Raw genomic sequence first — 144179 nt, 5'->3', positions numbered from 1 at the left:
CCCTTGCCACAGTACCAAAATGGCTCTTGTCAATATCACAAATGACATCCTATGTGAATGACAAAAGTAAACTTTCCCACCTTGTCCTTCTTGACCTGTCTGCAGCCATTGACACAATAGACCACACCATCCTCCTCCCAATACCTCTCCATTGTCCAGTTGGGTCTGCTGCTCTAAAATGGTTCCATTCTTATCTATCTAATTATAACCAGAGAATCACTTGCAATGGCTTCTTTTCCTCTTCCAGCACCATTATCTTTGGTGACCCCCAAGGATCATCCTATGTCTCCTATTTCTTAACTGCATGCTCTCCCTCAGCGACATTATCCAAAGGCATGATCTTAGTTTTCAGTTGTATTCTGACGACACCCAGGTCTACCCTACCACCACCATCACCTTCTCTCTCAACTCCTCCACTGTTGCTAAATTATCAGACTGCTCGTCCAGCATCCAATACTGGATGAGTAGAAATTTCCTCCAATTAAATATTGGGAAAACTTAAGCCATTGTTTCCGGTCCCTGCTCCAAACTCTGTTCCTTAACACAACAATTCCATCCCTCTCCCTGGCAACTGTCTGACATTAAGCCAGTTGGTTCGCAACCTTGGTGTCACATTTGACCCTGAGATGAACTTCCAACCTCATAATCGTGCTATCTCTAAGATTGCCTGTTTGCACCTCTGTGGCATTGCTCAACTTTTCCTTGTCTCAGTTCATCTGCTGCTGAAACCCTCATCCATGCCTTTTTAACCTCTAGATTCGACTATTCCAACTTCCTCCTGGCTGGTCTTCCACATTCAACATTCCATAAACTTGAGATCACCTAAAACTCTGCTGTCTTATCTCACAGCAAGTCCTGTTTCCCCTATCACCCCCATGCTTGCAGGCTCCTGGTCAAATAATGACTTAATTTTAAAATTCTCATCCTTGTTTTCAAATCCCTCCATGGCCTTGACCCTCCCTATCTCTGAAATCTCCAATGCCACAACTCTCCCATATATTTGCACTCATCTAATTGTGGCCTCCTGTGCATTCCCAATAATGTTTATTCCACCATTGCTGGCCATACCTTCAGTTGCCTGGGCCCTAAGCTCTGGAACTCTCTTCTTATACTTGTCCACCTCGCGTTCCTTCTTTAAAACATTTCTTTAAACCAAGCTTTTGGTCATCTGACCGAATGGGCCGTAACCTCCAACTAGCATCAGAAAGTGCTGGCCCGCAGAAATTAGAAGAAATAAATACATACCTGGTCTTGAAAATAACCTTAACACTTCCATTCTTCGGAGCTGTTTGGGGCCTGCATCGAAAGACTCCTCGCAGGCCCCTGGAAAGTGTAGCTCCAGTGAACTCAAGGAGGCCACACCCCTTTTACAGCACTTGCCGCCATAAAGCAGGTAAGTTTAAAGGGCCAGGGAAATTGACAGGCAAGGAGGGAGGCATGTGGATAGGATTTGGGGGTTGGGTGTGTCCTGGGTTTGGGGGGGGGGGTGGTGGGTGTGTCCTGGGGCAGTGGGTGGGTGGATGTGTCCCAAGGTTGGGGGAGGGGTGGGTGTGTGTGTCCCGAGGTTGGGGGAGGGGTGGGTGGGTGTGTCCATGGGGTGGGGAGTGGTGGGTGTGCGTGTCCAGGAGTTGGGGCTGGGGTGTCGGAAGTCCAGGGGTTGGTTGGACCGAGGTCGGGGGGGTTCTGGGAGGGGAGGTTGGGGAGGGGGAGGTTGTTGGGGTCCAAGGTCCAGGACAGTGTTTGTGGAGTCCGAGGTCGGTCGGGGGTGGTTGGTGGGATCCAAGGTCGGGAGGGGTGATGTGGTTATGGGGTCCGAGGTCGTTGTGGGGGGGGGGGGGGGGCCTTGTGTGGTTGTGGGGTCAGGGAGGAGGGGGGTGTATGGTTCTGCTTTCGGGGCCAGGTGGTTGGGGGTTGTTGGGCTAGGGGGCGTCGGAGGTCAGGAGGTGGGGTCCGGGGTGTGGGGGAGTCCCATGGGGCCTGTCTGGTTCTTTACAATAGTTACTCAGAAGTTAGAAGAGTTTTTAATTCTTCTAATGGTTTCTGGGTAACTACTGGTATAATTCCGATGGAACCATCTGAAGTTTGCGATTTAAATCGCATTTTTTTGATGGTTCCCAGCACAAAACAATTGTCCACTTCTGGGACAAGTGTGCACTTCTGGGCAATTGCTGTGCAAACCCTTGTCAGAGGGATTCCCCAGCGCATCTTAGAAGTACCCCCCAAATCCAGTGCTGGGGAGCTTGGAAGTTATTGGCCAATATCTCTCCTTTTGGAAAAGGCAAGAGATTGGTACTAAAGTAAAATGCTCAGAGAGCCAGTGCAGACATGATGGGCCAAATGGACTCCTTCCACACCATAACGATTCTGTCATTATGTGGTACGGTGTCATGCTTTGTTTTAAAATGCTCTTGCGAAGCACCTTGGAACACTTCATTATGTTGAAGGTGATGTATAAATATAACTTGTTTACTGTGCACTTTACAAAGTTAGTTAACTACTCTTTAATTACCTTTTCTTTCCTACAGGTCATACAGCTTATTGAGGGGAAGGCCTCGGCTTATGTATTTGCTAGTCCTGGCTGTAAGAAATGGGATACTTGTGCTCCTGAGGCTATCCTTCATGCTGTTTCAGGTAGCTAGTTTTGCATATTACTAAATCTGAATCAGCTTCAAAGTAAAATCTATAAACTAATGATGGAAGGAAAAATAATCTGCAGAGTGGATCTGCCCAGCTCGATCATTTGATTTCTAAGCCTATCAAAGAAGATTAACTTAACTGATTTACACTTTTCCTTGTCCTTCTCAACTTGTCTGCAGTCTTTGACTTGGTTGGCCACACTATCCCCCTCCAGTGCCTCTCCATGTCATCCAGCTGGATAGGACTGCTTTCACGTGGTCCCATTCTTATCTCTCTAGCCAGAGAATCACTTGCAATAGTTTCTCCTCCTGCTTCTAAACAGTTACGTTTGGTGTGCCCGGAGGATCTATCATTGAACCCCTCGCATTTTTCATATACATGCTGCTCCTTCGTGATTTCATTTGAACGCACAGCATTAGTTTTCACATATGAGCTGACGACACCTATCTCTACTTCACACCACCTCCATCAACAACTCCAAAATTGCTAAATCATAGCACTGCCTATCCGACCTCTGGACCTGGATAAGCAGAAATTTCCTCCATTTAAGTATGGTGAAGATGAAGACATTATTTTTGGCCTCTGTTCACTATTTACTGACTCCATTCCCCTCTCTGGCAACAGTATGTGTTTAAACCAGCCTATTCATAACTTGGTGTTGCATTTGACTCCAAAATGAGCTTCTTATCACACATTTGCGCCATCACTAAGGATGTCTTTTTCCAACCCTGTAACATTGCCTGACTTTGCCCTATCTCAGCTCATCTGCTGAAACGTTAATTTATGCATTCATTATCTCCAGACTTGACTATTCCAATGGATCCCTGATTGGTCTCCCACATTCTGCTCTCCATAAACTTGAGGTCATCAAAAACTCTGCTGCCGTTATTTTAACTCTCAGCAGGCCCGATTCACCTGTCACCCCTGTGCTCGTTGATCTACATTGGCTCCTCATAAAGCAACATCCTGATTTTTAAATTCTCACCCTTGTTTTCAAATCTTTCCATGGCCTCACCCCTGTCTAGCTCTGTAGCCCCACAACCCTCTGCACTGCTCTAATTCTGGCTCTTGAGCAGCCTGATTTTTAATCACTCAACCATTGGTGGCCATGCCTTCAGTTGCCTAGGCCTTAAGCTCTGGAATTCCCTCACTAAACTTCTATGCCTCTGGACCTCACTTACATCCTTAAGACACTCCTTAAAACCTACCTCTTTGACCAAGCTTTTGGTCATTGACCCAATTATCTCCTCATGTGGTTCAATGTTATATTTTGTCTTATAGTGCTCCTGGGAAGTGCCTTGGGATGTTTCATTATGTTAAAGATGTTATAAAAATAAAAGTTGTTGTTGCTGCTTCATCTCTTGAACAGCGCTAGACTCACTCCCTATTGAGCCCTGGAGGGATAGACTCTCTGGGAATTCAGATTCATCCCATTTGGCTGAAAAATAACTCCATAAACTCTTGCCCTTATGGATGGTTCCCTTGCTAGCAGACAGTAGTGAGATTATTCTTTGGCATAAACTGCATGGGTGATTAAACACAGTTAGGGTTTGCCCTTTGTCTGTTGCAAACCTCTGGCTAAGTTTTGTGGCTTTGGATAAGTGGACTATGTCCATACAGGAATATGGTATGTATTCCACAAATTATTTCTATGTATTGCTGATTAATATTTTGAGGGGGGATCCTTGGAGCTTTAACCTCCAAATGATACAAAATTTCTACAGCATCAAATTATATTCCTATACCTACTTTTTTATTAAACAGTTCAATCTTGAGCTTTTAATTCTTTTGATTAAATTATAATTCCCTAGGAATAAAATTGGGTGAACTTTTGCTTATTTAAAGACAGCTTTTCATATAAAATTTATTGAGACTTTAGACTTATGTATGAATATCTGAAAAGAAAAGGGGTAAACTTTTGAATGAGGAAAGTGTCATTTAGAAATTTTACACTCAATTTATTTTATATCTCATTTATTCTCCCATGTGTCATTCTATGTCATGCATAGAAAAAGCTAGAATAGTATTCTGAATGTCACTGTTTATAGTCAAACCTCTTATGTAATCACACCAGTTTTTTGGCAGAACCAAAGATCACTTCTCCAAGGTCCACAGGCAATAATCTCAACAAACCTTGGTTTATTTAGTGGGGTGAATTAATGGAACATCTGGTAGGCAGTTCAAAGAAAATGGCAACCTTGGCTCAGTTGATAGCACATTCACCTTTTGAGTCAGAAGGTTGTAAGTTCAAGTCCAACTCCAGAAATTTGAGGGAAAAAACCTATGCCCGGTTAAAATACTGAGTGAGTGCAGCACTGTTGGAGGTGCCCCATTAATCAGAGGCCCTGTCTTCTCAGTGGACGTAAAAAATCCTGTAGCACTATTTTGAAGGAGTGCAATGGAGCTATCCCTGGTGTGTTGGTCAAAATTTATTTCTAAATCAACATCACAGGATAGTCAGTCATTCTCAGATTGCTGTGAGTGGGTGCTTTCTGTGTGCAAATCAGCTGCCACATTTCCTACATCGCAACAGTGTCTACATTTTCAAAAATACTTCATTGGCTGTATAGCAATTAGAGATGCCTTGAGGTTGTGTTTGGTGCTGTATAAATGTAAGCTTTTTAAATTGTTCTGCCTTGACCCTTTGAGTTTGTGTAGATTCGTGTCTTTTATATTTAGAAAGCTGAAATAAATCTAGTTACTAATGCATAATTGTACTGCCACTTTTTTTTGTAGAGTTCTCTCATGACATGACTGCAGGGAGGTGCTGTGAGATTTCCAGTTGGAGTCTTGCACAACTTTGTGTGACAATGCATGGAGCATAAGTTCATTGTGATGTCAACTAATTTTAAAACTTCTGAAGGGGTCTCTTGGAGACTTTGAGTTATTTTGCTAGCTTTCAAAAAGCACATATGCCCCAACCACATTTCTGAAATATTTAAAATTTAATGGCAAGCTTGTAGTCCAGCATACATAGCCTGGCTGTTAGAAACTTAATTAGAATCATATAGTATCAATGAGGTACTGCCTGTATAAACCAATTCAGATACCTACAGCATAAAACACCCAAAGATGATAAATAAGAGTTCTCTTGTTTGACAAGCTTTTTATTGTACTTATTCTTACTTTTAGGTAAACTGACAGATATTCATGGGAATCCCTTCCAGTATCATAAAGATGTGAAGCATATGAACTCAGCTGGAGTCCTTGCAACTTTGAGGAACTTTGACTATTATGCAAGCCGTGTTCCCGATTCTGTTAAAATGGCCCTAGTTCCCTGAAAATGTTGTAATATGCTGCCTTAGTAACCTCTCAAATGACCAAAATGCCTGAGTATTCATTCCTATTCAAATAAGATGTAATATTCAGGATGTTAGTATGTGGGTACAGCTCTTTTTACTTTGCAATACAGGTACTGATCTGTAGAGTTAGTCTGTTCGTGGTAGTGCAGAGTTCAGTAGAGATCACGTCTCGCAGATCACCTGTGACTGATGTTTATTCCAGAAATTTTTGATGTATGTTTTTTAAGCTGTATGCAATGATCTTGTTTTCACGTGAATTATCTGAATTGAGACGATATTTTTTATGGTCTTTTACACAATATTTGCACTTGATTTTCATGGGTGGCCTTATATTGTATTTTGCTCTTACTGGCTAACCTAAATCCACATTGTTGATTGTGTATTTCTGCACTTGGAAAATTAGTTTCTCAACGAGTTCTAAAAATTCAGTATTTGTACATTGTTCTCGTTAATCTTTGTTATTTTTACATTTACTAGTGTGGAAAACTAAGTGAATGTTTGCAAGAAAATGTAATTTCTTTAAATTATATTTTAAATCACTGATTTGAATAAATTGCTGGTGATACTTTACAATATGCAATTTTAGAGACATGTTGCTGAGTTTTGCCCTCCCCTGCACTCCCTGGAGGCTGGAAAAGAAGGTGAGGTGGGACGTTGTGGCCAAAAATACCAGCACTGGCTGGCAGGTCAGTTTCAGGATGCTGTTCAGCACCAGCATTGTTGACCAGGACAGTGGAAGGACCTTCCCACTGAAGTCAATTAAAGTGCTTAAGTTTGTTAGGAGATTTTCTGTGGGGAACTGTAGAATTTTGAAGGAGGCACATGAGCTCAGAAGCTCTCTGTTTCAGATCAGTTGAAGGGAGGCGGGTACAGATTGGGGAGGCATTTGTGGCTGCCCCAGGGCATCACCCTGGCACTGAGAGTCAGTGGGGGTGGCATTATCAAAGGAGGTGCCTTGGCACTGTGCAGGTGGCGTTGAGAGAGGTCAGTCAGTGCTCGGGCATCAAAGATGTTCATCAACTCCATGTGTCGCTGAGGTACGAAAGCACAGGGCAAGACTGCTGATCACAGTAGCAAGGAGAAGAAATTTCTGCCATTTAGCACAATTCTGACTTTTGAATAATGGAATTTTGCCTTTGATCTTTTTTCCTTGATCTCTGCTGCCCCTTGGCTGTAGCTACCTCTAGTGCAGCCACAGCTGGAAGAAAGGAGTCTCGGAAAGCCCAGAAAATCTCTGCCATTAGCGACCCCAGGAGCAGGCTCGGAAGCCACCACTCATCCCACCGGGAGGGTGCACTCTGCTGCTGGCCACCTGGTGGAGCCGTGGGAATTGGCATGGGTGGGGAGGGGGTTAGTGTGGCAGGAGCTGTGTGGCTCAGTGTGGGTGCTGGTGGAGGGAACAGGTGAGCCAGGGCTCGGTAGGGCCAGTGGGTGGGTGAGGGAGCAGCATAGCTGGGATGTGGCGGGAAGTAGGAGGGGAGATGGGGCAGTAGAGTCCAAGCTTGATATAGAAGGTTTTATTTTTCTCCAGAATACTTAGGAACAGTATCTGTAGACAGAGAATGTAAATTTAAGATTGTCAAAACTGGAAATTGCCAGTTAGTGAAGTAGACTCTGCAAATGTGTAATTTATTGAATTGTCATTACAAAAGAGTAAGCTGTTTAAATTTGTGCACTGGAAGGTAAACTGTGAAGTTTGATGACTTCTGATCTTCAGCAGAAATATAAATTACAGAATTATTCACTGCACTAAAGCTCATGATACAAACGTTTTTTCCTTTATTAATGAGATGTTATACTGTAACTAGCTTTAAAATGCAAGATGTTGTAATACATGTCCATTTCAAAAAACAAAAAAAACTCACGACTTAAGAATCACTTTTAAGCAATTCAACAAGAGAAAATGCTGCCTAGCCAGTAACGCCCATGTGTCATGAAAGAATTAAAAAACAATATGAGCATATTGAGAATCAGACATACAGTGACTGTGAAAAGTGTTCTTCATTAGCCAAAGTACCTTTAGGAAAAAGACTTGGAAAAACCTTGTTTAGATTAATAAGTATTCTAACATTAATTTGATAACTTGTCTCTGCTGCTAATTCAGACTGGTATATTTTTTTGTTTCTGCGTTCAATGAGTCAAGATCGAATGAGAGTTCTTGCAAAATAAGATAAAAATGACCTGTTGATTAACATGCTTTGGTGTAGTACAACTAGCTCCTCTGGAGGGTGCAGCAAAGCCTGAGTCTTATCTGATTATAGTGAATCAGCCTCAGTTTTCAGCTGCGGTGGCCTGGCCATCACAGGGCATATTGGGCTCCAGTAAAGCTCAGTGTTGCCGTAAATGTGTTGGAAAGGCCAGGCTGCTGAGTGAATGAGTGGGGCAAGGGGGGTTGGGGAGAGGGGCTTGTGTGTGTGGTGGGGGGATTGTGTGCTGAGGTCAAGTTTGGTGATTTAATGCAAATGTGTATAATAGAAGGTAGACAAAAGGAAAACTAATGGTTCTATCCACTTGAAGTCCAATAATTTCAACTATTTGAAGTGGCCTAGAAGCATTTGCATTCACTACAGATTATGAAAAGTGCTATAATTACATGACTCCTTGTCAAAAGATTCCAGAACTTTGTCTTCAGCCATTCTCATCCTTGCAATACAACTGCTCCCTGTCCAAAAGGAAAGCTGCAATTGACAATTGGGGTACAACTGTCAGATTTGGAGTCTAGTGATGATGAGGAGCAACACCCTCTGCAGGAAGGGCAGAGTTTCGAGGCAAATGAGGCCATACCCTCAATGCACAATCAACCATCAAAGTTGGAGTTACCTGGAGATGATCAAGATCCAGTGCCACAGGAGACTGTGACTCTCCAGGTAGATAGTTTCTGAGATCTGTGACCTCATCACTGAAGATATGACACCTCACATCTACCGGCAGGGCATGGCAACCAGTATTGTCAGAATCACTGTGGCTTTAGAACTTATTTGCTCATTCTCTGCTAGACCATGCTACCACACATCTTCAATCCAACCCCCAAATTCTGTGGATGGATCCTAGGGGTCAAGGATATCCCTTGAAGACCTGACTGCTCACCCCTCTACAGGAGCTCGAGACTGACAGAGATGATACAACCAATACCACCTGTACTGTAGTATATCTATTGAGCCAGGCTTCACTCTTCTGAAGATGCGGCTCCCACGTCAGGGGCAGTCAGATGGCACCCTCCAAGTCTCCTGCAAGGTTCCCTGTCAATGTGGTGGTCCGGTGCATTCTCCCGAGCATGGTCCTTCAGAGTGTGGTGTGGACCTTGAGGTCGGTGAGGCCCTGGAACAAGACAGCTCACTGGGGGAAGAGTAGGAGATGCGAGAGGAGGAGGAAGTAGTAGTGATCGAAAGAGATGATGCTGAATAAAGGGGTGCCCTAGATGCATAATGAAGTGACTGGGCACAACTCAGTGGGATGCCATCAATGTCAGGCATCTCCTGATCCAGGAACATCTCTGCCAACACATGCATGGGGGAGACAGCCTGGAATATTTAAACACTTACCACCATTGAAGGAAGCACATCTACCCAGAGTATTTGCCCTCACTGTGGAGGATCCCTTTATCTTCTACCACTTTTTCTGTAATGGCAGCAATAAAAATTGTCACCTGTGGCTTAAAGTGTCATCACTTACACAGTGCATGTTGAGGAAAAGCGAGATAGTGAGCATTCACTCCATTTATCCAGTTGATGCTTTGCGGATTGCGGTGGCCTCCCCCTGCCACCCTCCAGGAAGAGAACCTCCCTCCTCCCCCTTACAGCAGTATTCATATGATATCTCAATTCCCTCTGTGCTGAAGGAGGCTTTGGCAAGATCAGCAGATTTTTCTTACAATAAAAGCAAAAAATGCTGGAAAAACCCAGCAGGTCTGGCCGCATCTGTAAAGTGAAACAAAGTTAACGTTTTAAGTCTAATACGACTTCTTGAGAGTCTTCTGGTTCAGAAGAAGAGCGATATTGGACTTGACATTAATTCTGTTTCTCTCTGCACAGATGCTGCTAGATCTGCTGTTTTTCCAGCATTTCGTGTTTTTATTCAGATTTCTAGTATCTGCAATATTTTGTTTTAGCAAATTTCCACCTTTGGACAATCAACAGCCTCAGTTATGGCTGCCATGGGGTATCTAAATGGGTCGCACTCTTTATCTGATTCACCTCCGTTCTAGCCCCATACTGGCTTTAATTCAGCAAGAGACTTCCCTTCACATCAATTGAGGGCTTGCTGTTGTGAAAATCTTAACTTTGATCAGTTTTCCACCAAAGATGGGTTTCTGACTAGAAAACAAACCTGGCTCCTGTTTTCTGCCTCCTGCCTCTATGGTGAAAATTCTGAGCCCATGGGCATTCACTGTCATAAAATGGAGATCAGTGCAAGCATGCATCCCTTTTGTTTTTTGAAAAAAAAACACTTGGAATACTTTAATAGCCAACAAAATAGCTTGATTTTTTACTTAATGAATAAAATCTGATGAATGGTAGAACTAACTATAAACGTAATGAATAATTAAATGATGGAAAGTATGGGAATGTTTTTATCCTTTTGGCAACAGGAAGAATTACAGTCGTAGCTCTCATATTTTAACTAAAAATCTTGGGGGAAAAATGCATTTTTATTGCTGACAGTTGTTGGGCCTCCATGACATGTAAACACTATGTATCAAAACTTTATTTTGTTTGCTTTCTTTAAAATAGACTGCTGAATCAAAAAATATGGCTGCTACAAGTCACATCGACCCACAGCAATGTGGCTGACTCTTAAATGCACTCTGAAATGGCCTAGCAAGCCACTCAGTTCTCAAGGGCAATTAGGGATGGGCCATAACTGCTAACCTAGCCAGCGATGCCCCATCCCATGAACAAATAAAAAAAAAAACACAGGACTGGCATTTTGGTTCTGCAAGCTATCAACAGTAGTTACAAGAACAAAATAATTCCTTTCTCATCCTGTGCCATCTCACACCTCATTGTACAGACCCCTTGTAAACACAAAACTAGTATAGTTTCCTACTAATCCACTATACAAGTATACTACTTGTATAGGGGACTTGCATCTCAAAATTCGTTATGCATGCAGAACTGCTAACAGACTCATACCTGGGACTGTCCAGGTCCATTTAAAAAGGGGAGCACTGCAGGGACATTATTTGCTTCTAATAAGCTCACCCCTCTAGTGCAGTCAGAGGGTCTGCCGAGACAATGGCTTGACCAATACCAGACCCTCAGTGGTAACTGTCAACAGCTAATGACTGTGACATTATCAGTTCCAGACACTGGATAAGCGTCCCTTTTGAAGTCATTGTGGGCAAAGATCACATGACTCAAGTGACTTAGATGTGCCTTTGAGAACTGAGACATCCTCATACTGTTGACTTAACATGAACTGGAAAGGACTCTAGCAGCCTGGCTGAGCCAGCAGTTGGATACTATCTTTAAATTCCGTGAGAACTCCAAGGATTAACCCTGGTTCAATGAATAGTGCAGGAGGGTGTGCCAGGTGCAACAACAGGCATACCTAAAAATGAGGTGTCAACCTGGCGAAGCTACCACACAGGACTACTTGTCTGTCAAACAGCATAAGCAGCAAGCATAGACAGAGCATAGTGATTCCACAACCAATGGATCCTATTTAAGCTCTGTAGTCCTGCCACATCCAGTCGTGAATGGTGGTGGACAATTAAACAGCTCACTGGAGGAGAAGGCCCCACAAATATCCCTATCTTCAATGATGGAGCAGCCCAGCACATCAGTGCAAAAGATAAGGCTGAGGCACTTGCAACAATCTTCAGCCAGAAGTGCCAAGTAGATGATCCATCTCGGCCTCCTCTGGAGGTCCCCAACATCACAGATGCCAGTCTTCAGCCAGTCATGAAGATATTAATGTATATATTGAAGATATTTTTGTTTTGAAATAGAGGTTTAGTCTTAATTGGATTAAAGCCAGCTAGTCTGGGTGCTTTGATGTGTACTAGTTTTGATATGTAAGAGAGAGAGAGTGCATTTGCATTTTTTGAATAGAGCATTCAAGAACGGGGGTGAATTCTGGCACCTAGCTAGCAGTGACCAAACAATATGTTTATATTAATAATGAAATTGATACTATGAAAGGGGTTTTATTGTTAGAAGAGGCTGGTGATACAATGAGAATTTAGATTCAATGAGCTGTGCTTAGTATAACTTCAGCAGTTTTCGTGTGTGCAGAGCAGAGGCAATGTAAGATCAAAGTAGCTGTAAGCCTGCAATTGTCTCCACAGGAACCAAAGTGAAAAGAACCTCATTTTGAATTCGTAAGGAGAAAATGTTTTGCCTGGTGTCTGGTTAAGTCTATGGGTTGCTGTTGCCTTAATGGAGATTAGTTTGGGAATTTGTTAAAAGTTATGTTAGTAGGAATTTATAGCCATGTGTATATATTTAACTTGTGTAAATTAACAAAATGTTTCATGTAGTTCAGTATAAAACCCCTCGAGAACTGGTGGTCTGATTCCTGAATTTAGAGTTGCATCTCAAACATACCACTTAAAAATATAGGTTATGACAGTTATTTAAAGTTTCCCTCTGGGATTTTTAAATAACTCAGCTTTACCAAAAGGCTGTCTCATAACAGCCAATTCAATTTATTCTATGTGATATCAAGAAATGGCTGAAGGCACTGAATACTGCAAAGGCTACGGGCTCTGATAATGTTCTGGTAATAGTACTGAAGACCTGTGCTCCAGAACTTGCCAAGTCCTGAGCCAAGCTGTTCCAGCACAGCTACAACACTGGCATCTACCCAGCAATGTAGGAAATTGCCCAGGTATGTCCTGTACACAAAAAGCAGGACAAATCCAACCTGGCCAATTACTGCCCTATCAGTTTACTCTCGATCATTAGTAAAGTAATGAAAGGGATCATCAACAGTGCTAACAAGCGGCATTTGCTTAGCAACAACTGACGCTCGGCTTGGGTTCCGGTAGGGTCATTTGGCTCAGGTGAGGTGAGAGTGATTGGCCTTGACAAGACAGCATTTGACCAAGTGTGGCATCGGGGAGCCCTAGCAAAACTGAGTCAATGTGAATCAGGGAAAACTCTCTGCTGGTTGGAGTCATACTAGCACAAAGGAAGATGGTTGTGGTTGTTGGAGGTCAATCATCTCAGTTCCAGGACGTCATTGCAAAGTTCCTCAGGGTAGTGTCCTAGGCCCAACCAACTTCAGCTGCTTCATTAATGACCTTCCTTCTGTCATAAGGTAAGTGGGGATGTTCGTGGATGATTGCACAATGTTCAACACTATTCACAACTCCTCAGATACTGAAACAGTCCATGTCCAATTGCAGCAAGACCTGGACAATATCCAGGCTTAGGCTGACAAGTGGCAAATAATATTTGCCCTACACAAGTGCCAGGCAATGACCATTTCCAACAAGAGAGAATCTAACCATCACCCCATGACATCAATTACATTACCATAGCTGAATCTCACATTATCAACTTCCTGGGAGTTACCATTGATCAGAAACTGAACTGGACTAGCCATGTAAATACTGTGGCGACAAGAGCAGGTCAGAGGCTAGGAATTCTACGGCAAGTAGCTCACCTCATTCCCCAAAGCTTATCCGTCATCTACAAGGCACAGGAGTGTGATGGAATTCTCTCCACTTGCCTGGATAAGTACAGCTGCAACAACACAAGAAGCTTGACACCATCTGGGGCAAAGCAGCCTACTTGATTGGCATCCCATCCACAAGGGCAGCCGACACATAGGACCTGCAAGTTCTCCTCCAAGCCACTTAACATCCTGACTTGGAAATATATCGCCAATCTTTCACTGTCGCTGGATCAAAATCTTGGAACCCCCTTCCTAACAGCACTTTGGGTGTACCTACACCACATGGACTGCAGCGGTTCGTGAAGGCAGCTCACCACCATCTTCTCAAGAGCAATTAGGGATGGGCAATAAATGCTGGCCTAGCCAGCGATGCCCAGATCCCATGAATGAATAAAAAGGCTGCTTTAATTTTAAAATCTCTGATCAACGTCTGCCAAGCTGTCTAAGCACAGAAAGCCCATTGTGCTGCAGCATTATTTGTTTCAAGGATTTTAGTGTTGTTGTCTCCAACCAGAAACTCATTGGGACTGAAATCCACCATGAAGGAAACACCCTCTGGACTTTAACTTCTCAGATTCTGGAAATCACGTGAACTAATATTCATTTCTGTGGTTCTTGTATAGTTGTAAAACTCTCTTCCTTCTATTCCACGCCCCGCCCCACTACCACACACGCCACCTTTACTGTGTTTATGTGTGGTGGAGTGGGAAGTTCAAGACGCTCCTCCCTGAGTCTTGAATGTGAAATAACCTAACCTTCTAAGTTAATCATAATGCGAGTTTTCTGCGAGTTGTGAGTAAACTGGATCACAAACCAAGGGTTTGGGAAAACACACCACAGCATACTTTAAGAATAATTCAAAATACCTTCTGCTTGGGGAAAGTTGGTGAGGAAAGAAGTACAGTTTGCCTGTCTCTCTCCTGCCCGTAACACAGTGGAGAATAATAAAAATTGCTAAATGTATCAACTGAAGTCAAAAAGATGGATTTCAAAGGATGTTGGATCCCTTTCAAGTGACAATACTGGGTAATGATTGTCACTCATTTTCAATGTCTGGGATCTTCACTGTAAGATTCATCTAAGTAAATATGACTTGGTGCCTGTTACTGAAACTGGAATAAAAACTTGAAGGTACGTTTTCCTCTTTGCAATTTTTAGTGTTATGCTTGAGTATTTAACTTAAAATAGTATAGAGGAAAATGTCCTGCTAGTGCGCTGGAGAGTATGATGAAAGCTGAGGCTCTGGTCCACATCCCTAGAGAACACCACATATCCCACTGATAACAATACTATAATCCTTGCTCTTTGTTGTCTACCTTCCAACCAGTTGCTGATCTTTTTGTTTTAGCTAATTTCCAGCACTGACCCCACTAGTGTTTGCATGGGGCATGCTATTTACATAGGCCAGTTGGGCACAAACTTTATTTCAGCCACATCCTTGGCACTCACCTTCACTGTGCCCATGGAACTGCCCATTATCTAAATTCAATATGCACTCTCCTTCCCCCTGCCATTTCTTTTACTCTCCCTCCCCTTGCCCCAACCCCCTGATAGTTCATGGCGCATTCTTTGGATGACCTCTAAACTTGAAGTCATCCAAAACTCCTAATCACACCAAAGTCCTATTCACCTGTCATCCCTGTGCTCGCTGACCAACATTGGTTTTCAGTTAAGCAATGCCTTGATTTTAAAATTAGGAAACTTGTTTTCAAATCCCTCCACGAACTCACCCCTCCCTTTTTCTGTAACCTTCTCCAGCCCTACAACCATCCAAATATATGTGGTCCTTCAATTCAGGGCTTTGGAGCATCCCTGATTTTAATCACTCCACCTTTGTTGACCATGTCTTTAGCGGCTGGGGCCTCAGGCACTAGAGTTCCCTCCCTAAACCTCTTCATTTCTTTTTTCCTCCTTTAAGATACTTTTTAAAACCCTATCTTCAGCCAGATTTTGGTCAACTGCTTTAGTATCTCCTCATATAGCTCAATGCCAAATTCTGTTGATACTATTTATGTGAAGTGCCTTGGAATGGTTTCCTATGATTAAGGTGCTCTGTCAGCATTGTGTCAGCTGGTACCCTCTTCTCTTGCCCCACCCTCTACAATCAATCACTGCTCATAGCTTCTGATCACTTCATCTTCTTCCAACTCTATTATTGTCCATTTACCGCTCTCCAAAGTAATTCCAGCTGCTCCATACTGTCAGTGAAACTGTTGTCATGAGAATTCTTCACATAGCATACAGCATTCAGAATCACTGTAGTAGCACTCAAGTAAAGGCAGCATCGATACAAACTGAATCATCAAATGCATTCAGCAGGAGAAGCTGACAATTAACATGCAAACAACACAGTGATAATTTAACCTAATCCTTTTTGGTCTGTTTAGCTTAATTACTCAATGGCTTTACCAACAGCCCATTAGGGTAACTACAGAGATAAAAACAAATAACTGCGGATGCTGGAAATCCAAAACAAAAACAGAATGACCTGGAAAAACTCAGCAGGTCTGGCAGCGTCGGTGGAGAAGAAAAGAGTTGACGTTTCGAGTCATGAGAACTCGAAACGTCAACTTTTTTCTTCGCCACCGATGCTGCCAGACCTGCTGAGTTTTTCCAGGTAATTCTGTTTTCATTAGGGTAACTGTTCCAGTTTGAAAAATCATACAGTTCTTTTGCCAGTTATAAATGTCACTCTCACTATTTTCTTGTTTACAACTTCTCTGGCAGGCATATTAGATTTCCCAGTTTTTAATCTGGTTTTGAGCAGGCAGCCTAGAAGTTTCTAAAATATAAAAGGTGTTTAAATGGGCAATTGAACTATAAAGTTTTACAGCATAAAAGGCGGCCATTTGATGCAGTGTCTGTGCCAGATCTTTACAATAACACCCCAGAACAAACCCCATTGCTCTGCTTTTGCTGTAGTTATGCATCTTCTTCTACATTAAATGTCAATTTCCTCCTCTTTAAATGATGCTCCTCAACTCTTTGGGAAAGCATTCCATGCTCAACATCTTCACAGAATCCCAAAATTGTCATAGCACAGGAGGAGGTCATTCACCCTATTGTGTCTGCATCAGCTCTCTGAGTGAGTAATTCACTTAATGCCATTGTCTTGCCTTCTCCCCATAACCCTGCACATTCTTCCTTTTCAGATAACAGTCCAATTACATTTTGAATGCCTCAATGGAACCTGCCTCCAATACACTGTCAGGCAGTGCATTCCCGACCTTAATCACTCGCTGAGAGAAAATTTTTTTTCCTCATGTTTTTTTTGCTTCTTTTGTCCATTACTTCAAATCTGTGCTGTCTTATTCTCATATTTACATATGAATTAGGAGCAGGAGTAGGCCACTCAGCCTCTCGAGACAGCTCTGCCATTCAATAAGATCATAGCTGATCTGATTGTAATCTCCCACCTACCCCCAATAACCTTTCACTCTTATGCTCATCGAGAATATATCTACCTCTATTTTAAAAATATTTAAAGACTCTGCTTCCACTGACTTTTGAGAAAGGGAGTTCCAAAGACTCCTACCCTCAGAGAAAAAAATTCTCCTCATCTCTGTCTTGAATGGGCAACCCCTTATTTTTAAACAGTGACCCTTAGTTCTAGATTCTGCCACAAGAGGAAACGCCGACTCCACATCCACACTATCAAGACCCCTTAGGATCTAATAAGTTTCAGTCAAGTCACCTCTTACTCTTATAAACTCCAGTGGATACAAGCCTAGTCTGTCCAACTTCTGCAGGAGGAGGTCCCTCTGCTTCTGAACCCCTTTAGTGTTGCATCTTTTATTTTATATTGTTTCTCCATGGTCTTTCCACCAAAATGAATCACTTCACACTTCTCCGCATTGAACTTCATCTGCCACTTGTCCCCCAATTCCAGTGACTTTTTGTGTGTGTCTTTTTGAAGATCTACACTATCCTCGTCACAGTTAGAAGCCCAAGATCAGCCATCGTATTGAATGGTGAAGCAGGCTTGATGGGTTATATGGTCTACTCCAACTCTTTTGTGTAATCAGCTTTCTCTGACCCAGCGGAAATAATCTCAGTGTTTAAAGTCTCACCTCATAACTATTAGTTTCCACCTCTGGCATTATGCTGGTGAAACTAGCCTGAATTCCCACCAGAGCTTTCAATAATGAAATGTCTGTTCCACATGGTGAGTTAAATGGCTTCTGCTTTAATCCTTTACTCACAAAGGAATGACATAAGAAGTCACATGATGGAGGTCACATGATTATGGCAAGCCACAGTACACAACAGGCAACCATGCAAAGGCATTTCTCCAAATACTTCCCTTTTCATATAAAGTAAAACACATTACATGCATTATCATTTGCAGTTGCAAGTTTCCCACTATACACGGTCTGTAAGAAAGTCATCATGTGCGAAGAGAAAACTGTTCATTCTAGCCTACACACATTTCACACAATCTTCAAAGCAATCTGATCTTCTGTGAGTGTGCTTGCGAGTTGTTGTTGGTCATTCCTCTGGTGTCTGCAGGTTCCTGTGGTGATTTTGCCTCTCTGGGGAATGTCACTGCCACGACAATTGTTGCTGCTTGTCTGTTGCATTTTTTGAGGAGCAGTTGATTTCTGGGACTGACGGTCATTCCATTCTTTGTTCAGTTGGCGAAATCAGCTCTTCCTCATCAGCTGTCTGCTGTGAAGGAGCAGCTTCTCCGGTTGCATGCATGTACCTGAGGTTGCAACGATATATCTGGTTGTTCACTTTCATTGTGTAGGATTGAAGTGACAACTGCTTTTCACAGGTTCCAAGTTGCCAAGTGGGCTAACTTTTGTTGAGTATGTTGATGATTTGCACTCTTAGCCGTCCAGATTTTTTTCACAGCTACCATACTGCTAACCCAGCTTGTAGGAGTAATCAAGAAGGTGACAACTCCCATATTTTTAAAGTTTTTCTATCTTTGCATTCAGGCTGAACTTGAGAGTTGCTGGAACACTCCTCAGAAGATGCTGATTTGCTTTTACACTCTCATCTACTTCAAAATGATATTCACCAGGAAGACATCCAAGACCTGTGAAAACATCTTCGTAATTTGTCAGGATCTGTTCAGCAAGTCAATGGCTTGATGCCATGCAAAACACAGCAGATCTGTTGTGGTACACGGAGGGTACAGTGTAAGCTTGTGACTTGTTTCAGCTGAGATGAGGGGATTTTTCTTGGTGTCTATTATCTAGAACTGTAGACCTTCTTTCTTCCCATTGTGTTGGGCTCTCAGCTTACTTTGCCCTCTAGGCACGAGCATCGTTCCATCATATCGCCTCAACTTTACCTTCAATGGTTTCATTTTTGGGCCACCACCTTGAGCAACTTCACACAGGTCAGTGAAGCTCATGATGTTGCACATGGTACTGGTGTTTATCAGACATTTCACATTAACTTGATGCTCTCCTTCTGCAGTAATCATGCCAATAGTCAGAAACCATATTTACCTCGAGACTTGATGCTACCAACCTGTTCTAGGGTGTAGAGTGATTCGTCAGAATCATCATCTGACATCTCTCAAGCAACCATCTATATTTATAGGTTTCTTTTTCTTCATTCCAGCAAAACACTTGAGTGCAAAGTGATTCAGCTTCTCCCAGTTAAAGCATTGTTTTCCCCATGTTGGACATGCTTCCTTTTCTTTTGTGTGATGTCCTCTGCAATATTTACATTGGGTATTCTGGCCTTGATCTTTCTGCTGGTCCTTCTGCAAATAGTTCTTCCTTGTCTTGTGCTTGGAAGGCCTGAACTGCTTCTCTGCATAGTGCAAAGCCTCGTCAGTTTTCTCACCAATACTCCTTGGCTGATGATTCACCACTTCAGAGCTTCTGCACATCAGTAGCTTTCTTGAGAGTTAGTTTCTCTTCCCTCAATAGACCTGCTCTCTCGGCAGTGTCTCTTGTTCCTAATACAATCCTATCTCTGATCAGATCAACCTTCAGTTGCTCAAACCCACAAGATTCAGCTAGATATCTCGGTGCTGTCACATACTGATCGATATTCTTTCCCTCTTCCTGATCTCTGGTGTTGAACACATAGTGTTCATAAATAGCAGAGGGTTAAAAGTGAGCCATCAAAGCCTCCAAAATTTCACAAGACTAGCTTTTCTGCTCCCTGGTGAGGTCTAGGGTGCAATACAGCTTGTAGCACTCTTTCCCCAGCACTGAAAGAAGTGTTGCTACTTTTATTTGTTTGGGTTTCTTGTATAACTCTGTGGCAATTTCATAGTTCTGCCATTGAGGCTGGAGGAATTTCCAATTTATTCTTAAATCTGCCTTCATCTCTATAGGAGCCAGGACTGGAATATTAAAAGCCATACTGACTCACGCAGCAGTCAATATCCTGTACAAATTTGCAAACCGAAGCTTTAATTATTCTCTGCTGTTTCTTACAATGGCTGGCTCTCTTCCAGTTTTCAAAATCAATTTAATTTCAGCTGCTCACTCCTAACGCCATGTTCTACATGGTGAGTAAAATGGTTTCTGCCTCAATCCCTTACTCACAAAGGAATGACATGAGGTCACATGGTTCAGGGGTTACATGACTATGGCAAGCCACAGTACACAACAGGCAGCCATGCACAAAGATATTTCTCTAAAGTGTCCAAAATCAAGCTCAGTAATCTAACTGTGGCCTGAGAAATGTTTTATACACATTTATCATTACCTCTTTAGCCTCTATTTATGAAACTGTGACCTTTTACATAAAATTATATACATTTGCTGTTTCAAGAAATTAACATTGTTATATCCATATTCTTCATGATCATCCACAATCTTAAGTGTCTTTTTATTGACTTCAAACTCCCAATCCTTGTTTTCCAAATAATCGCATCACTTTACACCCATTTGATTAAATTGCACCTGCCCATTGCTATGTCTATGTCCTCCTAAAGTCTCTTGCATTTCCTTCCACTTTTTCTGAAACCTGTGCCTTCTGTGCCCTCAGAAAACTGAGATTGTGCTCCCTCTACCCTCTACCCAGGTCCAAATCATCTGTGCATAACAAAAGTGGACTCAGCTCTGGCCTTGAGGCTCCAGCATATTCATTCCTTCTCCAAGCAATATTCATTAACACTAACCTATTTCCCTTGTCTGTTCCCCAAGTTTTGATCCATATTGATATATTATTTTTTGTCATATTGCTGAAGTTTTGTAATGAGTTACCTTATTGTACACATTTTGGAAATCCATATACACTGCATTGTCTTTGTTCAATTAGGTCAGTTCTTCAACAAACACTTGAACTTTTCAACCAAGTCTTCTTTCTTAATAAATCCAAGCTGTATGTCCATGGTTTTCTCACAAACTTCTAAATATGCATTAATTTGATAATCAAGTTATGGACTCTAAAAGTTGACCCACAACAACTTGTATTTATATAGCACTAGTAATGTAGTAAAATATTCCAAGGTCCTTGATGGGAGCATTATAAAACAAGATGTGACACTGAACCAAGGAGATATTAAGTCAGATGACCAAAAGCTTGGTTAAAGAGTTAAGGAGTGTCTTAAAGGAAGAAGAGAGGTTTAGAGAGGGAATTATTTATTTTTTTATTCATTCACGGGATGTGAGCTTCACTGGCTGGGCCAGCATTTATTGCCTCCCTAGTTGCTCTTTAGAAGGTGATGGTGAGCTGCCTTCTTGAACCATTGTAGTCCACCCATGCGGTGTAGGTACACCCACAGTGCTGTTAAGAAGGCAGTTCCAGGATTTTGACCCAGCGACAGTGAAGGGACGGCAATATATTTCCATGTCAAGATGGTGATTGACTTGGAGGGAAACTTCCAGGTGGTGGTGTTCCCATCTATCTGCTGCTCTTCTCCTTTTAGATGGAAGTGGTTGTGGGTTTGAAAGGTGCTGTCTAAGGAGCCTTGGTGAATTCCTGCATTGCATCTTGTAGATGGTACACACTGCTGCTACTGTGCGTTGGCGGTGGAGGGAGGGAATGCTTGTGGATGTGGTGCCAATCAAGCAGGCTGCTTTGTCCTGGATGCTGTCAAGCTTCTTCAGCGTTGTGGGAGCTGCACTCATCCAAGCAAGTGGGGAGTATCCCATCACACACCTCACTTGTGCTTTGTAGGTGGTGGACAGGCTTTGGGAGTAAGGGGGTGAGTTACTCATCGCACCATTCCTAGTTTCTGACTTGCTCTTGTAGCCACAGTATTTATATGGCTAGTCCAGTTCAGTTTCAGGTTAATGGTAACCCCCAGGATGTTGATAGTGGGGAATTCAGTGACGGTAATGCCATTGAACATCAAGGGGTGATGGTTGGATTCTCTCTTTTTGGATTCTCTCTTTTTCCAGAATTTAGGGCTTTAACTAGCAGCTGAAGTATGGCAGCTAATAGGTGCTGTAAGGCCAACTCATCCTTTTTTATTTATAATTCACTTAACATTACCTTCAAATACGAACATACAATTTAGGAGCAGGAGTAGGCCACTCAGCCCCTCGAGCCTGCTCTGCCATTCAGTAAGATCATGGCTGATTTGAATGTAACCTCAATCCCACATTCCTCCTACCCTGATAACCTTTTGTCTCCTTGTTAATCAAGAATCTATCTAGCTCTGCCTTAAAAATATTCAAAGATTCTGCTTCTACCGCCTTTTGAGGAAGAGGGTTCCAAAGACTCACAACCCTCTGAGAGAAAAAATTTCTCCTCACCTCTGTCTTAAATGAGCAACTCTTTATTTTTAAACAGTGACCCCTAGTTCTAGATTCTCCCACAAGAGGAAACATCCTCTCCACACCCACCATGTCAAGGCTCCTCAGGATCTTAAGGGTTTTAATTAAGTTGCCTCTTACTCTTTTAAATTCTAGTGAATACAAGCCTAACCTGTCCAGCTCTTCCTCATAGTACAACCTGCCCATTCCTGGTATTAGTCTGGTAAACCTTCTTTGAGCTACTACTAATGCATTTACTTCTTTCTTTAAATAAGAAGACCAGTACTGTACACAGTAGTCCAGATGTGGTCTCACCAATGCCCTGTACAACTGAAGCATAACCTTCCTGCTTTTGTGATCAACTCCCCTCACAATAAATTATAACATTCTATTAGCTTTCCAAATGCTGTACCTGCATTCTAACCTTTTGTGATTCATGCATTAGGACACCCAGATCCCTCTGAATCTCAGAGCTCTGCAATCTCCTACCATTTAGATAATAAGCTTCTTTTTTATTCCCTCTGCCAAAATGAAGGATTTCATATTTGCCCACACTATACTCCATTTGCCAGATCTTTACCCACTCACTTAACCTTTCTATGTCACTTTGTAGCCTACTTAAATCCTCTTCACAATTTACTTTCCTAATATTCTTTGTGATGTCAGCAAATTTAGCAAGCATTCCTTCAGTCCCTTCATCCAAGTTATTTATATAAATTGTGAAAAGTTGAGGCCTCAGTACTTATTCCTGTGGCACACCACTCACCACATCCTGCCAACCAGGAAAAGACCCATTTATGCCAACTCTCTCCTTCGTGTTAGCTAGCCAATCTTCTATCCATGCTAATATGTTAGCCCCTACACCATGAGCTTTTATTTTCTGCATTAACCTTTGATGTGGCACTTTATCAAATGCCTTCTGGAAATCTAGGTAAAGTACATCCACCGGTTCCCCTTTATCTACTGCATATGACTCCTTCAAAGTACTCCAATAAATTGGTGAAACTTGATTTCCCTTTTACCAAACCATGTTGACTCTGCCTGATTGCTTTGAATTTTTCTAAGTGCCCTGCTATAACATTTTTAATAATAATAGCTTCTTACATTTGCCCAATGACAGATGTTAGGCTACTGGCCTCTAGTTTCTGCTTTCTGTCTCCCTCCCTTTTTGAATAAAGGATTATATTTGCTATTTTCCAATCTAATGGAAGCTTCCCTGAATCTAGGGAACTTTGAAAAATTAAAACCAATACGTCAACTATCTTACTAGCCACTCCTTTCAAGATCTTAGGGTGAAGTCCATCTGGAACTGGAGATTTGTCAGCCCGCAGTCCCAACAATTTGCTCAATACCACTTTCCTGGTGATTGTAATTTTTCCGAGTTCCTCCATCCCTTCCATTTCCTGATTTACAGCAATTTCTGGAATGTTACTTGTGTCCTCTATGGTGAAGACTGAAGCAAAGTACCTGTTTAATTTATCCGCCATCTCCCTTCTTTCCATTATTAATTTCCCGATGCACTCATTAATCCCCAATTGCATAGTTAAAGAGCAAAAGATTGTGGTTAGAACAAGTAATGTCCACTCAGACTTCCTTCAAAAGTCTAAAGCAGTGTTTTTCAACCAGGATTCCCTGGAACCCAAGGATTTCCTATGCACCCCTAAAGGGTTTCATGTGATTTTTCAGGTGATTTGAAAATTGTACCAAACTTTTCAAGATATATTGTTCTTATATTTAATGAAAAATAATTGTTCATTCAATTGGGTTTTACTTTGTTTTCATTTTTGTTTTATAGTTAATATATTTTATATGTATATACAGTGGGAGGGAAGGAGGAGGAGCGGACTGAGATTCCGCAGAATTTCACAAAACATTATAGGGTTCCTTAATAAAAACATTGAAAATCACTCGCCTAGGGTGTATGCCATCAGATATATGACTTATTCTTTTGATTTGTGTCAATTTTTCATAATTCAATTTAACAACCAATTATTGTATATCATCCTCTAGTAAGCCTGCATTTCACTTCCAATTTATTTGTTTGAAAAAGCTAAATATTTAATACTTCTTTCATAGTTTTATCCTCCATAATTAGATTTTTCCTTCACCCCTGGAATCCTACCATCATTTTTTTCATTTTGTTATTTTCATTATAACATTTTGTGTTACTAATTGCTAGTCCCTTTCAATGTTTCTTTCTGCTGCTAATTTCAAATTTATCATATGCAGTTTGGAAAACAGAAATCTGTTTGCCACTTGCTTCTGTGATTTATTGTTGCAAATATCCGCTTTTAAGAGTTACAAAGATGAACATCAGGAAGGAGTGATCCAGGCGCCCCCTGCCCTCTCCAGCTCAGTCTGTCTGGCTTGAGGCTTGGTAAATACGTGGCAGTTATGTAGAATATTGTCCATATGGTGACCTCTGTGCAAAAATGAACATTGGTATGAATAGGTTTGCATTGTTTTTCCTTAAGTACCCTAGCACTGATTTGAACAAATTAAATTGATCTTTTTCTTACACCAGAACTACTTTAATTCCCTGAGATGACTGAGCAATGTGTGTCATGAGGAATGTGGGGTAAGGATAAGGGGTGGTACCGGAAGTGAGGGGAGGCTTTGGTGTGACACTCGGAAGTAGTGCCAGTACCACTTCATCGTGGGAGCGAGTTTGAGTGAAGCAGTTGAAGAACGGTAGTGGTAGCTGTCGGTTGGGTTGCAGTTATTAACAGGACGGCAGATGGCTCTGAGTCTGTCAGTGAATGTCTCCAGCCCTTGTTTAGGTAAGTGTCCGGTCGGGTAAGCGGCCGGGCTGGCCGAGGGGAGTCAACCCTCTCGGCCCCCCACAGCACACGGCATTGCATCATGTGTGGGGCAGACTGATCTTGGAGCCTGGGATTAGCACCCCTGCAGGCATGTCCTGGGGGAGGGGACTCTGCGTTTTAATATACAGAGTATGGCGAGCTTTGAACTCTAATTACTGTCAGTTATTGACAATTTGTGTTCATCTTCTGACATTTAAAAAAAAACAAAATTGTGTGACCCCTCGACAATGTTGAAAGGAAGAAATATAGGGTCATGTTTCGGGTACAGTCCCTTCGCCGGCATTTTTATTCTACAGTATTTGCAATTTTTTGCCTTGTTAATTTGGTTTCACTTTCGCTGTTTCTAACTATCCTAATATTGGAGTTAATATTTCTGTAGGAAGTTCTTTTAAATATGTAAAAACAGTAGTGTTATACAATGAATTTTGTCCATTGAATTAGCTTTGCACTTTTGATAATTTTCTGCATTGATTGAATTCTTGCTTCACAGTGCTTGTTTTTAAAGTGGTTTGTTCTGGTAAAATTATTTCAATCTGATTTAAATGCTTTAAATTTCAGTTTAATTATTCCCCCTCAAAATTATGATTTCAAATTTTACTGAAACCAATTGAGTTTACATAAATTTTTTTAAGGTGGGGTGATGTGGTGCAATTTATATTCTGGAGGTATGGCAGCCATGGTTTGAGCTATGCAGACTAATTTTTAATTGGACGATGAATGGGGTGTGGTTTTGAATTTAAAAAAAAAATTGTTGCTTTTAGCATGAAAATTGCTATTATTAAGTCTGCCCTGAAAGAGTGGTGTGGCAGTGATTTTTTTTTAATTCGCTCATGGGATGTGACTGTCCCTGGCAAGGCCAGCATTTATTGTACATCCCTGATTGCCCTTGAGAAGGTGGTGGTGAGCTGCTTTCTTAAACAGTTACAAGCCATGTAAGTGCTATTAAGGAGGGTGTTCCAGCATTTTCACCCAGCGACAGCGAAAGAACGGTAATATATTTCCAAGTCAGGATGATATGTGACTGGGGGGTGAACTTACAGGTGGTGGCTTTCCCATGTTTCTGCTGCCTTTGCCGTTCTAGGTGGTAGAGGTCACGGTTTTGGAAGGTGCGGTCAAAAGAGCCTCGGCGAGTTGCTGCAGTGCAGATGGCACACTCAGATGATGGAGGAAGTGAATGATTGGTGGTGGATGAGGTGCCAGTCAAGAGAGCTGCTTTGTTTTGAATGATGTCAAGCTTCTGAGTGTTGTTGAAGCTGCACTCATCCAGGCAACTGGGGAATATTCCATTGCAGTCCTGTGTTTTGCCTTGTAGAATGTGGACAGGTTTTGGGAAGTTAGGAGGTAAGTTACTTGCTGCAAAATTTCCAGCCCCTGACCGCTCGTAGCCACAGTATTTATCTGGTTGGTCCAGTTCTGTTTCTGGTCACTGGTAACCCTCACGATATTGATGGAGAAGGGTTCAATGATGGTAATGCTGCTGAATGTCAAGGGTAGATGGTGAGGTTCTCTTATTGGCAGTGGTCATTTCCTGCCACTTAAGTAGCAAGTAAGATGCATGCCACATATTGGCCCAAACCTAAATGTTGGCCAAGTTTTGCCATATACAGTTGTAGACTGCTTTATTATATGTGGAGTTGTGAACACTGCAATCATCAGCAAACGTCCCCACTTTCTACCTTATGATACAGGGAAGGTCATTGAAGCAGCTGAAGATGGTTGGGCCTGGAAAATTACCCTGGTGAACTCCTGCAGTGATGTCCTGGGGTTGAGATAATTGACTCCTTAAGACCATCTTACTTTGTCCTAGGTATGACTTTAGCGAGTGGAGCGTTTTTTTTCTCTGATTCCCATTGATTCTGGCTTCTTGGTGCCATGCTCAGCCAAATGCTGCCTTGATGTCAAAGGCAGTAACTTTTGCCTCATGTCCTGAATTTGGCTTTTGTCCATGTTTTAGACCAATGCTGTAATGATGTCCAGAGTGGATTAGTCCTGGTGGACCCAAATTGAACCTTGGTGAACAGGTTATTGCTGAGTAAGTGCTGCTTGATAGCACTGTTGACATCTTTCATCATATGAACATTCAAACCATATGAGCTGTTCATCCTCTTGACCCTGCTCTACCATTTATTAAGATTGTGGCAGATCTGATAGTAAGCTGAAATCTTCATTCCACCTATCCCTGATAACCTATCATCCCCTTGCTTACCAAGGATCTATCCACCACTGCCTTAAAAAAATGGTCAAAGACTCTGCTTCCACCACTTTTTCAGGATGTGTCCCAAAGGCTCGTGACCCTCTGAGTGAAAAATGTATGTCTCATCTGTTTTAAATGGGTGGCCCCTTATTTTTAAACAGTGACCCCTAGTTCTAGATTCTCCCACAAGAGGAAACATCCTCTCCACATCAACCCTGTCAAGACCACTCAGGATCTTGTGTTTCAGTCAAGTTGCCTCTTACTCTTCTAAACTCCAAGCCTAGCCTGTCCAACGTTTCCTCATAAGACAACCCACCTATTCTTGGAATTAGTCTGGTAAACCTTCTCTGAATTGCTTCCAGAATATTTATATCTTTCCTTAAATAAGGTGACCAATACTGTACACAGTACTCCAGATATGGTCTCATTATTTTTTTTTATTCATTCACGGGATATTGGCTTTGCTGGCTGGGCCAGCATTTATTGCCCATTCCTAATTGCCCTTGAGAAGGTGGTGGTGAGCTGCCTTCTTGAACCGCTGCAGTTCATGTGGTGTAGGTACACCCACAGTGCTGTTAGAAAGGGAATTCCAGGATTTTGACTCAGAGAAGTGAAGGAACGGTGATATGTTTCCAAGTCAGGATGGTGAGTGACTTGGAGGGGAACTTCTGGTGGTGGTGTTCCCAACTATCTGCTGCCCTTGTCCTTCTAGATGGTAGTGGTCGTGGGTTTGAAAGGTGCTGTCTAAGTAGCCTTGGTGAATTCCTGCATTGCATCTTGTAGATGGTACATGCTGCTGCTACTGTGCATTGTTGGTGGAGATAGTGAATGTTTGTGGATGTGGTGCCAATCAACAGACTGCTTTGTCCTAGATAGTGTGCAGCATCTTCAGTGTTGTAGGAGCTGCACTCATCCAGGCAAGTGGGGAGTTTTCCATCACAAGCCTGACTTGTGCCTTGTAGATGGTGGACAGGCTTTGGGGAGTCAGGAGGCAAGTTACTTGTCACATGATTCCTAGCCTCTGACCTGCTCTTGTAGTCGCAGTATTTATATGGCTAGTCCAGTTCAGTTTCTGGTCAATGGTAACCCCCAGGATGTTGATAGTGGGGGATTCAGTGATGGTAATGCTATTGGACATCAAGGGGTGATGGTTGGTTTGTCTCTTGTTGGAGATGGTCATTGCCTGATACTTGTGTGGCGCAAATGTTGCTTGCCACTTGTCGGCCCAAGTCTGGATATTGTCCAGGTCTTGCTGCATTTGGACATGGACTGCTTCAGTTTCTGAGGAGTCGCGAATGGTGCTGAACATTGTGCAATCATCAGCAAACATCCCCAATTCTGACCTTATGATGGAAAGAAGGTCATTGATGAAGCAGCTGAAGATGGTTGGGCCTAGGACACTACTCTGAGGAACTCCTCCAGTGATGTCCTGGAGCTGAGATGGCTGACCTGCAACAAGCACAGCCATCTTCCTTTGTGCTAGATATGACTCCAACCGGCAGAGACTTTTCCCCCTGATTCCCATTGGCTCCAGTTTTGCTAAGGCTCCTTGATGTCACACTTGGTCAAATGTCGCCTTGATGTCAAGGACAGTCACCCTCACCTCGCCTCGGGAGTTTAGCTCTTTTGTCCATGTTTGAACCAAGGCTGTAATGAGATCAGGAGCTGAATGGCCTGGCGGAACCCAAACTGGGCATCAATGAGCAGGTTATTGATAAGCAACTACCACTTGATAGCATTGTTGATGACCGTTTCCATTGCTGATGATGGAGAGTAGGCTGATGGGGTGGTAATTGGTTGGGTTGGATTTGTCCTGCTTTTTGTGTACAGGGTATACCTGGGCAATTTTCCACCTAGCTGGGTAGATGCCAGTGTTGTAGCTGTACTGTAACAGCTTGGCTAAGGCCGCGGCAAGTTCTGGAGCACAAGTCTTCAGTACAATTGCCAGAATATTGTAAGGGCCCATAGCCTTTGCAGTATCCAGTGCCTTCAGCTGTTTCTTGATATCACGTGGATTGAATTGAATTGGCTGAAGACTGGCATCTGTGAAGCTGGGGACCTCCAGAGGAGCTGCGATGGATCATCCACTCAGCACTAGTGCTCTGTACAACTGAAGCTTAATCTCCCTACTTCTGTATTCACTTTCCCTCACAATAAATGATTACATTCTATTAGTTTTTCTAATTGCTTGCTGTATTTGCATTCTAGCCTTTTGTGATTCATGCACTAGGGGACTCAGATCCCTCTGCACCTCAGAACTCTGCAATCTCTCACCATTTAGATAATATGCTTCTCTTTTATTCTTCCTGCGAAAATGCACAATTTCACATTTTCCCACCTTATACTCTATTTGCCAGACCTTTGCCCAATCACTTAACCTATCCATGTCCTTTTGTAGTCTCCTTATGTCACTGAGATTCAATTACAATGGTAATTGACCAGATTGAATTTGTTTTGCTTTTAGTGGACAAAACGCACCTTGACAATTTTCCACTTTGTCAAGTAGATGCCAGTTTTTTTAGCTGTACTAGAACATCTTGGTCAGGCATGTGGCTATTTCTGGTGCACTACAAGTCTTCAGCACTACAGCTAGTATGTTTTTGGAGCCCATAGTCTTTTCTGTGTTTAATGCACTCAGTCCTTTTGTGATATCATGTGGAGTGAATCTTCCAAACTGCAACCTGTACCACCTAAATAGATAAAGGCAGCAGATGCCATGGGATCACCACCACCTGCAAGTTCCCCTCCAAGACACATCCCATCTTGACTTGGAACTATATCGCTGTTTCTTCATTGCTGAGTCAAAACCCTGGAACTCCTTTTCTAACAGCATTGTGGTTGTTGCTACAACACGTGGACTGTAGCAGTTTAAGAAGGCAGCAGACAGCCACCTTCTCGAGGGGAGTTAGGGATGGGCAATAAATGCTGGACTAGTCAGTAATGTCTACACCTCATGAATTAATAAAAAAAAAAGTTGGCTGAAGATTGATATGTGATCCTGGGGACCTCAGGAGGAGATGGAAAATCCACTTGACGTTCCTGGCTGATGGTGGTTACAAACACTCCATCTTCGCCTTTTGCAATTGTGCGCTGTGTTCCACCGACATTATGAATGCAGACATTCATGGAGCCATCACCTCCTATTAGTTTAATTGTCCACCACCATTCAAGACTGGATGTGGCAGGACTGCAGAGTTTTGTCCTGATCTGTTAGTTGTAAGATTGCTTGGCTCTGTCTATAGCATACTGTTTATTGTGCATGTAGCCCTTTGTTGTAGGGTAGTTCTCCTGGCTTGGTGGTCATGATAGAGCGAGGGATATGCTGGGCCATAAGGTTACAGATTGTGGTGGAATAAAATTTTGATGCTGCTGATGGTCTGCGGGGCTTAATGGATGCTCAGTTTTGAGCTGCCAGATATGTTCTGAATCTATCCCATTTAGCACAGTGTTAGTCATACACAATACGATGGAGCATTTCCTCAGTGTAAAGACAGAGCATTGTTTTCACAAGGACTATGCTGTGGTCATGGACAGATGAATCTGCGACAGGCAGATTGGTGATAATGAGGACAAGTAGTTTCTTTCCTTGTTTTTTTAACCACGCAGGCTCAATATGGCAAATGTTATGTCCTTCAAATTTTGGCTACCCTTGGTTAGTAGGCCAATTGTTGATGGGCATTGAAGTTATCTGGCCCCAAGTATGTTCTATGCCCTTGGTACTCTCAATTCTTCAAGTGGTGTTCAACATGAAAGGTTACTGATTCATCAGTTGAGGGAAGATGATGAGTAGTAATTAACAGGCAGTTTCCTTGCCCATATTTGATATCATGGGATTTCATGGGGTCAGGAGTAAATGTTGAGAACTCCGTGCCATTTTTTTCCTTGCTGTAATACCACTATGCAGCCGCACCTGGTGGGTTTGTCCTACTGGTGGAATGGTGATGGAGGAGTCTAGAATGTTGGCTGAAAGATATAATTATGTGAATATGACTGTTAGGCTGCTGCTTGACTAATCTTTGAGACAGCTCTCCCAATGTTGGCACAGGTCCCTACTTAACAAGGAACACTTTGCAGGGTCAGCTGGGCTGAGTGTGCCTTTGTACCCAGTGTCTAGGTCAATGGTGGGTGGTCTGTTCAATTTTATTCTTAAACTTTTATTGCTCTTTGACACGACTGAGTGACTTGTTAGGCCTTTTCGGAGGACGTTTAAGAGTCAACCCATTGCTGTGGGTGTGCGGTCACACTAGAGCAGACTAGGTCACCATTATTGATTGTAGATTTTTGTTTAATTTAATTTAAATTCCCCATCTGCTGCAGAGCATTAGTCCAGACCTCTGGATTACTGGTCCATTCACTTTACGTGGGAAGGATTAAGGGGGACCTTGGTTAAGGAAATAGGGTGGCAATAATGAGGAAGGAATGGAAAGAAAGGGGAGAGAGATGGGATGTCTTTGGACAAGCAAATCCGAAGGAATGACGGGCAGCGATGATGGTTTGCTCGTTGGGACTGGGTGAGATAGACCTGTCATTGTATCAGATTCTTCCGAATTCTTTATGGCTAATGTTGCAATGCAGTGCTCTAACTGTTGTAATTCAGCACAAAACTGAGCACTCTGATATTAAACCCACATTTGTTGATATGAGTACTCTATGCACACTTTGCATTGGGGTTGGGATGGGGGAAAGGCTCTCTTCTCTTTGACTTCTGTACCCATATACTCTGCACAGCTACATGGGGTATGGCCCTATAGGGTGAGAGCATGCATTTCATATTGAGTAAGCTGCAATTCTATTTCTGAATTTTTCAGCGATTTGCTTTGGAGATTATTGAGCAGTGTGATGTAATTTTGTGAATGTTGTGAGTTTACGCCCACCCTCATGAAGGTGGTGTTTTCCTGGGTATGGTTCTTGTGCCGACTGCCCATCAGCTCTGTGCCTAAAAACCATTCTTCACAAGTTAGCTCTGTGGTAAATCTCAGCATGTCCTTGGACTGAGGCTTGATATTTTTACACCAAACCGTATTAACGTATGTGTCCATATGTACACTCTCCAGCAGGGGTTAGTGATGAATGGGAGTGCTGACTGGTTTTTCTTCTAAACATTCCTATTGTTGCTTACAGACACTAAAACCAGTTTTCACGAACACTTGATATCAGCTGAGTCAGTGTGAATTAGGCTTCAGGATCAACTCTATTGGGCAGTGTAAATACATTTATCGCAGGTGGGGACAGAATTGACTTTATCCATCAAATATGGAATAGTCTGCTGAGAAATTCTTTGGTCTTACACTTTCATTACGTCCTTTGCTTTTTGCTGCACCACGGTACATTTTGGGAATCTAAGAAATATTGAAGTTCTACCTCTACAGAAACTTTGGTTGAATGGGAAAGTGACTAGTTTAGTGAAACTCAAACCATCTTGGTACCTTGGTTTTTTTGCTATATTTAACATACCATACAGCACAGGAGTCTTAAATGCCTGCCTGATGCTAGTTGATTGCTGAAAGATGGTGCTTTCAAAGCCCCAGTGTTTTAAGATTTACATTTTCAACAGTGTTCCTTGAAATTGCATGATAGTGCATTTCTTTTGGAAATTCAGATGATGCAAACTAAATACGTTGCTTAAGAAAATACTTAGACCATTGACTGGAGTCTATTTCAGTTGGTTGTATCTGTGACTTGAATTGAAGGGGTTTATATTCATTTAGATTTCACCTGTAATGTTTAAAGTTTTAAGTTTTAATAATGGAAGTTTGTGTGTACATACTGGTGTCTCACTTTTTGTTGGGATTTATGTACTTCAAAGCATCTGCATGATGTTTTATGCAGAATATAATGTGATGCCAATGGGGAGTGTTGTTGTAAGCCAGCTTTTCAAAGCCAGCTATTCCAACATGTAATGTAGGAAGAGAGACCTGATTAAAATGTCTGCTCCCAGCCTCCCTCCAAATTAATGCATATCTAAGAGTGACTAAAAACTGTTGATTTTATGATGAGCTCTGTGCTTGACAAAAAGCTTGTATTTGTGAGATATCCCTTTAAATTTAAAGTGAAACTAAGATAATTCTATAAAGGGAGGTGGGGGCTAATTGGATTTCCTGGTACTGACAGCACTTCCAAAGCTAGACTCTGATTGAGGTTACCTCGGGGATGAAAGCTAGGTTTAAAAAAAGACTAATATAAGTTGATGGGGGCGGGGTGGGTGTCATTTTTCTATCTGTCATTCTGCAGCGGGGCACAGTTGTGGAACTGGGGTGTTTTGGAGAGGCAAGCAAACCTCTTTTCTGTTTGGCAGCAAAAGAAAATAGAAATTCAGAGGTTCTTGGTGAAGCAACGTGCAAACTAGCTAAGAGGGACTGAATCCTAAAAGTGGTGTGACTAGCTTCGGCATGCTAAAGAGCTGAATGTTTGTATCAGGTGGCCAGACCATGAACCGGATGTTGTTGGTTGGTCAGTTGAAAAGTAACTCTGCAAAGCTAAGCCATCAGAATTGTTGCGACTCAAAGGAGAGAGGGTTTATAGATGTGTACCTTTTCAGTGTTAACTGTATCCGGGGATGTCTGATGGAATAAGGCTACCAACACGAGGGCCAAATCCATTGAGTGGGAAAAGTGAGAGATTCTATGTACCGGAGGCAGAGTTAAAGAAATTGAATCTGCACTTGGCGCCACATCTGAGAGAGCTGTGAAACCGATCTGTGTTGTATCAATTTATTTAAAGAGAAATTCATTGTTTCTGTTGAAATACCATCCTTTTGTTTATGCACACTTAATAATGAAGTTGATTTTGGGTTTGACTTACAGTAAAAGTTTTAAAAAGTCAAATCTTATCCATTGATACCTTCGTTGGCATGTTTGGAGATTCCTTTCTTGTTATTGGTCTCTACGAGGGTGGTAACAATGTACAGAAGTCTATTTTGTATTACATTTACTTTATGCCAATTTATAATATAGTACACTACTATTTGCTTTACTGATTACATGCAAGCATTGAGTTCATGAGAGACTGTATGCAAAATTCCCGATTAATGGATTTTTGATTTTTAAATTGAAGTTCATTACTTGACTCTTTAGCTTGGAAAAAATCTATTCTTGGATCCATTATCAACATTCCAATAGTAGAAAAAAACCAAACTGCCTTAGGCTTTTCTATCTGAAATTGGTGATTAAATAAGTTTAGCTGGCCATTCTTATCTCTCCCACATCCTATGATAGTCATATTCTACTTGGGCTGGCTTTTGAATGATACTGTGGCATTGTGTAAAGAAAATCTAAATGATCCAATTCTAAGTCTTTCAACCTGTTACGTTGCAACTGAAATAGATCTTCCCTAAAAGTAGTAAGAGGCCATCAGTATTGATTGTGGGAGCAGCCAGTCTAGCCGCTTTGATTAGTAGAATTGCTGCAGTGCAGATGAGATGCACACTGTCAAGGTGAGGTGCGACTGAAATATCATGTACACCTCTGATCCTTGACCTATCCACTGAAAAGTTAGAATGAGGTGACTGCTAGTAAATGGTGGATCCTCTATTGTACATACCTCCTAATGCTGTCTAGCATCACATGATTGGTTGGAAAGGTCAGTGGGTTATATATTATTTTAGGTGACATTTCATCTTGCATCCAATCTGCAATGCAGCAATTCCACTAGCCAGTAGAGCTAGGCTGGATGCTGAAATAACCTAGCATTTCTGTTTTCACTTTTAAAGCTTAAGCTCATACTTTGTTTGATGTACAACTTAAATCTCTTAAAATCTTCCCATTCCTGTGGCTTTGAGGATCCCCTATGTTCCTTTCCTAACTGAGATATCAGGTGAACTGTTCAAGGCCTATTAAAATACAGTGTGAAATTATGGAACTTCACATCCTTGTCACTTTTTAGACAAAAGTAAACTTGAATAATTTTGCTGGAAAGGAGCAGGAACAAAGTTTTGAGGGAGGGTTAATCATTTTATTTTGAAATGCCAGTACAGCTGAATTTGCAAGATTGATATGGGAACCATTGCTCAGAACTGAAAGCATTTTTGAAGTGTCATATCCATTTACAGCCCTTCAGTAATTTTAAAATCAGTCAATTTCTATACAATTAAAATCCATTTTTATAAATATATTTTAAAATGCCAAAATAAATTTCTGGTTGGGGCTCGCAGTTGTCACTCTGTTCACTTTTAGGAAAGAAACAGCAAACCTTTTATATGCAGGATTTGTAAAGAAACCATTTTTCCAGATAAAGGGAGGGGAAGGTTTGTGATAGTAAATATAGCTTTAAATCTCTGTTAAGCACGAGTTAATTTTAGTGTTCAAATCACACTATTGCAAACATTGACCAGAAGAATTGAGTATTGAGGATCAGGGAATTAATATTTAATTTTCTGTAACTTGTGTAAATTGTAATGCAATGTAGCCATATCAGCTATTCATTACAAAAATCATTGCATTTGTGCACTAAGTATGGTATTGCCTACCGATGTGATTTTCTTACTCTAGCATTATGCTTTTTGAATGTGTAGAAAGTTACTTCACTCAAAGTGGGTATTTAATACAAAACTTAAAGTTCTTCTCTTTTGTAGGTGCATTACTAACTGTGGAACACATCAACAATTCTGTCAGTGTACTGATTGAAGCGGGTAAAGAGAACATACTGCGAATTTCTGAGTAAGTATCCCAGGAAGAGAAGACTTGGTTGCTTCTGTTGCTGCCATTTTAGCTGAATGCGGCAGCCTGGTTGTTTAAACATGGGACAGTCACCACTTCAGGGTTTAACGGTCAATATTTCATTCTTCTGGAAATTATGGATTACCTCTTACAATAAGCTGAACTGTTGAAACATTGGTGAATTCAAACCCACAATATGGTTGTCTCTTCACTACCCTGTGAAATGGCCTAGCAAGCCACTTCGTTTTCAAGAAGGCACCTTGCAACCACCTTCTCAAGGGCAATTGGGATTGGGTAATAAATGCTGATCTTGACAGCCAGATCAACATTCCATGAATTAATTAAGAAAAAAAAAATACTGGTGGCCTTCCAGGGGATCAACTCTGGTTCAATGAAGTGTGCAGGAGGGCATGCCAGGAGCAGTACCAGGCATACCTAAAAATGAGTTGTCAACCTGGTGAAGCTATAACACAGGTCTACTTGCATGCCAAGCAGCATAAGCAGCAAGTGATAGACAGAGCTAAGCTATCCTACAACCAACGGATCAGATCTAAGCTCTGCAATCCTGCTACATCCAGTTGTGAATGGTGGTGGACAATTAAACAACTCACTGGAGAAGAAGGCTCTGCAAATATCCCCATACTTAATGATGGAGGAGCCCAGCACATCAGTGTAAAAGGTAAGGCTGAAGCATTAACTATGATCTTCAGCCAGAAGTGCCAAGTGGAAGATCTACCTCGGCCTCCTCCAGAGTTCCCCAGCATCACAGATGCCAGTCTTTAGCCAATTCGATTCGCTCCATGTGATACCAAGAAATAGCTGAAGGCACTAGATATTGCAAAGGCTATGGGCTCTGACAATATTCCGGCAATAGTACTGATGACTTGTGCTCCAGAACTTGCGCCCCTAGCCAAGCTGTTTCAGTCCAACTACAACACTGGCATCTTCCCGGCTATGTGGAAAATTGCCCAGGTTTGTCCTGTACACAAAAAAAAAAGGATAAATCCAACCCGGCCAATTACCACCCCATCAGTCCAGCATCTCCAAAGTAATAGAAGGGGTCATCAACAGTGCTATTGAGCAACATTTGCTTACCAATACACTGCTCACTGATGCCCAGTTTGGGTCCTGCCAGCGCCACTCAGCTCCTTACTTCATTACAGCCCTGGTTCAGACATGGATAAAAGAGCTGAACTCCAGAGCTAAGGTGACAGTGACTCCCCTTGACATCAGGGCTGCATTTGACTGATTGTGGCATCAAGGAGCCCTAGCAAAACTCAAGTCAATGGGAATCGGAGGGGGGTCGGGGGGGGATCTCTCTGCTGGTTAGAGTCATACATAGCACAAAGGAAAATGGTACTGGCTGTTGGTCAGTCATCTCATCTCTGCAGGAGTTCCTCAGAGTAGTGTCCTAGGCCCAATCATCTTCAGCTGCTTCCTTCCATCATAAGGTCAGAAGCGGGGATGTTCGCTGATGATTGCACAATGTTCAGTACCATTTGCAACTCCTCAGATACTGAAGCAGTCCATGTCCAAATGCAGCAAGACCTGGACAATATCCAGGCTTGGGCTGATAAGTGGTGAGTAACATTCGCGACACACACAAGTGTCAGGCAATGACTATCTCCGACAAGAGACAATCCAACCATCACCCTTTGATATTCAATGGCATTACCATCACTGAATTCCCCCACTATTAACATCCTGGGGGAACCATTGACCAGAAACTGAACTGGACTAGCCATATAAATACTGTGGCTACAAGAGCAGGTCAGAGGTTAGGAATCGTGTGAGTAGCCTATCTCCTGACTCCCCAGAGCCTATCCGCCATCCGCAAGACACAAGTCAGGAGTGTGATGGAACACTCCCCACTTGCCTGGATGAGTGCAGCTCTCACAACACCCAAGAAGCTTGACACAGTCCAGAACAAAGCTGCCCACTTGATTGGCACCACAACCACAAACATTCACTCGCCCCACCACCGACACACAGTAGCAGCAGCGTGTAGCACCTACAAGATGCATTGCAGGAATTTACCAAGACTCCGTCAACAGCACCTTCCAAACCCACAAACACTACCATCTGGAAGGGCAAGGGCAGCAGATAGATGGGAACACCGCCTGGAAGTTCCCCTCACCATCCTTACTTGGAAATATTTTGCCGTTCCTTCACTGTTGCTGGGTCAAAATCCTGGAACTCCCTTCCTAATGGCACTGTGGATGTACCTACACCACATGGACTCCAGCAGTTCAAGAAGGCAGCTCACCACCACCTCAAGGGCAATTAGGGATGGGCAATAAATGCTGACCCAGCCAGCAAAGTCCATTTCCCATGAATGAATAAAATAAAATCACCATGCCTTATACTTTCTTGTTCTGTTTGCCTTTATACCTATCAAAGTTCCTTCAAAAGCCTACTCAAAACCTGTATCATTGTCTGTAATTGGGTCACAACTTCAAATTTCTTTACCACTTCCTGCTTAATGTCTACTGCTGTAAAGCATCTTGAGGTGTTTTGTGAAAAATGTGTTCCATAGATATAAGCTGTTGTAATAACTGACAGTTGCAACTTTGAAGGAATAATCATTATTCATTTAACTGATTTTTAATTATTAACAAGGACAAGAGTGCACAAGCTTAAAATTAGAGCTTGGCCATTTAGGAGTGAAAGGAGGAAGCACTTTTCCACACAGCCCAAAATGTTTTGGGTTCCAAATCAATTGAAACTTTCAAGATTGAGATTAATGGATTTTTGTCAGTGTGAGTATGAAAGGATATGGAACAAACATGGTTAAATATACTTGAAGTATCGATAATCCATAATCTAAGTAAGTGATAGAATAGTCTCAATGGCCTAGTGCTGTTCTGATATTTCCATAGTTTTTGGTTTTTAGTAACAGCATCTTTTTAACAATGAGTATTTTCAGTGCTGAACCAAGTGCTACAGCTTTAGAGCGGACTTGATTTTAAAAAAGGTCTAATTTCTACCTGACTCAGAATGTGCTAGCAGATGTAGTGACATTCCTGTTTTCCCCAATGATTTGAGGTTACAAAAGTTAAAACACAACCTCAGGTAAGATTTACTTCTTGAACATTTAAGCAAAGCAAATTAGTTTTTGATTAAAGGAGAAAAAGAACGTTGCACCTAATCACTCTGTTGAATTTCAGTAACTGGCATTGAAAACATTGGCAAAGGCAATTGGATGCGATCATAGAGATTTTTGAAATTGTGAGCATGTCCTGAACAGAAGATATTGGATGTATTAAAAATTTAAAAAATACTAGAAATGCTCAGCAGGTCTGCAGCATCTGTGGAGTGAGAAGCAGAGCTGATGACCTTTCATCAGAACTGGTCAGATCATCGACTTCAAAAGTTTACCCTGTTTCTCTCTCCACACATGTTGCCAGACCTGCTGAACACTTGCAGCATTTTCTAATTTTATGTTAGATTTGCAACATCCACAGTATTTTGCTTTTGGATTAGATATCAAACATCTGTGTTATAAAACTGATGGTGCACTATCGATGCTGGGGGCACAATGGTTAATACAGCATTTAAAATTGTCCTTGAGACAGACCTGATTGTTTGTTTTCATATTTCTATTATAATGAATTGAAAATGCAAAATCTAGAATTGTGCCAAGGAGTATGGACTTCACTTCTATGGTGAAACTGGAGTTGATCTTAGAGCATAGAAGGTTAAGAGGAGGTTTAATAGAGAAGTTCAAAATCATGAAAGGCTCTAATAGAGTAAATAGGCAAGTCTGTTTCTAGTGGCACGAGAGTCAGTAACCAAAGGACACCGATTTATGGTAGCTTTTTAATCAGAATGTCCACAGTATTTTACAAGGGGTCTCATACAGAGCAAGAGTTGTGAATGTGAAAGTTTGGGAGCGCTTTTGGAAGTGTCCTTGTGGTAGTAAGATTGAAGAGAGTTGCAAAGTGCAGGTGAGTGATAACTAAAGTCTGAGTTACTGATGGTGGAGCAGAAGTAATGGGGGTGGGGGGGATGATGAGTAGACCAGAGTCAGAAGAATGAAGGTGCACTGTATAGAGCTGTGAGAGACAGTGAGATAGGTTGAAGTGAGACCATGGAGGGATTTGTAGAAAAAAACAGAGCCTGGAAATCTAGGGAGCTTGAGAGTGAGAACTCACCAGAGCTTGGCATGGACAGCTGTGAATGAGACTTAGCAGGATTTACAGTCAGTGGCGTTTTGAATAACTTCAAATTTATGCATCGCAGATAGTGGTCTGGAGAAATTTTAGGAGGGAAAACAACTGTGTGTTTGAGGGTTTCATTGACAGATTGGGTCATGCAAAGGTGGAAATGGGTGTTTATGAAAATTGAAATAGGCATTCATAATGATGGACTGGATGTGACCTTTCAAACAGGGCATTGTGGTCACACATTGCTGTAAACAGTCTGACCAAGAAACAGGGATGGTGAAGGAATTGGGGTATATGTAGTGGGGGTGGGGACGCTAATGTGGACATCTCTGATGACAGCTGAGTAAAATGGCTTTGATTATGCTAATATTGAGCTGGAACAATAGGCAGTTAGTAAAACAAAAGTTGTATAGTTGAGGATGGGGATGGATAGCTAGACCCAGGTATTATACACATAGAAGCTGATCCGATCCTTACAGATTTTTAAGAATTATTATTTATCCTCTGGATGACTGATCAGCCTGACTTTCATTGTCTATTCTTAGTTGCTCTGAAATTGAGAGGTCACTTCAGAGGGCAAGTAAAAGTCAACCATGTTGGTGTGTCCCTGGACTCACGGATTGGCCAGATTGAGTAATAAAGGCAGCCACTTTCATGGTCGGATGCTGATACCAGCTTTTCATTTCCAGATTTTTTTAAAAACTGAAATAAAATTTTCAGTTCACCATTGTGGGATTTGAACTAATGTTCCTTGGATTTCTAGTCCAGTAACACAACAACTACACTACTGTGTCCTTTCATGTTATTACGAAGTAGATGACAATTAGAAGGGAGCCAAGGATGGAATCATGGAGCATATCACCAGAGATATGCTGGCCAGTTTGGGGCAGATGGGAATGGAACCATGAAGAGAAATTGTGATGGGAAAGAGCATGGAGTAATTGCCCATCAAAATTGAAGAGGTTGAGGTTTAATCACCCAGAGGTGAATTTGTTCAGGCCAGAATTGGTATAAAGATGGGACAGAAACCAAACTGAAGAGGGGAAGGTATCAATTCCAGGCGAAGTGATAGAACAAGTGGATGTAGCAGCAGGAAGAAGATGGCCTCAATTTTGGAGCCAGAAGAAATGCTTAATGAGGACTTAGCATGAGTGGTAAAGAATCAGGTGCCAAAACGAGGATAGTGCTGGAGTAGTAAGGGAGCAGGCCAAGATGGCAACCTGGAGATCAGATCCATATTATTCCCCGTAACAATTTAACAGTCATGAATCATCATGGTGAGAAAGAATGCACATCAATAAACCAGGTTTTGGTCAGATTCTGGATGTCAGTGGACCTAATCATCCAGATGGGATTGTTGGTTTGAAGACACCTTTTTGGAAGATTAAAATGGAAGCCAGATGGATGAGAGAGGCAGGGGAGCAGCACCTTGATCCTCAGGCAGATATACAGTGAGTAGTGACTTTGGTTTAGATTTCTAAATTGTGAGGTAAGCTATATGTAGCTAAGCATTTGAGTCAAAACTTGAGAATGACTGTTGAAAAGTTAAAGGCTGCCTGTTGTTCAGTGTTATCTACTGAATTCCTAATCCATACAATTGACTCACCTTCAATGTACCATATTTTTGACCTTCATTGTAATCAGTTGTATTGTAAGTTTTTAAAAATTCTTTTCATGAGGTGTGAGTGTCATATTTGCTCTTGAACAGAATGGCTTGCTAGGCCATTTCAAAGGGCAGTTTCAACCACATTGCTGTGGGTCTGGATTTTCAGTTTTTTGTCAGCTTTCAGTTCCAGATTTTGTTAATTGAATTTAAATTGCAATAGCTTCCCCGGTGGGATTTAAACCTGTGTCCAGAGAGCATTAGCTGGGCCTCTGGATTATTGGTCCATTGACATTAACCTCTATGCTACCATCTCCCTGTACTGTGCTGTACCCCCCTCAGGGAAAGTTGATTTTTTGGAGTCATAGCTGACATCTCCTTTGATATCTTTTTTTATTCGTTCATGGGATGGGGATATTGCTGGCTAGGCCAGTGTTTATTGCCCATCTCTAATTGCCCTTGAGAACATTTAAGGGCAGCTAAGGGTCAACCACATTGCTCTGGGTCTGGAGTCACATGTAGGCCAAACCAGGTAAGGACAGCAGATTTGCTTCCCTAAAGGACGTTAGTGAAACAGATGGTTTTTTACGACAATTGACGATGGTTTCATGGCTTTCATTAGAATTTTAATTCTCGATTTTATTTTTTTTTACTGAATTCAAATTTCACCATCTGCCATGGTGAGATTTCAACCCGGGTCCGCAGAGCATTATCCTGGGTCTCTGGATTATGAGTCGAGTGACAATACTGCTACTCCGCCACCACCTCCCCTTCAATTCCTTCTGTACTGCTAGCCTCCGTCCCGCGCACCTCTTCTCCCCCCCCCCCCCCCCCCCCATACCTACTGATTTGCGCCCATGTTCTCTTTATGCTGCTTCATGTCCTTGATGACTACTTATTTCACCTTACCAATTATGGTCTCATTTATTATTCTATAGAATGGGTATCTAAACTCTCTCCCATGGGCCAAGTGTGTTCTGTAGGCTTTGATGCTCTAGTTGATGAAACTCAGATGACAACTTTGTATTTGTATTTAAACTTCTTTTCATTTTTGCCCAGTTTGAATTTTGTATGCCTTGAAGTTTGGATAGAGTTGCTTTTGGCACAATTACCTGATGAATAAATCCTAAATTAAAGCACCAAACTGTTAGTATTTATAGTGTGAGGTATATGAAAACTAATGGGAACATAGATTTCAACTTTAAATGAAGTTTACAGGGACTCATGTGGCCAAATGCTAAAAAGCTTGAAGACTACTGATCTATAGCTACCAGATAGTTGGTAAATTTCAAAAGTACCTTTTGATTTGACTTGACACATACACATAAAATAATGAACCACTAATCTTTTCATACAGCTCCCTCACTATTGATATCATCTGTGCTCAAAATCACTCTTAATCATATATATAGTATATATATAGTAAACAGTTGTTAATTACTGTGTTACCACTACAGTATACTCTATTTTCAATCTTGCAGAGATGTTGCCTTTAATGATGTGAATTCCATTGTCCGCTACCTGGCTCGGGTAGCTACAGAAAATAAGCTCTATGGCTCCAATCTGCTAGAACGTACTGAGGTAAGAGTTTGAGTCTCTGTAGGGTGACAAAATGATTGATATATCACCTTGAATATCTTATGCATGCAGCCAAAGCTGTATTAAATCTCTAGGCATGTCATGTCGTTTGGATCAAACGTGACCAACCTGGAGGATGAACTGAACTGCCTTTACATGAGCACATTCTTCAACTGAAAACAGTAACTTCTCTGAATTGGTAGGCTTTTCTGCATTAATTTTAAACCTGGTAGCAGCAAAGAGAGGGTATACATTCTCAGGAGCAATATTTTTTCAATGGAAATATCTGCTTCTTATAGCTATTTTTGATGGCTATATTTGTTTTGAATTCCAGCAAATTTTGGCTGCTGGCTAATTGCTGCTTGTATTTTCAGATGATAATTTAATCATTGTTTAATCATATTTTGTCATTTTTAATTTCCCTTTAAGGTGGAAGGAAATAACTTGTTTTTACTGGCCTTTCACCTTTTTCTCACCACTGTCACTGGTATTTACAACCAAATCAAAAAGATTTGTAGAACCACAAGCTGCTTCATTTACTGGTTTCCACAGCCGACCGTATTGTGGAAGTGACATTTTGAAAATTAATAACATGGATAGATTTTTTAATGAATGTATGCTTTTTTGCTTTCTAATATTTATTCCAATAATGTTCTACAGAAAATGTTTAACTTTGAGTTTCCTTATCAGACACTATCAAAACAAAAATTATTTGTGCCTGACTAAACTCAAAAAGTTAGAATTCCAATTGAAAGACAGATTTTGCTACAAGGAGACCACCTTGGCCCTGACATAACACCATCCCATAGACAGCACTGGCCACCAGTAACAGTAGTGAGACAGAAGTAAAAGCCTAAGCCACACAAAACCAATCTCTTCTAGGAAACTGTGGAAGGGCAGTTTAAAAACAAGCCATTTCCTTCCAGTGTCCTTGCTTTGCTGGACTTTGTACATTATCAGTATTTCTAGCAATCCATTGCTTGGCAGCTGACATCATTATCCTGCACTTCGTCTATACCTGTTTCTTTCCTCTCTTTACCCTTCTTTCCTGTCCCTCTTCCACCCCACATGCTATGCTGTTGTTTCAGCTTCTCTTGCTGCAAGTTTCTTTCTCCCTAAATTGAGTTAATCACAAGCCTATAAAAAAGTGATTTCCCCTTATTCTTCCAACCCATGCACTATTTCTTTTGTATTGATACTCTAAAGTCCTGTTGTTAACTCTCCAAGTTTATTTGAAGTGCTGTTTTAGTACCTAATCACAAGTATGATTTTTAGATATGATTGTTGCCTTGATTTTATTACCCATGTTGTCCACCTCGAACCCTGAGCAATGAATTGTTGTAATTTCCTTTGACAATGTCTGGCTTTATGCATTTCTAAACCATTTACAACAATGTGGTTTCCTGCTGTTGCCATCCAGTTTCTCTTTAAATCACTCTGACTAGTAGTTTATCCATTGTCTTTTTTTCATCTCATTAGGTCTTGTCAATGATTTCTTCCACTTTCTCCAATGCTATCTGCTTTTTGGTTCATGGTTCCATTCTTTCTACCCAGCTGTGTAGTCAGTGAACCGCCTGCAATGTTCCCTCTTCCTACTTCTGCATTATTACTTCAAGGGTCCCCCAAGGATCTATATTTGGCCCCCTCCTATTTCTCAGCTACATGTTGCCCCTTGATGATATCACCTGAAGACACAATGCCAAGTTTTGCACGTATACCAAGACCACCTGGTACTACCTCACCATCACCTCTGATTTGTTATGCTACTCTTTTTATTCATTCTTGGGATGTGAGCATCACTGGCAAAGCCACCATTTTTTGCTCATCCCTTACCCCTTGATCAGGTGGCTGTGAACTGCCTCCTTGAACTGCTGCAGTCCATATGATGCAGGTGTTCCCACTATGCTGTTAAGGAGGGAGTTTCAAGATTTTTGATCCAACTTGTCCGATATCCAGTATTGCAAAAATTGAAGCTGCTTCTAATAAAAGATTGAGAAGACTGAAACAACTATCTCCAGCTTCCACCACAAACTCCATTCTAGCCACTGATGCTATCGCTCTCCCTAACTGCTGTCTGAGGCTGAACCAGACTATTGCTTCCAAGCCATCCTATTTGACCCTGAACTGAGGTTCTAACCCCTTATCCTTTCCATCACCAAAGCTGCCTACTTGCACCTCCATAACATTTGCCTGTCTCTGTGCTTGTTTTAGCTCATTTGCTGAAAGCCATATCCATGCCTTTGTTGCCTCTAGACTCAACTATTCCCAAGTACTCATTATATAATACAATATAATTAATTCCAGTTATCTGTGAGTGAGCATGAGAAATTGCTGAAATATCAGGCAGTTTACTTGGGGAATGGAGGGAATTAATTTACTGAACTACTGAAATAGCATCCCATTGAAGGTGTGAATTTGAAATGTTTAACATCAAAGAACGCCAAACAGTGCAGTTAAATCATATGCAAATATTTTTCACAATAGGTCTGCAAGACTCGGAAGCTCACAGTGATATGACCATTGCATTGTCATTAAAATCTTTTTTTCTATATTTGTTAGCTTCATTTGTTTAAAGAAATCCAGCAGTGTCAGTATTTGCAAATCCTCATAAGAAAACATTGATAAACTCTGTAGTGAACAAAGCAGCACCTTTTTTATAGCTTGTGCATGAGATTCTCATTTAGTGTTTGTGTTCAGATAATTTTAATTAAAATACAAATGATCCAATAGTATAAATTCAGCAATTTTAATAATCAACAGCAACAGATGAATTTTTGCATAATTTCAATTTGAATCTCACATTCAAATTAAACAGTTTTAATTTAAGAAACATAGACTGCATTCATATTTCACATAGGCTTAATTATTTTTGGACCACTCTGACCTATAATTCTTAGAAATTCTCTTTTTTGAGGATATTTTTCATCAAATTTAAGCTTTAATTAAAACTTTAATTAAACAAGACCTAAGGATCTTTAGCTTTGAAGAACCTGGTGATTGAATATTAGTTGGGTTTTGTAGGTTTAAATTAGTGTTCAAACTTTGTCTTTAGTTTCAAAGTGCCTTAGGTAGTTATCAAGATATTTTAGGTGTTGGTGCTAGTTTTGTTATATGTAATTTGCACCTGTATCCCACTAAGTGGTTTATATTATTTGGAGTTGTTTGCGAATTTGAAGAATACAGGACACGTACATTGAAGTAGGGCCCCGCTGCCACGTCAGCTTGCCTGTTTATAAAATTCTGTAATACTACACCAGCTGAAACAGCTGGAAGTAATATGTGTGTGTAATTTACTATTTTACCTTACTGCTGCAGTTGAGTTAGAATGTTAAGTTAGAAAGCTAAATGTCTGCTCAGAATTATTTTGTGTAACACTTGTTTTTGCCAGTTTTACACACAACCTTGAGAAGCTCAAACCTTTATCTTTCTGCATTTTTTTTTAAAAAAAGGAAGTTACAAATTACTGTTTGAGAACAAACTCCATTTCACAGTAACTTATGCTTGTTGTTCTTACCATCCCCACCCACCAGCTTCAGCAGCAATTTCTTTCCCTTTCTCAACAGTACTCCTTTGGGGTACCATTCCAATTGCCTGGTACCCTATCAGGTGGCCATTGTTCATGTGTGAGCTTCGATTAAAAAGTGTAGGAAGGTTCCCTGACACTGTGGTTGAAGGTTCATGTAAGCCACTTTGAATCGATACCACATCATAACTTCCCAGTTTCTGGGGAGAAAAGTAGATGGGGTTGGAAAAACACTGTCCTATTGCCTTTGAGAAAAACTATTAAGAGTGTGGAAGAAGAAAATATCTGCAAATTGTTAAGGTGGATGTTTGTGTTATAATGAGGCTTTCAGAAAAACGTAATAGCAAACATGATATTTTCTTGGCAGTTGCAATGTAGTTTCTCTCTCATTTGGGGTTTGAATTGTAAAGGTTGGTGTCCAAAATGTTTGTAACATGCCCACTAGAATAATGAATCGCAACCAATTATAGACTTTGGTCCTTCTAAGTTGTAATGTATTTGGGAGAGAATGTTTAGAACTATGCAACACTAGAACAATGAATTGATGGTTACAGGTCTTTTAGCAGTGGGAAAGCAATTAAAAGTATTATAATAGAGACAGATTGGTTATGACATTAAAGCAAATCAGCTTGTGTACGTATCACACACCAGTGTCATAATATAAACACAGTGACAGCATTATTTACATGTTAAAAGGACATAAATTTTCCTGACCATACAGTCTAAGTTTGTAGTGGCTTAAGTTCCCACAATTTATTATGGTTTAAAAAAAAATGGATCACAATGTTACGAATTCCTGAGAGCCAATTGTAAGTAACAAGACTTTTTGCTATCCTTTGTTTTTAACTCTCAATGAGAAGTGATCAGGTTTTCTATTAGATAGGATTGATCCAAAGTGCATGGCCTTTCTTAAAATACAAACACCAACTTTGAGATATTTCAGTAATGAAAAAATTATAATATACCACAAAGTAGCAGGATTCTTGCTTTCACCATTTCTTTTGCAATGTTGGCATAAAAACAGGACTTATCTCTTGATAAATGTCAAGAACCTAGGATTACTCACCTTAATAAAAAGTTTCATTAAGACAGCTACCATTCACATTTCAACTGTGCTGATATTACCAATGTCAAATGATGAACTTTGAAACTGTTCCTTGTTATAATGGTTTTGTTGGCAGGTTGATCACTGGTTGGAATTTAGCAGCACAGGACTGGCAAGCTCTGCTCTGTTCCCTGCAGCAATACAAGAGCTTGATTGTGCACTTTCTCTCAGGACATTCCTGGTTGGGCATGAATTGACACTGGCTGATCTGTGTGTATGGGCAGCATTGAAAGGTTGGCAAGAGAATAATGTTGTTTAAAGTGTATTTGCTTTTGTAAATTATGTCTATAGTACATTTCGTAGAGTTCTATTTTAGCTTGATAACTTTGAAGATACAAATATAAATGCTAGATGTAATTATATTAAACTCTTCCCACCCTTGCTTGAGGAAATAATCATACTTTTACAGTCATGACTTCACAGTGCCATGATAAAATGGATTAGATTTCCTTGGAATACAGTAATACTTTAAAATAACCTTTAAGGTAATTGAACACCCAGAATAGATGACCAGACAATGTCTTGGTCAGACATCTGATAGATTTCTCTACTGTTACTGCTTTTGGATTTTTATAGGGCCATTAATGCAAAAAAAAATCCAATATACTTTTATGGGCATTACTCCCAAAAACTCTCTGAATCTGAGTGAATCTGATCATTACTCAATTGGGATTGTCAATTTAGAGTTTTGGAGCTGTTTAATATATTCCACTACATGTCTTTCAGAATGTGTTTTTAAGACTGGTATGACTTGAGTTAACCTGTAACTTCATACAACATTTGATATGATGCTATAGTTTGCACTGCAGACTGGTCATGAGGGTTTAAAAATATCAGCCCTCACCAAGTTCCACTGTTCTACTCTTCTTATCTGGCTTGTTGCTGTCCGCCTTTATAGGTTGGGCAATGAAATATGGAAAACTGTTGCTGATGCATTTTTCATGCTGAAAGTAAAAGAAACAATTACTTTTATTTATATATCTCTCTTCTTGACCACAGGGCAGCCGAAAGCACTTTACAGCCAATGAAGTACTTTTGAAGTGAAGTCGCTGTTGTAGTATAGGAAATGCAGCAGCCAAATTGCAATCAGCATGTTCCCACAAAGAACAATGTGATGATGATTAGATAATCTGTTTTTGTGATGTTGATTGAGGGACGAATATTAACCAGGGCACCATGGATAGCTTCCCTTTTCTTCAACATAGGGCCTTTGAGTCTTTTATGTCCACCTAGAGGGCTGACAGATTCTTGGTTTAATGTCCCATCCAAAAGTCAGCACCTCCGGTAGTGCAGCACTCCCCCAGTACTGCACTGAAGTGTCAACCTTGCTTTTTGTGCTCAAATCCTGAAGTGGAACTTTACCCTAAAATCTTGGGCAAATGCTGCCAGCTGAGCCACAGCTGACAGAGGTGCTAAGATTATAACAGTTAATTAAAACAGTAAAATGTGACATCAAAGATTGATAAGTGTCCACAAAGCCTGCTATTTGGATATCATTGTTAACAGGATGCAAGCTGGTTGGTGAAGTCAAAATCAAGACATATAGCTTTTCCTCACTGATTTTATTGACGTTGCTCAGTCTGTGCTCCTCACACACACCGTGTTCCAGCTGTACCCTATTTGTATTCAAAGTACTTAATTAAACAATGCTGTTTGTCTTTGTGTCTTAACAATATAATTGTCATACTATTAACAGATTCCCCTTTCTTTAAACAAATTTATAACACAAATAATTTCAAAACAAATCAACAACAGAAACAATTATTTCCCACATTTTGTATAACTCATCATAATACAAGACATCCCTCTTCTCGGACCCCCAACAGTTTCTTCAAGCAAGCATTCCTTTTTGTAAAACAGTCTGATAATTGGTGACATGTGTCAACCTATTTTATCTAGATCTCTTTTTCTGGAACATTTCTTTTATGCTAGCAAGGTCAATCCTTAACCTTTTCTCAGTTGCATCCTTTGTTGAATGTACACTATCCCATAGAGAATGGTTGTCCCCATGACTTTTAATGGGCACATTTTTCTAAATGCCCCTCATATAGGATTTCCCTCAAAATGTTTGATAAGTAAAATCCCATATGTATCACTTCCACTAAAACAAGCGTTTCTGGAGCTAAGGTGCTTTTAACTACCCTTTTTTAAATTTTCTTCACTTCCTAGACCAATGTTATTCCTCCCCACCAAGAATATGATAAACCGTGCTGTACTAGAATAGCCATTGGCAGATTGACATGTAGTGAAGCATTATTAAAAATGACTAACTTCATATCTTCTGGATCACCCAAGGCTGGGAACTTGAGTGCGCCTTTCTCTGAATTTAATTCCTTTAATGTTTTATTTGCTCTCAGAACATCCTCAACTCTAGCAGCATAGTATTCAGTTTCGTAACATCATAACTAGCATCAGGTCTAGTCTGAGTGCACAACCAGCTCAACTGTGCAATCAATCTTCTTAATTGGTCTGTTTCTTCCTTGGATGCAGGATCCTCTTTTTGTGAGGACCTGGCCTGATTTATTGAGACGTGATTAGCGTTTTCTAAATAAGACTGTTGATTCAAGGTCTGCCCCAACTTATTCTGCTTAGTGTCCAATCCTATATATTTAAAGGACCTGAAGTCTGACTTCCAATCTTGAGCTCTCTTTTTATTTTATCTATCGCCTATTGCTCAAATTCCGGAGAACTACCCCACAGAAAATCATCAATGTGCATCATAAAGATGCCTGCTAGTTTTTCCTTGTGGTACCAATAGAACAATGCTGGGTCTGCTTTTAGATGAATATAACCCGCTTCCAGCAGGATGGACCTGACTCGGAAATACCACGCCCTTGATGCATCATTCAACCCGTCGCATTTGTTGAATTTCCACAGTTTCCCTTTTTCACCAGCTTCTTTTAGGTGGTTTCAAAAATGCTTTCCTTTGAAGCTTCTCACAGGGCTAAAAATGCAGTGTTTATATTGAACCATTTACATTCTCAGGAATATGTTGCTCTAAAAAAGCTAAGAAAATCTTGAAGCTTACTTTTCCTGCAGTGGGAGAGCTCATTTGGACATCTTGATCACCAGGTCCCTCTTCAAAACCCTGAGCCTTGTACGTGCCTTCAGGAATTACCTTTTCTGTGCATATCCAGCTGTGTGATAAGGCTGGCTGCCCCCTGTCTGGTATTTGTGTATGCATCAAATTCTTTCTAGCTTTCCAACTCTTTGTTTGGCATCCTTTATCACCTTATCTTCTAATTTGTTAGTAGCCACTAAAACTTCTCTAACATAAGGGCTTCTACTTATCATGGCATTCCGGGCTTGTTCTATAGTCCTTGTGCTTGTCAAACGATGACCTCTATTCTCCCTCCTATCTCTTCTTGGACTTCTGCTACATGATATCTCCCTCCGTTGATCAGAGCCCTCTCAAAGTCTCTTTAGCAAGTATCTGATCTTTTCCTAGGGTCATGAACACATCCCAGCCCACTTTTAGAACCCACACTGTGCCTTCCACATCCTTACCCTATTTTGCCAGTCCATGGGTCTTACCTTCTGTCTCTCATCTTGCACATTCAACCAATGTTTGTATTTGCCGATGGCTTTTCCTGCTTTCCCTATAATGGTGGCATCCCTCCATTACTGGCCCCTTCAGTCCTATACAATCCAATTTTCCATGTTACTGTGGTGCCAGCTTGGGTAGTTGTCCTTTGGGATAAACAGCCTTATCCTGCGCTTCGGTTTCATTTTGTCTATAAACAGTCAGCTGTTTATGCGCTATAATCTGCTCATAATTGTCCAACCTATGTGTTTGTGAAGTGCATGGTACTTCTTCACTTTCTATTACCTGTTCAGATACTCTAAATGTATAATCTGTGCTAATTAGCCTTGAGGAATATACCCTAATAGTTTGATTGGCATGTTGTAAAATTACTGTTTTTCCATCACTGCCTACAATCTTACTCGGGCCTTCCCACTCTTTCTGATTTTCACTTGTAATGTACCATGTTCCCTGGATTAAAATTTATTTCTGACGGCCTTATGCAGTGCTCGCCAAATTTTCTTTGAAACTTGAGCCTTGATAAATGCCCTTCTCCCTGCATGAGGGCATTCAAGTGCTCAGAAAAAATTGAACTAATCGTAGAACTTTCCAAGACCAAGAGATGATCCCACGTCAACGAAGGTATTTTTGGATTTCTCCTGTAAAATAATTGATAGGGACCGTAACTCCTAACCATTTGAAGTGAATTTTTCGCATGGACTGCGCACTCCAGGGTGGATGTCAGTTTACAGCTCTGTTGGTCAGCTAAGATTTTGTGAAGCACCTCATCACTTCATGATTTCTTTCACAAACCCTATTACTAAAGGGACTTTCCATTGCTGTGTTCATTACTACGATGTTCATATTTTCTCACACACTCTTAAATTAATAGTCAGCACATTCCCCCACTTTTGTCAATTAGGAATTTAGCTGGTGTTCCCAGTCCAGTTACGATCTAATTTTCCCATTATCTTGTCCACCTTCTCTTTACTATATATTCCTGTTGACAGACTAAATCTAGTTGCTATGTCTATATAGTGTAAGAGAAAAATGCTTTTGTTCTTATCCCATACCTTCAAGTCCATTGCTACAATATCATTGCTTGCTAATGGGCCGTGATGGTGTCTTCCTATATTTTTTATATATATCACACTTCTCACTGATCTCTTCTATAAGCTTAGTATATTCATAACCCTTTAGTAGGATTTTTAACCTATGAAAAGATGGTGGGCAAACTGCTGATGTAATTTTCAAACAATTTGCCTTTTTTTCTTTAAAGTCCTACCCTTTGATGTTATCAAAGCTTCTTTAATTTGTGATTGGTAATGTTAGGTTTTGTTAAGAGGATACAATAATGTCCTGATTGTGTAAACTATAAATCTACAGATTTCCCAAAACAATTGCCTTATCATGTTCCATATTTAATTTCATTTGAGCCTTTTTCATAGACTGCTTATTCAACAGTAAGAGTATTTCACTGGATACTACATTACTGGATAAAATGGTTTACTCTGGCTATTTCACAGGGAATCGCCACTCTTTTAGTGACTTTAACTTGTTATCCTCTCCGACCCTGAAGTAAGTAAAACTTATTCCTTAACCTTATTTCGGCCTTTACTATTTGGAGAATCCAGGTAACACTTTAACAATTCCACTCCACATACTGTGGGACGTATGCCATGGTCCAACAGAGCACAATTGAATGAGTCCATAACTAGAACACTCATTACTGGAGTAAAGCTTCTGGTAACCAGTACAATTCTCTCTGACTGGTCAGTATTATCATCTTTCCCTTTCGCACCTTCTATGTCATGTGTCATTTCAAAACCCTGTATTGGACAGTTCATTGCATAATGATATTTCAAGTCACATCTGAAACACCTGTTGACTATTTCTTGCATATTCTTGGGGTTCGTTCTCCTGCTATAGTTACCTACTTCCTGTCGTCTGTTAACAATACCAAAAAGATCTCTATCCTCATTCCTTTTGTTTCTTTTGCCTTCTTTCATATTAACGCTTGTGTTCCATACTTAAATGGTCTTGAAATGCTGCTTGCATTGAATCCTCCATCTTTTGTGTTACCACTGAAGGTCCCATTTGTGCCATGAAAGTGGCTTGAAATGAATGTTTCCCCAGAATTTTATTTTTAAAGCTTCACACAGCTGTTCAATAAGTGTCCCTTTCTGAGAATCTAACTCCAATCAAGATCAGGAGTCTATCTATGTTCGATACTTTAACACAATCCAACAATTTGAAGCAATGTCATGATATGGCAGGTGGTAATTGCTGGGCTGACCAAATTCCAAAGGGAAACTTGGTCAAGCTACCACAACGATTTTACAATTTGTATTTATTACAAGAAGGTATGTGTACTGAAGTAAGAAGTAAAGATTCCACGACCTCTTTTGGAGATTTAAAATATTAAATTAGAAGATTTATTAAGAAAAGAAAAACAAAAGATTACAGTTACACAGTTAAATTTAGCTTTTAACATTTCCCAAAAGATTTCTACTTAGCTGGACTCACAGACAATAAACCACGTAGATTCTTAATCCATAAAAAATCCAGTAATATTACCACAAGGCATCCACTGTTGCTATAGGGGAGGTATTTCACAAGCTTCTCCCTCCGTTCTCACTCAACAATGGAAACCTAAGGCTTGTAACAAAACCTTGCTTTCTGGAACAACCAGATACTTCTCTGGGGTAGCTAGAGGCTGCTTATTTCACTGGTCTGTCTTTGCACAGCACACTTTTCAAGATCACGTGCCTATACAGCTTTCAATCTTTCCTTAAATATGTTTTTTCCTCTTCCATCTTTAAACCCATTGTTCTTAACTTTCTTTGAAAGTTACCTTTCCCAAAAGATAAAAATCTTTCATATTGTCTTTATAGCCACTATTTTCAGGAAAAATAAACTTAATAACACTTCTGTATTCATTTATGATCATTGCCACTTGTAAAACTTCCTTTTATTTCCCTTTGAAATTTGGCAGGTAAAAATTCAACTCCTCATTTATCTCCGAATGCAAATTCCTATTAATGCTGTATCTACTGGTACCCCGTATTAGCTTGTTCATCTCCACTTCAAAAATGCCTGCTTTTATATTTAACCTTTTGATGCTTAAACCTTGCAGCCTGACTGTCTTCGCTTTAATTAAATTAGTCTCTCTCTCTCTCTCTCTCTCTCTCTCTCTCTCACACTCACACACACACACACACACACACACACACACTCTCTCTCTCTCACACACATACACACACACACACCCCCTTCACAGTATCCCACAATAATATTAGGAAACTTATTTTCCTTTACAGCAAGCACTGAATTAGGGATCTCCAAATAGAATTTCTGCAATCTTGTATATAACCTGTTAAATTTCATGATATATTCTTCTATGGAATAACCATCTAAATTTATCAAAGCCAGACAATGCCTCATTTTGCATTTAACAGGTCACCTTTTAAAATTTTGTTCATAAATTTTAAGAGATTATTCAAACCTTCCTTGGTGTCTAAATGTTGAGCGGCTAGCTCTGAAAATACTTTGCACCTGATCCTGCTTCTGGTAGGAAGCGAAAGTGTCAAGACCATACCTGGTAAGGATGTAACCCATGTCCATTTACCTGCTTCATTTTTCCATTGGTCATAATTTTCTGCTTCACAGAACAATGGTGGAAAATCAGACCCTGATACTTTATTCTTGGTTAAAACCCGTCAAATTCATTGTCTTTGGCATCTGATTCAGAGTTTGTCAAATTCATTGAGTCCCTTTGGCATTGGCATCATCCTAAGTATTCTATTCTGATCAGATTTGGCACTTTCAGTTTAGGAATCAGCCTTCCACAACTACCCCTGCTGACATAAGGGGTGTTCGTGTTTTTGCTGCTCTCTGGTGATGAATCGCTGGAAACTTATGATTTGGCATTGCAGTCTCTTGGTGGTAGTCTGAGCAATCTTGGTTCTCTGTCGCAACATTTAGACTTTCTTGTCTCATAAAGTGACTGTTGCTCTGAAATCTTTGCTGAACTCAGAGTTTGATTTGGTCCACTTAATTGCGTGTATACGCATTGCATTTCTGGTGATGAGGGCCCAATGCAATACACAAGTTCAGGCTGGTCCCATTCTCATGGTGCATTTGGTCTTGGGCATTTTATTCAGGATGGACTCCTTTTTCTTCCATTCTCTCATCAGTTTTTCACTAACACCAAATTCCCTCACTGCAGCAAAGTTGTTTGACCAATTAGGTAACGTTACGACTTTCAGCTTGAAACCAGCTTCGTACTTCGTTTGTTTGTTGGAAGACTCATTTCTCTTCCCCACGCTGCATCTGCTCTGTGCGAGTGTGTCTTAAACTCCCACGCATTTTTGCAACACAACCTGTATCGCTTGCTTGATCCTTAACTCCCAGTTACAAGGCACCAGTGATTAACCATTTGTGGGGTGAAAAATTGAGACTGACTAGTAATGCGAGTGTAGCACGTTGTGGCTGAAAATTGGGGTTAACTTATGCGCCAAATGTATGTGATAACATGATTTTTGGGACTAAGAAAAATGGGGCCGTCTTATACGTCAGGTTGACTTGTACAGCGCAGTGTACGGTATTTGGGGTAACTTGTGGCCATCTTAGAGGTAGTGCTGGTGCTTTTACATGAAGAAAGAAGTTTGTTTTTTCTTCACATAATTTGGAACTCTGGCATGTTTTGGTTTCTGTGAATTATAGTCTTGGGTGATTGCGTATGAGACCAGGAACTAAGTAGGGAATCAGCATTGTGAAGCCTCTGAATGTGGGAATTAACTGGCTGTAGCAGAGGTATGGAAGATGTATATTCAGTTAAGTGGGTTAGAAGTCTAGTAGGGTGTGGTTTTTTTTTTGGAATGGGGAGAGTTTTGGAGCCAATTTTTTATATTTAGTTTGTAAAGTTTTTTTTCAATTACATTGTCATTAAATTTTGTTTCTTCTGTATATAGTGAAATGGATAATGAACTGTAATGGGTGCTGTATCCCAAAGAAGTTTTGTGTTGCACTGACATTTTTTGACAATATGATTGGGGAGAAAAGTTCTAGCATATTGGTAAATTAAGTGCAATGAGAGTAGAAAATAACCTATTAAAAAGAGAGTGGGGGGGAGGGGAAGCAACTTAAACGCTTTAAAATTGACTCAATTGGTCACTGTCTAAATAATAGCTACAATCAGTTTATGATTAAAAACTGTGATTTTTATCAACAGAAAGTTGCTTTTGGGAAAAGCAGCTAAGTCAGAACAAGATACCAGCTCATGTTAAACGATGGTACAATTTCCTTGGCTCACAGGATGCATTTCAGTCTGTGTGTAAAAAATGGGCAATAGCAACTCCACAGAATACAGTGGTAAGTGTGAAGTTTTCTAACATCTTGTGTAACTCGTTGAATTAGTGGTATAACTTAAGAGCTGTCTGACCATAAAGGCCATGTGGAAATTGTCAGCTGTCATCTTACCAGATTTATGATGCCTCCATTGGAATATCCTCACTGTATCCAGTCCTCTTTGTAGTTTCTTGTTTTGCTGAGCTTTCCAATTTTAATTGGCTATCCCATTTCATTAATATTAGAGCTGTATCTTCCTAGCTTGCATTTCTTTCAGGAAGCATGCAATAGTAATGTATTAATATAGCAGTATAGGATTATAGAAAATATAGTTGAGCCTGGGAAAGGCATGGTGCAGAGCTCCAATGCATTGTCTACAGACATGTTTCCATTTCTGATTCATCACATTGGGCTGAATTTTATGTGCCCTTGGTGGGCATTTTTCCCACAGGGGCACATAAAATAGGGTGGAGCGTCCATTCCCCCACCTTCCTGCCCACCTCTGAGCTCTCCCCAATAATACGGGGTACGGGCAGGTGCTGAAACTGGCAACCCACCTGCCATATTTAAATGAATAATCAGGTGTCGATTAGGCTTGTTATCAAGCCAATTGGCCCTGATAATGTGCTGCTCATGCAATAAAACATTTTTTTTTCTCTCTATGATGGTTAAAGGGTAGGAAGTAAGTTGGAAAGGGTGGGGGATGGGGAGTTACTCTTTGGGGGCTGCCCTTTGCCGAACATCTCCCCCTCCCCCCCCCCCCCCCCCCCCCCCCACAACTTCCTTCCTATTCCATCCGTCCCTTAAACCCATTCCCTACCTACCCAAGACCCTGGACTTACCGTTGCAGCCTTGATCTCCTCTTGTAGTCCCGGCAGCTGCCGCTGACTTCTTCCTGGCGCTACCGGTACTGATGGAGCTGCTGGCCAAACTGATTGGCTGGCAGTTCCAGAGGGCAGGAAGTCCCACTCAATCCTCATTAGTTCATCCCGCAGTGTTTTATGACTGCCGGTTGAGTTGGCAATGGGAATGTTGGCTCCACACTAATGTTTCTAGCAGGGTGTGCTATCTGGGCCCCCCATATTATTCAGCCCATGGTGTGTTTCCAGTTTTGACAGTGCTGCAATGAAAAGGAACTTCCTAGAGCTTGGAAGGAATGAATGAGTTGACCTGGATTTATCTCCCTGGACTCCCAAGTGGCTAGCCGTAGAACAGTAATCTGTTCTTTAACTTATTGCCTTAGTCAGAAAGGCATGCGGCAATGGGATACGTCGGCAAAGAAAAAAAAATAATGAATTACAAATTCACTTGCCAATTTGATACTTCTAATCTATTTTTGCGTCATTAAATTGGTAGTGAGGCCAGTTGCGCATTAATCAAATCAATTTGTAGAAGCCTGAAAAAAACGTTCCATTTGCACAGCCAAACATTTTGTGGGATCGATACTTTACAGCTCAGTTTAAAAAAAACACATGACCTTGAATTCATTTTCTGTAGCTGCCATATGATTTTTGTTTTAGCAAAAGTTTAAATTGTGTAGGTAAGCTTTATTTTTATATAAATGGAGTTTTTAGTTAATATTCTTCATACAGAAGTTTATGCTTTGTACTTCATTATCCTTGCAGATGAATGAGAAGAAACAGGATCGTGGAAAATTTGTTGAACTGCCCGGTGCAGAAATCGGTAAAGTGGTAGTAAGATTTCCACCTGAAGCCAGCGGGTGGGTTAATGGATTTAAATTTTCTATCTTTTTGGAAAAGCCTCTTAGTTTTAAACTGCTTTGACTTTGTACTAACTGGTACTGAGCCATCTACCTCCAGCTTGTAATTGTTGGAGTTGCAAACCACCTGGAAGATGTGTATACAAAAAATATTACAAAAGATAAATGCATCTTTCTCATCTCCGTTTTTGCTGCATGTTTTAAAACGTCAAAATCTTGGACTGAAAAGTGTAAAATGATGATGGGAGAAATGAGGTTTTAAGGTACTGAATATGAGAGAAATCAGAAAATTAAAATGTTAGCATAATGGGACAAATGAAGTAGTATTGTCATGGAAGATTAGTGACTATAAAGAGGAAGAAATGCACTTTAGAATTAGTGTTCTGAAATGGAAATATGATACCTCCCTATATCGCTAGGGAGGGAATTAATATTTTGAATTGAGGTAAAAGCTATTTAACACCCAGAAGAAGTGAGAAGGCTGGAATGCTATATCCTTCTGGGTTCAGAAGGAGTTTGCAAAATGTTTGCCCTACCCTGAAAGCACAACTTGCTTTCTTTTATCGCCTACCTCCATTCATGGCCTCTCCAAGCTCATTTTGTCCATGAGACCCGCTGCCTACTCCCTTGACCCTATACTCACCAAACTGATGACTACCCAACCTCCCCTCCTGGTCCTCATGTTGTTCATGGTTCTCCCTTTAAATCTGCTATTATCTCCCTGCACCTGAAAAAGAACCCTTTACCCATCACCCTTGTAAATTGCTGCCCCATTTCCAGCCTCCCTTTCCACTCCAAATTCTTTCAACTTGTTCTAACCTCCCAAATGCGTGCGTCTCTTTCCTGGAACTTCATATTTGAAACCCTCAAATCACATTTCCACCTTGGCAATTGTATTTAAATGATAAATCACAAATGACATCCTACATGACTGTGATGAAGGAAGACTACCCTCATCAGTCTTGACCTGTTTGCAGCTTTCGACATGGTTGACCAAACCATTGTCCACTGAAGCCTCTCCACTGTCATCCAGCTGGGTAGAACTGCTCTCTCTGGTTCCATTCTCATCTATCTCATTGTAGCCAGAAATGGCTGCAATGGCTTATCTTCCCACTCCACCCTTGGTGTGCGCTAAGGATTTGCCCTTGGTCCTTTTCTATTTTGCATCTACATGCTACCTTTCAGCGACATCTTCCAAAAACGCAGCATTGGTTTTGATGTGTATGCTGACGACACCAGCTGTACTTCACCACCACCACCTCTCTCAATTCCTCCGCTGTTAAATTATAAGATTGATTATCTGACATCCAGTACTACATGAGCAGAAATTTCATCCAATTAAATATTGAGAAGACTGAAGCCATTGTTTTTGGTCCTGGCTCCAAACTCTGTTCCCTAATTACTGGCTCCAAACCCTGTTCTTAATTACTGACTCCATCACTCTCCCTGACCGCAGTCTGAAGCTGAACAAGGCTGTTTGCAACCGTAATGAGCTTCTGACAGCATATCTGTACCACCCCAAAGATCGCCTATTCCCACCTCTAATGTCGACTTCACCCTGTCCGAGCTCATCTGCTACTGATGCCCTTATTCATGCCTTTGTTTCCTCCAGGCTTGACTATTCCAATGCACTGCTAGCTGGTCTCCCACATCCTACCCTCTTTAAACTTGAGATCATCCAAAACTCTGCTGCCTGTGTTCTAACCCTTGTGCTCACTGACTCACATTGACTCCCTGTCAAGCAACACCTTGATATGAAAATTCTCAACCTTGTTTTCAAATCCCTCAATGGCTTGCCCCTCCCTATATCTGTAATCTCCTCCAGTCCCACAGCTCATCCATGATATCTGTACTCATCTAATTCTGGACTCTTAAGTATCCCTGATTTTATTCACTCCACCATTGGCGGCTGTGCCTTCCGCAAAGGCCCTAAGCTCAGGAGCTCCCTGCACCTCTCTACCTTTGTTTCCTCCTTTAAGACACTGCTTAAAACCTGCCTCTTTGAGCAAGCTTTTGGTCATTGGCCTAATGTCTCATGTGGCTCGATGTCATGTTTTATTTTATAATGTTCCTGTGGAACACCTTGGGACTTTTTAATTATGTTACAGGCACTATATGAGTTGTTGTTGGAAGAAAAGGACAGGGAAAAGGTGATTGAAGAGAATTCATAGATGAAGTCAGAGGTTTAATGGTGGGATGAAGTTGAAGCTGTGATCCACTTAGTGCATCGATGAACCCCTTACTCCCAGAACCCCAAGCCTCAAATTTAAATTTTTTGTCCTTGGTATTAAATCCCTTTATTGCCTTGCTTCTGTCTAATCCATTTTAGCCCTACAACTCCTCTTCCAGAACCCACTGCTCCTCTGACTTTGGTCTCTTGTGTATTTTCTTCCGTCCCAAATGCTCCTCCTGTACTTGGTCTTTCATGGCTGACTTCAGCCATAGAGGCCCCAGACTGTGGAACCCCTTCCAGGAACTCCTTTGCCCCTCCACCTTAAACATCCTTAAAACCTACCTCCTGACTAGATCTTGATCATCTCCTTGTAATTTTACCTTTGCCATAGCTTTCATTTCTGGCTGATTAAATTTCGTGAAACACTTGGCTTGTTCTTTCAACTTTAGAAATGCCACATAAATACAAGTTAAATCAAGTACAGTTTTTTTTTTGGAGTTATAAATGTTGTGGATAGTATAATCTGATTTTGATTTAAGTATGCAGTACTGTTATTGAGGTGCATTTATTTGTTTGTTTAATAATTTGCTTGCAGTTATTTACACATTGGACATGCCAAAGCTGCGCTTTTGAATCAACATTATCAAGTGAGCTTTAAGGGGAAACTCATCATGAGGTTCGATGATACCAATCCTGAAAAGGAAAAGGAAGACTTTGAGAAGGTTATTATTGAAATGCATTTAATAAACACATCCATGCCTAGATATAACTGGTGATTACTCATTTTAACAATCAAATAGTCAATTGATTATGAAGATTGTTCATTTTAATATTCAGATAGTTTGAATTAATTAGTTTAAAATATTTTTTCTGGATTTAATGGTTTCTATATTTTGAGATCATACTGGCCAAACTACAGATAGTTTAGATTCTTTACTTGCACTACAGCTGTTACATTGCTAAGTGAGCTAAAATCCCACTCCAAATTAAATCTGACAAATCAAATAACAACATGGAAAAAGTTCAGGATGAACTTGGCATTTAGTCAATTGAAACTGTAAATTCTGCCACTCCAGTGAGTTGCTAAGTTTCTTCTGTTTTTATTTTTGCTTGATCATCCTAGGTTAAGAGCTGGTACAGATCATAAAAAAGCGTACTGTGCGGCATCTTGAATTTCAAAAATGTTGCATTCCACCTTTGCAGAAAACCTCCAATGTTACTCCTTCTAGCTTTCACCTCCATTATATAACTGAGGAACTAGAAAGCCTTGCTACCTGCTTTGAAACTTTACTGAACAGCATAATGTATAAGCCTTTCCAAGCACAGATTCCTTCAGAAATGAGAAATTTAGGATTTTTCTCAACTTGTACGACAGAATTAAGTTGAAGCCTGTTGCATTGCATTCTGATGAGTTGAACTGTGTCTAACATACACTGCTTTCTGTAGGTTATACTGGAAGATGTTTCAATGCTGGAGATAAAACCTAACCAATTCACCTACACCTCTGATCATTTTAATATTATAATGCAATATGCTGACAAAATGATTAGAGATGGAAAAGCTTATGCAGATGACACGCCTCCAGATCAAATGAAACAAGAGCGTGAACAAAGGATTGAGTCTAAACACAGGGCAAATTGTGAGTACTATTAAATTTCTGCTTCGTGGTATCCTGGATTACCAGCTATCAAATCTTTATTCACACTCTAATTCTCTTCCCACCTCTCCTTAAAAAAAGTGATTCATACTGTGGCATGGTTCCCACACCTTGCCTTGTGAGACTAGATGCTATGTGTTCTGAAGCTTCTTGACTGCAGTAGACATCGTATTTGAGCCCAATTCTGCTGTCGCTTGACTTCCTTCTACAGTTTCTGACAAAAGTTTCAGAACAGCATTTAAATAGGAATTTTGACTTGCCTTGCCTAACCTGGTGGCTATGAAACTAATTTTACTATGATTGTGTAATTAAGCACAGGGCTGAGATCAAAACTAGGACTTTTGAGATCTTCCTGGCTCAGTACCACAGAATAATTGCTCCTTTTGTTTAGTAACTTTTATTCTGAATTTGCACCAATTTAAAAAATGGCACCAAAAAACCATAAGATTTTCATGACCAAATGTTCTCCTTAGGGAAGCTAAGTGCATTCTCGGAGTAGTAGTAGATGCAAAATGACATGCCTGCATGATGGAATAACTGAAACCCTGCCAGAATCAGCTCACTATTATACCTCGTCATGCACAAGTATTCTCAGAATGTATTAACTGAACTAGCTTATAGATTTCAGATGCTCCAAGGAATGACTATAATGGAGGAAGAATTCCTATTGTATTTATTTAGTTGTGGGTTCTTTAATATTAAACTTCATAGATTTAAATTCCTAATTGCACGCAATTTATTTCCTGCAGCTGTACAGCAGAACCTGCAAATATGGGAAGAGATGAAGACTGGAACAAAATATGGGCAAACCTGCTGTTTACGAGCAAAGATTGACATGGCATCCAATAATGGTTGTCTTAGGGACCCCACGATCTACCGATGCAAGAACATGCCACATCCTCGCACTGGGCTCAAATACAAGTGAAGTATATCAGTCACATTTAGGTTCTGCAAAAATTACTCCAGGATATATATAATTTGTCGGGCATTTTAAGCCCTTTTTAAAAAAAAAAAATCAGATGCTACACCCCTGGAATGAGGCTTTGATACGGCTGTAGTGTCAGGAGGCTTTTGCAGGCGTTCATCCCAACACTGTTGTAAATCTACAGAGGGAGCATTATGTTCTCTACTCTTTTTGCACCATCCCTCCACCCCCAATCCCCCCTCAACAGCCTACAATCGTAGCAATGCTGCTAACTGCGTATTAAGATTTTTGTTTTGAAGTGTGAAATTGTTAACAATGTAGTCTATACAGTCAAGTTGTACCTAATTTAACTATTTCAGGGTCCAATAGGTAGCCATCAACATGTAATTGGAAAGCTGAGATTTAATAATATTTACAAGTAAAGATCGAGGAAATATTTAGGATCTCTCAGCAGCTTTAGGCAAGGGTAGTTAGATGTGAAAATCTGAAAGTTGCTGTCTGTGATGTACCCTTTCGCCACAGTGTTCTTGGGAACTTCATATGTAAATTGAAACATCTCACTGATGGTGTGGTGGTTTATGGTGCAACTAAGGAATTTGTTTTAGAGTTGTTTGGAGAGTTGTATGAAAACTCACGTAGTCCACAAAAAGCTAATCTATATGTAGCTTAGAAGTGTTTCTTCTTGGTGTGTTGGCCGACTGGTTATAAACACCCTCACTGTTTATATGACCTGGTTAATCTGCACAATTTCGATGGTTTTTGTGATGAAATTTTTTCAAAGTTCTTTACTCTGACTTGCATGTTAGCTAGGTAAAGAGTGAAAAGTTGGAGAGCAATTACATTGATTGGGTTATGAGAGAAACTAGTTATTCAGAATTTTTTTTAAACTGAGGAAAAGGTTGATAGCTTACAATTTTTTTTGTCTCTGCACTGGTCATAACCAAAAGGCTACAGTTTTGGTTTCATATTCAGTAGACTGCACTATCTCATACATCCCCAAGGAGGTTGCCAAGATACTACAAAAAGAATTTGATTAGATTAATGTCTGAGTAGATTAGTGGTGAATCAAGTTTAATATGGACAATATAGTAAATGCTATGGATTTCCACTTATTTCCTCTTTCTGCAGAGTTTATCCAACTTACGACTTTGCATGCCCTATAGTGGACAGCATTGAAGGTGTCACACATGCACTTAGGACAACAGAGTACCATGACCGGGATGAGCAATATTACTGGATCATTGATGCCCTGGACATTCGGAAACCTTATATTTGGGAGTACAGCCGCCTTAACCTAAATAACACTGTACTATCGAAGAGGAAGCTTACGTGGTTCGTTAATGAAGGGCTTGTGGATGGATGGTACTTTTGCACTAAAACTGTAAACTTGACTTGTTTTTTGAATTAGCTTATACAAAGATTTACAATTTAATAAGTCTCTGATTCTATTACAGAGTGGCATATTGCCTTTTTGCGCTATTGTTTTTGTTTTATTAATTTCTTTGTCCACAATTTTGTGTTTAGGGATGACCCTCGCTTTCCAACAGTACGTGGAGTCCTGCGGAGAGGGATGACTGTTGAGGGATTAAAACAGTTTATTGCTGCTCAAGTGAGTTAAATGTGAGCTAGATGATGCTTTTCACCATAGACCCATACTATCATGTCATTTGTATTGGTGTCAGCGATCCTATTCTTCACCCTGCACTACCATTGCCCTCTGAAACCCCCTCATTTTCTTCTAAATCATGTACTGTAATATAAATCACAAATTGTTTTGTAAAATATATTCGTAAAGGTGTATTGCTGTTCTTATCCTCTGTTTAAAAGGGTGTATAAATTTTGTGATGCAGGGTGGCTCAAGATCTGTTGTGAACATGGAGTGGGACAAACTCTGGGCTTTTAATAAAAAGGTAAATCTGAACTAATCACAGCATTTCTGCACTTTGTTCTTATCTGTTGAGTAACGTTGCCGTATGTTGCACTTTTTGAGGTTTGAATGTATGCAAATTACAGCTCATTGAGGAAAATGGAATGTTCTTGTGACTGGTTACGTGGTGACAATTATTTTTTCTGATGCTTTAAACTGTATAAGAAATCCAACTTTGGATAAAAAATGTTTACTTTGAGTTTTGAATAATAGTATGGAAAGAAAAAAAAACTTGAAAAATATTCTCTAACCCAAAAATTGTGCAAATTTAATGAATTAAACACAAATTATGCATTACATTTTCTGCTTCTTTCAAGCTGCAAGCTAACTGTAACAAGGTATTACTTAAGAATTTTCTGCTTTGATTAGAGTACCTCAGCTTGAATAGCATGGCAACATTGCTTTAAAGTTCAAGGTGTGTGCAAAGCCAGCCACCTTTTGAACTACTTTTGTGATTGTGTGGTTTAGCTGGTATGGTTTTCTGCACATTTTGATAACATGACCATTGAGTTTAGAATATTTACATAGATGAATAGTTAATGTGGAGATAATTATTGCTCTCAATATTTGGAGCAACCTTTTTAAGCAATTCTTAAAAACTTCTTTTCAGTCTTGCCCCACTGGTAGGACAGTATTTAATTTGTTTTTCACCATAGCAAATCTGAGTGAAGATGAATTGATTGCTGAGGGGCAAACTTCGTGTACTCCTGTAAATTTGTGAGCTTTCATGTTTTAATAACTTTGGGTCCCGAAAATCAACTAATGTTATGCTTTTTTTAAAAAAAAAAAGCTATTTAAATACTAGTCTGCCATTGTGCTTTGTGTTCTGTTTGAGTTTAATATGACGTACTATAAAAATACTGTACAAAATGTAATCTTATATAAATGTTATACAACAAAAACAACACCATATGATGTCTAATGTACAGTATTAAATGACTTAGGCGTTTAATTTTCTAACCAGAAAAGGAGCACAGTACAGTTTACAATCCTTGAACTAATTTAATGAAATTGGCAGCACAGATAGCAAGTGAAACTGTATGACTTAATTAATTGAGTGCAGAAATACCATTCTCGGACTTTGGCTGTTTGGCTGGGGTCTTAATCTAAACCATTTGAATTTGACATCTTGAGCTAATTTCTCGCTAACTTTCCCATTTGCTTGTACTTCAGTGCCACACTTTGTGCTTTTGTAACATGATTTTTTTCTCTGTCATCAATTCAAAAGGAATGGCTTTTTTTATAATTTTTAAACTTATGCTTCATGCGAAGGATTGTTTACGTTGTTGCAGTTAACTGCAAATAATCAAGGTACATGAAATTTTAATTGGAATTTACTTAAAATTTAAAGACTTAAAATCCATTTAACCTCTGTGTGTAGTTTTCTGGATACCATTTAAGTGCATTAACAGGCCTCTTCAGAAAATATTTCCCAGTTTTCAAATGTTTTATATTTAACATTGCATAATTGTTAGTTGCAGCAAGCTAAACAATTCAATATACCCCCATTTTGGATATTGCATGTAGATGAAAATGGAATATGAGTTTATATTATACAAATAAAATGACCGTATTTATTTACTTCAGGTTATTGATCCGGTGGCACCTAGATATACAGCATTATTGCAGAATGATGTAGTGCCCGTGAATGTGCCAGGGGCCAAGGAAGAGATGAAAGATGTGGCCAAGCATCCCAAGGTACTAAAGTTTAAAAATGGAGGGTGTAAAAATGTAATATACAATCAACTTTTTAAATTTGAATTTGAGAAAGAAACTGAGGAAAAAGCAAGTGCAGGATAAAAGTCTGCTTTGTGTAAAATTATCTCCCTTGTAGTTTTTAATTTGATTGATTAACCTTTTTATTGAATTTTGATACATTGGAGGCCTAGAAATGTAAATACTTAATTTTTTTCCAATTTTTCAGTCAGATGGTTAAGTAAATGAAGCTTTCTCAGTTTCAAATGTAGTGTTAAATGATATCTAGTTGTATTTAAAAAGGAATAGCCTACAATTGTTAGTGATGAATTTAGACATAACTGGCACTTCCAAAATGTATTTAATCTCTCATAGTTGACATGTTTTTTCACATTTAAACATCTAGTATGGGCAAGAATTATAGAACAAAAAGTTTCTCTCAGCAGTTCTATCAGCCAGTATTATATGTAGCTGTTGTCATTTCCAGGATAATGTGATTAAATATATCTACTTAAGATTAACTATCTGCCTTATGAATGGAGCTATGAATCTGCCTATATCAGTATGGCATAAATATAACTGCTAAATGTTAAAACAGTGCTGTTGAGAATCATGAAAATTTGTTATAACATGCAAGTAATTCTGATTTACTGTCATAAGTTACTGTTGCTCATGTTTTAGCGAATAATGTAAAAATACTCTATCCTTGCAAGACAGGTCAGTGCATTTATACAGTTCTTTCAGTGGACTCACTCTCAATTGTTGGTTATGCACAAATAGCTGATGTCAATGAGTTTACAAATAAAAAAGAAGTTATGCTAAGGAATGGGTCACTTGATTTTTGGTAACCTTTAAATACATTTTTTTTTTTTGTTTCCTAAACCAGCCAATTGTGGCCATTGAGTAAAATAATCCATTAATACATGCATTTGTCATGGGCCAAAGTTACAAGAACTGCATTGAGCTGATTTTTTGATATTTTTTTTATCGGAACCTATGCACTATCAGAGACTGTTGTTCCAGTTGTATGTTTAGATTTGAAACCAAGTTTCAGAGATAAACATCAGGATCTCTATTAGGTCATTTCAAGATCCAGTCATGGTTTAAAATCAGGATGTTGTACATAAGTATTTCTATCTCTCGAACCCTGGGAATATGTTGAACAAATCCAAGGCTTGCATTCGGTCTTGAAACATGCATCTGTTTGCACTGTTATTTTGTTTAATCTGTACTGAAACTTAAGATAGGAGGTGTATAGTTTTAAATTAGTTTGTAGTGACAGGCTTGATCTGTTAAATCCACACTACATCTACAGAGAAGTATACAAGATTAAACAGGGTTTCAGAGATGTATAGAAATTACAAATTATACAAATGCAAATGTTATACAGCACCTCCTTTGTTTATTTTCCCCTTGGTCTAAGCATTAATATTTCTTCTTTTCTTTTAACACGCACTCTTTTTCTTTTTATTTGGCCAGAATCCAGATGTAGGGCTGAAACCTGTGTGGTACGGACCCAAAGTACTAATTGAAGGAGCAGATGCAGAAACTTTCACAGAGGGAGAAATGGTTACTTTCATCAATTGGGGTAACATTAACATCACTAAAATTAACAGGTGAGAAATGTATTATAATGAAGTTTCCTGCCCTATCCCAAAGAACCTGACTTCCTGTTATTCTTTATAAGACACCAAATGATACGACAGATTTAATAATACAAATATTTATTTGTAGAAATTCCGGAGGAAAGATTACATCACTTGAGGCAACGTTAAATCTAGATAACAAGGATTATAAGAAGACAACAAAGATAACATGGTTAACTGAGAATCCACAAGCTCCATTGGTTCCCACAGTATGTGTTTATTATGAACATCTAATCAGTAAACCTGTCATTGGCAAGGATGAAGATTTCAAGGAACATGTAAATCGAAACAGCAAGGTATTCTTATTTGTAGTGAACTTTTAGTTGCAAGACAAATGTCAGTAAAAGTTATTTTATTAAATTGATTAAATTAATATTTTATTATTAAAACTTAGATGCTAGAAATTACAGGGCAATTGTAACAGTGTTCACATTTCTTAATAGGAGCTTCCTTTTAAATGAGTTGTAAGCATTTCATTGAGCTTAAAATTGCTAAAGTAAAATTAATTGCAGATTAACAAACTCTTCTAAAGTCTATTGGGTCTCATTGACAGGTTTTCTAACCAGATTTAAAATTGTCTGGCTAATTAGTGCATAACTTAAAATCGAAATATGTATTCCCTAATACTCCATTTTCAGTGTGGTTGAACAGTAGTGATGAAACTGTTGTGCAGTGGATTAAACTCGTTAAGCATTAATGCAGTTCCGGTTTCAAATTCTCCCTGTTGTGACAGTGTATTAATATTATTGCTATTCACTCAGTTTCTTGAATTTTGAATTGTACTTCATTTATAGCTAGTTAAAATTCAAATGGTGTTTGCAATTTCAATAACTACTCCTGTTGTATGATGTTCTTGGAGGAATAACTTTTCTCCACAATAATGGGATTATTGCACCAAGAGCCCAGAATAGTGGATTCCATAACTTTGAACTTGAGTAATGTACATGGCCAGAATATTCGGGTTACCGTGCAGGGGCAGGGCGCATTTGCCGACGAGTAAAATGACCCTTGGTGATGTCAGGTATGTGTCCCGACGTCACTGTGCATCATGCAGATCTTTAGTTCGGCAGGTGCACAACGGAGTCAGCTGTGTGCCCACCAAACTGTCAAAGGCCTATTAAGGCCATTTAAAAACTAATTGAAATGATTTACTGAGCTGCCGGTCCAACCTTAAGATTGGCGGGCAGGCGAAGAGCTTGGGTGGCCTTCACATTTATCATGAAACCTCATCCATAGGCGGGATAAGGTTTCATGAAGGCTTTTAAAGTTTAATAAAAATTTTTAATAAAATTCATTGACGTGTCCCAGCTCATGTGACATGGGGACATGTCTTAAAATTTTTTTTTTCTTTATTAAAATTTTAAAAAATCAAACTAATCTCCCTGTGACTCAGCGCTTCCAGGTGCGTGTCACGCTGGGCGGGCCTTAATTGGTCTGCCCACATAAAATGGAGGCACGCAGCTAATCGCGATCGGCTGCACGTGCACCTGTTGCCGCCTAATCCACCAACGGGGAGAAAATACTCCTCCATGTGTTTCATATGCAAATGTGATCACTTATCGATTCGAATTGTTTCAGGAATAGGTGATGCAGTTTTTTGTTCATGAGTGACTTCGTAATTGCCTTTTTGAGTGGCTTCAAATCTTGGCTTTTGTTACAGTTTAACATTGGGAATGGTCTCAATGATTGATTTAATTGGGAAGAAAATACTTTCTCTTTCAGCAAGAAGAGCTAATGCTTGGCGACCCCTGTCTAAAAGACCTGAAAAAAGGAGATATCATCCAACTACAAAGAAGAGGTTTCTTTATCTGTGATCAGCCATATGAACCAGTTAGGTGAGCAATTCTCATCCTCTACCTTTTGGAGAAGAAGAATATTTGATGGAAGGAAAACTGTCAGTGACTATATGTTTTATTAACCATGTGGTTAGTGTTATTTCAGGTTTACTGCTCTTAACTGTAAAAAGTTTGAATCAAATTTTGTCCAGCAATGATAAAATTAAACTTTTATGAACTGTTAAGGAATAATCATGGTACTCGTTGCAAGTGCTCTCTGTCTACCACATTTTTCATGCAGAAGTGAGAAAGGTCTCTAGAATATGACAGATTGTTCATTTAAATAGCAGTCTATTGATATTGCCAAATGTTTAGATATTTGTATGAAGTACTACCTTGATTTTCAAACTCTGTAGCAGTTGAAATACGAATATTATAATATGTCATTTCCATATTTGAAGAAGCTATATATTATCGTTTTTTTTAAGCTAAACCTATTTTAGAATTTACTTGATGCCAATCCTGTATCTCCTGGTCTTGCTTTAGTCCACATAGTTGCAAAGAATCTCCTTGTGTTCTGATCTACATCCCTGATGGTCATACCAAGGAAATGCCGACCTCTGGTTCCAAGGAGAAGAGTAAACATGATGCAGTTAAAGTGGTAAGAATAGCTTTTTAAATGCAACAGAGCATCTGCAAACTTAAGCTTATTTCTAAAACAGGTTACGATTTCTGTGCAGGAAAATTACCCTTTCTTCTATGTGTGCTTCAGTTTTTGATTGAGAAAAGGACAAAAGTAAGTGTTCATATGCTTGTCTTTAAAAAAAAAAATTCTAGTCATTCAACAACCTTTGTCAAGTTTTTTTTTCTACTGTAAGTGGGGTAGGATGGGAGAACAGGGTGGAAGTGACCCCATAAATCGAGATCTTCATCCTTCATTTCTGTAAGTCTGTTTGGCTTTGTTTTTAAGACTTCTCAAAGCAGAAGTGTTTAACCTGATCGTAAGTGTCAAAAATGGAGGCACCATAGCATGAAAATTGTTTGTTGAATCTGAGTTCTGGGTCCATTAGAATGTTGGGCTCCATTTCTTTTTGTTAGAAGACTGCCTTCTAAATGGCTGGGGCATCATTGACTAAAAAGGTGCTTGTATTTCTGTTAATTTAGATGACTGGATCGCAAACCATAAAAAACGGCCTCACCTTTTTGTAACATTGTTAATCATGGGCTTAGAATTGGTTAAAAACGAACTTGCACATATTAAAATTCTATGGGCAGGATTTTTCACTCGGCATGCAGGTGTGTGCCCGAGCATGAAATAAAGCGCACTGACATTGGCCGAGCGTGCCGACGCACTCTTGTGATAGTTCAGTTGGCAGGTGTGCGCTGGTGCTGGCAGTGTGCCTGCTGACAATTAAAAAGCCTATTAAAGACATTAAGTTAACAATTGTGCTGAATTTTTCATTGCCTGTTTGATCCTAACAGTTGACAGGCAGGTGAAATGCCTTTGCATTTTTTTGGAAACCTTGTCCACGGCCGGGATGAGGTTTCCAAAATCAAATACAAATGAAATAAAAACTTTGATTTTTTTAATTTAAAAACATACCCCTGCTCATCTGACAGAGTCACATGAGCAGGGACATGCTTCATTAATTTTTTCAATAAATTCTTCATCTCCCTGAGGCAGCTTTGTGCCTCAGGGAGATTATTCAGCGGTCTTTTGCGCATTAGGCCTGCTTGCCCCGCCCCCCGCCTGCACAGGCAACGGTCAGTGCTGCCGCTCGCATATCAAGCTGGGCAGGCTTTAATTGACCTGCTGCGTATAATCGCAGTGCGTTGCTGATGGTGGTTGGCTTCCTGACCGATCCCGCATGCCAAGGGCAAAATTCTGCCCTATGTTTTGTGCTGCCTTTAACAGATGATTATTCACAATGCAAAGCTTCGCAAAAAATAACTTGAGAAACTAAATGGAAGATTACAGTTTGATTTATTTTGTTTAAATCATTTTTTTTTAGGTTAAAGCTGACTCTGCAGCTACAACTGTATCACCTCTTTCCCCTGCCTCAACATGTGACGCTCTTGACCTTACTGCACTTTACAACAAAGTAGCTCAACAAGGTGAGGTTGTACGTGAATTGAAGGCAAAGAAAGCATCCAAAGAAGAGGTGGATGCAGCAGTAAAAGGACTTTTGAGCTTGAAGGCAGAATATAAGCAGCAGAGTGGTATTGAATATAAGCCTGGAAAGCCACCAGCATCTACTGCTAGCCTTGTCCCTGTATCCAAGACCTCAGACTCAACTGTTAGCAAAGTTCTGTATGACAAGGTGTCTCAACAAGGAGAAGTAGTTCGAAAGCTCAAAGCAGATAAAGCTCCCAAGGTATTTTCTTTTGTCATTTCTAAATCCTTTAAAATAATATTATTTATGTGTATTCCTTCTGCTACTCAGGACCTGGGAACAGACCTTTTGTGTAAAATTCCCTTTTCACTGACAGAAAAAAAATGAAGGCGCTTGGTTGTTGGGATTGATTTTAAATTCAGCTGGTTCTCCCAGAATGCCAGTTAAGGGTATGTGTAGAGCAAGTGAAAGCAGTTTTCCACTTTCTCTTATGTTTTTGTCTGCTAAAACATTCACATGTATTAGATTTAGGACTTTTTATGGCAATCTCGTGTCACAATGATGAATCACTAAATAAGTAATGGTACGCATTTGAAGAAATAATTCATAATTCGCAACAGAAATGGATTCTCTTGAGGAATAATAACTCCACTGGAAAAGTGGTCTGGCCATGGTCAACTGGGGAAATTAAGCTTAAAACAGGCTTATAATCCTACCCAAAGGAATAGCAAGCCTGGGGATTTGGAGTGTTTTAAAAATCAGCAAAGGATGACCAACAAAGTGATTGATAGACAAAATAGAATATGAGCGTAACCCAACAAGAAATATTAAAACAGATTGTGAAAGCTCTTACAAAGTATGTAAAAAGCAAGAGATTAGTGGTATCAAATGTTGTGCCCCATGCAGGCAGAAACGGGAGAAATTACAATGGAGAATTTTAAAAATGGCATCAATGTTAAACAAGCATTTTCTATCTGTCTTTAGAGTAGGAGCAGCAAAGAGCATACTGCAAAGTGTGGGCAATAAAGGGCATAATGAGAATGAACAATGTAAAGGAATTGATATTAGTAAAAAAAAGCACTGGAAAAATTAATGGAACTAAAAGTTGACAAATCCCCTGACCTAATGGCCTACACCCTACACTTTTGAAAGAATTGGCGGCAGAGCTGGTGTATGCATTAGTTTTGATCTTCCAGAGTTCCTTAGATTCTAGAATGGTGCCTCTGGATTGGAAGGAAGAAAATATAACCCCGTTGCTCAAGCAAGTCAGAAGAGAGAAAACTGTGAACTGTAGGCCGGTTAACCTGATATCAAGAATAAGAAAATCATTAGAATCAATTATTAGGATGGGGTACCAGGGCAATCACAATAAATAAGCAGTTAAAATGGTTTTATGAGAGGGAAATCATGTTTGACAAATTATTTTTTTTGAGAGTTCAAATGACAGTGTAAATAAGGGGGAAACCAGTGGATGTAGTGCATTCAGATTTACGGTTCCAAACAACAAGCTGTTGTGCAAGATTGGGGATAATATATTAACATGAATTGGTTTAGAGTCAGATAACAGAATTAGGATTAAACAAGTCATTTTCAGGATAACAGGATGAAACTAGTGGAGTACCACAAAGATCAATGCTTACTTACATAGGGGACTGAATTTCACATCCAAGTTTGGTGGGGAGGTAAGTTGTGAGGCAGAATGTAAAGAGGCTGGAAAGGGATATACACCAGTTAAGTAATTGGATAAAAAGGTGATAAATGGTGTGTAATGTCAGGAAGTGTGGCATTGTCCTCTTTGGCTATGCACTTCCTGTGTGTGTGTGTGTGTGTGTGGGGCAGCGGGGGGGAATTCCCCAGCTGTCAAAGTATGAGCGCACTGCTCCCTGAGACAAAGTGCTGTCTCAGGGAGATTACTGACAGTCCAGAAAACTTTAAAAATAGAAAAATTAAGAAATGATTGACATGTCCCCCTTGTGACAATGTCATACAAGATGGGACATATTAATAAATATCACATAAAATGTGTTAAAAGTTTTTAAAAACGGACATGAAACCTCATTCCGCCAGTGGATGAGGTTTCATGTATTATCAGAAGCCCGCTAGGGCTCCTGGCCTGCCCGCCAGCCTTAAGGTTGGACAGGCAGGTCTTTAATTTTCTTAATTACTCTGTTAATGGCCTCAATTGGCCATTGACAGGTCAGCGGGCGGACAGCTGATTTCACCGTCCACCCGCCTTCCTAAAAATTTAAAGGGACCGGGATGATGTAGGGGGTTCTTCCCGACGTCACCCTGCATCATTTTCCCGTCGGCGAGCGGGCCCCGCCCCCAAATCGCTGACGGGAAAATTCAGGCCAGTGTGTTGGTATAACAGGATATTAACAAGGCAAATGGTATGTCCTCTGAGGAAAGATTGAGTAGAACAGGCTTGTAGTCTCTAGAGTTTAGAAGGACAAAAGGTGATCTAATTGAAATGTTTACCTTTATTCTTTAAAGAATCTTTGACAGAGTGGATGCTTAGAGACCGGAGAGTCTAAGGGTCATGTCGCTGGATGAGGGGTAAACCGTTTAGTATTGAGATCAGAAGAAATTTCTTCACTGAGGGTTGTGAATCTTTGGAATTCTCTACCTGTGGATGTTCAGTTGTTTAGTACATTTAAGACAGATCAATGCACTTCTGGGCACTAAGGGAATCCCGGGATTTTAGAAAAGGTGGGAAAGTGGAGTTAATGTACAAGATTGACTGTTATCTTATTGAATGGTGTAGCAGACTTGACTTGACCATATGACCTACCCTGGCTCCTGCTCCTTTTGTCATTATGTTCAGTTTATGCAGACATTGTTTCACCCAATGGTATCTTTTTTTGGTGGGTGGTGACATGGGTATACTGTATGTGGTGCTGTTGAAAGTCAAAGTGAGATGATTGCATTCATTCTTGTTCAAGCTGGTCGCTTTCTGGTGCATATTTAAGTGTTATTACTTGCCAGCCCAAGACTTGATGTTAGCTAGGTTCTGCTGCAGGCTCATAGGCACTGTTTCACAATTGGAGGAATTGAGAATGGAACAGAATCCTGGCATTGTCTGTGAACACCCCCACTCCTGACCTTAGGACTGAGGGGAGACCATTGATGAAGCTGTCTTTTTTTATTTTGGATCTGTTTTTTTATTTTCCTGTGACTTATTGTGATTGTACTGTGAGTTTAAGGAATCTCTTCACATGTAATTTTATAAATTGATTTTTTTCTTTTCTAAGAACTACAATTAGTGATTCTTCTACTTGTAGCTATAATAAAATACAAGGTGCAAAAGAAATGTGTTATTGGAGTTCCAGCACCAGTAAACATTTGCATTACTGTCTAATCTGTTTCTGTTCAACTTGCTTTCTGCTTACTTGTCTTGCTGTATGCTTGCCATGCTTTCTTTTGCAGGATAAGATAGATGAAGCAGTAAAAACACTTCTAGCCTTAAAAGTAGAGTATAAGCAGAAGACTGGTGAAGAGTACAAACCAGGGAAGCCATCCGGCGCTGCAGTAGGGCCAGCAGTTCCAGCCATTATCCCCCCTATAGAAGCATCAGCACTTGATGAGAGAGCACTACACAGCAAGGTGGCAGAACAAGGAGAAGTTGTTCGCAAACTTAAGGCAGAAAAAGTTTCTAAGGTAATGGCTGTGGATTCTTTTGAAGTGTTGAACCCACAAAGTTTGTTGCCTAATTCAGATAAAGGAGGAAAAAATTAGCAGCCCCTCTATTTCAAGTGAGATTTTCAAGAAAGTGCCCACTCTCCCTATTTCAAACTGGAGCGAACGTTGTTCAACACCGAAGGTTATGAAAGCAGTAAGATTTGTAAATAAAATGAAAACAGCTGTATTTGAAATTTGGGGTGCAAAATTCCATTAGAAACCTGAAACTGTATCATGTTGCTGAGGATTTTTTTTATACCCAAGTATTTAGGTAACCTGGTTCCTAGTGAACTGGAGTTAGCACTGATAAATTGACAGATATTACCAATCTCAGTCAGAAAGGCTAAAATGCACTGCTTTAGAAGGAGTTTTACTTTGTCCGGACTGGTGATCTTGCATAGAAAATGTCTCTGGCCTGAGCAAATGTAAAACTCCAGTTATTCCAGATATTCCAGTTTTGAATGTCTATAAATAAATGTGCATTATATATTTCATGTAGTGGGAAATTAGTTAACTTTTTTTATTGCACATTCCAAATTTGGTTTTGTTTTCCTAGTAACTCCATTCTTCTTTCTCTAGGAGGTAATAGGTGCTGCTGTGGCTGTGCTCCTTGATTTGAAGGGGCAGTATAAAGCTTTAACAGGAATGGAATATAAGCCGGCTGCAGGCAGTGATGAAGAGAACAAAAACAAAAAAGAGAAACAGAACAAATCTGAGAAGCAGAATAAGTCTGAAAAGCCTGAGGGGCAGAAGAAAGGGGCAGCAAAAGAACAGGAGAAGGGATCAAACAATGGAGGTGCCGGTGAAGGCCAGGGACCTAAGAAACAAACCCGGTGAGTAAGTCAGCAAGGTTTTGCTCCTAAGAGTTGAGCCTTGCTGGATAAGAGCTTGAGTTGAAGATACGGCCAGGCACTAGTCTGAATTCTAATTTGTGTTCATGTCTAGTCATCAATCCAAAAGATCTCACTGAACAGGTAGTCACACCCATCAGCCTGGGACTGTCTGAGGTCTGTCAGTGAGAGATCAGAGATTGGGAACGCAGCCTTGTAGAATCTGTCCTATAATATGATTGAATTCTAAATTTTACTTTTTCTTTTCCTATTGAAAGTGCTGATTTTGTTAAAACCTTAAGTATTAGTGCATCTATTATATTTGTGCCACATTTATATACATTTTTAAATGCCCGTATATTTCTTGGATATAGGCAGGATGTGGGGAGAAATACAAATGCGTAATTTTTTGACAAGTTTGATGTTTTAAATTGTTTAATTTCTGTATTCTGATTCATAAATGTTATTTTTTTTTACTGTTTGCTGTCATGGAGCCATCTGTGCTTAAGAGCAAACTTTTACTATGTTTGCTTCCAATTGTCAGCGGAAATAGTTTGGCACAGCAAAGGCCAGGTGCAGAGTAAAGTGCTCTCTATTCTGCTCCAGCAATGCAACTATTCCACTGCCCACGAGAACCTTCTACTATACCAGTGTCAGTTTTAAATTTTTGCAGGGCTATGGGGAAATGAGCAGGTGGAGTAGGACTAATTGGGCAGCTCTTTAAAAGCATAGGCATGATGGGTTCAGTGGCCTCTTTCTGTGCTGTATGATTCTATGAATTAAACTGGAACCGCTGAAAATTTTGTCATGCCTGCATTGATGTTAGAAGTACTTTCCTGTCGTTCGACTGGCTGGAATGGAGCTTTAGTTCTAGAGTGAAAACGTTATACTGTAGCGACCCATTGTGTCTTTGAGGTTCCTCTAATCTCAAAAATCTTCTAATACATCAATTTAGATGTGTGCGTGTATAATGTATATTAGTTAATATACAAGTATATTATGTGTGAAGTTTCCCTTGGCCTCAGTCTGGGAGTTTTGACAACATTTTAGTAATATGCATAGATACCTTTTTAAAGGTATAGATTTAACAAGAGTTCAATGATCCGTCTTACATTCAGTCTATGTAGCCAAAGGTCAACATGATAGTGAACTGCTATAAATGAGAAACCAAATATGTTTACTACTTTAGTTATGCTTTTATATAAAACTAGAAATATAAAATATGAAGTACGGGGTTGGCTTAGTTATTAAGTATATGTTCATATTTGGTAATTTAACTTGATATGGTCTTGTTTGTAGATTGGGCCTAGAAGCTAAAAAAGAAGAGAATCTAGCAGAGTGGTATTCACAAGTAAGTTTTTTTTAATGTCTTTTTGGATTATTTTGTAATTGAATTATCACAAAAGACATAGTTTATTTCAATTTAGCTATAAATTGATGGCATTTTTTTGGAACCCTGCTTACTTTATTGCTGGACCCACTTCTTTGGCTAGAAATCTTCCCACCCCATGCAGAGTGGACCCTTCTACCCATCCACTGTTCGCCTGGACCCCTTTTCCTGGTCCCTTTAGCTCTCGAGTCCTTTCCACTGATAACTGCCAGTGTGACATCAGCCCTCTCAATTGCTCTGCTCCCCTCACTCTAATCTGCCTCCCTCTGAACTGGCAGCACTCAATTCTCTCAGGTACAACCTTAACGTTGTCATCAAACCTGCTGACAATCATAAAAACAAAAAAACTGTGGATGCTGGAAATCCAAAACAAAAACAAAAACAGAATTACCTGGAAAAACTCAGCAGGTCTGGCAGCATCGGCGGAGAAAAGAGTTGACGTTTCGAGTCCTCATGACCCTTCGACAGAACTTGAGTTCGAGTCCAAGAAAGAGTTGAAATATAAGCTGGTTTAAGGTGTGTGTGTGGGGGGCGGAGAGAGAGAGAGAGGTGGAGTGGGGGTGTGGTTGTAGGGACAAACAAGCAGTGATAGAAGCAGATCATCAAAAGATGTCAACACCAATAATACGAAAGAACACATAGGTGTTAAAGTTGGTGATATTATCTAAACGAATGTGCTAATTAAGAATGGATGGTAGGGCACTCAAGGTATAGCTATAGTGGGGGTGGGGAGAGCATAAAAGATGTAAAATAAATAAATAGTTTTTTTTTTCTTTTTCTCTTTTTATAATGGAATTAGTTGGGAAAAGGAAAATCTATATAATTTATTGGAAAAAAAAGGAAAAGGAAGGGGGAAACAGAAAGGGGGTGGGGGATGGGGGAGGGAGCTCACGACCTAAAGTTGTTGAATTCAATATTCAGTCCGGATGGCTGTAAAGTGCCTAGTCGGAAGATGAGGTGTTGTTCCTCCAGTTTGCGTTGGGCTTCACTGGAACAATGCAGCAAGCCAAGGACAGACATGTGGGCAAGAGAGCAGGGTGGAGTGTTAAAATGGCAAGCGACAGGGAGGTTTGGGTCATTCTTGCGGACAGACCGCAGGTGTTCTGCAAAGCGGTCGCCCAGTTTACGTTTGGTCTCTCCAATGTAGAGGAGACCACATTGGGAGCAACGAATGCAGTAGACTAAGTTGGGGGAAATGCAAGTGAAATGCTGCTTCACTTGAAAGGAGTGTTTGGGTCCTTGGACGGTGAGGAGAGAGGAAGTGAAGGGGCAGGTATTGCATCTTTTGCGTGGGCATGGGGTGGTGCCATAGGAGGGGGTTGAGGAGTAGGGGGTGATAGAGGAGTGGACCAGGGTGTCCCGGAGGGAGCGATCCCTACGGAATGCCGATAGGGGGGGTGAAAGGAAGATGTGTTTGGTGGTGGCATCATGCTGGAGTTGGCGGAAATGGCGGAGGATGATCCTTTGAATGCGGAGGCTGGTGGGGTGATAAGTGAGGACAAGGGGGACCCTATCATGTTTCTGGGAGGGAGGAGAAGGCGTGAGGGCGGATGCGCGGGAGATGGGCCGGACACGGTTGAGGGCCCTGTCAACGACCGTGGGTGGAAAACCTCAGTTAAGGAAGAAGGAGGACATGTCAGAGGAACTGTTTTTGAAGGTACATCATCGGAACAGATGCGCCGGAGGCGAAGGAACTGAGAGAATGGGATGGAGTCCTTACAGGAAGCGGGGTGTGAGGAGCTGTAGTCGAGATAGCTGTGGGAGTCGGTGGGTTTGTAATGGATATTGGTGGACAGTCTATCACCAGAGATTGAGACAGAGAGATCAAGGAAGGCAAGGGAAATGTCAGAGATGGACCACGTGAAAATGATGGAGGGGTGGAGATTGGAAGCAAAATTAATAAATTTTTCCAAGTCCCGACGAGAGCATGAAGCGGCACCGAAGTAATCATCGATGTACCGGAGAAAGAGTTGTGGAAGGGGGCCAGAGTAGGACTGGAACAAGGAATGTTCCACATACCCCATAAAGAGACAGGCATAGCTGGGGCCCATGCGGGTACCCATAGCCACACCTTTTATTTGGAGGAAGTGAGAGGAGTTGAAGGAGAAATTGTTCAGCGTGAGAACAAGTTCAGCCAGACGGAGGAGAGTAGTGGTGGATGGGGATTGTTCGGGTCTCTGTTCGAGGAAGAAGCTAAGGGCCCTCAGACCATCCTGGTGGGGGATGGAGGTGTAGAGGGATTGGACGTCCATGGTGAAGAGGAAGCGGTTGGGGCCAGGGAACTGGAAATTGTTGATGTGACGTAAGGTGTCAGAGGAATCACGGATGTAGGTGGGAAGGGACTGGACAAGGGGAGAGAGAAGGGAGTCAAGATAACAAGAAATGAGTTCTGTGGGGCAGGAGCAAGCTGAGACGATCGGTCTACCGGGGCAGTTCTGTTTGTGGGTTTTGGGTAGGAGATAGAAGCGGGCCGTGCGAGGTTGGGCGACTATCAGGTTGGAAGCTGTGGGAGGGAGATCCCCAGAGGAGATGAGGTCAGTGACAGTCCTGGAAACAATGGCTTGATGTTCAGTGGTGGGGTCATGGTCCAGGGAGAGGTAGGAGGAAGTGTCTGCGAGTTGACGCTCAGCCTCCGCGAGGTAGAGGTCAGTGCGCCAGACAACAACAGCACCACCCTTGTCAGCGGGTTTGATGACAATGTCAGTGTTGGACCTGAGAGAATGGAGTGCAGTAAGTTCAGAGAGAGACAGGTTAGAATGGGTGAGAGGAGCAGAGAAATTGAGATGACTAATGTCGCGCCGACAGTTCTCAATGAGAACATCAAGCCATTGGCTCCAGGACTGTTACTGACCTCATCGCATCTCCTGCATCCCACCTACCCCCGATAACCTATCACCCCCTTGTTTACTAAGAATCTATCCACCTCTGCCTTAAAAATATTCAAAAACTCTTCTTCCACCGCTTTTCAGGAAGAGAGTTCCAAAGACTCACGATCCTTGGAGAGAAAATTTTTTGCCTCATCTCCGATCTAAATGGGCAACCCCTTATTTTTAAACAGTGACCCCTAGTCCTAGGTTCTCCCATAAGAGGAAACTTCCTTTCCATACCCAACCTGTCAAGGCCCCTTGGAATCTTATGTTTCAATCAAGTCGCCTTTTAATCTTCTAAGCTCCAGCAGATACAAGCCTAGCCTGTCCAAAATAAAAATACCTGGAAAAATTCAGCAGGTCTGACAGCATCTGGGGAGAGGAACACAGTTAACGTTTTGAGTCCGTATGACTCTTCAACAGAACTAAGGAAAAATAGAAAAGAGGTGAAATATAAGCTGGTTTAAGGCGGGGGGGGCGGTGTTGGGACAGGTAGAGCTGGATAGAGGGCCAGTGGAGATAGCCAAAAGATGTTATAGACTAAAGGACAAAGAGGTGTTGAAGGTGGTGATATTATCTAAGGAATGTGTTAATAGGTGACATTAAGGGTAGAAAGCAATTTTAGATTATGAATTCTCTCCTCCATCACCACCCCCTTTCCAATCCCCCCCTTTTCCAATAATTTATATAGATTTTTCTTTTCCCATCTATTTCCATTATTTTTAAATGTATTTCCATCCATTGTTTTATCTCTACCTTTTAGCCTATTTTGATCCCTTCCCCGCACCCCACCAGGGCTATCTGTACCTTGCTCGTCCTTTCTACCCTTAATGTCACCTATTAGCACATTCCTTAGATAATATCACCACCTTCAACACCTCTTTGTCCTTTTGTCTATGACATCTTTTGGCTATCTCCACCTATCACTGGCCCTCTATCCAGCTCTACTTGTCCCACCCCCCCTTAAACCAGCTTCTGTTTCACCTCTCTTCTATTTTTCCTTAGTTCTGTTGAAGAGTCATACAGACTCGAAATGTTAACTGTGTTCCTCTCCACAGATGCTGTCGGACCTGCTGAGTTTTTCCAGGTATTTTTATTATTTTTGTTGTGGATTTCCAGCATCTGCAGTTTTTTGCTTTTATCCTAGCCTGTCCAACCTTTCTTCATAAGGCAACCTGCCCATTCCAGGTATTAGTCTGGTAAACCTTCTCTGAACTGCTTCCAGCGTGTTTATATCTTTCCTTAAATAAGGTGGCCAACACTGTACACAGTGCTCCAGATGTGGTCTCACTAGTGATCTGAATAACTGAAGCATAGCCTCCCTACTTGTGTATTTAATTCCTCTCAATAAATGTTAACATTCCATTAGCTTTTCTAATTATTTGCTGCATCTGCATATTTGCCTTTTGTGATTCATGCACCAGGACACCCAGATCTCTCTGCATCTCAGCTCCGCAATCTCTTACCATTTAGATAATATGCTTCTCTTTTATTCTTCCTGCCAAAATGGACGATTTCACATTTTCCCATCTTATACTCCATTTGCCAGATCCTTGCCCATTCTCTTAACCTATCTATATCTTTCTGTAGCCTCCTTATGTCCTCTTCACAACTTAATTTCCTATTTATTTTCATGTCATCGGCAAATTTAGCAACCATTCCATCCATCCCTTCATCCAAGTCATTCATATAAATTGTAACAGTTGAGGTCCCAGCACATCCCTGTGGGCACACCACTTGTTGCATCTTGCCAAACTGAAAAAGACCCATTTATGCTTACTCTCTGCTTCCTGTTAGTCAGCCAATCTTCTATCCATGCCAATGTGTTATCATTATACCATGAGCTTTTATTTTCTGCCATAACCCTTGATGTGGCACTTTATCAAATGCCTTCTGGAAATCTAAGAACCGTACATCCACTGGTTCCCCTTTATCCACAGCATATGTTACTGCCTCAAAGAACTCCAATAAGTTGGTTAAACATGATTTCCCTTTCACAAAACCATGTTGACTCTGCCTGATTACCTTGAACTTATCCAAGTGTCCTGCTTTAACACCATTTAATAATAGCTTCTAACATTTCCATATGACAGGTATTAAGTTAACTGGCGTAGTTTCCTGCTTTCTGCTTATCTCCCTTTTTGAATAATGGAGTTACGTTATTATCTTCCAACCTAATGCTACTCTCCCTTAATCTAGGGAGTTTTGGAAAATTAAAACCAGTGCATCTATCTCACTAGTCACTTCTTTTAAGACCTTAAGGTGAGGTCCAACAGGACCCGGGCCCTTGTTAGCCTGCAGCTCCAGCAATTTACTCAGCGCCACTTTTCTTGTAATTTTCCTGAGTTCCTCCCTCCATTCCATTTCCTGATTTATAGCTGCTTCTGGGATGTTACTCCTCTATAATGAAGACTGATGCAAAAAACCTGTTCAATTCATCTGCCATTTACTTGTTTTCCATTATTGATTCTCCAGACTCACTTTCTATAGGATAAATGCTCACTTTGTTAACTCATTTCTTTTTAAAATATTTATAGAAACTTCTTACTATTTGTTTTTATTTATCTGGCTAGCTATCTCTTGTACTCTAATTTTTCCCTCCTTATTAATCTTCTGTTATATTCTGTCCAATCTTCTGGCCTTCCACCTATCTTTGCACAATTATATGATTTTTCTTTAAGTTTGGTACTGTTAATCTTTCTAGCTAACCATGGATGGTAAGCCTGCCCCTTGGACTTTTTGTTACTCTTACCTATTCCCTCTACCATACCCTGGTTTACCCTGAACACCTTCCCCACCTACTGCACTTTTCCATACAAGTGCAGGAGATGTACCATCTCATCTTTTACCACCTCCCTCCCTCATTGCCTGAGGTTCCAAAGACTGGGGAGAATTTCATCTTGTCTGTGCAGTGGTACTGCAACTAATGCCACCTTCTATACTGAGCATTCATTACATGAAGCAGTGATGAAAAGTAATGTCATCAGACTACCTAAGTAGCCAATCATATTAAAGGATTTTCACAGGCACACAAGCAGGAGACAAAAAGCAGTAAAATAAAATCACTTCTAAGAATTTTTACATAGAGCAAATGAAAAGTTGGGGCGTACACATGGGGTGAAAGTAGAAGCTATGATATTCTAAAGAAACCTTTTTCAAAATAATAAAATTAGCTTAGAAAATCTACGAACGAAACATTTAACAGTACTCCAAGATTTGAAATTGTTTTTCAGGGCTGGTTCTATTGTTCATAAGATCCTAGTAATCAAATCGTCATTTAAAAACCCAGTTACACCTGACAGAAGCATGGAAAATAGGAGCAGGAGGAGGTCATTTGCTCCTTCGAGCCTGCTCAGCCATTCAGTATGATCATGGGTGGTCCTCTATCTCAATGCCGTACTCCTGCGCTCTCCCCATACCCCTTGACATCTTTGGAATCCCAGAAATCTATCTATTTCCTCCTTAAATGTATTCAGTGACTTGGCCTCCAAATCCTTCAGCGGTAGAGAATCCCACAGGTTCACCACCCTCCGAGTGAAGAAGTTTCTCCTCATCTCAGTCCTAAATGGTCTACCCTGTAACCTGAGACTGAGCCCTTGCCCCCGCCACACCCCCCCCCCCCTTCCCCCCCCCCACCAGAGGAAATATCACCCCTACATCCAGTCTGTCCATCCCTGTCAGAATTTTATATGTTTCAATGAGATTGCCTCATTCTTCTAAACTCCAGTGAATACAGGCCTGGTTGGCCCAATCTCTCCTCACATGACAATCCTGCCATCCCAGGAATCAGTATGGTGAATCTTTGCTGCACTCCCTCTATGGCAAATATATCCTTTCTTGGGTAAGGTGACCAAAACTGCACGCACTACTCCAGCGGCTGAAATTTCCCTGTTGGGGGGGAAAGTTGATGGGCGGGCGCGCTTCCGATTGGCGCCCCTGATCGGAGGCGCGGTGCCATTTTACGTGGGTGGGCCAGTTAAGGCCCGCCCAGCATGACGTCTGCAGGGAAGTGCTATGCACTCCCTCTGCAGGTGGGGGGGAATTCCTAAAATCGAGACTGTGCTCTTTGGCGCATGCACAAGAAAGAGCACACTCATCTCCCTGAGGCTAAGTGCAGCCTCAGGGAGATTGGCTCTAAATGTGAAAAAGCTCAAAATAGAAAAATAAAATTTCCCTAACAGGTCCCCTTATGTGACATGTTCATAACTTCCAAAAGAACTTTATTAAAATTTTTAAAACCCTACATGAAACCTCATCCCACCCATGGATGAGGCTTCATGTTTATTCCAGTTCCCGCCGGGGCTCCTGGCCTGCCCGCCAAACTTAAGGTTGGACGGGCAGGTCCACTAATCTGATTTTGCTGCGTCCCGCCTTCCTGAAAATTTAAATGGGGCGCGGTAACGAGAGTTCCACCCGACGTCATAGTGTGTCATTTTACGCACCGGCGAGTGGGCCCCGCCCCCGTCCCCGACGGTAAAATCCAGCTCCCGGTGTGGCCTCACCAAGGCCCTGTACAGTGCAGTAAGACATCCTTGTTCTTTTTCTCAGTCCTTTTGCAACAAAGGCCAACATACCATTTGCCTTCTTAGCTGTTTGCTGTACCTACAGGCTTGCTTTCAGCGATTTTTGTACAAGGACACCCAGGTCCCTTTGTACATCAGCATTTTCTAATCTATCACCATTCAAATAATACTCTGCATTCTGTTTTTCCTATTTAACCATTAAGTGCTAATACACAGGAACAAGAGAGAGAAATCATTTATGGGGTTAATTTTTGACTTTGCTGTGGCAGTAACCCAACAGAGCAAATTGCCTGTCATTTGTAAACACTCTTACGTGTCTAATTTTCATTCCATTGACTTTAATGGAGGGAAAATTGGATGGGTTTTTACAGTGGGTGGAAAGTCTGATCTTCCAGATTACCATCCAGGTAGAGATGCTAAAATTTAGCCTCTCTAGGTTTTCAGACTGTTAGCTGACAGTACTAAGATATTGCTTACTAGTAATGTATCTAAAAAGCTGTTACAGAGGAAAGCTTTGACCAAAGATTAGAAAGTTACGTTTTACAATGAAAGGAAGAATGAAACAAAATATAGCAAGAAAAGGAACAAGGTTACATAAACTAGAAAAATGTAAAGAGAATATTGAGGTGCTAAATAGCTGTGACCCTTTGCTTTTTAAGTTGAGCAATTTATTTGAGCTCACTTAGCAATTGATCTGACAAATGCAATTTTTAGAAGTCATGCAATTATATCTTTTTTTGCTGTACCTAGGTGATTACGAAATCCGAATTGATTGAATATTATGATGTCAGTGGTTGCTATGTTCTCCGACCCTGGTCTTATGCTATCTGGGAAGCTATCAAAGAGTTCTTTGACCATGAGATTAAGAAACTTGGTGTGGAGAACTGTTACTTCCCCATGTTTGTGTCTCAGGCAGCCCTTGAGAAGGAAAAGTCACATATAGCAGATTTTGCCCCTGAGGTAAGAGCATAAATATCTTTCCTTCAGAAGCCACTTGAAATCCAATTGCTTAGTGCCCCTTTTTGAAAACATATGACTGCATGATATGCTCTTTAAAAGGTCTGGCATAGTTCCTTTTTAAAAGTCTGAATTATGACTTGTGTGTGCGCAAGAATGATTAATTTTACACTGGGATTCTCAGTCGAGAGTTAATTGCGAGAAAGAAATGTTGAATAGCCTCACAGACACTTAAATTTATATCACTCAAGTAGTCAACAATTAAATTTTGTTGGATTTGATCCAAAATAAGATCCTGTTTCTTTCATTTCAACGTTGTATACTATATTGTAACAAGAATATTGAAATTAAGTCCAGTGGTGCATTAGACTGAGAAATATTAAGTAACGATGGAAACTTTCTGCTTTGTTCCATGGAGAAATTAATTTTATTTTTTCCCAAAATAAGGTTGCTTGGGTAACCAGATCAGGAAACACCGAGTTAGCAGAACCGATTGCTGTTCGACCAACAAGTGAAACAGGTGGGAAAGAATTTAATCAGGAATTTCTGATGATGGTTTATTTATGACTGAATGCATTTTGTAGCTATAAAGAGAGAGAACAAATTGAAGAGTATCTTAGCATGCCTTGATATATCAGAGGGGTTCACATCCAATTAATGTGTAGCCATTGTTACATTGATGAATGAAGAAGCTAGTTTCTACAAGATTCCACAAACTGCCAATCGGATAAAAGACCCATTGATCTTAATTTAGTTTTTCTAGTTGATGATGGAATTTTAACCCCGTAGTCCCTGCTCTCCTCACTTGCCCCCTTCAAATTGTGCCATTGATCTTTAATATTCACCTGAACAGACAAATAGAAGCTCGTTTTTAAACTTTATTGAAGCGCATTGTCTCCTATAAAGCAGCTCATCTTTAGTAATGCACTGGAGTGCCTACATGAAAATTGGAGTGTGGCTTGAAAACAATCTCTGCATCTAGAATCACAGAACTTAACACTAAGAGATCATTCAGCTCATTACATGTTTGCTGGCTCCAGAATGAGCTATCCACTTGTATGCACACTCCATTTTAAAATGTTTCTTTTTCAAATATTCATCTAACTTTTTAAAAGTCATTGTAGAATCTGCTTCCACACCTGTTCCTGCTAAGGCATTCCATTATCCTTACAATCGCCTGCTTAAAAGAAATTCTCCTGACCTCTCTCTTTGTTTTGATGATAAATTTGTGACCTGACTCGCCAATCAGTGTACATATTCTTTTCAAATTTACCTTATCGAAGCCCCTTATAATTTTGGTGACATCTATAAGGTCTTGTAATCATCTTTGCTTTAATGTAAAGAACCCCATTCCCTCTAATCATATAAATTGTCATCCCTGGCATCCTCTTTGTGAAATAAAAACAGAAAACGCCGAAAATACTTGGCTTGTCAGGCAGCATCTTTGAAGACAGGAAGGTGGGGGTTAATGTTTTAGGTTGATGACTTTTTGTCAGAACTGGGGGACATTATAGATGAGCACTTTAGAAAGCTGCCTGTCTTAAGGAGAAGGCCTAATTCTGTCTTGTTTGTGTTCATTTTGTCAGTCATGTACCCAACCTATGCCAAATGGGTGCAGTCACATCGTGATTTACCAATCAAACTCAATCAATGGTGCAACGTAGTGGTAGGTATTGAAGTGGGTTGACACATTTTAGTACATTAAAGTTGCTGTATAAATGAAAGCTGCTGGAACAAAGTATAATTTGTAATTTCTCAAAACCAGTCAAAATTGGATAAGTTGCTTTGGGGTGTGAGAGATGGTGATTGTCCTGTTCTATAGCTGAGCTTCAAATCTCTCATTCTCACCACCACCAAACCTGCTTGCTTCAACCTTTACAAAGTTTTCCACCATTGGCCCTCCCTCACCTCCCCCCCCAGCAGTGCAGGAACCCTTGTCTATCTTTTTCCTACTCCAATTACTCCATTGCCAGCCTTCCGTCCTTCACCCTTCATAAAATTGCCCAAAACTCGGCGCAGGATGTACATGAAAAAAATTAAATCCTGCTTGATCTATGTTTTCCATGTGTGCATTGGCTTCACATCTCTCAACAAATTGAATATCAAATCCCAATCCACAGCCTTTGTTTCCTTGTCTCTGCCACATTCTGCAGCCTTGCATTTTATCCCCCTGCACCCTTCAGTTCTTCACCTCTGGATTTTTGAACATAGGCCATTGGAGGTAGAGCCTTAGCTTCCTTGTCCCTACTCTATTGAACTATATCCCGAAATCCATCTACCTCTTTGCTTATGTCATCTTTAAAACCTCACCACTTTTCAGCAAAACTTTTGTTAAAATTCCTAACTAGGTCTCTATCCTTGTTTACTCTCTTCCTTGAGTACCTTTGGCTATTTTTTACATGAAAGATATGATGTAAGAACATAAATATTGTACAAGAAAATATAAATTCAAGTTGTTATTTCCAGCATTTTCTGTTTCGAGATTTATATTGGTCTTAAAGGTCATGATTGGTTATGTGATATATATTTTCCTTCATGCACAGCGTTGGGAATTCAAGCACCCACAGCCATTTCTACGTACTCGTGAGTTCTTATGGCAGGAAGGGCATACAGCATTTGCTACCCGTGAGGAAGCTGCAGAAGAGGTAAGACTTTAAAAAGGGTGGGAGCAAAGTAACTGAATAATGTCAGCCACATTCCTGGGAGATATCGATACACTTTTCTAAATAGTTACAACATGGTGTTAATCATCCCTAAGTTGTTCTACAACTGGATATGTAGGACTCAGCAACATGGTATATTTCTTTTGAGTTGGGAGCATGTACTATGTAACTTGGGTTTTTATTTTCTGTAATATTTTTGTATTTAAGATGAAGCAAATTAATTGCTACTGCAGGCCACAAGGTGGAGCCAAATTTCAGTTTTGCTCTGCCACTGTTAGTAATTGTTAATTGCCCTTTAGATTGATAGTTACAAACCTAATTAACTCATTAATTTGGCTTTCATTGTGGAAATTTTATTGCCTTCAATTGATCAAGAACCTATCTCTGAGTGGAAGATTCACTTGTTGGATGGTTGAGAAAGATTACTCAGAAGTCATAAGCATTTTTGAATTTTTTCAATCACCTGATGTCAGAGTCATTAGCCCAAGGAAGTTTAAAAACAGAAAGCCATTTAAGCTTTCTTTGCAAAAGTTAACTCAGCTGCTTATTTCCTTGGGCCAGAATCTTATATCCTGTGGGCGGCATGCACCCGACCCAAACAGGTGTAAAATCACATGAGATGGCGTCAGGCGAGTGTCTGATGTCATCATGCACTTGTGCGATATTTTGCTCAGTGCATGTGGACAGAGGTTGGTAGAGTACCTACTGACAATTACTGGCCAATTAAGCTCATTAATGGTCCAATTGTGAGCAACTTTTCATGGCCCATGCACGGGGAAGATGGTGGTATAGTGGTAATGTCACTGAACTAGTAGTTTGAAGAGCTCAGGTTAATGCTCTGAGGGCATGGGTTCAAATCCCACCATGGCAGCCGTGGATTTTTTAAAAAATGCAATGTTTTGGTTGGTGGATGGGCCAGTCGGGCTTTACGTTTTTGATGAAACCTCATCCAAGGGCGGGATGAAATCTCCGTTAGGATTTAAAATAAAAAGTAATATCTGGGAACTTGTTGTTTAAAATGAGGTATGTTTTCAGATGTTTGATTGTGCTGCATGAACATTTTTTTGGAGCACTTTTGTGCTTTCTTTTATTCTGTGGAGGTCCGCAGCTCCCTGAGGCATCTGTCTGCCTTCAGGGAGCTTAGTGGAAGCGCTCACCAGCACCCGCGGTGACGTCGGCACTCACCCTCTTCCTGACCCCACCGGCAGTGCTGGGCCTTTCTCCGTGCGAGTTTCATGCTGGCTGACTCGTTAATTGGCCAGCCAGTGTGAAATCGTGGTCATAGGCCGATTGGGATTGGGGGAAGGGTTTCCCATCTGCTCCTGGGCCCAATAATCACACGTGCCTGATTAGCGCAAAATTCAGGCCATGATTTTCAGTTTTATTTTGGAGGGTGAAAGTTTGCATACTAGTGTCTTTTTCACTTTTTCCAACTGACATTACTGTCCTAGGTTTTGCAAATTCTGGAATTGTATGCACAAGTATACGAGGAGCTACTTGCAATCCCTGTAGTAAAAGGAAGAAAGACTGTAAAAGAAAAGTTTGCAGGTGGTGACTATACAACTACAGTTGAAGCCTTTGTATCAGCCAGTGGAAGAGGCATCCAGGTGTGTTCACATTTGAAGTTGATTATACAGCATATAGTCTGAACTTTGCAGTTAACTACTTAGCCAAACTGATTTCAATCCAAAGTTTATTTTAGATTGAAAATCTCTGGAGCTTTATACTTGTATCTTGAAAAGTTGGTAATACTTTAATGGACGTGCAAATACTTTTTTAGGGTCTCAAAAATCAAACCATTTTAAACCCATCAAATCTTTCACCGGTTTCAGTTTTGCTGTGTGGTGAAGTGAAAGCAGAGGACAGAAAATAGAAAAGGAGTAAATAATTCCATGCAACCAGTGGGAAAATATTTGGTGTTTGGAGGGGAAAAACGAAGGTGGATTTCAGACTTCAGTCTGAATATTATTCATAGAAATTGAATTCACAGAAAGAGGCCATTTGGTCATGTCCATGCCAGCTGACATGTAGCCATCCAGCCTAATCCCTGCTCCTTGTAGGTTATGGCACTTCAAGTACATATCTGAGCACTTCATAAATGTTATGAGGTTTTCTGCTTTTTAACAAGCGTAGGCAGGGGGCTGGATCCTTTATTCCACACCATGCACCTTTTGTACTTGTCAGATTGATCGCCTTGGGTTCCAATATGGCAGGGAGAACTCCAGAGCGGGTAGGTCTGATCCACAACTCTGGGCTCCAAATCCTGACTCTGGAGGTCTTTGCCTAGAGGGTTGGGGTAAGCATTCCTGCTTCTGCTGGCTCGTAACATTGCTGTTAAGGCATGTACCTTCTCCCAGAAGCTGTCATCATCTCCCTTCAGCTACCTCTTTCCCGAGGCCAGTGAAAAAGATGCGACCACTGTTAAAGAGGTTAAATCAGAGGCTGCAAACCTCATTAAAATCGCCAGTTCACCGCCTGGAAACCAGTTGATTGTCCAACTCTTGTCTTGGTGTGAAACCTGGACATGGTTGAGGTTCCAGATTTTTAAAAATGTTACCATCTAAACTGACCCAAAAGCACCCTTTTTGAGTGTCTCTTATGTTTTGCGCAACATTGTATTGCGGTTTAGTCTATAAATTTGTGCGACATAAACTTTACTCAGTATTGATATGGTAATTTTTAAATTGTAGGGAGCCACTTCACACCACTTAGGACAGAATTTTTCTAAGATGTTTGAGATTGTGTTTGAAGATCCAAAGAAACCTGGAGAGAAGCAGTTTGCATACCAGAACTCCTGGGGACTTACAACTCGAACTATTGGGGTTATGACCATGGTACATGGTGATAACCAAGGTTTGGTATTGCCTCCACGAGTCGCTTGTGTGCAGGTATGTGTTTTCTTTTTAAAAACAAAGTATCTGGAAGATGAGAATTTGTAAAGTGATTGCAAAATATGTTTATCAGTGTGTAATCAAGATTCAAGGCAGTCATCAGTGCCCAGTGGAGGCCTAAATTATAGTATTTTTTGACAAATAATTGTCATAAAATACAGTTTAAATATTATTATTTGCATAGCTGATTTCCTAGTAGTTTTAAACCTGGGAATGTATGAAGTACAATAAGTGGTAGGGAACAATATATGTTTGTTACATGGGCACTGGACAATGGAAAATTGAAAAGGGGGCTTTTAAACTCAGTTGGTTTTGTGAATAAATTGAAAAAGTAGTTTCTCGCTTGTACTTTGAAACTTCTTGTTTCTACAAGATCGGAACCTTGGCTTTGCTTGTGAGAAGATTAATTATTGTTTGTTGGTCACAGTTGAAGATGCCTTGGTGACTTAAACTCTCAACGCTAAATGATTTAATGTTCAGTGCTAGATGACTGATATGCATTCAGTATTATTCAACTGGGTGTAGCTGAATTCTTCAAACTTTTATCCTGTTCTAAGTAATAGCGAAATACAGTACAGTCCTATCTTGTGCATTTAAAAGTGCACAACTTCACCTAATTAGGATAATACTCTGGTCATTCTATATTATGATAGCCATTTCTTCATAAAGCAACATCGTCAATGGCTGATGTCATGATTCTGGCTGAGAATTCCCTTATTAAGCAGCATGGTCACACTGAGAGCCAGCTAACACACAAAGATAATCAGATTGTAAAGAATTTTGCATTTAATGTTGTACTGGATCTGGAGGAGTGATGCTGACAGTAGGTACTATAAGCAAGAAAATGTTCAATTTTCAGTGATGGTATCTCTTGGACTATAGAATTTACCAAAACAATTGAGGAACAGGAATAGGCCATTTAGCCTTTCGAGCCTGATTGGGCATTCAATTAAATCATAACTGATCATCTACTTCAGTACCACTTTGCCACACTATCTCCATATCCTTTGATGTCATTAGTCTTGAAATCTATTGATTTCTGTCTTGAACAACCCTCTGGGGTAAGGGGTAGAGAATTCCAAAGATTCACCACCCTCCGATTGAAGAAATTTCTCCTCATCTCAGCCTTAAATGGCCTACCCCTTATCCTGAGATTATGGCCCCTGGATTTAGACTCACCAGCCAGGGGAAACATCTTATCTACATCCAGCCTGTCACGCCATGTAAAAATTTTGTAAGTTTCAATGAGATCACCCCTCATTCTTCAAAACTCCAGGGAGTGCAGACCTAAGTACTTATCCAATTTGTTTCATGATTAATTGCTCACTTTACAGGTTATAATAATACCTTGTGGGATCACAAACACTCTCTCAGAAGAGGACAAGGACTCTTTATTAAAGAAGTGCAGTCAATATCTTGGCCGGCTGACTAATGTTGGAATTCGTGCTCGGGCTGACTTGAGGGATAACTACTCGCCTGGCTGGAAGTTCAACCACTGGGAGTTAAAAGTAAGTGGATAGCTTGTACTTGTATTGAAATGCGTGAACTCTCTCTGGTTAGTTTTGTTGGCAGGATTTTACTTGAGGCAAATTACAGTGCCCACAAAGATCCAGATTGTGAACGCTGTGTAAGTAGTAGATGTTTGCTTCTTATAAGGACAGATAGACATGTGTTCAGTTTCCAAGTGTAGAATTAATTTCTATATCTTGCTCTTGGCTTGTCATTTTTCTGCACAATGTGAGCTAATTGGATACTGCAGCATAGTTTGGAAATTTTTACACCAGTTCTTACTGAACTTATAATATCTTGAGTCCTCCACCTGTAATTAATTGAGCATGTTTTTACTTGTAATTATGTAGTATAGTTACTTGCACATCTACTTAATAGAGTGTGAACCTTTAAAGCAGGTTTGATTGAAGTGTACTCTGAATTGTTTTAAATTATGTGTCTTGTGTAGGTTTAAATGACCACAAAATATCTGCTATATTAGTACGACTAGTAACTCATCTGGCCTAATTGCCCTTAAATAAGAATATCATAAAATGCTACCTGCCAGAGTTAGAATTTTATCACCAAGCACACTGAAGGTCTTTCTGGTGTTCATCTAATATATTCAACTCTGACATTTAGTTTTATGGGTATCCTTTACTTTATCCTCTCTGAAACTTCAAGTTTATTAAGGATTTGTGAGCAACTATTGCCGCAACTCATCCAACTTCAATACATTATACTACAACCAACATTAAGCTTTTATTTCAATCAAGTGGAGCTAAAATTCTTTAACTTATTCCAATTTTAGGGTGTACCCATCAGGCTGGAGGTTGGACCACGGGACATGAAGAATAATCAATTTGTGGCTGTCAGGCGTGACACTGCCAACAAACTTACAATACCTGAGGCTGCTGCTGAGACAAAGCTGAAAAATTTATTGGAAGAAATTCAAAACAACCTTTATAATAGGTACATGTTATCAGAAAATATAAATAATCTTTTAAGTTTCACAGTTTTTTTAATGCATATTTGAACTATTCTAAACGCATGTATGTTTCCCATTTGCGCCATTTTCTTTGGGAGCCTCCACCTCCTGAGATATCCACAGACTCCATCTTGAAAGAAGCATCTAAAGGAGCAAGAAAGTATGACACGAGAACACATTGCATAATCGATTCAACATCTCTCCTGAGTAAAGCGAGGTGATTTGGCAAAATCAAAAAGTGAAGCTAAGCTCTGAAACCCCACAAGGGGTTCACCTTAGGAAAAAGAGTAGGCCATTCAGCGCATCGAGCCTTTTACTTATCTGGACATTCATCTTTTTAATTCCAGTTCCCTGTCTTCATATCTGTTATTAACTTTGCTTCCCCAATATCTCCCTTTTAATCACTTAATTTGTTTGCACATCATGACTTGCTTACAGTCCTTGGTATAAAGAGGTTTCTTTTTCTGCTTTTAAGTCCCTTAAAGTTGTATCCCAACTATTTGGATTGGCCTACTAGAGGGGAGAGGCATTCCCTAACTGCTAACCATTCTCCATTTTAAATACCTCGGGTCACTTCTTAATCATCTACACCTCCAATAACATGTTATCACGTTTACTTTAAGATGCCACACTCTGTGACTTCTATTTGAATAATAGAAAGTGTAATGGTTGTAGTACAATAAAATAATAAGGAAATTTGCAGCAGTTAGGTAATATAGCATTTTAATGTTAGAAATCTAATTTTTGAATATTACATTCTGCATTATTCCTTTTGAATATTACTTCTACTTTATCAAAGTCACAGGCCTTCATAGATCAGTAGCACAGTTCAGTGTGAATAATTGTTAGCTCAATTCTTCAGTGCTTAACCTTTTATGAAAATAGTCTGGGATATTTGCTGTAGTAAAAAGTTTGATTTTTTTTCCATAAATATTATTATCATTTTCTACTAGCAATTCAAGTTTTAAAATTAATATCAAAACAGTTGAACATTATTGAATTTCCTTAGTTTACAATGCATATTTTTGATACTTTAATACAGTAAAGGTTTCTGCTTTTTGCTTACCAAGGAAAGGATATTTTGCCATTTGTTGAACTGTGTGTTTAGCTCACTGTTTTGCATTATTAACAGTGAACAAGAAATAGGAGCAGGAATAGATCATATGGCCTTTCAAGCCTGGTCCTCCATTCAATACTATCATGGGCCTCCATTCAATACAGCCATGGCTGATCTTGGGCTTCAACTCCACTTTTCCACCCATTCCTCATATCCTTTGATTCTCTGAGCGACCAAAAATCTGTCTATCGCAATCTCAGATGTATTCAACGATGGAACATCGACAGCCTTTTGGGGTAGAGAATTCTAAAAATTCACAGCCTTTTGAGTGATGTAATCTCTACTCATCTCAGTCCTAAATGACCTGCCCCTTATCCAGAGACTGTGAGCCAGTGTTTTTGTTTCTGCTGGTCAGGGAATCTATCTCTGTGTCTATCCTATCAAGCTTGTTCAGAATCTTTTATGTTTCAATGAGATCGCCTCCCATTCCTCTAAACTCCAGAGAATATGGGCCCAATTTATTCAATCTCTTATCATAGGACACTCCCTCATCCCAGGGACTAATTCAGTGAACCTTTGCTGTACTGCCTCTAATGCAAGTGTATCCTCCCTTAAGGAAACCAAAACTGCACTACGGCTCACAAACTGACTTTCTTATCAGTGGCAAAGTTGGTGCAATAAGGAAAGTTATTAATTTCTATTTGGCTATTATGTTCTGCAATAGAGATTATAATACGTTCTGACCATTTTATTATTTTTCTTCCTCTTTTACAATAAGAGCTGCTCGGGATCTAAAGGAGCATATGGTTTTGGCTGACACAATGGAACAATTTCAACAGGAGTTAGATTCAGGAAAGGTATGATCTCACTTAATTCCCTTCTTCTTTTGTTAACTTTAAGACATTCATGTGGGTACTTAGCACAGCTGGGTAGCAACTATGAGACTTAGATTTGAATCCAGGTAAAACTAATGGCATGCGAATTTCCCTCGCCATCCCCCATCAGATATAAGGGTCTTATGAAATATTTATGGAGTTTCAGTACAATCCTCTGAGACATAGACCTATTGAACAAAGCTCCTACCAATTAACACTAAATTGTTAATCAGGGAAATGTGTAGCTGGCATGGGAAATTGGGAGAAAAGTTCATGTATAGTGATTAAGGGCATATTGTTCACTGGAAACTTTGAGCTACATTTGGCTAGTGGAGTATTATTTTGTTTTCCAGCACTGCATTTCTCACCTTAATTACTGCTGATTCTAGGATTGGAATTTTATATTGTTGCCTTACTCATTTCAGATTGTGCAGATTCCTTTTTGTGGTAATATGGAATGTGAAGACTGGATCAAGAAAATGACAACAAGGTAATAGCAAATGTTAATGTTGTGTTCTTAATTCTGTATTCATTGCTGCTGTCTGATGGAGTATTTGAATCTTGCCTGAGGAGTCAGAAAAAAAAACTGACCTAGAATTAACTTTTGAATATATCCTTTAAAGCCTGGGTTTATATTTTAACTTCAATTTGAATGTTAGCTGAAACATGAGGTGATATTAGTAGAATACTTTCCAAACCATATTCAATATATTTGGATGTGATTGCATTGTCTGCCTTTTTTGGGTAATGTAAAAGATTACATGGCAGTGTTTGAAAAGAGCAAGTGAGTTCTCCCATGTCTTCATCAATATTTCTCTCTCAACCAGTATCTGGACATTATCTCATTGCTGTTTGTAAGACATTGCTGTATTCAAATTGGCTGCTCCAATAAAAGGATAAAAGGGGAATTTGTTGGATTCATTCAAGGTTATAATGTCCATTGTCTCACTACCATCTAATTTTTGAGGTTTATTTTAGTATTCCATTTGTTTTTATATCTTTTGTGCTACAGGGATCAGGATATTGAGCCTGGTGCACCATCCATGGGAGCCAAGAGTCTTTGTATCCCTTTCAAACCTCTTCGTGAGTTGCAGTCTGGAGCAGTATGCATCAGTGGCAAGGAGCCTGCCCAATACTATGTACTTTTTGGCCGCAGTTACTAGTGAAGATACAAAGTGTGGGAAAATCATGTCTTTGACTATACATGTTTTTATAAGACTAATCAATGAAGGTTACATTCATCTTTTTGTGTATTTTTATCCAGTTATGAAAAAATAAACTGTATCAATAACAAAAACAAAACTAGGGCTATGGCTATCAAAAATATGTCTGTTCCAGATATCCTACTTAATAGTAATAAACCTTTAATGAATAGATTTTTCTCTGTGTGTTGTCTAGTTTAAGCAGAGTATTGGATTGATACCAAAATTCAATACACGACTACTTCCATCATTATCCCTATCCCTACTTCCTATAAATTGATTTGTTTGACATTTGCAGGAACTTATCCGGTTCCTTTTTGACCAATGCAGTGGGTCTACACAATTGTGTACTTGCAACTTGTGTCACTATTTGAAAATAACATTTAGCATCAAATTCAATTCTTGCACTTGGGGACATGGATTGGAAATCAATTGGGAGACACACAAATAAATGGGTGCGCATTCTGATGGGAAGAATGTGGTTAATGCTGCAGAGATACTATGGCCTCATTATATTATATTATCAGTGACTTAGATGAAGAAATGGGGATTTGTATTTTTTTTATATTCATATGGGCATTGCTGGCCAGTTGGGTTTTTACAACAACTTTTAATTCCATTTTTTATTGAATTAAAATTTCACCATCTGCCATGGTGGGATTCGAATCCAGGTCCCGAGAGCATTACCTTGGGTCTCTGGAATACCAGTCCAGCGACTATGCCACCGCCTCCCTGAGTTTATCCAAGTTTGCAGGTGATAGTAAGCTGGGAGGCTAAGTAATGCATGTGGGAGCAAGAAGTTGCAAAGGGGATGAAATGGGTTAATTGGATGGGGAAATCTGTGGTCAAAGGAGTTCAATGTGGGAAAGTGTTGAATCATCCACTGTGAATCCATATGGGACAAATTTGGAATATTTTTGAAGTGGTGAGAAGCTAGAAAGGAGGAGCACAGGTATTGATGTACGTATGCACAAAAAGCAATCAAAAGGTGAATCAAAAGTTGACCTTTATCTCAAGGGGACTGAAATGCTTCAGTTGTCTACAGCAATGGTAAGACTTCAAATAAAAAAAACATGCTGGAAGCACGTAACAGGTTTGGCAGGAACTGTGGGAAGAGAAATGGTTAACATTTCAATTTGATGACCTTTCATCAACCTGAGAAGTTAATGCTGTTTCAGTCTCCACGGATGCTGCCCAGATCTGTTGAGTGCTTATAGTACTTTGCATCTACAGTATTTTTTATTGTAATGGCCATATGTCTGGAGTACTGCATATCTCATTTTTTCTCATATTATTCAACAATGCATTTATTGTTAACCTCGCACCAATATAGTCTAAGATTTGCCCTTCTCCCTGTGTACTAGTTTAAATCCTTTCTCAAACTCCATTTACCCTCTCTGCAAGAAAATTGATACTGATCTGGTTTAACTGAAGATCATGCCATCTGAGGTTGCACTATGTAACAAAAGAAAAAGGCACATGATAGGGTCAATTTGTGAGGCCCCATGCTGTTAAGGCCTCGAACACGAGCCAGTACATCATCAAATCACTGCTCTGCCCATTATTTTCCATTGAAAATTAAGGCATAGAAATATGAGTTGCATGCTGTGCTTTTTTTTCCAATATGCGCCTGCTGTGTGATAAACTTTATTGACGATGAATAGCTTTGCAAAGTTTCCCTCTGTAATTCAGTAAACATAGTTAGGCATGTTCCTGTTCCCTTGCTGACAGAACATGACATTTTTACAGTGCATTTGCCAGTCATTGTTTTATAGCTGCTAAAATATATTTATACACTGAAGGCATACAATTCTCATTATACAGCCAGGATCATCTTGTGCTTCTCCAGCTTGTATTTTACTCAGTTATGCAGAGTGACCTCTATGATGGCGTCTTTGAAGAGATAGTGAGGTTGGTCTATTGCTTTTCTCCATACATATGTCAGGGCCCTTAAGAAGGTAAAATGCATTGATGCAGCAGCACAAACTTATGGCCTTATGTATAGTTTATTTGAATGTAAAGTACCTTGCCTACAGAAAGTTTGAGAGAATTTCTGAAAGCTGACAATGCACAATGATTATGAACTATGTAAATAATAGTTTATAATCTTTCTCAGTTGCACCATTCTAACATCCTGTTTTATGATACTGCTGTATTGGCTCGCAAACGTATTTATTACTTTGTGTTCCACTTTTAGCAGGTTTGTTGACCAAATCAGATTAAGTATACTAATATATTTAAGCAAACATGTCTGCTTCCAAACTCCCTGGTTTGCATTTGTCTCCTGTGTGATGACTTTGCATTCCTCCTCCATCCTCTGGGCACTGACAATTTGACTTTCTGTTCCATAAAGAGCAGTTTTTTCTAATCCTCTCACCATTTACTCTGACTTGCAGATCCGTGAGTTGTGCTTTATGCTCCCATTTATTGCATCAATTTCTCAGGGAAATTATACACTTTATGAAGAACTAAGAGCTAAGAGCTCACAAAGCAGCATTCTTCTAGGTGTTTTCTGGTTAGCAACTTGGTTATGGATTTTTTTGTGCATTGGAATGTAAACTTCCTGAAAGTGAGCAGGGTAAAATTTAGCCATTTTTGTTAACGCATAAAATGAGCAAAAACTTTAACACTGCTCTAAGAATGATTTCATTCCTTTAGAGAGGCTAAAACAATAGTTGACTCGGGAAATGAAAACGCCATTAGGGTGCAATTTGATTGGGCTGTAATAGATGACGGGCAATAAAAATCACTGACTAGCAACAGGCACAGTTAGTATGATACTATTTTAGCAATATGCACTAAGTTTAGTAGAAAACACTTACACATTACAGCTAAAGGTACTTAATGTGTATATTTTATGATGTGGCAGGTGGTGTGCACCAGGCAGGAAACTTGGCCATGTTATCACAACGGTTTTGCAATTTGTATTTATTGTGAGAAGATTTGTGCACTGAATTCATAAGTAATGAGTCCACAAACACCTTTAGAGATTTTAAGAACTAAATTAAAACATCTATTGACAAAATAAAAGATTTCAAGCACATACATAAGATCAGTTACTTAATAAGAACAACAAATGCCAAAATCCCTAATTAACCTGACTCCCAACTACACCCCCCTCCTTTAAGGCAACAGTCCAAAATAGATTTTAAATTTAGATAGACAAGCCAGTAAGTCTACCACAGCGCCCATTCAAAAGTGGAATTCCAAAGGCCTTGTTCCATCTTTGATTTATGGACACTGACTTCTGCAAAAGTGGCTGGAGGTTTCCCCAAAGCTGTTTTACATGGTCCCCCAACATAACCTTCTTTCTTCCTTTGTATACGTTTCTCTCTCTAATCTGTAAATTCCAGTGTTCTGTATGTCTTTGGAAATTTAATTTTCCCATAATATAAAAATATTTTGTGTTGCCAATATGGTCAGTACCTTTAGGGAAAAATAAACATACTGCTTGGCCTTGCTTATCTTGATAGTTGTGAACATCCTGTCATCCTTTTGAAACCTAAACAACCCCTTCACTTATCTAAAAATGCAAACTTCCTTCACATCCAACATGCTACGCCCTCATCCGTGGTTACTCATTAGCATTTCAAATGCCTTTTACCACTAACTACTTATGATTTCAAGTCTGCAGTCTGTCTGACTCTAATTCAATTAAATCACAGACAGAACCATCTACACTCGCATCCATAAACCTACTTTACAATAAACTACAATAATATAATGAAAAAATGTTAGTTTTGTGACAGTTAAGCATCTATCACCATTCAGTACAAAACAGAGGCTTTCCGTTTCATCAAAGTTTAGAATTCCAGCATGAATTTATCAGACATGCCACATCTTTGTGCAGATTCTGTGGCCAGAATTTTCTCGTTGGCGTGTGGGGGTGGGCCCTGCACACCGACGCGTAAAATGACACATGGTGATGTCAGGTGAGTGTCCCGACAACACCGCGCGCTATCACGTGATGCTCTCGGATGTGCGCTTGCCATTAATTAATCATGTAGTTAAGGCCCTTGAGGCAGCAATTGTCTGCAATTTTTTGGGCCCATGCGATCTTCAGGATGTTGCACAGGCACAATGGGCAAGTGTGTAGGAGGCATTTGAATAAACCTCATCCATGGGTGGGATAAGAGGGATGAGTGGGGTCGTGAATGGTATCTGTTAGATATTTAATTGTGAAAGTTACTGACACTTGCCTGTGTGCGCAGGAATACTTCAAAACTCTTCATAGCTGCTTGGACAAGAGTAACAGCCTTCAGGTCAAGCCTCTACATTAAAGATCATTTTTGGGGCCTGCAGGTTTCAGGAAACCTTCCCTTAGCCTTGGAATGGGAGTTGTGCTATATCCACTGGAGGCACCTCCTCTGAGAAAGGGAGGGCCAGAAAATGGAGAAGGCCAGGAGTTCACATTTCAGGGGAGCACCTTTGGGAGGAGCGGCGCAGGCACAAGGGGAGCAGGGCCAACAGGAAGTCCAAGGTGTAAGGGCTGCAGAAGACATCACTATCTTGCTGCCCGGGTATACAGGTGGCGAAGCAGCTACCTCAACATGTCTGAGGTGCAGTGCTCAAGGGAGATGGTCAACTCCATCTGTCAGACAATAGGCCCTGAGATCAGTGCCAAATGTGTGGGTGGGCACCCCATGCCAGTGGGGCTGGAGGTCAGGGGTGCCCTCAACTTCTATGCCTCCGGCTCTTTCCAGGGGTCAGCAGGTGATCTTTGCAGAGTCTCCCAATCAGCTATCCACAATTCTATCAAGCAGGTGACAGACGCTCTGTTCAGGTCTGCATTGACTTTCATCCACTACCACTGGGTCAAGGCCAGCCAGATAGAGCGAGCCAGACAGAGCAAGCCTGACAGAAGCTTTGCGGTGATTGCTCACCTCCCTCATGTTCAGGGTGCAATAGACTGCACACATGTGGCCATCAAGGCGCCAGTGGGTGAGCCCGGTGCCTTTTGTCAACAGGAAGCGATTCCACTCTTTAAACATGCAGATAGTGTGTGATCACAAGATGCAGATTCTGCCAGTCTGTGCAAGGTATCCAGGCAGCTCCCACGATGCTTACATGCTCAGACACTCCCAGGTGCTGAGGCTCTTCAGTGTTCCAGCCCGGCTAGACGGATGGCTGCTGGGTGACAAAGGATAACCCCTCAAAAGGTGGCTCATGACGCCTCTCCATCCTCCAAGAACAGAAGCTGAGCAGTGGCACAATAGGAGCCATGCCTCCACAAGGGCTGTGGTAGAGAGAACCATCAGTCTTCTAAAGAAGTGCTTCCGATGCCTGGACCGTTCAGGGGGTGCACTCCGATACCCCCCGGATCGTGTATCGCTGAGAGTGGTTGCATGCTGCACTCTCCACAATCTGGCGCTGGAAAGGGGGGGACGCAGTGGATGAAGATGATCTGGCTGCACACGATGGGCCCAGCAGTGAGTCCGAGGATGAGCACGCACAGGAGAACGCTGAAGGAGTTGACCTTGAACCGGGCATACTCCAGGGAGGCAGGGACACCTGGGAGGCTTTAATCCAAAGAACCTTCAGCTAGCACACCACAAATGGACCTTCAACACATGCTAGGGCTGTAGGCTCCATACGCGATACCTGAGTGCAAAATCTGCCTGGTTAGGAACATTAACTAAGGGCCTTGTCAATAAAGCTCAATGTCAAGCAACTCACTCATAACATCATGGGTTCCCGTCCACCTGAAGAGGTAAGGAATCACCCTGAGCCATGCTTACATATCAAAATTTAATGATTTTACAAAATGAAGTTCAGAAACAAAAAAAGGTTCCACATCACACCAAGTGGTAATGAACTAATATGGGGCAACATAAAAGCACCAGTGAGAAACCCGTGCTGTGCTTATGGTGCTTTAAATTTATGCTTACGGGTGATACGTCTAGGTGCTCCCCCCTTGCTGGCACTGGCATCTGAGACAGCCTGCTCACTGTGCTGCCCTGTTGGCCTTGATGACTTTGGCGGCCATCCTCTGACCCGAGAAGCCTTTGATGGCTCTGCCTGGGAGGGAGTGGCCAGCTCCACAGCTGGCATCTCCCCAGTCGCCGTAAGCTCATCAGATCCCATGTTCACTGGGAGAGGAGTGGAGGAGCTGCCGCCCTCGTCAGAAGCGCCCTGAGAGGAGCCTGCAGAGATGACAGGCAGCTGCTGTGCCGATGTGAGGTCGCTTTGGACCTCCCTGCTCATCGTAGGTGGATGGTCACCAAGCTGGGATACTTGGTGCTCAAGCCAGCTCCCACATGGGCACTGACCAGCTGAGGTCAATGCCACTGTGAGAACTTGCAGGTCCGTGCACAACCCTAGGAGGGCCCTAAATGGTCTCCTGGAGGAGCCTCTCCACGCTCCTTGGTGGAAGCATGGCGCCCGGCCATGAGGCTCATTGCATCGGTGATGGACTTCTCCAGCATAGGCACCATGCCACGCATTGCCTCATGTATCTCTGCCAGATCCTCCCGCATACCCTGCTGCACTTCCAGCGTTTGCTGCCTCATGGACGACATCAGAGGCACATCATCAGCCATCGACTGAGCATGTGCCTGGTCCCCAGCAGTCCTCCGACTGCCAGTGCCATGGGCACTCTGTCTCCATCCGCACCTCAAGCAAGTGTGAGGTGCCCTCACCGCTGTGCCCCAGGACACTAGCCTATGATCAAATTCCCACCGAGGTGCTAGTATCTGCGCTGGTGCCTGCCTGGCAGAGATGGTCTGACGTTGGTGAGTCGAAATGTTCAGTGCCCTCAGGTGTGAGAGGTGGTCCCTCTGCCTCCTCCTCCCGGCCCTGCTCTGGTGATGCTGAAAGAACATGGACATTTGAATGGTTAAAGTGGAGACAATGTCAAAGTGCATGCCTGTTCCCCGATCATTATGCACTCCATAATCCTTCCATAATCAATGGTCAACCCATGTTACAAATTTCAATCACTGAACATTCAACAGTGCCATGGTAGCTGGGACACATATGGTGACTTCAGTGCTCAGCAAACATACTTCCCTGTGGCACCCCAGCCTCAATGCCATCAGTTGACCTGGGTGCATGGTGCCTCTCCAGATCCATGGCCTCCTGCTTGAATGGAGTCACGATGGCCAAATGGGCCTGGCCTCTGCCAGTCCACATTTGCTCGGCGGAATTGTGTGCAGTCTTCTGAAAAAGAGAAAAGAGCATTGATTAGTCCACCCTGTACCTGGAATCCCATCGCATCCCTGCCAACCCAGCCAGAGTGGGACATTGCACGGCTCCAGTGCTTCATCACCCCGCAGCTGCTGCACACTCAAACCAAGAAGCCAGGGCTAAACGCCCCCCCTTGCCCACATGCTGCCTCCAACACATTTGGCAGCACATGGTCTAACCTTGCAAAGCAAGGAGGCAAAAGCATGTGGAACACCAAGGGCAGCGGATGGATTGGTGCCCCGCCACCTGGAAGCTCCCCTCCCAGTAAGTTAGCACCCTGCCTTTGACATGTTTCGCAGTTCCAGCACTCTGCCTAGGTGCAGATCCTTGAGTTTGCCCCCGAATCTGTACTCTGGGCATCAGTGTCACATGTTGTGAGTGCAGAACCCATCTCAGCAATACCCTCTCAGGGTGAACTAGGCATGGGCAATATCTGCTGGCCCAGCCAGCGAGGAAACATGCTGTGAAGGATTCAGTGCTGTAACTGCACTGTGTTGTTGGGTAGGTGTGGGGGTGGTGGTGGGGGTGGGGGTGTGCTGACGGCTGCATTAAAAGACCTCTGCTAACGTGGTACTCACCCTTCCCCAGCGCAGGAAGTTGTTGAATCTTTTGTGGCACTGAGCCCACATGTGTCGCGCCACATCATGGGAGCTCTCACTCTCGGCCACCTCCTCCCAGGCATGTTTGGTCAAGTGGGGGTGGCATCCACCTCCTGTCCCTCGGAAGCAGGGCCTCCCACCTTCAGGAGGGCAGTTAGGCACTCATCTGAAAAACGAGGGGCACAATGCCCTGCTGCCCTACGCTTGGCCTGGCCTGCTCCGCTGGCCCACTCTCCGGGCTGGCCTACTCACCAGAAGCCCTCTGGTGAGCCCTTCTACCTGCCATTGTGAGCAACCTTGCAAAGGCTGCCAGCGCTTCATTTAAACAGGCTGCCGGGTCGCCATTGGACCCGGCAATCAGTGCACTCCCACCGCCTCCCGCCCACTCCTGCCACCACCCGCCCACCCCCGCTATCCTCGGGAGTGCACATTACACTGGACGGACCTTAACTGGCCCGCCTGTGTAAATCTTTGTATATCTTTGTTCAGCAGCTGCTAGTGGTACTTCGACTTCATCAGAGATTTCTGAGAACGTTGACTTGCACAACATGACATGCCATGCCACACCAGCCCCTCCATCACCCAATCTGCTCTCCATCCAGAACACGGTTACATTTTGCTTATTTTTTGCCATGACATGTCCTGTTGGCGCAATTCGTTATTTGTTGGGGTGGCTTTGTTCTGTTGGTCTGGAGCAGTTATTACAGTTGGTCAAGCTGACCATGATCTCTGCACCTGTCCACATAATGTTGCTGGTGTTTCCATTTGTGCTGAAATCTAGTGTTTTCACCCATGTTACACATCACTTTGGTTTTATTGGCCATATTAAAGAAGTAAAATACACAAAACAATCAAGTCCCTCACACACTGTGCAAAATGGCAAGACAAAAAGTAAACAAATATATAAAAAGGTTAAAGTACACATGGAAACATCGAGTACCTGTATTGAAATTGCATGCCCAATGATGGTGTCTATGACTCATTTCTAGTTACTAATCCAGAATGCAATGGCCCATCTGGATTTCTGATTAGTCACATCTAACTTCTGACTAAAATACTGGACAATGTTGCAATAGAAAGACCTTTATTATGAATTTAACCAATGGTATACCCAACTTGAGAATGCTTAGCGCTCAAAATAAGAAGCTACCCCATATTCCAGTATTAACTGTGACAAAATAAATAGGTTTCTCATAAAAATGGAACCTGTTTTTGCTAATCCAATTTCAAATTAGTATGCTAGATGAGTATAGAAGTAGAACAAGTTGATTGATCTGTAAATCAGTCAGGATACTGGAACTTTGTCACCAATATATGGCCAAGGCTATTCACATGGATGTGAGACCTAGAGCAGGGTTACCAACCAGAGTCCCAATGGGTGGGTGGTTGGGTGGGGGGCTGCCAATACTAACCAAATATCTGTACGCTGCTGTTTCACCACCCAAGCAGTGATTTGTTCTTTGTTTCCGATGTTGCCTCTGGTAAAATCGAACTGTTCATCTTATGATCCCTATATAGACCAATAATTTTAAAAAGAAATTTGAACTTCCAGTTAATAGCTGAAAGAACGATGTATCAAGATTTCGTGTTTTAAGCCATTTGCAGTAACAAATGATTAAAAAATGCTATTAAGTAAACGTGTTATACTTTACATACTTTATTTTCATACTTTAAACCACAGAATAGAATGCCCCCCTCCTTATTCCTAGCCCAACTGATAAAACACACTTCACAGGTATACTTTACCTTCATGCAGATATTCAACTTGCTCAGAATTAACTCAGTGATTCTTGGCACCCGAGAGTAGATTCCTGTTCTTTTCTCAGCCTGGTAACTTGCAATCTTAGAACTGTCTTTCACACTGAGGTTTTCTTTTCCTGAAGACTCTACCTCTAGCCCAAGATGGGGGATTCTTCCAGCCTTGTAACTCCCCATGAATTTGATCTTTTCAGTTTGACCATGAGCTTCCGCCTGCATTCCTACAGTGAACCATAGAAACTTTTTGGTTTCTAGCTACTCCCACTGTCCTGCATTCAGGCAGACTTAAAGCACTGTGATATTTTAGGAAAACCTATAATCTATTCTTTACAATGGTTTCCTCCACATCCTTCCCCATGGCAACATGAATCACACATGCCTTGTAACTAGGTAGAAATGCTAATTATTTATCCTTGAGACCCCAACTCTCATCTTGGAACTAAATGGACAGTGTAAAGCTCAACTTTACAACCCAACATTCTCAACCCTTCTCTGGGACTTTGGAGACACTCAGTCTCTACTGTTAATACAGAGATTGCTGCCATTGTCTCCAAGCATCTTCTTTCCAGTAAAACATTTTGAGCCTTCCTTTCATCTCTAACAATCATGCCATCCAGGCTGTCAAGCAGACTTCAAAACAGATCACTTGACTCCCTTTAAAGATGGTCCCAAAACATAACAATCTTATACCTCAATGGTAACAACTTGATTGTTTTGGCTTCTTTCAGGCACCATCATCTCAGTCTGGCCACATATGCATAGTGGTAAATGCAGTTATTGATGTGCCTGTAAAATATTTTACTATTTTATGTTTCTTCATAATTTAATTTCATAGTTCCTCTTTGTCTTCCTGTTTTATTGACTTTTCTCCTAATCTCTTCTCTTATCACACACTCCTCTATTGTCTATATAGTTAACATATGCCTCTTATCTAGCCTTCAGTTGTTTCCTTATGTCTTATTCTTCCATAGAGTCCCACTATTGTTTAGTTTGTTCTTTCCTTTTAGAGGAATACATTCTTCCTGAACACTTTTAAATTGTTGGTTGCCATTATAATTACCTGTTTGTTTCCAAGTTTTATCCTCAGCCATTCAAAATAAGCTTTTCTCCAGTGTAGCCAGGTTTGCATCATACTTATGTCCTTCTCTATCATCATCTTAAAGTCTGTTGTATTATGGTCACTATTGCCTAAATGTTCCCCCTTTACTTCTCTTATTTGGCATTCCCCATCTCTAGACCCGACATGGATGTAGCTTTTGTGATTTCCATCTGTAAAGTTCCCATGTATATCCTTTCTTTAGGAGAAGAGGAAGATATTATTGTGCTTTTTATCCCAAATACAAGCAGGTAATTAATTATAAGAGAGAAAAATACTGTGGATGTTGGAAAAAAAATACTTGTCACGGGGTTTTGTGGAATGTTTACAACCTGGCAGGAGGACCTCAAGCAAAAAGATTGAGAACCCCTGACCTACTGGATGTGTGAGCATCTGATTATTAGCATGCGTGACAGTATCCCTATCATTGCATCTTTGGCCATGATGCTTGACATTTTCTTCCTAAAGTCCTCTGGACTGAAATAAGTCCTGGAAGATTTTCTCATGTAGTTAGTTCTGTCTAGAGATCTCTATGGATATTCCAGTCTTCCTTTGACTAAGGGTGGGGCCAGAGGATTTGAGAATTGCAAATGTTACACCCTTGTTCAAAAAAGAGTGTAAGGATAAGCCCAGCAAGTACAGGCCAGTCAGTTTAACTTCGGTGATGAGGAAGTTTCTTGAAACAATCATTCGGGACAAAATTAATAGTCACGTGGACATATGAGAGTCAATTAAGGAAAGCCAGCATGGATTTCTTAAGGGAAAATGTGTTTAACTTGCTGAAGTCTTTTTAAGAACTAACTGAAAAGGTTGATGAGGGTAATGCTACTGATGTGGTTGGTGTACATGGACTTCTAGTCAGAGAGGTTTGTGCAGACATGATGGACCAAATGGCTTCTTTCAGCACTGTAACAATTCTTTGATTCTGTGGATGAACTGAAATATGTGTTAATCACCTTCAGTGTTGTAATTTAAAAGCCTATTTCACTTAGAAACATGTAAGAATACATTCTACAAAGTGTGTTTAAACTCTGTTTAATCATTTTTATTGAACTGCTCCCAGTTCTGAGGAAAAGTCATCAACCTGAAACATTGGGCTGAATCTTGCCGTGTGCATTGGGAAGCCAGCATTGGGGTCATTTCCAGTCACGAATCGTAAACATGTGGTTGGCTGGACATCTGACATGATATTACAACAGGCAGCCAATTAACAGCTGGACTGTGGGGCCGTCATCCAATTAGGGATGATGGTCAGGAGCCAGATCTGCAGTGCAATGCAACTTTCTATACTTAAAGAGAAGTAGACAACCTGGGCAGTGGCTGCATTCTGAGAAAGAAGGAGAAGGAGGTTGCTGAAGGCAAATTGGAAAACCATGGAAGGCACACATGGAGGAGCAGCACCCAGGTTTAGCGAGACCTCACTGGAGATGCTGCTGCAGGTTGTGAGGGAAGGAGGCAGGTGCTCTTTTCAGAGAAGACGAGAAGGCAGCCTGGCTGGAGATAGCAGAACAGCTGCAGGACCTGAATACAATGCAGGAAGTGCTTCAATGTCCATATGAGGTGGCAGGGTGGGTGCCCTGCAAGTATCATGCGGCAGCCATAAACTCCTCAGCTGAGTATAAGTCCCCAGCACAGTGAGACAGGAAGGACCACTCTACATTAACACAAAAGAAAGTCTCACACTGGCCCAGCAGGAGCATTCATGCACACAGGGAGCTGTGGCAAGCATGACTAAGGGCAACACCAGCTTTCCCAATGATGCAGTGAATGGTGTTAAATGTTGTGTAGCCTAGTGACCCTCAGACGCACAGCTTGTTACTTCTCTTTGTTACAGTGCAGGAAAAGAGAGCGGATAGTGCCAGGAAATAGTCACAGTAGAGGTGTGTCAAATTAGTAATCATGATGCCGATGGACGAGGTGGTCATGGAGATTGGCAAGGTGGCAGCAGTCCAGGCTGTCACTGAGGGTGAAATGGGTGTGAAGCAAAGAGATGGTGTAAACATGAATGGTTGAGGATGCAAGGCAGCAACCACAACGGCGTTCGCATGGACTCAGGTGCCAAGAGCACAGTGATGACAGGGAAACTCTCAGGTGAATCTTGCCTAGCATGAGGGAGTCACGAGCTTCCCTGGCATTCACATCATTGGGTGCAGCCATCAGCACTTCCCATGCAAGTCCATTCTTAGCAGGGGAAGATTTGTTTCCGCCTCTTTCTCTTCCTCTGAGGATGCGTTGCACTCATGAGATTCCTCTGGTGCCAGTATGACTTCTCTCTGCTGTACCAAGTTGTGCAGAGCACAGCACACCACCACAAGTTGCGAGAACCTTGAAGGGCCGCATTCATAGCTGCCTCCAGGCTGGCACAGGCATCAGAAGTGCATTTTTAACAAGTCAGTGGCCTGTAAATGGTCACCCGGGTTGTCGGATGGCAGTAGTTGTGTCTCTTGTGCCTTTGTGATGGGGTTCCACACTGGCGTCATCAGCTATGTCTTCAGCAAATAACCCTTTGTCACGCAGAGGCCATCCAAGGAGGCTTTCTAGTGGCATGAGTATTTGAGTACCTGAGACTGTTCAATACGAAAAAGCCATGGCAGCTTCTGGAAACAGAGTACAGACTTACAGGATCCTTTTGTGCTGATAGTATACTAGCTGCACATTGAAGGAGTGGAATTGTTTCCTATTTACATATACAACTGGCTGCTCTGACAGTGCTTTAATGGCATCTAGGTACAGTCTATTATGCCCTGCAGCTGAGGGAATCCTGCCATGGAGGTGGAGTTGACAGCCCTCTGGGCCTTACTGGCAGCATCTGTTTTAAACCTCATGTGGTCTGATGCCCCTCACATACAAGGCATCAATTACCTGTGTGATGTAGTCATGGTGACAGATTGTGAGATCTGCAAATGTCAGCAGCTGCCCCTGGCAGGATTCTGATGCAAAATAAACCTCAGTGGCCGCTGAGACTTTCACTGTTACGGGCAATGGGTAGCCTCTGGCTCCTAATGACCTGAGGCCCTCTTCCAAAGACCACATAGGTCTGGGAACACTGCTGTAAGAGACAGTCTTCAGAGACACTGCTGCTGTCAGAGGTCCATGAAGCTGAGCCTGTGAATGGGGTAGCATCTCTTTTGAACTTCTTGCCAGCAGTCAGCTCCTCTGTGCTGTTCAGGTGCAGGTGGCTACAGAGTGTGATGCTTTTCCAGCTCCCACTGCTCCTTCCCTTGCTGCCCGTGTCCTTCTAGTTGCTAAGATCCCTCACCCTTGCCTACTTCCTCAGTGGAGCAGCTGACCTGAGTAGATGGTACCCATTTCCCTTTGGAGCCTCCACAGAATATTGGTCTCCAGCCCCCTTGAGTTTCCTGTCTTTGAAGCAGAGGTGCTCATCCAATGCTTTATTGTGGCAGAGATTCCATACAGCAGCTCCTTTATGGTTCAATGTACTACTATGGCTGCCCTGAGCTTTGCTGTTTCCTCGCCCTGTGATCTTGCCCTGCCTCAGCTGATGAGCTCTTGACATTGTGCAGGACTGGTGCCCCATTTGGGGAAAATCCATTCTGTTATCAATATTGCTGTTACTTCTGTCAGCAGTGGCCCATTGGTAGCCAACATTACAAGATTCTGGGTTTAAGTCCCACTCCTGCTCTTAAGCTTAAACTCAAGGCTGACACTCCAATGCAGTACTGAGGGGACACTGCACTGTCAGAAATGTTTTTTTTAACCTGAGATGTTAAACTGAGGTCCAATCTGCCTGCTCCGGTGGATGCAAAAGATCCAATGGCACTATTTCTAAGAAGAGTAGGGGAGTTCTCCCTGGTGTCCTGGTCAATATTTATCTCACAAGATCACAAGAAAATGATCTGGTCATTAGCACGTTGCTGTTTTTGTGAGCTGCTGCGTTTCCTACATTGCATCAATGACTTGGAAACGTGCTTAATGGGCTGTAAAGCGCTTTGAGATGTCTGACAGAAGTGAAAAGCGCTATATAAATACAATGCTCCCCCCTCAACTAGCTCAATTCCCACCTCCGGCAAGTAGCTTGCCGACATTAATCGCAGCCCGAACCCAGGAAAAGTGCTCGGAGGCAGAAACAAGTCAGAAAACCGGCCCAATGGTTCTCTCCATTATTTTGCCGTTTTCCTTGCCTCTGAACCCGCCGCTAATGATGTCCAAAAGCACACCCCGCCCAGGAACTCTTGTTTCTCTCTCCAATAATGCTGTCTGACCTGCTGAGTGTTTCCAGCATTTTCTGTTGATATTTTTAATTATTGTAAGTATTGCACTGTTAGTTTTTTTTACTGCTTCACTATTATTCAACCAATTTCAGTTTTAGACACAATTAGCTTTTCAAAAAGCATCACATGTTATTGCATTCGCAGAATCTCTAAGGATGTAATTGGTAGAAGACTGGGTTTTCTTAACAGTAAAAAAATTGCCGAGAAGTTTAGGGAGAAAGTACAACTGTAACCTGACAAATAAAATAACCCCAAAATCATCAGAAGATTTGCTTTAGAGCATTATGGCCTTGAGAAATGCCGTTTGAGGTGGACTCACCCATGCTCCGCACCAATTTAACCTCGTAGACATATGTTGCTTTACTGGTTTGGGTAGGATGTAGATATAATGCAAAACCCTAGATAGATACAAGCACAATCAATAAGCTGGGTAACACTTGACTTGCCGTACAGGGGTGATGTTTGTTTTGGCTGCACAAGACGCCACATTTGCCTCTCGCCGCCACTTCCAGCTACCAGCATGGGGAGGTGTACAGGCAAGAACTGCCGCCTGATCTTCATGTTGGTGATAACCGCCGGCTTCTTCGTGGTGGAGCTGGTGTCGGGGCACATGGGCAACTCCATAGCACTGGTGTCGGACTCCTTCAACATGCTGTCCGACCTAATCTCCCTGGTCATCGGGCTGACGGCGGCCAACGTGTCGAAAATTCAGAGGCACCACCGGAACACCTACGGCTTTGTCAGGGCCGAGGTGGTCGGCGCGCTGGCCAACGCCGTCTTCCTCGCAGCGCTGACTTTCACCATCTTCGCCGAGGCGATCATCAGGTTGATCAGACCGCAGAGAATAGACGGCGTGGAGCTGGTGCTGATCGTGGGAGCTCTCGGACTGGCGGTGAACATCATCGGTCTGATCCTCTTCCAAGACTGTTGCTTCAAGAAAAAAATCTCGAACAGTCCTACAGGTGACTAAGGATCCTTGTTTAAGACAAAATATTAACCCCGTCTTGTGGCAATCGCGCCGGCGATGTTTAATGTCAAATTGAACAATGTGTTTGTGATGATAAGGATTGTATTTGCACTTAGCTCACGAATTAGCTTTCAGTACAAATTGCAGACTATGGGAACAATATGATGCCTGCAAAATGAAACGCCCTAGTATGGAACAGCCACCCATATCGACCAGTGCATTGTATAAGCAATTAATACCACTACCATTTATATATTGGTACATTTTCTCACTGGTTGTAGTTTTGCAGTCATCTTGCAACATATTTTGCATAATTATGATCCTTTATAGGAGCATATTTTATTCTGTATGAGTAATGTTCAGTGTCATTATATTAATGCCTGGCTATCTTGAGAGCTCTTGAGCTTCCATCTAATTTCCAAAGAGGATGTCTGATGATCGAATTTTGTGTTTTTTTTTAGGTTACTTGGCAACCGGCATAGGAGAACAAAGAGAAGACAAAGCGCCAACAACTGCATCGGCTTTAAATATTCGGGGTAACACAAAGACAGGGAATGTAATAGTCGCCGTGAGGGTGACGGGTTTGTGCAGTGCATCTTTACTGCAACACTTCGACTGTCCGTAGTTTACTTAAACTCTGCAATGAGAATGCAGCTTCAGATTTGTTTGTGACAGTGTGCCACCAGCCCTCCCCTAGCAATCCTTAGTTGATGAATAATGTAAATTAAGTACAATTACATCGTTTCCCACTTCTCTTAACCCCCTTTTTTCAGATATTTAATATTAGACATATAGGACACAACAGCGTACATCTTTTTTCACAGGGTTTGGGCAAGGGACAAAGCCATGGCAAAGTAAACAGCTTTTAAAGAGTTTTAAATGCCGACATTAAAAACAAACTCCTCCGATTTAAAAAATATTAGTGAATCTCCTGTGGCATTGTTCCCTGTAACTGAGATAATATACTGTTTTATAACAGTAGGAGCTTTAGAGCATATAACAACATATTCTGCTATAAAAACAAAAAAACTGCGGATGCTGGAAATCCAAAACAAAAACAGAATTACCTGGAAAAACTCAAAAGGTCTGTCAGCATCGGCGGAGAAGAAAAGAGTTGACGTTTCGAGTCCTCATGACCCTTCGACAAAACTTGAGTTCGAGTCCAAGAAAGAGTTGAAATATAAGCTGGTTTAAGGTGTGTGTGTGGGGGGCGGAGAGATAGAGAGAGAGACAGAGAGGTGGGGTGGGGGGTGGGGGGGGGGGGTGGCGGTGTGGTTGTAGGGACAAACAAGCAGTGATAGAAGCAGATCGTCAAAAGATGTCAACGACAATAGTACAATAGAACACATAGGTGTTAAAGTTAAAGTTGGTGATATTATCTCAATGAATGTGCTAATTAAGAATGGATGGTAGGGCACTCAAGGTATAGCTCTAGTGGGGTTTTTTTAAATTTTTTTTATATAATGGAAATAGGTGGGAAAAGGAAAATCTTTATAATTTATTGGAAAAAAAAGGAAGGGGGAAACCCACCCCCTTTCTGTTTCCCCCTTCCTTTTTTTCCCAATAAATTATAAAGATTTTCCTTTTCCCACCTATTTCCATTATATAAAAAAACCCCACTAGAGCTATACCTTGAGTGCCCTACCATCCATTCTTAATTAGCACATTCGTTTAGATAATATCACCAACTTTAACTTTAACACCTATGTGTTCTATTGTACTATTGTCGTTGACATCTTTTGATGATCTGCTTCTATCACTGCTTGTTTGTCCCTACAACCACACCGCCACCCCCCCCCACCTCTCTCTCTCTCTCTATCTCTCCACCCCCCACACACACACCTTAAACCAGCTTATATTTCAACTCTTTCTTGGACTCGAACTCAAGTTCTGTCGAAGGGTCATGAGGACTCGAAACGTCAACTCTTTTCTTCTCCGCCGATGCTGCCAGACCTGCTGAGTTTTTCCAGGTAATTCTGCTACTAAACTGCAGTTTTAACTGGTCACAAAGTTTCATTATTATATGTTCTGTGGGCAGTTAGAGTTTAATTGTCTAACAGATGATTCATTATCAACAACATCACAGGAAATTTGCTGGTTAAGTTCTTAAGTATACCACAAAAAATTAGTTTCTCACAGAGTCCTACCATAACATGGTGTTACTTATGCCTAATGTCAAAGTTCATATGTTTTAGAGATATAGCTTTTTAGTTTTTGAAATTGAATTTTAAATATAAGTTCAGTGGGGAAATACCCTGGTAAACATCTAGGAGCTGGCAAACCACAGAGTTAAGATAATTACAAAGGTAACTTGTGTTTACTGGATAAAGTCATAGTAAAAGGGTGAGAGTCATAAAATGGCAGGTAGTCTTACTTGGCTAAAGAACTGGAGACATTATGTCTGTAGTTATTCTAGTAAAGGATATAAGTTATTCATGTGGTTGCCCAGAATTAAGGAAAGCTTTGGAACTAAAAGGTACTCCATTTGTATTTCTACCTGGGAACAGCCTTTGTGTGTCACATTGCCATGGAGATGGGTGGAGTTTATTAAGATCCTTTATTTTGAGTTTATCTATGTGAATTCCAGTCAATGCATAGCCAGCAGGCAAGACTCAGTGATGTTTGAAAAGGCAGCTAGGAGACTGAGTCACCTTTGGGTCTTATGTAGCTTGTAGCTCCTTGGAATTCAAGAGATAAAGCCAGACTTATTTGAAGTAGAATAAATGCTAAAACAAAAATAAAAATACCTGGAAAAACTCAGCAGGTCTGGCAGCATCTGCGGAGAGGAACACAGTTAATGTTTCAAGTCCATATGACTCTTCAACAGAACTAGGTAAAAATAGACTCTCTGTTTTTACTTAGTTCTGTTCAAGAGTCATACGGACTGGAAACGTTAACTGTGTTCCTCTCCGCAGATGCTGCCAGACCTGCTGAGTTTTTCCAGGTATTTTTATTTTTGTTTTGGATTTCCAGCATCCGCAGTTTTTTGCTTTTATCCTAGAATAAATACTAGGTCTGTGACCCAGCCTGCGATTGGGAAACATAGAAACTAGGAGCAGGAGTAGGCCATTCGGCCCTTCGAGCCTGCTCTGCCATTCATTATGATCATGGCTGATCATCCAACTCAATAGTCTACTCCCGCTTTCTCCCCGTACTCTTTGATCTCTTTCGCCCCAAGAGCTATATCTAACTCCTTCTAGAAAGCATACAATGTTTTGGTCTCAACTAATTTCTGCTGGTATTTGGTATGAGACAAAGTTGTTAAGGGGAAAAACGACTGGAAGATTTATTTAGCTGGAAGCTAAAGGAAGAAATCCACAGTAATCCTCAATAAAAGGCAGTTAACCTTGTTGCAGTTGGAGTTCTGGAAATAATCCGGTTGGATGCCGTTTGAAACCATAGCAACGGGCTATTGGAAACCAAGGATGTTTTCTGATGTTTTAGCCACTGCACAGGAGTCGCAGGGAGGCCCGAGCTTGAGCTGTGGAACCCAGTAGTTGAGAGGTTTTAAAGGAATGTTGGAGGGTCACTTTGCCAAAAATTAATGGAAGGACCCCATGAAATCTTATACCTTGGAGAATAGCTGGAACACTGAAGAGAAATCAGAATTAATTCCAGAGAGCGGTGATATACCTTTTGAAATAAAAATAAAAATAGCTGGAAAAACTCAGCTGGTCCGACAGCATCTGTGGAGAGGAATACAGTTAATGCTTCGAATGGAGTGACTCTTCATCAGAACAATCAGAAGAATCATTCACACTCGAAGAGTTAACTGTATTCCTCTCTGCAGATGCTATCAGACTGGCTGAGTTTTTTCCAGCTATTTTTATTTTTGTTTCTGATTTCCAACATCCGCAGTATTTTGCTTTTATCTTAGCATATACCTTTTGAGTTGGTCCGAGGAAAGTGAATTAACCTTAAAGATTTTGGAAGATAACCAAACTTGTAGTGGGGGGTGAGTTTATAGCATAAGTCTTTATACACTATACCATTAAGTTTGTGTGCTTGCTTTGTTTAATTTCTTTTTGTATACGATAAAGTTTATTTTTGTTCAAAAACGTGATATCTTGTAGCGTCGCTCTGTTGGTTAGTTACATGCATGTTTGGGATTCTTCCTTAAACATTAATGGTTCCTAACATTTTCATAACACATTTGATAATGTACAAACAATACAGAAGCAAAATACTGTGGATGCTGGAAGCCCGCAATAAAAATGGGAAATTTTGGAAAACTCAGCAGTTCAGGAAGCATCTGTGGAGAGAAGCAGAGTTAAGATTTCAGTTTGATGATCTGATGACAGGTCATCAACCTGAAACCTTAACTTTGTTCATCTCCACTGATCCTGCCTGACCTGTTGAGTACTTCCAGCATTTTCAGTTTCATACTGTACAAATTCCTGCTGCCATATTAGCAAATATTACCTTGAATCCCAATATGTATCTAATTTGACATTAATTTTGTGATTATTCATTATCTATGCAAGGCTACTTTTAATGAAAACAAATATACCTGGAAAAACTGAGCAAGTCTGGCAGCATCTGTGGAGAGGAACACAGTTAACGTTTCAAGTCCAAATGACCCTTTAACAGAACTAAGTAAAAATAGAAGAGAGGTGAAATATAAGCTGGCTTAAGGGTGGGGGGGACAAGAAAGGGCCAGTGGTAGGTGGAGATAGCCAAAAGATGTCACAGACAAAAGGACAAAGAGATGTTGAAGATGGTGATATTATCTAAGGAATGTGCTAATTAAGGGTAGAAAGCAGGACAAGCAAGGTACAGATAGCCCTAGTGGGGGTGGGGTGGGGTGAAGGAATCGAAAAAGGCTAAAAGGTAGAGATAAAACAATGGATGGAAATACATTTAAAAATAATGGAAATAGGTGGGAAAAGAAAAATCTATATAAATTATTGAAAAAAAAGGGGGATCGGAAAGGGGGTGGGGATGGAGGAGCGAGTTCATGATCTAAAATTGTTGAACTCAGTATTCAGTCCAGAAGGCTGTAAAGTGCCTAGTCGGAAGATGAGGTGTTGTTCCTCCAGTTTGTGTTGAGCTTCACTGGAACAATGCAGCAGGCCAAGGACGGACATGTGGGCATGAGAGCAGGGTGGTGTGTTAAAATGGCAAACGACAGGGAGGCCTGGGTAATGCTTGCGGACAGACCGAAGGTATTCTGTAAAGCGGTCACCCAGTCTGCGTTTGGTCTCTCCAATGTAGAGGAAACTGCATTGGATGCAATGAATGCAGTAGACTAAATTGAAATGCTGCTTCACTTGAAAGGAGTGTTTGGGCCCTTGGACGGTGAGGAGAGGGGAAGTGAAGGGGCAGGTGTTGCACCTTCTGTGGTTGCATGGGAAGGTGCCGTGGGAGGGGGGTTGAGGTGTAGGGGGTGATGGAGGAGTGGACCAGAGTGTCCCAGAGGGAACGATCCCTGGGGAATGCTGCTGGGGGGGTGAAGGGAAGATGTGTTTGGTGGTGGCATCATGCTGGAGTTGACGGAAATGGTGGAGGATGATCCTTTGAATGCGGAGGCTGGTGGGGTGATGTGAGGACAGGGGGAACCCTATCATGTTTCTGGGAGGGAGAGGAAGATGTGAGGGCAGATGCATGGGAGATGGGCCGGACACGGTTGAGGGCCCTGTCAACCACCGTAGGTGGAAAACCTTGGTTAAGGAAGAAGGAAGACATATCAGAGGAACTGTTTTTGAAAGTGGCATCATCAGAACAGATGCAACAGAGGTGAAGGAACTGAGAGAATGGGATGGAGTCCTTACAGGAAGCGGGGTGTGAGGAGCTGTAGTCGAGGTAGCTGTGGGAGTCGGTAGGCTTGTAATGGATATTGGTGGACAGTCTATCACCAGAAATTGAGACAGAGAGGTCAAGGAAGGGAAGGGAAGTGTCAGAGATGGACCATGTGAAAATGATGGAGGGGTGGAAATTGGAAGCAAAATTAATAAATTTTTCCAGGTCCAGACAAAAGCATGAAGCAGCACCGAAGTAATCAACGATGTACCGGAGAAAGAGTTGTGGGAGGGGGCCGGAGTAGGACTGGAACAAGGAATGTTCCACATACCCCATAAAGAGACAGGCATAGCTGGGGCCCATGCAGGTACCCATAGCCACACCTTTTATTTGGAGGAAATGAGAGGAGTTTAAGGAGAAATTGTTCAGTGTGAGAACAAGTTCAGCCAGACGGAGGAGAGTAGTGGTGGATGGGGATTGTTCGGGCCTCTGTTCGAGGAAGAAGCGGAGAGCCCTCTGACGATCCTGGTGAGGGATGAAGGTGTAGAGGCATTGGACGTCAATGGTGAAGAGGAGGCGGTTGGGGCCAGGGAACTGGAAATTGTTGATATGATGTAGGGTATCAGAGGAATCACAGCTGTAGGTGGGAAGGGACTGGACAAGGGGAGAGAGAATGGAGTCAAGATAGCACGAAATGAGTTCCGTGGGGCAGGAACAGGCTGACACGATCAGTCTGCTGGGACAGTCCTGTTTGTGGATTTTGGGTAGGAGGTAGAAGCGGGCCGTCCAACGTTGCGAGACTATCAGGTTGGAAGCTGTGGAAGGAAGATCTCCAGAGGAGATGAGGTCAGTAACAAGTCCTGGAAACAATGGCTTGATGTTCAGTGGTGGGGTCATGGTCCAGCGGGAGGTAGGAGGAAGTGTCTGTGAATTGACGCTCAGCCTCTGCGAGTTAGAGATCAATGCGCCAGACAACAACAGCACCACCCTTGTCAGCGGGTTTGATGACAATGTCAGGGTTGGACCTGAGAGAATAGAGTGCAGCAAGTTCAGAGAGAGACAGGTTAGAGTGGGTGAGAGGAGCAGAGAAATTGAGACGACTAATGTCACACCGACAGTTCTCAATGAAAAGATCAAGAGAAGGTAAGAATCCAGAGGGAGGGGTCCAGGTGGAGGGAGAATATTGGAGGTGGGTATAAGGATCCGTTGAACGGGGAGAGGACTCCTGCCCAAAGAAGTGAGCACAGAGACGAAGGCGGCGGAAGAAGAGTTCAGCATTGTGCTGAGCCTGAAATTCATTGAGATGAGGGCGTAAGGGTATGAAACTAAGTCCTTTGCTGAGCACTGAATGTTCAACGTCGGAGGGGGAAGGTCAGGGGGTATGGTGAATACGCGGCCGGGGCTGGGATTGGAAGACGGGATGGGGACAGAGGGACAGGCAGGGGTGAAGGGTCCTGGATGGGTGTTGGTGTCGATGAGTTGTTGGAGCTTGTGTTCCTTTGCACCTGAAAGAAAGAGACAAAGTTTCTTGTTGAGGCGTTGGATGAGACGAAGAATGAAATGAAACTGGGGGCAAAGACAGCTTAGAAATAGGGTGTGTTGGTGCTGCTGGAGGGAGAGATCGAGTGTGTTCATATGGCGGTGCACGGCCGCAGTTTTTTGCTTTTATCTTGGGGCTACTTTTAATGAATTCACCCAAACAGTTTTAGACCATATTTAGAACATGTAATTTAACTGTGCAGCCAGAAATGATATCCTAAAATAATACATTTTTATTCAGTTTGTAATCAATGACAGTCCATAGTTAAGTGTGATACATATCTATTGCAATACCGGTTTTGCCTGCAGTAACCCAAAAATGCAGCTGCACCACATTCTCAATAAACTAACAGGTTCACCGCCACTATTAGAATGAAATCCATTGAGTTTCCATCATACAAAACCATTTCATTTTTAATACATTTCACAGTTTTTATGCTCAATTTTGAGCTGTAAGGAGTGGCCAAGTGGCACTCACTGTAAGAGTCAAAACTCTCCTGGATTAAATGTAGTGCAGAAGACTCTGCCCAACAGTGTGCCTGAACCCAACCTTGGAAGAGGACCCTTTACTGAGGAACAACTACATTTCCATTTCTCAGACAATTTTTGTTATTCATTTACAGGATGTGGGCGTTGCTGACTAGGCCAGCATTTATTGCCCATCCCTAATTGCCCATGAGAAGTTGGTGGTGAGATGCCTTCTTGAACTGCTGCAGTCCACATGGTGTAGGTACTCCCACAGTGCTGTTAGGGAGGGAGTTCCAGGATTTTGACCCAGTGACAGTGAAGGAACGGTGATATATTTCCAAGTCAGGATGGTGAGTGGTTTGGAGAGGAATTTCCAGGTGGTGGTATTCCCCATGTGTCTGCAGCCCTTGTCCTTCTAAATGGTAGTGGTTGTGGGTTTGGAAGGTGCTGCCTAAGGAGCCTTGGTGAGTTTCTGCAGTGCATCTTGTAGATGGTACTGTGCGTCAGTGGTGGAGGGAGTGAATGTTTGTGGATGTGGTGCCAATCAAGCGGGCTGCTTTGTCCTGGATGGTGTCAAGCTTCTTGAGTGTTTTTGGAGCTGCACTCATCCAGGCAAGTGGAGAGATTCCATCACACTCCTGACTTGTTCCATTAGATGGTGGACAGGCTTTGGGGAGTCAGAAGATGAGTTACTCACCGCAGGATTCCTAGCTTCTGACCTGCTCTTGTAGCCACAGTATTTATATGGTTAGTCCAACTCAGATGCTGGTCAATGGTAACCCGCAGGATGTGGGGGATTCAGTGATGGTAATGCCATTGAACATCAAGGGGCAATGGTTGGATTCTCTCTTGTTGGAGATGGTCATTGCTTGAGACTTGTGTGGTGCGAATGTTACTTGCCACTTGTCAGCCCAAACCTGGGTATTGTCCAGGGTTTGCTGCATTTGGACATGGACTGCTTGAGTATCTGAGGAGTCATGAATGGTGCTGAACATTGTGTAACCATCAGCGAACATCCCCACTTCTGACCTTATGATGGAAGGAAGGTCTTTGATGAAGCAGCTGAAGATGGTTGGGCCTAGGACACTACCCTAAGTACTCCTGCAGTGATGTCCTGGAACTGAGATGATTGACCTCCAACAACCACAACCATCTTCCTTTGTGCTAGGTATGACTCCAACCAAATTAATGTACAACTTTGCTTTTTTGTGAATTCTGCTCAATCTTTGTCTTTAGGTAAGTAATAAGCAAATTTTCCCTTTCAACTCTCCTGAAGTCAGTAACTTCTCACAGGAATATGTTTCTACAAGCATCATTTGTTCTGCAATACCTTACGTAGGAGGCCTTTATACCCATTTGAATATTGACAGTAAATGTCAGTTGGTTAATTTACCTTAGGGGCATCACAGCCGAGCCTGATCCTGCCTCTACCTGATATCCATATTCTCCCAGCAGCCATCAATGAATAATAATCAGGAATTAGAATCCTTGATAGTTTCTCAGGGACAGTGATCAATTATAACACTCATATCAATATTTCAGTGGAGACCTGCTAACATAGCGCAGACCAAGGATTGTACTTTGGATCTTTCTGGTTTGTATGGGTTAGCTACTCACTGGATTAGGAGCATTGGGAATACTTTTTCTACAGTGTTACAGAGAAGAATTTTCTCTTTAAATTCAGAGTACAAGAAAGGCCAGAAAAACATGTGTCAGTTTTATCATGATCATATGACATACATTTGTTGCATGACTACTTTTAATACACTTCACCTTTTGTAGGTAAAGAAGCAAGTGAAGATTTTTTGAACTCCCTTAAAAGATGTGATGACACTTGAAGATTAAAGGAACTTGCCATCTTAACATTGTTGGCTAAAAGTTAACTGGCAGACTGAACTGTTGAACTGCCTAAGGAGGTTGCCATAGTACTTCCTTGTAATCTCATTTTAGAAATAAGCTGTGAACCTCTGTGGGGAATTTCCTTCTGGACTCCTTTGTGCACTATCAATTTAATTCATTTATCTTAGATCAAATGGATGTGCTTCCGGTGTCCCCAAGAGCCTTCTTCAGTGACACCAGTGAGATAAACAGATTAAAGTGAAAGCAGCTTGATAATAGTGTTAAAAAATGAATCAGAGAAATTCTTTTGTAATAATGTAGTGAATGAGGGCTATTTTTTTCCCAGACTGCTAAGGTCATAGTAGTTGAAGTTTTTATTATACTATTATACACATAATGTTATGCTACTTCAAGCCATGTTAAGCTAACACAAGTTGATGTTTTAAAATAGTTTAATAAAACATTTATTATTCATGAAATGTAATTTGAGCTATATTACAAATGGAGAATTAAAGAATTGTTATGATGTAGAAGGAGGCCATTCGACCCATTGTGTCTGCACCGGCTCTGTGGGCATTTTAACTTAGTGCCAATCTCCTGCCTTTTCCCCATAACCCTGCACATTGTTTCTATTTTAATAATCATCCAATGTCCTCTTGAATGCCTCAATTGAACCTGCTTCCACCACACTTCCAGGCAGTGCAGAAGTGAAAATTAATAGGTTTAGATTGCGTATTCTAATTTAAGGTATATGGAATCCAAACCTACTAATTTTCCCCATCTCTACTCTTCTCAGTATGCTGGGAGTTCAATTCATTGAGCATTTGACAGGGCCTAGAATGTTCTAGGTTGAAATCCTAGGATTGTCTAACATGATCTTTTATCCTTTTGTGGTGATTAAAATTAATATCACATCTGAAAATTTGTATCCACTGTACCATTTGAGTGCAATACTTTCTCGGCTATCTTTGGACCTTCCTGATAGGTATAATCTGGTAGGAATGAAGCAGTTTCTCTCCTTTTGCATCTATTTGGAATTTGCATTGCTTTTATTTTGCGTTTCATATATATTAGAGTAAGGGATAACATTAGTGGGAAAATGGAACATTTCTTCTTAGCAGAAAAATACATTGGCCTGAATTTTGCACGATTAGTGGACCTGGGAGCGGTTGGGAAATGGGCCCCAGGCCGTGATTTCACACTGGCTGGCTGGCCAATTAACGGCCATTCAGCACGAAACGTGTGCTGAAATGTCCAGCGCTGGGGTGGGGGCGGGAAGATGGCGGGCGCTGATGACACTGCAAAAAATGTCCGTGCAGCACAATCAAGCACCTGAAAGCATACCTCATAAAAATGCTGTCCCCAGATATTTCTTTTTATTTTATATCCTAACGGAGATTTTATACCACTCTTGGGTGAGGAAATGATTAAAACGTGCATTCCGCCCATCCGTTTTGCCTGTGCAACGAGCTAGAAATCGCATGGGCAAAGGAAAATTGCGGTCAATTGGCTTTTTAATGACCTTAATCGGCCTTTTAATTGTCGCAGGCGCTGCTCCTGCTCCCCCGTGCACCCGCCGACCTCAATATTGCACTGTGCGTGATGACATCTGGACGCACACCTGAGGTATTTTCGTGCAATTTTACGTGCATTTGGGTTGGGCGTGCGCCTGACCTTGGAACGCATGATTCAGGCCATTGTGTTCCATTATAATACTCCAAAGGCTTGATCACGTAATCCAAGGTAGTACTTCAGTGCAATAATGAGGGAGTGCTACATTGTTGGCAGTGCCATGTATTGTATCTAACGTTAAGCCAAGTTCTCGTCTGCCCTCATTGGTAGATCTAAAATTCCTTTGGCACTATATAAGAAGAGCTGTGTCTTGGTCAACATTTATCTCTTAACCAACATCTCTATAACGAATTATCTGATCATTGACCTCATTGTCGTTTGTGGGACTGTGGCAACCTTTGACCCAAAGACAGTACAGTAAAGAAAATTTGTAATTTCTTTAAAATGTCTATGGCAGACTTGTCCAACCTTTTCATTTTGGTGGGGGGAAAGGGGGGGCACATTTCCATTTTTTTCTCACTCAAGGGGCCAATGAGCACATTTCAGAAAGATAATATCTGGCACAACATTAAACATCAATTTCAAAATAAAGTTGAGATATGAAGAAAAGAAAACTTGAGCAAAAATAAAGCAATAAGTTGTTAATTAAAAAAGGAGCAGTTAATAAAGATTGACATTAGACCATGGAAAGTACAGCATCTGTCTGGCTCACTCTCTTGATGCTCACTCACTCATCCTCACCCACTGTGTGAGTGGGTGTGATTGTGTGTTGGTGTGGGGGCTGTGATGGTGAGTGGGAATCCTGAGACTGTGAGTGAGCCAGATACACACACATTTGCACACTCACTCACTCACTCACTCTCTCTCCCACACTCACTATATCTATTTCTCCCACGCTCACACTGTCTCTCTCCCACACTCCTTCCCACACTCACTCTCTCACTCTTCTCTCATTCTCTCTCACACTCATTCACTCTCTCTCCCACACTCACTTACTCTCCCTCTTTGACAGTCACACTCTCCCATACCCTCACTCTCTCTCCCCCACACTCACTCACTCTCCCTTTCCCAAACTACTGGGCAGCGAGTCTCCTCACCCTCAGCACTCCTGCCCACAGCACTGCATCCAGCCTCGTTCAGCCCAGCAGCACCTTCTTTCCCCATCCGGCCCAGCCTGGCAGTGTCGCTCTCCTCTGCCCCCACCCTGCCTGGCCCGGCAGCATCTTCCTGCTCCTCCCGGCCCGGTAGCATCTTCCTGCCCCTCCCGGCCCGGTAGCATCTTCCTGCCCCTCCTGGCCTGGCAGCATCTTCCTGCCTCATCCGGCCGGCAGCGTCTTCCTCCCCCACCCGGCCCAGCCCGGCCCGGCAACATCTTCCTGCCTCATCTGGCTGGCAGCGTCTTCCTCCCCCACCCGGCCCCTCCCGGCCCGGCAACATCTTCCTGCCTTATCCGGCCGGCAGCGTCTTCCTCCCCCACCTGGCCCGGCCTGGCCTGGCCTGGTCTGGCAGCATCTTCCTGCCCCTCCCAGCCCAGCAGCGTCCTCCTGCCCTGCCCGGCTTGACAGCCAGCCAGCCTCTGTCCCTCCCACCCAGCCGGCATCCTCTCTTCCCCCCCACCTGGCCCAGCAGGGTTTCCTCCCCCACCTGCCTGGCAGCCAGCCAGCCTCTCTCCCCTGCAACCGGCCAGGAATCCTCTCTTCCTCAACCTGACCTGGCATCATCTCCTCCCCCCCACCCAGCCTGGCATCCTCTTACCCCCATCTGGCCCAGCATCCGCTCTCTCTCTCTCTCTTTCTCTCTATCCCCAGGCCAATATCTTTTTCTGGAGCACACTCACTGCCACCAGTGTTGCTGCTCCTCCATTCGAGTGTGTCTATCAGCAGCAAACACAGGTGAGGAAAGGCCTGTGATTGGAGGAGCTTTTTCTTTCATAACCTTCCACTCCAATTGCCAGTATTTTGCAAACTGCCTCTGGAGGCCATATTGGGGGGGGGGCTTCGCACGCCAAATCCAGCCTGTGGGCCGTGCGTTGGACAAGCCTAGTCTAGGGAATCTGTAATTGCTTTTAAGAATGTTTGAAAAGGACTTCTAAAAGTTCAAATCAAATAAATTATAATTGTGTTGAATAATAAGAAATATTGGCCCATGTGACCTGGCAACCTTGACCTGGAACCAGTACCAACAGGAAGGAAATTAAGATACTAAAGCCATGTGGCCAGACACGGAGAAGACAGGCAAAGAAGCTACTGATGTAACAAAGGTAGGAGAGCTGGAGGCAGAAGGCGATCAACACACAGATGCAGAAGTAAAGAGAAAGCAGACAGAGATAGAAAGAGGTCCACACTGAATTATTGTGAGGAGCAGAAGCAAACTCTCTCAGGAAGAAGTCAGTTTTTTCTGTTTGTCAGACAAGGAGACAGGAGCTCTTGAAGGCATTGTGCAATCTAGCTAAAATGTACTAAAATGTGGGATGCTGTGTGAATATCTCAGGGACACCAAAAAGCTGTGTGTTTTACCAGAAGCAGCCAAACAGCAAACTGGGGTGTTATTGGTTGGTTGTGAAGGGACTCTGGGAAGCTACTGTCATGACCAAAGCGAGAGGGTCCATAGAAGTGTGCCTTGCTGAAGTGTACCTGTGAAAAAGTGGAGGTCAAAGCTGCTGACAGTTAAGACTCCTGATCTACCTTGTGTGAGTAAAGAACAGCATATTGTGAGCTGTGTAGCAATGTAGTATCATATGTCTGTGAGCAATGATGTGGTGCTTGTGGTTGTGTAGGATGTATCTTTGTTGTATCAAGTATTTAAAGTGAAATTTATCTTTTTATTTGAAGTATCATTTGCCTGTTAATTGTTGGTTCTGATTTGTGCTAAAGTAAATTTGCAATAAGTGAACTCTTGGTAATTTCTTTGGTTGGGGTTCGTTTGGTAAGTTTGGTTATTTTGGTTTCCCCATGAGGATTGTAACAGGGACATTACTGTGTGCAAATGAACAGCCACTTTATGTCACACAGTGATGACACATCAAAAGTGCTTGATTGGCACAAAGTACTTCTGGATTACCTCACTTTGTGAAGGCACTAAACTTCTTTTATTTTAAAATTTACAACCCTAGAATTAAAAACCTCCCATTGAACCAGTGCAATATTTCCATTTCATGATTTGTTCTTGTGATGTCTCATTGAGAGCACCAGGTCTTGCAGCAGTGATGCTACTTTTAAGAGAGATACGTGTGTGGAAGAGAACATGGAAGAAAGAACAATAACAAAGGTGATCCCAAGGTTAAAAGAGGATCAGTTATAAGATGTTGGATATATTTGAGCTGTATTGTCCAGAGAGCAGTTATTTAAGAGAAGACCTCAATGAGGTATATAAACCATTTAATGTCATAGAGATGTGGGTCCATAGTATTATTTCAAGGCAACATGGGCTAAAGGATCAGAAGGCATTAACTTGAATTAGTGAAAGGTAAATTTTAAAACTTAAAAAACTTTACTCAAAATCCACCAGGTGAAGCATTGGAGTCAAAACCCAAAATTTTCTGTCCCGCCTGTGGCGTGAATCACTGCGGGCGGAATGGAAAATTTGATGGACCAGCCAAAGGTCCATTGACTTCAGGCGGGAAACTAACGATTTTGAGATGGATTTTAAGCTCGTGACATATTGGGGGGGGTGGAGGGAGCAGTTCAGTAGCGCATGGGAAACTTGGAAGTCACTACATTTCGTTTATCAATCACTTCTTAACCCAGCCATTGCATTACCGTTTGACTTTGAGGTTTCCCGACCAATTAGACTCGATGGGCATGGTGATCACCCACATAATGTGGCATCAACTCTTAGTAATTAAAGGGACATTTGAATATGCAATTTGAAGGAGTTTGTAGTTGAGAGGAAGGAGTGGAATATTGGAGTTCAGACAAACCTGAAGGTCAAAGCCTGCCTCCCTGGATACGCTGTTGGAGGCTGTGAGGACCTGGAGGAATATACTGTTCCCTAGGGTAGGAGCTGACTGGGGAAACCAAGAAGATGTGGTTGAAGCCAGCAAACATTGGGTGTAATTATTCCAGTAGACTGCACTTGTCTGCCATCACCTGACAGGATACACTGAGCCTCCTAAAACACTATTGTTCCGAAATTAAAAGGAAGCTTATCTTCTGCCTGTTGCCCCTGTGTACCAGGTCTGGCCTCCAGTGAGCTGCCTTGCTCTGCTGATTCCACTCTCTCCTGTGGAGCTGCAGGTCTGTGAACAGCAGGCTGTTGCTGTTGCAGTTCCTTAGTCCAGTATTCATGTTGCCTTTCTTCTTCGGTCTGCTTGTAGTCCCAACAGCTGAGTTTTGACGCTGTTGAGACTACCCAGCTGCTGGCCAATCAGATTTGCTGGCAGTTCTTGAGGGTGAGATTTCCTGTCCCTGAGGGACGGGAATCCTACATTTCCCTCATCCAGGTTACCCCCAGCATATTATCGCTGCAGGGCAGCCTTTTGTAAAGTTGGGCGGCTCGCAACCCATTGTTTCTGAGAGGTGTCAAGCAGCCATGTTCTAAGTGTGGCTCCCTTGTTGCCAAGGAGCCAGCCAGTTACTCTGCTTCCAGGGATTAAGACGCTTGGGAGGGTGGACTGCTGCAGGACATAGTTATCAAGGCAGCTGCCTGGAAAACTTGCACACACTTGCAGAAAGATCTTTTGTGGTTGCACAACAGCTGCACATTGTAGAAACCCTTGCAAATGTGGGTGCTTTAATTGCCACATGTGTGCAGTGCAGCTGCCCTGCATCTGTGGGAAGCCAACCAGAGCTGTAAACCCAAGTGCCTGCTCATTCTGGCTGGTCTCATCGTAGGTGAAGGTTTTCTTCCTTGTAACTCTTTCGAGTACAAACACGTTTCCATCTGTTTCAGATGAAGTTACATTGTTTCATAGTTTGCCATTGTGAGATTTGAACTCTTGATCTTGGGGTTACAAACCCAGTACCATAACCACTTGGCTATTTAGGCCAAGCCTCATTGTAGGTGAAGTTGCCATAATTGCCAGCCCTGACAAACAAGCCATCAATCTCACCTGCTGACTATGAGACCCTGCAAACATCTCTAGTTGAGCACTGGAAGGATCTGGAGGCGAAAAGGTTGAGGGATGTGGTGGCTTTGACAACCACTGAAAGAGCGGCCACCAGGTCCAGTTAGCAGCAAGTCTTATTCCAGCAGGTTGCAAATGTCTGCCATGACCTGAAAGGATAGCCTGAGCCTCCTAAAACACTATTTTCTGACATGAAAACGAAGCTTATCTTCTGCCAGCACTGGGTCTGGCCTCCAGTCAGCTGCATCCCTCTGCTGATTCCCCTCTCCCGTGGACTGCAGGTCTGTGAACAGCAGATTGTTGCTGGTGCAGTTCCTGCTGCTCATGATGCTCCTGCTGGTTCCATTGGTGGTCATCTCGGTCCTCGTTTGAATTCCAAAGTAAGATGGTTTAAGCAGAACCCTTGCTAAAATGATCACCAAAGTACAGATCAGATCTCTGGATCTCCAAGGCTAGATGACACCATGTGCAAAGTAACCTCTCAGCACAGTTACAGCGGACAAACCTCTTTGACACAAGCAGGTAGAAGAGCAGCAGTGAGTGCTCTGTACATTATGGCATATTTCCCTGCCATGGCTTCAGTCCCCTCTGTTGCAGCTGTCTTCTCGCCTTGATTTCACTTGTGAGTTCCAAGAAGCCCAGGAGCCAAAGTTAAAGTCCGGTACTCACAATATTGCTGTAATTGAGCACTTAACATAATGAAATTGACAGCCCATCTTCCCTGAGGAGCTTGCTCACACACTGCCTAACATGCTGCAGTTTGTAGGGGGTGGGGGTGTGTGTCAGCTTCACCTCTGACTTCTGAGCGGTCCAAATCGCTCCCACTCCCTGTGTTCTAGACCTTGGACTTATTTGGGGATTGTGACAAAGTGCAGCAGACAACTGGTTTTGGTACAAGAAAAAAACTGGGTTTATTGAAGTCGCAAATGAATTTATAAGATTATACAGACCTACAAAGTATACTTAGTTAAGAATGGGGAACACACGGCATAACGAGGGAAAATCACGCTACTAATCCCCTTACCCTTGTCCCACCCCCAAAACCTAACTAAATTGAACTAAGAGAGGTCAGGGATCATGCTCACCAACCAGGGTTCCTTGACAGTTCGAAATCCAGCCAGGTAAGCCGGTTGCAGTTTTGGGGTACACTCTTTGTGTCCTCTGGGCCTGCTGTCCCCTCGTGGTCCTGGTTTGCAGAATCTGCGAAGGTTCTTCAGTTGGGTGGAGGGCGCGGTTGTGGATGGTCGATCTTCATGGGGGGCTGCGACCTTGCTGTCTTCGGTTGAGACTGCCACCCTGTGCTCCTCGCCGTGATGTTGCCTGCGGGCCTGCAAACCTCCAGATCTCCTCCCTCCGCTTGGCTGAGCTACCTCTCCCTGTTTAAAGTCTGTTTTTAACTGCTCCAAAAACTGCTCACCCTCCTGTGTCAGCTTTCAAAACTGCTCACCCTTCTGTCACAGCTTCACCTTCGTAACTGGTGGCCCAGTTATACTGTTTTTAAGAATTTCTTATTTGAAACCAAATCAAGGTTAGTTCTTTGTCTGATTTGGACTTCTTCAGGTGATTGTTGTCTAATTGTTTTTAATGGGCTCGCATGATGTTTATCATTGTCTTCCTGCCCCCGTAACTAGTCTTGAACTGAAAGCCATTGTATGTGTGGAGTATTGATAGGTTCACACAATTGCATTGATTGCGACCTTCCTGCCTTAGTAGTTAGTAAGCGATTATTTATGCAAGATTTTGATGGGCTTTAGTTTCGTGTAAGATGAAGTCTTTCTCTGGGTTGATTGTTTTAAAGGGAAGAATGCGTGTTCTGTCTCCTCTCGTCCTAGCCTCCTGTCTGCAGGGTTCTACACTTAACCCAGCAGTTGGGTCCTCTGCCATAAAAGTCCAAAAGCTATATCCTTGTTGATGATATGAAAAATGTGGGAATTTTGAGAACCCTTCAAGTTAAATATGGAAGCCTTTGAGTTGGAGCTACCTTTTTGACTAACTCTTTTGCCGAATTTTGCCCTGCTACTCCCCACCCCCCCCCGCTCACCCATCCTTACGCCCCACCTGTACCCAAACCTATGCGCTCACCCACATTAATATTCCACCCTTTGTACGAGTTCAAAATGAAATTGAATGGCAGACTGGATGAGTCGATGTACTGGAAGGACAAGCATCAATGACTCAATAGTCTTTCCTGATCCATGACTTTGTCTTGTATGCAGTATTAGGGTAAAACTGTCTTGGACTACAATTACATTACTGTAAGGGGAGGGAGCCAGTTTAGATTAACAGCAATTGCTGGCTAGTGATGCACACTGATTTTATTGTACTTCATAAGAATTAAGTCTCTAATAAATATTTATTTTCTAGGTGTGCTTCTACATGTAATGGGCGATGCATTAGGCTCTGTTGTGGTGGTCGTTGCTGCTACTATCTTCTATCTACTTCCACTTGATGAAAATGAAATCTGTAACTGGGAATGCTATGTAGACCCAAGTCTGACAATCATCATGGTTATAATAATTCTATCATCTGCTTTCCCACTCATAAAAGAAACAGCAATTATTCTGCTCCAGATGGTACCCAAAGGGATCAAACTTCACGATTTGGGTAAGCTAATCTGTTTACTATGTAAGCTCAATTAACATGTGTCATGGATTGGAGCCCTTGTTAAAATTGGAAATTCATATCTCATACATAAGGAAATGACTTTGTATGCCTAGGGTTTAATACTTCATGCCATATTTAATCTGATCCAAGTTACCTGACATTAAACTAGCTCAACAAAACATTAAAGAAATATTCTGCCAATACCCTGGAACATAAAATTGTATGTTTAATACAACTTTATTTTTCTAATTACATGCATGCAAAACTAACATGGTTATCAAAGTGATCACCTCAAATAGTACGGGAACTTTGTTTCAGAATTATAAGAAAAAAGCCTTAGCTGGGTTTATATTAATATAACATCTACAGTTCAGCAATCACTTTAGAGGATTACATTATTTAACTCATCTTCTGTGGTCTGCATACCAGCATAATCAACTCCAGCTATATTGTCTCAATTTAAGTCCAAATTATTAGTGCAATGATGTTCACATTTCCTGCAAAAACTACACTTGAGCATTTTGAAGTGATGCTTCTATTTTAACAAATAATGATTATGTTCTTCTGTAATTGACAAAATTGTGAGAGCTTGGACTTTAATGCGAATGATTTCTAATAATGTATTTTTGTTTGGTTTCTGTTTAGTACAAAGAAAAATGGTAATTTTTCACAGAAGAACAGAATTTTGCCCTTTGTACAAGAGTTCAATAATATTTTAATCCACCAGCATGCATGAGAAAGGTTGCTAAAGCAATGGCACGAAATGTCACAGGGAGGTTTATACATAATTCCTATGGGGATTAAAAATTGTCTCAAGAGTACCATTTCAGCAGCAGCCTATTTGAATGAGTGTAAAAGGGAAATTCACCATTAGTTTGCTGTAATAGTTGCATACCTGGGAAGTGGTAAAGTTCTTTCTGTTTTTCCTTCTAATTTTCTAGTGTCAATGTGAATTAATTGTTGAAATTTCAGAAGCTTGTCATGTAAGGCCAACTCCAGGAGTTAAGAATGTAAACTTGGGTGGCACTTTAGTGTAGGACCCAAGGAGTGCTGCATTCTTGCAGGTGCTGATTTTTGGGTAGGACATGAAATGGAGACCTTGCCTGTCTGTCTACAACAACAACGTACATTGTCTTTAATGTAATGAAATTCCCCAAGGTGCTTCACAGGAACATTTCAAAACTAAATTTGACACTGAGCCACTTACAGAAATATTAGGTCAGATGATTAGGTCAGATGTTAGGTCAGCTTGGTCAAAGAGGTAGGTTTCAAAGAGTGTCTTAAATGAGGAAAGCAAGATACAGAGATGGAGAAGTATGGGGAGGGTATTCTAAAGCTTGGGGCCTAGGCAACTGAAAGTGCGGCCAACAGTGGCAGAGTGATTAAAATTAGGGATGTTCAAGAGGCCAGAATTAGATGAACCTAGATATCTTGGAAGTGGTGAGGCTGGAGGAGATTATATAGATAGGGGAGGGGTAAGGCCATGGAAGAATTTGAAAACGAGGAAAATAATTTTAAAATCAAGACATTCCTTGACTTAGGCCAGTGAGCAAAGGGGTGATCGACGAACGGAACTTAATGAGAGTTAAGACATGGGCAGCAGAGTTTTGGGTGACCATTTGGACGATGCAGAATGTGGGAAAGCAGACAGGAGTGCATTGGAATAGTCAAAACTAGTGATAACAAAGGCCTGAATGAGGGTTTCAGCACCAGGTGAGCCGAAATGGGTGAAATTGGAGGATGTTACAGAGGTGGATATGGGCAGTCTTAATGATAGTACAAATATGTGGTAGTAGCTCATCTCAGGATCAAATACGACTCCAAGGTGGATAGAAAAAATTTCATGCTACTATTTGAGGAGCAAGAAAGTCTTCAGGTGGCATCCATCACCCATCCACAATAGATTTGCTGGCTATTCATCTCATTTGCAGTTTGTATGTACACATTGATTGGCACGTTGCCTAGATAATAACAGTGATTGCACTTGAAAAATAATTCATTGCCTGCAAAGTGATTTCGGATGTCCTTGAAGATATGATATAAGACAGGATTCATTCATTAATATTGTGAATTTTCCTTGTTTAGTTTAGAATGTTCTTGTTTCCATTTTTGCAGGACATTGTATTGATGTTTGAATATAGAGCTACAAGTATTAGGGCAGCAATAGTGTGTTCCCTGATGTGTTAATTAGTTTTGAAACAATAGGAGGACTAATAAACTGGTTTCTGGTGCAAATTTTCTTGATCCGTTGGTACCTTAATTCACCCTAAGTGGAAAATGGTGATAAAAACCTGTTACGTAAGCTTTAGCTTTGAAAGGTTGTGTGTTATTTTATTAGCGGTACCTTCCCAAATTTAGGAAGGTTCTTCTAGAATACCCTGGTGGGATTGGCATATACCTTTGCAACCCAGCAGCCTAAATAAAATAGGTTCCAGTTGAAACCAGTTCCATGGTTATGGGAGTAAAACTGCTCCATTGACTTAGACTGGCAGTGAACGAGGAATATACTGAGCTCTCCCTTGTAGTTGGAGTGACTACTGACAGGGCTGGGGCAAAGGGGTATGAAAAATCCCTTCCATAAGCCTTGAGGTGGGAGAATCCATGCTATGTTTGATTTACACATTGAAGCAAGTCTGTGAGACAGCTTATTAATTGGACTTGATGAACAAACGGTCTTCCCCTCCTTTCCCCTTCCCCTTCCTTCTTTCCCCTCCCACTCCTCTTCTCCTTTCTTTCCCCACCCTTCCCTTCTCCCTCCCCCACCCTTCCCCTCCTCCCCCCACTCCCTTCCCTTCTCCCTCCCTTCCCCACCCTTCCCCTCCTCCCCCCTCCACTCCCTTCTCTTCTCCCTCTCTCCTCTTCCAAAAGTTGGAAAAGAAGACAGTTGAACCTAAGGCCTTGTTAAGACAGTCAGTACTGCATGTGCAACAATGAAGGCACATAAATGTTAAGTATTTTATAGACGTTCAGATCTGTTAACAATTGTAACAGAAGGAGAGTGAGTACCATTAGTTTTCTGCCTAAGCATGGGCGTAGTATCCATTGCTTGGCGTACTGAATGAGGGAAAGAAGGAAGTGCAGCGGCTCAAAGGGCATTGGAGGCTCACGAACTGCCATGGGTATCCCAGTCAATACATTTACTGCAATAGATTGAGCTATGCAGAATTGACAGAGGCATAGAGGCTGAGGAGGTTCAAACTTAGCAATGAGGTACAACGAACCGTTTGCAACAAAAGAAAAAAAGGCCATGAAATTTGGCTCCTCAGCACCCTTGTTTTGGCACTATAGAGGCCATTTTACCTCTAAAAGGGCACATGGACACTTCTGGGGTGAGGTGCACTGGACACTATTTTGGTTAGTGCATTAGGCGTACACAGGGAGGATGGGATGTATACAGAGTTAGCACATCGGCATGTCAATCAGCGTGTAATGTTGACTTGACGCCAGCCTGTTTGTTTGGAGCTCAACATTCCAGCTAAGACCATCTTTTAGACACGCACAGCTGGACACACGATCAGCAGAAGGAAGGAACCCCCACAACACTATTTAAAGGGATCATCAACTACTTTCAGATTAGTGCCCGATCGACTTTTTTTTGTTCTTGCTGTGATTATAGAAGTGTTTGGTGATTTTCAGAATTTAGAAGTTAAAGTTGTTAAAGTAAACAGGAGGGCAGCTGCTGAAGGACTTGGTCCTGCCTTCAAGGATTTTGCAGAAACCACTTGCTGCCAGACATAGGACTGTAGCCTGATGCGGAGAATAAACAGAGGTGACACAGAGCAGGACAAGCTACTGGAAGAGCGAGGAGGAGAAGGGAAGAAGTGCTCTCAGCTAGGAGGCCATATCCACCTAAGGAATTCAGGGAGAAATTCAGGTCCTACCTGAACCTTAACAAGGAACAGTGGGTCAAATATCTTTACATCAGTAAGGATGTCCTCACTGAAATCTGCTACCTGCTGCAGCCACAACTGCAAACTCAGAGCAGACCAAGGCCTGCACTGCCAGTGGCTGTCATGGTAACTGCGGCAATGAACCTTAAAGAGCCTGGCTCCTTCCAGTTTGGAGCTGGAGATTTTTGTAACATCTCACAGTTTGCTGTCTTCTATTGCATAAGGGAGGTCATGGGGACTTTGTATTCCCAGCAGGCCGACAACATTTCATTCTTTTTTGCCAGGGAGCAGCAGGCAGAGTGAACTTGTGACTTTGTGAGGATTGTAGGCTTCTCCATAGGGCAGATTATCATTGATTATACCCAGGTTGCTCCGTGGTGCTGTATGTCAAAGCTAATATATGCTACAACTGAAAGGGATTCCTTCCATCCAGTTAATGTGTGTCATCTGTCTGAGCTACCTTGACAAACCAGAGTGTAGCTACTGGGTGACAAGAGCTACCCTTTGATGACATAGCTCATGATTCTCATGTGCAACCTGCATACACATAGGCAGCATGTATATAATGCAAGCAGTGTTGTCACTTGAAATATGTTAGAGGAAACCATTGGTGTGTTGACACCATATTTCCACAGCCTGGACCATTCAGGAGGAGGCCTGCAGTGTGCAGCATAGTGGGTTTCAAGATTCATGGTTATCTGTTGCATCCTACACAATCTTGCCATCATGAAGGCACAGCCCTTGCCACCAGCTTCATGGTAACCGGCTGAGGGGGAACAGGAGAAGGAAGAGCCATCAGTGCGATACCATTAAATACAACCCAACTGCCCCATACCTTTTCCTCCCTCAGTCACTGATCATCATAGTTCATGCTTGTCTGCAAAGCAAAGATAAAAGATATCATAAAATAAACATACCAGACCAAATTTATAAATCAAACCACGCCATATTGCAAACAAAAACAAATTAATCACCCTTGCCTATCCCCTTAGTGTCTGTCTTCCATGAGTTTTTGGGTGTCCTAGTGCTGCTGTGCATAGTTAGCCCAATGTCTGCAGCATGGCTGATGGAAGGTTGCTGACTTTGATTGCGGGACGCTGCAGATGTCATTGCAGGATGACCATGAGCAGTTTCGAGCCTCAATGGTCTGATTTTGGATTGCACCATCTCAGCATGAGCGGCAGCAGTGAGGCTGGCTAGCTGATGGGTAAAAACAAGGGCACTGATGAAGTAATCTGTTGGAGGATAGATGGCTGGACTGCTGTACCACCCTGCAAGCCTGTGCGACTGCTGATATCTACAGACATGAAGGCAACAGTCCGAGCTTCAAATAAACCTGGAATAAAATGCTAGTCTCAGTAATAATAATCATGAAACTACTGGATTGTCATAAAAATCTATCTGTTTCACGAATGTCCTTTATAGGAGAAAATCTGCTGTTCTTCCCTGAGCTGGCTGATGTGTGACTCCAAACCCTTAGAAATATGGTTGACTCTCAACTGCCTGCTGAAATGGCTGAGCAAGTCACTCGGTTAGAAGGCAGCTTGGCATAAACTTCTCATGGGCAATTAGGGATGAGCAATAAATGCCGGCCTTGCCAGCAGTGTTCACATCCCAGGAATGAATTTTTAAAAATGACAGCAAATTCACTTTGCATGACTTCGGTCTGAGTTTCCTCTAAAGCACCAAGATATTGGGTGGTTTCTGCATGTGCTGCACTGAAAATGGAAACATCAACCACCATAACTATCTCATGATTTGATCCGCAATTGTGCTAACAAAGTTGGCCACCACTTCCATGCTGGAAAAGATGGGCTCCGAACTCTGTGCAAAGCTCTCTGCAAGTTGGTGCTGGATTCCTCCATGCTCCTTGACATTGTGCACAGGCTTTCCCGTAGCCTTCCCAATGAATCCAGCAATCCACTTTGCTTAAAAACAAAAAACTGCAGATGCTGGAAATCCAAAACAAAAACAGAATTACCTGGAAAAACTCAGCAGGTCTGGCAGCATTGGCGGAGAAGGAAAGAGTTGACGTTTCGAGTCCTCATGATCCTTCCACAGAACTAGGTGAATCCAAGGAGAGGGGTGAAATATAAGCTGGTTTAAGGTGGGGGGGGGCGGGGGTTGCAGGGGAGAGAGAAATGAAGGGGGGTGGTGTGGTTGTAGGGACAAGCAAGCAGTGATAGGAGCAGATCATCAAAAGATGTCACAGACAAAAGAACAAAAGAACACAGAGGTATTGAAGTTGGTGATATTATCTTAACGAATGTGCTAATTAAGAATGGATTGTAGGGCGCTCAAGGTATAGCTCTAGTGGGGGTGGGGGGAGCATAAAAGATTTAAAAATAATGGAAATAGGTGGGAAAAGAAAAATCTATATAAATTATCCACTTTGCTTATCCATCAGACCTCTCTTATAGAAGAAGTGCTCATCTGAGCCTTTTGCAGCATGTAAACACATGTACAATCTCACCCTGTAGCGAGCTGGCACCTGCACTACCCTTGCCCCCTGCCCTGGTTGCAGGCCACCAGTGCCTGGTGTCTCATCACATAGAGATCCTGTCTCTATGCTATCTGGCGTCAGCATCTGATCTGGGGACTGTCAGTATGAGAGGGAGTGATGGTGTTTCTTTTTCTCACTGTCTCCCTGCTTTTTCACCATTGCCTGGCCAGGTTGCAGTTGTTGGGGATCAGAAAGGAGAAAGGCACGAGGCTAGAGTTGTGGTGAGAGGAGGTGGAGAAACAAGAGGTGCACATATACACTGCAGCATGGAACTGAGAAGAGTTTATGGGATGAGAGGGGAAGTAGGTTGAGAAAAGAAAGATTGGGTATGAGGATGCTGTCATCTTCTATGGTTTCAGCCACTGCAATGATGGTGAACACCAGTTCCTCCTTGGGCGTAAGGATTTGCAGTCACTTCTCACCCCTGCCAGTTGGGTGCTGTTGCCTGCAGTTATGTACCACCTGTCTCTTATGCAAAAGATAGATGGGTCAGTGAGTTTGGTACAATGTGTTTGGATGATATGGCTGTCATGGTTGAATAGCTGGTAGTGTGTGCAAGCTGTGAACTGTGTGAGTGTGAACCTGCAGCAGTGCTAAGTGTGTGGAGGGTTAGGTGAAGCTATGTATGTCTGGAATGAGTTGTGATTCATAAAGATTATTGGTAGGTGAGTGACGGGAATGCTATGCATTGTCCATGGTATGAAGTTAGAGATGCAATTGGCAGGATATGGCATTTTAAGTTGAGTTCATTGATCTTGACCATTTGTGTAAGGTCATTGAATTTCTTGCATCGGTTTGATCACTGGCATTGACCACCATGGCTGTCTGATCCTGTTGCCTTCAGAAAGTTTGCTTGTAGAGCCTCATGGCCCCTGTAAATAGATCACGTCTCTCCACCTCTCCATATCCATCACCAAGGTGTCCAGTATAGCATCAACCTTGGAACATGCTCTTCTCCTACTGCACCATAATTCATTGCTCTTTCTTAGACAGTTCCAAATCCTCCTCTGGTCAAAATACACCTCCCCTTTCAGAAATGCAGGCTGGCTTTAAGTAGTTCTAGCTTGCTCAAACTTGGGCCCCCTGCTGAGGTGAGTAGCCACGAAGTTGGCGGGCTGTCTGCATCCGTTTCAATGAGTGAAGGTTAATTGTGCACTACAGTCTATCTCCGGCTTTTGGGAAGTATTGAATTTTACTCCCAAAGACTTACACTTATATAGCACGTATCATGACCTCAGGACATCCCAAAGTGTTTTACAACCAATGAAGTATTTTTGAAGTGCAGTCACGGTTATAATGTAGGAAAAGCAGCAGTCAATTTGCACACAACAAACAACAATGTGATGATAATCAGATAATCTGCTATTTTAGTGAAGTCATTTGAGGGATAAATATTGGACAGGGCACTGGGGATAACTTCCCTGCTCTTCTTTAGAATAATGCCATGGGATCTTTTATGACCCCTCGCAAAAGCAGAGCAGGGTCTCAATTTACTGCTTCATCCAAAAGGTGACACCTCGAACAGTGCAGCATTTTCTCAGCACTGCACTGGAGTGTCAGACTAGATTTTTGTTCTTGTGTCATGGGAGCAGCACTTGCATCCACCAACTTTAGGTCAAAGGCAATTGTGCTATTAATTAAGCCATGCTTGATACTTGGAAGCAATGCATTTCCACTGGTCATCAAAATAAGAATAGAGAAATAGGAGTAGACTATTCAGCACTCTCCCAAGCCTATTCTACCATTCTGTTTGATCATGACTAATTTGTACCTTAGCTCCGTGATTCCATATCCCAGCTAAAAAAAACTATCCATCTCGGTTTTTAAATTTTCAGTTATCACATTATATCAGGTGCGTCAAGGCCTCATTTCCCAGTTTTTCCAATTAGCAAAAGGGATTATTTTCTTATATTTCCCATCTATTATTTCATTGTTGCCTCCTGCATGTGTTTAGCTTCAGATAACTGATGCTTTCTGCACTTTGGAAAAAAATGGCAGATATGTCCTTTTGGTAACATTCATGAGATAGATTTAACACTGAAAAGCATATCCTGCCACTTTCCACTTGTTAACTTTACTATGTCCATACAGCTATTGTGTGTTGGTTTGGATTGGTGAAAAGCGTTCTTAACGTTTGGGTCAGAAGATCGTGGGTTTGAACTCATATTTTAGACTGTGCTGATGTGCAGTACTGAGAGAGTGCTGTCTTGTTGGATGAGATGGCATCCAGTGATTTGATTGATTTTCTTGATCAGATGGCACAATTCGAAGAGGTGCAGGCAACTCTCCCATTATACTGACCAAGACTTCTCCCTCGCACACTATTAAACTAATCATTCATCCTATTTCTTTTTATGAGATGTGGAGGTAAATGGCTGCTGTGTTTGCCTGTCTAATAAATCCCTGTAATCCCAAAGTAATTAATTACTTTGCTTTAAGGCAATTCAACATGATAAGGTGCTGTATAATCACAAGTATTAGTGAATTAATTTTAAGTTTTGTATTGCTTAAACATATTTTGCTGCCAGGTTTTCTCCTTGAGCGTTGTGAGCTTCTCCATGATTTTCCCTGCACGTTAATGGCTGCAATGCCTACTACAGAGCGGTGGCAGATACAGAAGGCTTGCTCCCTGTATTTATGATTAACCCTGAAGGACCTTGGAATTTTCAATTTCGGTATGGGTGTAAAATGGGTGATGTTGAAGTATTGCCACGAGTGCAAAGTACTAGTGGGCTGCTGATGCCAAGGAAATGTAGCCAAACAGGAGATTGTATCTACAGGAGAGGGGAAGGAAGGTGGGTAGGGGAAGAACATTTGCTTTTAGCTAATGGCTGTGAATCTTGCGACAATATTTTTGCTGAAACTGAAGTTTTTTAGCTAATTGAACATGATTGTGTATTCTGATTTAATCAACTCCTATTTCAACATAAAATCTAAAAATGTTCAGTGTAACTGCAATTAGATTATGAAGTGTAGTGAAACAATACAGTTGGTGTATTTTAAATCAAACTATTTAAAAACACGATTAAATAATCAGTCCTGAATAAAACAGGTTTAAAGTTAGCTTAATATTTCAGTCTTGGATTATTAGAAATCATATACTGTTGGTACAGGAAATGCATTGGTTCTCTTCTTAGTTCAAGCTGGCGATTAAGCTTTTTATTACCTCACTGAAAGTGCAAAGGTTACAAAGTTAATATGTTTATTACAATTAATCTTTTCATAATACAGGATCCGATGAGCTAATTTCTACATGCTTATTTCAGGCCACCCACTTGCTGCTTTTCAACTTATGCATTCTTCTTCCATCAGGAGGGTGCAACAGTCGGCTTTTCCATGACTGTTATTGATGCTGCTCTGGGTTGGCCCAGATGGACATGCCCAACTAGTTTTCCTCCTTTCTAAGAGACTCGGATGTTCTTTTGAGGAAACTGGTCAAATCTAGTGTCAAGAATACTAAAATTGAAGTTTGCTTCTTTTTCCTCTGGATATTCAGGATTCTGGTACAATAGCTAGGTGGCCAGTCAATTACAAGGCAGGCCTTGCCAAACTGTAAGGCAGTAAATGTAGCTCTAAACATTAAGTTCAGAAGTGTAAAGTTACAATAACCTTATTTTGAATTATATGCTATTTTTGTTAATTGAACAAATCCTAAAATTCCATTTCCCATGTTTTACAGATGAAAAATTATGTTCAATTGATGGAGTACATGGGATCCATGAACTCCATATATGGGAGTTGGCTGGAGGTAAGAATATTGCTTCACTTCATGTGAAATACCTGGATCCATCCAGCTATAAAACGGCAGCATTACAGATACGTGAGATCTTCCACAATGCAGGAATTCACTCTGTCACCATCCAGGCAGAGTTTTTTGATGGAGTGACTGAATCCGTCCTAATGTGCAGCTCCCCTTGTATATTAAAGGAATGTGAGAATAAAATGTGCTGCATCCCACCGAAAGACTACGACCTTAATGCAGAGGGCTACATAGAGATGCGTGACAATCCTCCAGGGGCCTCATGCAATGGCCACACGAGTAACAATGCAGCAGAAGATAATGCAGAAGAACGTTCCATTCTTCCACCTTACAATCTGATAGCAAAAGACATTCAGGAAGGAAAAAAGGAAGCCACAAATGGGCTATTGCATTTGCACAGTACGTCAATATGAGTTTATTTTATATGCAAAAAATGTGAGATTTTGCACTAAAGCTGAATTTAGGACTGGTAAACTCATAGATTATGCTTGTTATAAAAATTGAGTCCGCAACCGAAGAGTACAGATCAATAAGGTCCTCCTCTGTTAATGAGTTTGAGTTGCACTTAGCTAACCTTCAACTTCCTCATTATAATCAGTCTGAAATGAGTTCGCCAAGCTAAATACAGCTCACAGAAGTGATTTTATTTGTGTCCTTGTAAACATTGAAATTAAACGGCAAATTGCCATTTGAATGTTAAATTGACGAAAACCGATAAACTAAAGTTTAGCTCTTGCAAAATAACTAAATTATACATTAAACATGAGTGAATTCCTTAGCTTTATTTAATTTCAGTTGCATGAAATGTCTAGCTTTGACACTGGTGTCAGATGTCCTGGAATTGACCATTGCTTTCAAAACAAGGAAAAAAATCATTTAAATTTTTTCTAGTTTCATCGAACCTCAGTAATTGAGATTTCCTTTGCACAATCTTGCACCTTGAGATGATCAAGTACCAAGTGATTGCTTTTTGACACTATTGTAAAGCAGTGCTATTTTCATACAGGCTGCTTCTTCCAATGCATTTGCCTGGCGTGTAACAGCCCGATTGCTTATCTGTGTTCTTTATTATTTAAAAAAGGTGTTGCATGAATTTGGACCTTCTGTTGCCACATGTGTCTCCTTAATTACAATATGTTACGCTGCTGTCATTAAGTGGTGGGTCTTGGCTTCATTCCTAACCATGATTCTCATCCAGTTAATTCCTGACATTGAGGTAATATTGGTTCAATGCTGGGTAGACTCTAAGTGATCAAAATACACAGATTTAGGAGAGAGCAGAAAAGGAGCTTTCATCTGGGACGGGAGCCTAGGACCAAGTTTCACTAGGGTCTTATTCTGACCAAAGCATTCCTTTAAATTCCAGTGATTTTGGTGGGTTTGCTTGGGGAGTATTTAGTGAGCAAATTATTCTTCCAACTCTATATCGAAGGGGCATGTCTTGGGAGTCTAAGCAGTTTCTCAGAATTCTGCCTTATATGCCCTTATAAATCCTGAGGGCAATTTTATTTCGTAATTTCTGATTTATTTCTAGTTATAATTATGAACTGACCACTGAAAGCCAC

General features: G+C 41.4%; 3 protein-coding genes across 4 annotated transcripts in view; all 3 read left to right on the top strand.

Moving 5' to 3' along the window:
* bpnt1 (bisphosphate nucleotidase 1) overlaps positions 1–6509 on the top strand; it is a 25418-nt gene extending 18909 nt beyond the window's left edge. The window contains exons 7-8 of the mRNA XM_041181420.1: positions 2526–2631; positions 5770–6509. Coding sequence (XP_041037354.1) covers positions 2526–2631; positions 5770–5918 — 255 coding nt within the window. The 3' untranslated portion in view covers positions 5919–6509. The remainder of the gene's footprint in view (positions 1–2525; positions 2632–5769) is intronic.
* An 18344-nt stretch (positions 6510–24853) lies between these two features.
* On the top strand, positions 24854–97970 carry eprs1 (glutamyl-prolyl-tRNA synthetase 1). 2 transcript variants are annotated; one of them, XM_041217187.1, is made up of 32 exons: positions 24854–25020; positions 35826–35910; positions 43161–43260; positions 47962–48118; positions 56642–56781; positions 58383–58477; positions 61246–61372; positions 62097–62289; positions 63057–63228; positions 64361–64594; positions 64757–64841; positions 65083–65142; positions 66747–66857; positions 68334–68470; positions 68589–68796; positions 70223–70335; positions 70822–70936; positions 72288–72650; positions 75816–76046; positions 76647–76900; positions 78197–78248; positions 86428–86637; positions 87082–87154; positions 88221–88300; positions 89178–89279; positions 90749–90904; positions 91988–92185; positions 93523–93696; positions 94488–94648; positions 96500–96578; positions 97022–97086; positions 97609–97970. In XM_041217187.1, exons 1-32 carry the CDS (start codon positions 24978–24980, stop codon positions 97757–97759), a joined length of 4524 nt encoding a protein of 1507 aa, XP_041073121.1. In that variant the 5' UTR covers positions 24854–24977; the 3' UTR covers positions 97760–97970. The 2 variants fall into 2 exon arrangements, with proteins under 2 accessions (XP_041073121.1, XP_041073132.1); XM_041217198.1 differs by having other exon boundaries at positions 24857–25020; positions 64361–64564.
* A 15218-nt stretch (positions 97971–113188) lies between these two features.
* LOC121288625 (zinc transporter 10-like) lies at positions 113189–143027 on the top strand. The gene is made up of 4 exons (XM_041207283.1): positions 113189–113630; positions 114097–114171; positions 132222–132461; positions 142534–143027. The coding sequence occupies exons 1-4, from the start codon at positions 113189–113191 to the stop codon at positions 143025–143027; spliced, it is 1251 nt and encodes a 416-aa protein (XP_041063217.1).
* Positions 143028–144179: the final 1152 nt, after the last annotated feature.

This window comes from Carcharodon carcharias, chromosome 2, assembly GCF_017639515.1.
Source record: "Carcharodon carcharias isolate sCarCar2 chromosome 2, sCarCar2.pri, whole genome shotgun sequence".
NCBI classification, from domain to species: Eukaryota; Metazoa; Chordata; class Chondrichthyes; order Lamniformes; family Lamnidae; genus Carcharodon; species Carcharodon carcharias.
The sequence above is the reverse complement of the archived record's forward strand: the minus strand, read 5'-3'. Positions and strand labels throughout refer to the sequence as shown.

Bases quoted from the DNA above. Each gene is read 5' to 3' on its own strand.
- eprs1 (XM_041217187.1), top strand. From the start codon at position 24,978: ATGGCTCTGAGTCTGTCAGTGAATGTCTCCAGCCCTTGTTTAG. The intron at 62,290-63,056 runs GTGAGTACTATT...TATTTCCTGCAG, and splicing joins GTCTAAACACAGGGCAAATT to CTGTACAGCAGAACCTGCAA. The intron at 92,186-93,522 runs GTATGTGTTTTC...CTCACTTTACAG, and splicing joins CACGAGTCGCTTGTGTGCAG to GTTATAATAATACCTTGTGG.
- LOC121288625 (XM_041207283.1), top strand. From the start codon at position 113,189: ATGGGGAGGTGTACAGGCAAGAACTGCCGCCTGATCTTCATGTTGGTG. The intron at 113,631-114,096 runs GTGACTAAGGAT...GTTTTTTTTTAG, and splicing joins AATCTCGAACAGTCCTACAG to GTTACTTGGCAACCGGCATA. The intron at 132,462-142,533 runs GTAAGCTAATCT...CATGTTTTACAG, and splicing joins GATCAAACTTCACGATTTGG to ATGAAAAATTATGTTCAATT.